Source organism: Rhineura floridana, chromosome 10 (assembly GCF_030035675.1).
Source record: "Rhineura floridana isolate rRhiFlo1 chromosome 10, rRhiFlo1.hap2, whole genome shotgun sequence".
NCBI classification, from domain to species: Eukaryota; Metazoa; Chordata; class Lepidosauria; order Squamata; family Rhineuridae; genus Rhineura; species Rhineura floridana.
In genome coordinates this window covers 38,930,397-39,054,874 of record NC_084489.1, presented here as the reverse complement: position 1 = coordinate 39,054,874, position 124,478 = coordinate 38,930,397, and the positions used below count along the sequence as shown (strand labels likewise).

The 124,478-nt window shown below is 42.6% G+C and overlaps 1 protein-coding gene across 3 annotated transcripts; it reads left to right on the top strand.

Moving 5' to 3' along the window:
• Positions 1-5,462: 5,462 nt before the first annotated feature.
• SNX10 (sorting nexin 10) lies at positions 5,463-56,118 on the top strand. Of its 3 annotated transcripts, none has more exons than XM_061586947.1 (8): positions 5,463-5,540; positions 8,755-8,850; positions 21,762-21,810; positions 35,478-35,564; positions 39,303-39,403; positions 41,920-42,018; positions 55,152-55,367; positions 55,798-56,118. In XM_061586947.1, exons 3-8 carry the CDS (start codon positions 21,787-21,789, stop codon positions 55,883-55,885), a joined length of 615 nt encoding a protein of 204 aa, XP_061442931.1. In that variant the 5' UTR covers positions 5,463-5,540; positions 8,755-8,850; positions 21,762-21,786; the 3' UTR covers positions 55,886-56,118. The 3 variants fall into 3 exon arrangements, with proteins under 3 accessions (XP_061442931.1, XP_061442932.1, XP_061442930.1); XM_061586948.1 differs by lacking the exon at positions 5,463-5,540 and adding an exon at positions 5,888-6,063 and having other exon boundaries at positions 8,755-8,830; XM_061586946.1 differs by lacking the exon at positions 5,463-5,540 and adding an exon at positions 5,889-6,063.
• The last annotated feature ends 68,360 nt before the right edge of the window (positions 56,119-124,478 follow it).

Below are 124,478 nucleotides of genomic sequence, written 5' to 3'. Positions count from 1 at the left end.
TATGAATGGCTTCCATGTTTTAGATTAATTAGTTCCATGTATTTAATTTGAGGATTTATTTTATTATACATTAAGGAATGTTTTGTATCATTGGATCCTTTAAAATCAGCTGTGTAGCATCTTTTCATTCCGCACTCCCCAGTCCATCTATCACCTATTAATATCAAAAATTAGCCACAATCATGACAAATTGAAATACAAATTCCTCCTACTCACAACTCACTTGCATCAATTAGGTACTTAAACCGTAGCAGAAACTATCTGTTGTAAGTTTTAGGAGCATGTTGTGAAGCTTTTACAACAAATAAAGCATTACTATGAGTGGTGAAGTTACATGGAAATTATTTTCAGGCTGAAGACAAAGAGTGCAATCCATAGGAAATCAAATGGACTGTAGCCCTGTTAATGAGAATGAAAGGTTGAAGGTCCATTGATTTTAACAGAACCTTCTGCCCAAACCTTCTGCCTAATTGTCATGCAAGCACTAATGAAGATGATTGGATTCACTCAGTCATAACTAAAGACAGGACTGCAAACAAGTACTAGGACACTGTGATGTTCCTGTATTAGTGTATATATGGTAAGTGCTGTTTGTATAGGAGATACATGGTAAGTGGAATGAAAGAGGAGGGGGGAGTGAATGGGCAGTAGAATGCTGGATGATTGGCTGAGTGTTTAGAATGGCTGAGAGTATAAATGGAAGGATGACAGTTGAATCTGGGTGGACGTGAGAGGGTTGTTTTGGTGGGTTTGGAGAGGAGATTGTGTGGAGAGTTGGTGGATGTGAGGAGAGTGTGGCGTTCGGATTAATACTAAGACAAGTATCATAGCAATAGAAGAAACCATATGCTTATGTGCCTTTATAAAGTAATCTTGTTATCTTTGTTATTTAATAAATACTGTATTTGGTTTACCAAAGGCCTGATCCTTGGCTGGGGTTTCACAGAGCAGAAGGGAGGGTAAGGCTGAAGAGTGACAAATGGTGGCAGCGGGGAAGGGAAGAATAACACCACAAGTATTCAGAGCAAACCAGGATTATCTGCATTGATACAAAGGGATTGGGACAGCTTAAGCACACAGTCACAGAGGTAACCTGATAGAGAGACTCAGGCAGAGTCTCTGGGAATACGGGTTATAGGACGTGACTGGTGGTGCTGCCTAGCAGGGGGATCTGGTGAGGTCTATGCTAGAGCGGGGAGAGAAACCATAAAAAAGGACAGTCCGGACTGGTGGAGTCCCTGGTGGTGCCTAGTGACAGGCAGTAGCCACGAGCAGGTAGGAACCTGACAGGGAGAGCCAGGGAAGGGTGTCACAGACACCATTAAAACATACTGAATTTCCACAGCCTGTTCAGACACTTAGATAATAATTGTTTTCCAATGGTATTTCATGGAACACACAAGCTACAGAGGTCACCAACCTTTTTGGAGTGGTGAACACATTTTGAATTTTGAGAAAGTGGTGTGGGCACCAATCACAAAATGGCTACTGAGGGGTGTGTGGCATAACGCAACATGGCTGTCATGGGGACATGATATTACACAGAATTAGAGTACAGTCATTGCTGTCCCCTCCCCTGGAACCTTGTGGTTGCTGGGGAAAGTCAGCTATGTTTTTCTGGTCCTGATTATGCAGATCACACAATATTGGTTTCCAATACATCCACACCCACAACAATGCTGTTGCTGTCTAATAACAGGGAGCATTGCTCAGTACCAGGAAAAATATTCAAGGTGGGCACATTACACATAATCTCTCTTGTACACATAGCACACGTACACATTCACATACAGACCACAGGCACAGATGCATCTCTGTATCTGTTACACATACACTCATAAACTTCACATATGTACAGCCACACATACATCTCTCCACACATACCTCTCTCTGCCCAAGTGCATCACTCCCTCTTATTCAGACCACACAAACAGACCACACACACCTCTCTCTCTTTGCCCAAGTGCACCTCTCTCAAACACAGACACTGAGCATACTTGAGGACCTCCAGACACACATTCAGAAAAGGGCCTTAATGGGCGAAGGGAGCCATGTCATTTCCAATAAAATAAAATCAAATAAATTCAAAAGCATTAAAAAAATTCAAAAGATTTTTTATAAAAAAAGACAGTCTGATATGCATGGGCACCGTGATGCCCAGAGACACTAAACTGGCAATTCCTGAGCTACACATTGCTCTAGGACAGGGATGGGGCCTCCAGAAGTTGTTGGACTCCAGCTTCATCAGCCCCATCTAGCATGGCCAGTGGTCAGTCTGCTAACATCTGGAGGGGCACACGTTCCCTAGTCTTGCTCTAGGATCTACTATCATAGCCTCAAAAGACATCCTGTTTGCTAATTATAATGTGTAGCCACCTTGAACCTGACTGAAAGCAGACGGGATTCTAAGCTGGGCCATGCTTCTCTATCTCTGTCATTACCAGCTCTTTCTCCAGCTCTATTTTTCACTGCTAATTAGTTTGCCACTAAATATATCCATTCCATTGCTCAATTATTTCCTGATTTCCACGCATGGAACCATTGTGGGGGGAAAAAGCTTGGAAATTCTTGCATATTTTTCTGCTGTGTGAACCCTCATACTGCAAATGAGGATGGAATTATTCACAGCCGGGTCTTTTAATAGCATATGGGCATCAACAAACAGAGCAGGTTTATCGGGATATATTTTCCTTTATTAAAAAAGAAAGATATTTTGAACATTGAGCCTTATAGATCTTATGGCAATCAGTTGTTTCTTTGTGATACATTGTGTTCCTGTGCTTTTGTGGAAAGTCTTACTGCAAAGTTCCAATTCAATGTGACAAGCAAGATCGGGAAACAGCATGAAATGTACGAATAACACATTATAAAATATGAGAATGATCATTATAAAAACATGTAGTGCGTGGCTCAAAGGATTACCTCTAACAGCCTTTGCTTCAGCACCATACAACAAGAGCTCTTCCACATGAGGCATTTATTGTGGAGCATTTATGTCTCATTCACTCATATTTTATTGGGGTATGTGTATGTGTGCTCCAGATGATGTTACCACCTTTGAATAATCAGGCCACACATATATTGAATGATATTATCACAAGTTACAGGCAGGCCATACCAGTAAGGTTTCAGATTACCCAAAGGCCTTCGAGAACGTATAAAAAGGATGTTTTGGCTGGTAACTTCAGACCTTCATTCTACATAAAAAGAAGGGAGAAAGGATGAACCACAAGAACTGTACAAGTGGCACAAAAAAATCCATCCCTTCCGAAACATACTGGGGAGTGAACCCCTGCAATAGAAAAACAAAAAAACATTGTAGGAAGTCTCCTCATGCAATCACCCTAAGTTTGGATCCACTTCAATAAAAGTAACAACAAAAAACTAGTTCAGTTAGACAAAAAACAAACACACACCCCAGGGAGGAGACAGCATAAAATAGGGTCAGATTAAAATAATGTAAATCCATAGCCCATGCATGAGGAACTCCCATAATTCTTGATCATTGGCCATGCTGGCTGGGGCTGATGGGAGCTGGAATCTAATATCTGGAGGGCCACATGTTCTCCACCCTTGGATTAAGTCCTTGAGATAACACTGTTATTTTCCTTTTCCATCCAACGCTTGGGGACATTGAAAAATCTCCATTCACAAAGAGTTTCAGGCAGAGATGTACATTCAGCTATAGCTAAACACAAACTTTGGGGAAAGCAGGCTGACAATGTGTTGTATCTTAATCATTTACAAGACCAAAAATTCGAGTCTTGGGGAACATGCATGGACCACACAGTGCATCTAAGTAATCAAAAGATTCAGATGTTTGAGATTTGGTAAATGGGAGTTTGACTTTACTAATAAGTGGTATTAACCTTGGCAGGCCTAGAACATTATGACATAGTAGGCTATTTTTAGCCCCCCCCCCACATTTTAGGTGATTTCCTCAAGCTGACAAAACAGGTTTTGTGAGCAGATTAGTGGTAATAGGGCAGAAATATTCTGTATGACAAGAATTTGATGCATGGTATTATGCATGCTTTTCAATGCCCTTTGTGAACTTTAATAGAAAGTAACTAGTGAAGCACAAGGGTTCAAGAGGCTTTGCTTTAGATACTGCATTAAACTCATGTTGCATCTTATTTTATTAATTTCAAATATTTATTTCTTTTGTTAAAAGATTCTACAAGACAGTGTCCTCTTTGGGCAGTTTACAAAATTAAACCCAGTTCAAAACCACAGATTTCACAGCCATAGGACAATAACCACAGACTAAAGCAATATACAGCCCAATATAAAACTAGCAGATTAAACTAATATTCTAAAATGGCAGAGATCTAAGAATCGTCTAAATTAAAAGCAGAGTGGAACAAACAGATCTTCAATACTCTTTTTTTCTAAGCTCCCAGCTGTCCTATACCTGATGTCATATATAACATCAGGTGTAGGGCAGGTAAAGACCTCGCTCAATTTAAAGGGGTTTCCAGGCTCTGCTGACCAGCAGCACCTCCAAAGTCCCTGGCAAAGAGCTTCACAAGACCTGAGGATCACCTGATTGGTCTTGCAGAGCACTTTGCAAGGGCTTTGCAAGACCAAACAATTACTGACTATCAGGTCTTGTGGAACCCTTTGCAAAGCACTCTGAACTCCGCTGATTGTTGGGTCTTTCCGAGTGCATTGCAATGGCCTTTGGAAGATTGTTGGTTATTGAAAAGACTTTTGCAAAGTGCTTTGTAAGAGCTCCATAAAACCTGACAGATCTCGAGGAGCCCTTTGAAAGGTGCTTTGCATGCTGCCACCTGACATTGTGACACCAGGTGAATGACAGATGGGTGGTCCCACCGACCTGCCAAATTTGCTTCACAGGGGGTAGAGGAGATAATGATCCGGCCCAATAGCCAGATCCAGTTCCCCACCCCTGGTCAAATTGGTCTGGGTCCACTCTGAACTGACTGGGTTTACATTCCTCTACCTTTCGGAAAATTGCATTATATTCTTCCTCCTTTTTCTCATTAGATTGCAACAGTGCAGAATGTTCCACATGATCTTTGGATTTTAGGAGCATGAACATGCTGATTTCCTCTTTCTTCCCCACACCTCCACTTTTCCCTTCAACTCTCAGTTCAGCATTCCATACAGTCTGGAGGTTCTTTGTCAGGTCTTTGGCCTGGAGCTTCCCTGCTGGTGGAGGCTGGACAGAGCTGGGTGAAGGGACACTTCTAATTCACACACACATGCCATGAATATAATCTTTTCTCCCTCTTCCATAATACTAGACCTCAGGCTGACCAAATGAAATCAATTGGCTGGAGATTCAGGATCCAGAGAAAAGCAAGGCCTTCTTCACACAACCCACAGTTAATTCATGGAACCTCCTCCACAAGATGTTGCGGCTCTCACTCGATTGGAGAGTTGGTGCCAGCCAATGGTCTGACTCAGCATAAGGAAGCTTCCTCTGCAGATATCTGTTTGGCCCCGGCCAGAAGCAAGATGCTGGACTAGATGGGGCCCTTTCGATTCTTTGCCCTGTTCCTCTATAGAAGCCTGTAAGTCTTTCAATCCCTAGTAAATACAGCTATCAATGTCTACTGGCCACAATGACTGCGTTCTCCGAATGCCAGTTGGCTGGGAACCGCAATTTGGGAGAATGCTACTTCACTCATGTCTCTTTTGCGGGCATCTGCGGATACCCGCTTGGTCACTGTGAAAATAGGATGCTGGACTATAGGCCAGGAGTGGGCAACATTTTTCAGCCTGAGGGCCACATTTCCTCATGGATAACGAGGCGCTCTTCCTCCCTCCCGCCTTTGCCATTCCCCGCCGGTTCTGTTCTACCGAGTCTCCTCGGCGCAAACGTGCCCAGTGACGGAGCCTCTGCGGCTCCTCCTCTTGCCGGCGATCACGTGGATGCAAACTCTTAGCCCATGCCCCGGGGTTGGCTCAGCGGCTGTTTTATTTATTGGGCTGTGTGGCTCCGTGCCGGGAATTTCGGGTTCCTGCTGGTTTTGTTCTCGCTGGGGAGCCCTTCGGAAAACTTGGGGGGGGGGAAAGGCGAAGAGGAGCCCCTGGGTAAGTCCCTTAACAAACCTTTGAGGCTGGTTGGCGAGCTGGCTGGCCGAGCAAAAGCGCCGGGATTCTACTTGTGGGGTTTCAGTTTCTAGGGGGATGTTGGTGTAGGTACGTAGCACGAAGCTTGTTGTATTGGATCGCTAGCCTCTGGGTGGGCTTGGGGTGCCGCCATTCCTCCACGGTCGTAACCTTCGCACACATGATTGGCACTGCCTCTGGATTGGTACTGGCTCACCATCCGCCGCCCCCCGGCACCTTGGATTATTTGAACGCATCATCTCCCCCCCTCCCTCCCTCCCTCCCTTTCACAGCGCTAGCCGGACCACCTTGAAAGGTTGTGATGGGAAGGGTCCAGCCGTTTGCCCGCCGCAAAAGACTTTCAAAAGCGCGCTTAAAAAAAGAAGCAGCTAGCTCACGTTAAGCGACCTTGTGGTTAGGCTGTTTGGTTTTAAAAGCGTTGCTTGTGCCCTGGGTGAAAAGGTGAATACAAGAGAATAATTGTTGTCCTGGGAGCGTCTTGCTGAAACGTCACTGTGATTCATCGCTGTGGATTAAGGCTCTTTAGTAAGGAGGAAAAGGCACAAGGGCCGTGTTTGTAGGTCAGTTTAAAACCCGCGACAGCTGATTGTGTGGTGAAAAGCCTTGTATTTGAAGTGGTTCGAAAATGGTATCTGTTTGGTTCTGATGTGCTGCTGGATGTACGCCATCCCTTAGATAGGGCAGGGTGGGAAACCTTTTTTTCTCTCTCCAGATTTGTTGGACTACAACTTTCATCATCCCTCCCCTTTGGCTATGCCGGCAGGGGCTGATGGGATTTGTAGTCCGACAACACCCAGAGAGCCACAGGTGCCCCACCTCTGCCTTAGGAATATAAGGAGCGGCCTTATACAGCGACAGACCATTGATCCATCTTGCTCCATAGTGTCTACATTGACTGGCTGCTGCTCTCCAGAGTTTTAAACAGGAGTCCTTTCCAGCCCTACCCAGAAACCTTGGAGATTGAACACTGGACTTTCTGGATACAAAGCACAGAGCTATGGTCCTTAATGCTGCAGCAATGGTTCTCTTCCTCCAATAAAATTTATTATGATAAAACACAGAGAAATACAATATAACAACAATAGTAAAAAAGAGATCAATAGAAAGTAATCGCATTGATACCTAATTGATTTTCAACCCTAACACAAAATATAAAAATGGATTATTTGGAGCAACAACAAAGTAAGAGCCAAACCATACATGTTAAAACAAATGAAGAACATTCAAGATTTAATATGCATTTAAACCTACAAGGAGATGGAACACCCTTTTCCTAAGAGTCTATATAGTAGCAACAGGTTGAAAGAAAAGAGCTGGGGATATTGGATTCTGTGCGCCTTGAACCTTAAATTTATGCATAATCAGTACATTATCTATACTAGTGTTCTTCAACCTTGGGTCCCCAGATGACGTCAGCTCCCATCATCTATGGCCATTGGCTAAGCTGTCTGAGGATGATGGAAGTTATAGTCCAACAACATCTGGAGACCCAAGCCTTGCACCTCCAGTTTTTCACAATACGGAGAAAAGGGCTCTGGGCAGACTTAAAACTCTGTACTGTGTACGTACGTGGAGGCAGGGCTGGTGGTGGAGGAGCAGGAGTGCAGTGGCTGTTCCTTCCCCTGATCTTCATCTGTTCAGTTGAATTTCTCAATTCAGTCTGCATATGTACAAGTGTGTGCTTTGTGTAGGGACAGTCTTTCTGTAGGGACGTTCAGATGAACCCCCTCACAGGATAAAATAATGTGTGAGAAGGGCACAAAGGCGAGCCTTGCCCCTGCCACTATGTCTGGTGGCCCACATGTGAGAATAGAAGGGGCCCTATGCACATACCAGAATCCACCCACATGTGGAGGAGGTATCTGCATGTACATTACTAGGCACACAGGACCCCTCCCCATATGCAGTGATTGACAGCATGCATGGCTGGTGAACATGTGAGCTGGGGGGGGCATGGGCACTCGGTACTGCCTGACTGCCCCTCACCCCTTTGTGTGGGAACTCTGGAAAAGTCATTCTTGCAATCTCACAACAAGATCCTTATGAGTGTAAATTGGGCCATAGTGCAGAGCTCAGTGACAGAGCATCTGCTTTGCATACAGAAGATCCCAGGTTCAATCCGTGGCATCTCCAGGTAAGGTTGCCTCAAATCCTGGAGAGCCACTGCCAGTCAGTGTAGACAATACTGAGCTAGATGGACCAATGGTCTGACTCTGTATAAGGCAGTTTCCTATGTTCCTGTGCATGTGTGTGGGCTCAGGTCAAATGATGAATGCATGTAGGTGCCCTCTATAACTATTTACTATAGTGATGACAGTATGAACTGTGCTTAGTTGACTTCTGCTTATTGGCCAAACACACAGTTTGGCAGCTAGTAATAAGCTAAACTGAAGTTCTCTATATGGATATAAAGGGTTGTCCAAAGGTAAAAGGTTAAGCAAAAAACTTCAGCATCTGGTGCAACTGGGCAATGTAAAATAAGACTGCAAACTTGCAACAATGAGCACTCCTAGAGTCCTAGCACAGCTGATGAAACAGAACCTAGGTGACTAATCCTTTCCACCAGTGGGAAGTATGGTGCCTGTGAATTAAGTGCAATTTAGATGGCATTGCATACCAGCAACTAATACATGTGTATTGTATTTCCTGTAGTTTAGAACAAAGTTTTGACTGATCATCTTTCAACAGTTCCTCGACTAAATACAATCAGCAAGTTTGTGTGTACAAAGTAAGTCTGCATTACCCTGGGTAAGTACTAATTGATAAAATTGAGATACTATTCATTTTGATGTTACCGGGGTAAAATTAGCTTTTTATATATATTTTTTTCAAATTGTGCTGAGATCATTGTATGCATAGCTGCCACAGTAAATAATAAAGTTGTAGAGACAATAATCCTGGGAAAAACAGAAGGGAGTAGAAAAAGAGGAAGGCCAAACAAGAGATGGATTGATTCCATAAAGGAAGCCACAGACCGGAATTTACAAGATCTAAACTGGGTGGTTCATTACAGATGCTCTTGGAGGTCACTGATTCATAGGATTGTCATAAGCCGTAATCGACTTGAAGGCACATAACAACAACAGGTATTTATGTTATTTATGCTGTGTTTGAGTTGGTAGGACTAGATCAGAGAACAGACCAGGAATGGGAAACCTTAGACCCTCCAGATGTTCCTGGACTACGATTCCCATTGTCGTTGACCATTGACAGTACTGGCTGGGGCCGATGGGAGCTATAGTCCAACAACATCTGGAGGGTCATAGATTCCCCAGCCCTGGCACAGGCAATGCCACCATGATCAGTAAGCAGGCTGGAAGCGTTGTTTGTTTAGCTGTTCTTCAAAAATTCTCAAGCTGCTCCCAGTCAATGTTTCAGGAAAACGCTCGTTGTGTGCTATAGGAGAAAATCAAGGTGCCAAACTTCATTTCCAAGTACCCCAAATTTCTAATGCTATCCTCAGTGCTTGTTACTCTATGGAGGCAGTTCATCTGTCCTCGTTAGCTAGGCAAACAAATAATCCAAAAGAATGTGTCCTATTGCCTCTTGCTCAATTTTGTACCCATTGACACTGTTTAAGAGGAGTTGTGCTAACTTGATAATGCTCATAGCTGCACTTTTTCTGATTCTGTACAAGTCAAATAGCTAAGCAGGATCGACACTTAGTTAACTGTAAGCAATACCTGGAACAAAAAACAAAAGTCGTGGGGGATAGTCATATGGGCAGTGGCTGTATGGGGAGCCTAAGATTAGAGAGTTTTGCATCCAGAGTTAGAATTTTTGTTCTATCTTAATAATAAACGGAATATAACTTAATTAATTTAGGTCGGCCTAATTAGGAGTAATAAAGAATGAACTCCTTCTATGTCTGCCTATCAATGTCTGTGATCACATTCATGTGTAACAACACCAACCATGGTTTGGTGTTACATGCACAAGCAGAGCCTTGGAGATCTTCAGGCTCATGTGCTTCCTTTTCCGTCTCCCCCACCCTTCCCCCCTCACATGCTGGGATTTCTAAACTAGCTTCCTCTTATTGCCAAACCAGGCTATCACGGTCCTGGTACAGTCGCAGTTGGTGCACCAGCTGAAGCTGGCAGAAAGCACTTGTGGCCATAGAGCTCACTTGAATCTCTAGTGACACAGATGGATCAAGGAGTATCCCCAAACTGCGTACCTGCTCCTTCAGAGGAAGTGCAACAGCAATTGACATATCTCCCAGATATGGGAACCACCCATCCACAAAGCCTCCATCTTTCAAAAATTCAAGCTCAGTTTATTGATCCTCATTCAGTCCACCACTGCATCCAGCACCAGTCCAGGGCTTGCACAGCCTCTCCTGATTCAGATGTAATGGAGAAATATGACTGGATATCATCAGCGGACTGATGGCACCTTGCTTCAAAGCTCCTGATGACTGCTCCCAAAGGCTATCATGTAGATGTTGAAAAGTATTGGGGATAAAAAAGTACTCTGTGGCACTCCATAGTGTAAACACCAGAGGGCTAAGGAGTACTCTTCCTATACTATACTATACTCTCTGGATACGACCCTGTAGGTATGAACAGAGCCACCACAGCACAGTGCCACCAATGCCCATCCCACAGAGCCAATCCAGAAGGATACCATGGTCAATGATATTGAAAGCCTCTGAGAGATTGAGCTGGAGGATCAGGATTGCACTCCCCCTGTCCTTCTCTCTGTAAAGGTCATCCAATAGCAACCAAGGCTGATTCAGTCCCAAACCCATGCCTGAACCAAGACTGAAATGGATCAAGATGATCAGTGTCATCCAGGAATGTCTGCAGCTGTTCCACCACAACCCTTTTAATCACCTTTCCCAGGATGGGAATATTTTTAGTGTTTCATTATGGCTTTAAGTCACTTTGGGTCGCATTGGTAAGGAAAGCAATTAATTATTACAATCAACAATAATAATAAATGTAGATTCCCTTCCTCTATAAATATGGACATATGCATTTTATTGTAATCCTCTATGAATCTGTAGAAAAGTTAGAAAGAATGAATTTGCATGTGTAATAGCAGCTGTCAACATCATATACAACCTCTTTATTATGATCGCAGTGAAATCCATAAATGAATGTTGAAATCTATTATTTACTAGTGTGAAGCTGTTGCTCTATTATTACCTACCTTAAGCAGAGAAAAAAGTAAGACAAAACTTTTATTTCAGCTAGTTGTGAATCTGCAGGAAAGTCTGACAGCAGGAAAGGGTTAACTTAAAGCCCACTTTCAGACTTGTTTGTTCAGAGGGGAATTCCACTTGCTCAGGGAAGCTTTCAATGTCATTTTCTTTGTAGTAAGCATGCAGTTGCTTGCAACCTTAGCCAGACAGCAGTGCCACACCGTTCTGCCTGTGTGTGTGAGAAAGCGGTACAACAGAGATGGGAAACCTGTGGCCTTCCAAATGTCTAGTACCCTTCCATATTCGCTTGTATATTACTCCTTTAGCAACCCATTACATCTTGAATTTTACCTTTCATGCATGATCCCACAGATTCTCATGGCTCTTTATCACACATCACATCTGGTAGGTCAGCACCTACCTAAATCATTGCTTGGAGTCAGAAGTATACAAGAGCTGAGGTGACCTGAGCACAGTAGAGTGACTGCTGATAAAAAGATGACATGATCTCAGGTGAAGAGAGATTTTTTTTGCTTCTGCTGTGCATTAAGTAGCTATTACTTCCTCTTTCCCTTGGGGCTCCGTCACAGGGAATATTTTGCAAGTGGCAACACAGCAGTAGGGATTGCTTTTGCCTTCTACAGTCTAACATGGATGTAGTTGCTGAAAGGCAACAGTGGAAGCAGTGTGATCAAGGAACGTCTGGGTCTCATGGTAGAGACCTGAACTCAGTTATGGGATTTTGGCAACATAACTGCCATGCTTGAATCAGGAGAGCCTTTAATTAATACACAAGTCCCACCCCTGACTCCTCCCTCTTTTAGCCAAATGCTGTTTCCCCTGTAGACCTAAAAACAGTAGCTAAGGCCAGTTCCCCTCTGAGCTTTACCTTTTCAAGCACTGAACATAGATGGATCAGATTAGACATCCTGGGTAAACAAATTCGTGCAGACCTGGAGACCAGACTGCCCTCCTTGGCTAGGCACATAGTCAAAGAGAGACTTGGGGGGGAGCCACTTGGGCTGGCTATGGAAATTGAATAGAGGTAAGAGGGCAAATCATGACCCCATCCTGTAGCCTTATATAACACTTGCTAAGGAGGCCATCACAAAAAGAATAACTGCTCCAGTCCCAGCAATTTGAGTATTAACTGTGTAGTATTTCAGCCTTCAGTTCTAACCCACACTGTACTATTGCATTGAATTGCTCTTTGCTTGCGACACTTCAGATTATTATTATTTTAGTTAGCATTACGTGTAACTGATTCAGTTGGTAGGGTGAGAATACAGATCAGAGGTCAAATCCCTGCTTTGATCGAGGCATTGGTGGCTCGGCAGGGGGGCAGGGGCGGAGGCAGTGGCGTTCTCATGGCAGTAGTGGTACTGCACCTGTTGAAGCAGGACAATGTGGTGGCATGGTTGGGGGAGCTCTGGGTTTGTGGCGGTGGCTCAGCAGCTGCATGCACCCCTACAGGGCCACCATCACCAACCCAGAGTGCCCCCACCTTGACGATGCCTTGGTCCACCTCATCCCTCTCCTGACAATTTCAATGTCGCTTGCACTACACTGGGAAGACACCACTGCTTTCCCCACGGCACCATTTGCATCTGGGTTTACTGAGAGTTTTTCCTGTACAAACTTGGCATTTCAGTGCAATATCCCCGTATGGTCCAGTCCAGACCATGCTGCTCTTTGCAACTTTTTTTCTGGTGCAGACACAGCAAAGAAAACCACAGCCAGCAAGAAAATGACTACCACTTAAACATAGGAAGCTGCCTTATACTGAGCCAGGTCATTGATCCATCTAGCTCAGTATTGCATACATGACTGGAAGTGGCTCTCTAGGATTTCAGGCAAGGGTCTCTCTCAGCCCTGCTTGGAGATGCTGGGGATTGAACCTGGGGCCTTCTACACACAAAGCAGGTGCTCTGCCACTGAATTATAGCCCTTTCTGTCACTTAGCTGACCTCAGAATCAGTAGGAGAGGAAAGGGGTATCCATACTGCTTTTCAAATAATCATTATTTTATAAATAGCACTGGGGAAGCATATTATGGGAACATATAACACCACTGGACCTGAAAAAAATGGACAAATAATCATTTCACTGTTTCATGCATTACACAACTGGTTTGTTATGGAGCAGTGATGGGGCGCCTGTGGCCTCCAGATGTTGTTGGATTCCAGATCCCATCAGCCAGTGATCAGGGATGATGGCAATTGTAGTCCAACATCATCTGGCCTATATCATCCCCAACTTTGTTGTAGAGTGCCCACTCAATTAGGAGATGTAGCCAGTTGTAGCTCTGTGACAAACAAATCTCAAACATATATGTGTTTGCAAATGGGTATCTGTCACACTCAAACTTTTACCTTTTTCTTAGGTGTACACCTTAAAAATGTAATGCGTAAAGTAACTCTGGCAATTTCCAGTAGGTCCTTGTGATCCTTGCATGCAGCCATGTTCCTCATGGAAGATGCAGTGGCAATGAATGGACTGAAGAGCTGCATTTTCATAGGGACAAAATGCAGTGCATCTTGTGGTTGCAAAATATAATGTTTCTGCATTAGAAGTACATCTGGGAGGAAACATACCTGGAGTGGGCACGATAAATAGGATAGCAACTGGATTTTAAAAATTATGTCTGCCAATATAAAACGGATGGTGTCAAAAGTTTGATTTTGCGTGATCTGAGTATTCTGTTTCAGTTTGTTAATCAGGGAATATACTGGCAATCTTAATTGTTTTATGTTCTACTTCTCGGGCTATGAAAATTCATGGAGGATAAGGCTATTAATAATTGCTAGCAATGATGTCTGTGCTGTGTCTCCATAATCAGAGGCAGTATGCTTCTGAATACCAGTTGCTGGAAACTGCAGGAGGAGAGTGCTTTTGCACTCAGTTCTTGCTTGTGGGCTTTTATGGCATCTGGTTGGCCACTGTGAGAACAGAAAGCTGGACTAGATGGGTCACTGGTCTGATCCAGCAGGCTTTTCTTATGTTCTTATGACACTTTTACTGGTGCAGAGCAGGCCCCCCTACATTTTTTCCATATTTTTTTCATTAGATTAAAGTAGCCTTCCCCCAACTTGGCACCCTCCAAATGTTTCAAACTCTAATTCCCATGAGCCCCAACCAACATGGCCAGAAGTCAGGGATTATGGGAGCTGTAGTCCAATGATATTTGGAGGGCACCAGACTGGAGAAGGCTGGTTTACCAGCCGTTTCCAACCTTGGGTCCTCAGATGTTGGTGGACTACAATTCCCATCCTTCCTGACCATCTCCATGCTGGTTGGGGCTGTTGGGAATTGTAGTCCAACAACATCTGAGGACTCAAGGTTGGGAAAGGCTGGCTGAGATTATTGTCAGTGAATTGTGTTGCAGTGGGACCTAGATCTGGGAGATCTGCATTTATGTTACACCTGTGCTATAGGCACAGGGTGAAGACCTGAACAAATAATTATGTCTTGACCTCAGGACTCCCTTCTATAAATTAGGAGATAAGGTTGTTTGTAAAGCAGGGGTGGGAAATGTATGACCCTCCAGATGTTGTTGGATTCCATCTCCCACCAGCTTCAGCCAGCCTAGCCTAGCCGATGGTCAGGGATGATGGGAGTTGTAGTCCAGCAATACCTGGAGGGCCAGAGGTTCCCCATCCTTTCTAAGGGATAGCCACATGCCTGTTGTAAGGGGAAACATAAAAAAAACTATATGGCTCTTAGTTGAAAATGCTATAGGAAGAAATTAGAATCAGTAGCTGCAGTTGTGGAGTTCTTCCCTAGTGTGGAGCATTATGAATCAGTTCTGATGAGCTGCCTGGCTTGTGCTAAAAACCCTGCTGGTCAAAATAGTCTACTCACATGAGCAGTGGTATGTGGGGAATGAGGGGAAAAAACTCGCAAGTTAGTAGCTCCCAATCTATGAAATGAAGAATCATAATGTTGCAACTTTTCACAAGTTCCCAACTCCTATGTTAAGCTGCTCATCTGAGTAGACTGCTCAGGCAGGCAGGATCCCGCTTTCCCTTTAAGTTTGTCAGTGGTATATCATCTGAATTCATTCATTTGAGGTTGCCCCTATGCTCACTTGCATACACGCTAACCTAGCTCCTGCTGCAGTTAGGCCAGTTTTCATAAATCAGTATAATTTTCCTTTCTGTTCAATAGCCAGATTATGTTGTCTTGTCTCTAATAATTTGCTTTGTCCTGACTTGCTGGGGACCAACAAAAACTAAGGCACAATCACTACCCTGCCATTGTATAGACCATGTAAACAAGAAGAGCCTACTGGATCAGGCCAATGGCCCATCTAGACCAGCATCCTATTCTCATAGTGGTCAACCAGATACCTATGGGAATAAACTGCAATAGTAAAATGAAAATGTGAGGTGTGTGCATTCTGTGGTGGTTTTCCATATAGATCTATTAGCCAATGCAAGTAACAAGAATTTCTGTCCATGGGATTTGATGTTTCTGGTAGGAAAAAAAATCCTTCCTCCCATATTTTCATACTTAATTTGAAACAAAGGAAGCAATGCACTGGAGTTGTGTCTAATGTTAGTCGCACTCAGAGTAGGCCCGCTGAAATGAATGCATATGAATAACTTAGGCCTGTTAATTTCAGTGGTCTACTGCTCTGAGAAGAGCTTAGTTGGATCCAGCTCATTCTACTTTGTAAGAAAGAATGCCATTTACTTGAAAGCTGATAAACTTTGAGGGGGAAAAAGACATTGTGAGGCTATTCTGTGTGATTCAAGTAAACTTCTCTGTTTTCTTTTCCAACTTCTTTCGCCTCAGGGTCCTAACTGGGTAGTCAATTATTTTGCATAAGCACAATTTCTGACTAGGTAACTATGAAATGAATGTGTAAGCGCCAATTGTGTGTGTGCCACGTGAATGCATGATATTGAATCATCATTTTTGTAGTATCTCGGCACTGAGGTAGATGCATCATATTTATTTATTTATTATTTGATTTATATCCCGCCCTTCGTCCCAGCAGGAGCCCAGGGCGGCAAACAAAGAAATATTGAGAAATGGAAGGGACATTCATCCAAAATATGTTTTTTTATTATGCCAAAGGTTCCAAAACAATATCCCTAAGTGTTGTAAGAGTTGTTTGCCTTCAAAGGCTTTTAGTAAACTTCTTTAGTCCTCACTACCAGCATGATGTAGGATACATTTTGCCTTTCAGCATTTGGCAAGCAAGAGGTTCAGCCTGTGCCTGCCCAAAAAGCACAGGGAGGAAGCACACGTGTTCAGGAAACATGTTATCAAGAATTGCACTGGCACATTGAGGAACCAGCAGGAGCACACTAAAATGTACATATTATTTATAATAATTATTTATAATAATTATTAACATATTACAATGACATTCTAATTAATTATTAAATTATTTGTGACACCACAGTCCTGTGGTTTTGGCTTGGCTGAGAGGTAATGACTGGCCCAGTGAAGTTCATGGCTGTATGGAAATTTGAACCTGGGTCTTTCCAGTCCTACCCCATTACTCTAACCACCAAGGGTTGCCTTAGATGGGTACCAAAGAATTGGAGAAAGTGGGCATTTGTTGTAAAAGCAAGTGTTCTTTTGGGGACATATTGTTAACAGATTTTGCTACATGCTCAGAAGCATAAGGATCATTACGTTTCCACCTCTATACTCTAAGATTTTAAAAAATAAAATACCAGTATTAATTTCAATGCCTTAACAGAATCTTACGTTTTATAGGTAATAAATAAATATCTCTGAGTGGGAATTTGAACATAGGTTTTCCTGGTTCTCATCAAGCTCTATATCACACTGGTTTTCATTATAAGGGAATTTTCGCAAACCTATCCAAAGAGTGGGTTGATTTTGGAGGTTGAATGATAGAAAGCTATTGCCATGTCACCTCCATTTTGTCCTCAACACTTCCATTTTCCACACTTGGAATATCTAAAAAAATATAATTGTAGAGCTGGAAAGGGTGCAGAAGAGAGCAACCAAAATGATAAAGGAATTGGAGGAACTCCTCTCTGAGGAAAGGTTGCAATGTTTGGAACTTTTTAGTTTAGGAAAAAATGCGAGTAAGGGTATGTGTGGGGTAATAATAACAGAGGTGTGTACAATTATGCATGATGTGGAGAAAAGTGGATAGAGATAAGTTTTTCTCCCTCTCTCATAATACCAGAACCCAGGTTCATCCAATGCAGCTTAATGTTGGAAGATGCATGACAGACAAAAGAAAGTATTTCTTCACACAGCATTTAATTATTAGTTAAGCTATGATACTTGCTACCACAAGATGTAACGGTAACTGCCAACTTGCATGACTTTAAAAGAGGATTAGACCAGTTCAGGGAAGATAAGGCTATGAATGGCTACTAATCATGATGGCTTAATACCATCTCTAGTATGGGAGGCAGTTGCTATAGATCATGAGTGGTAGAGAGTTCCCTGGGAAGAGGGACTGACTGTTAAACCGCTTTGGGAGTTGTAGCTCTGTGAGGAGAATAAGAGTCTCCTAACAACTCTCAGCACCCTTCACAAACTACTCTTTCCAGGATTTTGTGGGGGAAGTCATGACTGTTTAAAGTGGAATAATAGTGGAATAAATGTATGGTGTGAATGTGGCCTATATAACTCTGTGTCTGCTATCTTTTGACAGTAGTTCATCTCTCATGCGTACTTTTCACTAGCTGTGCTGGACCAATGGGAAGGCCACAAACAATAAAATTAACACCCTTTTCATTTACTGCTCTAAGCCATTTCTTGGCACAACACCTGTGATTTTATTTTAAATGCCTGTTTGCATATGCTATTCTAAGCTGCTTCATTAACTCCAGCCTAGCAAAATGACTAGAGCATGTTGAATCCCTTCAGAGCTAGTTGCTAAGTAAACATACATTAAGCCTGCATTTGCAAAGAACATAATAGAATGTAATAGGAGGCTCACGCAGAAAGGTTCTGCCGTGTCCAAACTGCCATGTAACTTGAGAAACAGCAGGTCAGTATTTACAGTGGCATATTCTCAGGCCCATTGAATATTGAAAGGAAGCCCCCATTAATGTTGCAACACCTTGGAAAGTTTTTTCATTTGATGGTACTTTGCCTGGGTGCACTCTGAACTTTCTGATTTGAAGCTTTGGGTGGGGGAAGAATACTGTGGAAGGAAATACACTTTCCTGTGTTTTCTTAATAGTGTGAGTTATTTTGGAAGTGCCCAAGCACTACATAAAAGTTTCTTTCATCATGAAATAATAAAAGAAAAAGAAATGAATGGATTGAGATACTAAGTATGTGCTATGCCTTAAGGAGTGGTGCATCTCAATGGTTTTTGGTCTCTGCTCTTGTCTTGATGTGGGTTGCTCTGTAAGACAACTAATTTGTAGCGTTGGTTCAGGTTGATGCATGGAATATCCTGCCTTAGGATAGAAGAGAGTTTAGTCTGGATGTCCTGCCTTAGGATAGAAGAGAGTTTAGTCTGGATGATTATTTGTTTCCTTTCAGACCTAAAAGCTGTGGTTTTGATTGATTTCCCTTCTGCCTCCCCAGCCAGTTCTTCTGATTGCCACAAGAGTTGCATTGCAGAAGAACTTTCTTTGAGAGGTCTTCTCCAGAGTGAGAACAGTTAGGACCATTTCTATTGATTTGAGTATCTGTGTGTTTGTTTCATTTTGTCTCTTTGTTTTCATTCTTTGTCCATCTGTGGTACAGTAGCTTTTGTTCATAGAGTGCTCTGCATGTGCAGGTTCCCTGTGGAATTTAGAGCTCTGACGGTGAGAAGTTTCTAAATTGTGTGGACAGCCTGCATGTGTGCAGCAGTCTCCCTGCTGCACAGCTTTGACCTCCAAGGCATGGGTGGTGGTGGGGCCAGACAGCGGTGATGTGGCAGAGGAGATGGGGCCAGCTAGTGAGCCCCTGCTCTCCCCTCACATGAGGCTTTGCATGTCTCCAGGGGAGTTGTTTAAGGGTGGCACAGTTTCATCTGAGCCGGAGGAACCCATGTAGCCCCTGTTTGTGTTGTCTAATGTGTCTGGCTACAGATGAGCATACTAGCGCTACTCCCTTTGTCATTCCTGGCACCTTCTTCTCAGATAGGAAAATCAGGATTCTAATATGTAGGGAGCCTCCATGGGTGCAGGAAACTCCCTGCTTCAGACAGTTGGCCTTCAACTTGTGCGACTAGAATAACAGTGGTGGGTGCAGAGCTAGCATTCTCATCCCCATGGCCCAACCTTTGCATGGTTTCTTAACACTGGACAATCTACAAATAAATATTGCACTGACATGGAAAGAGTTGGTACTTCCTTACAGGAAGCCAGAGGTCTCCCATTCGTGATCCACATGAAGAACAAACTAGATGCCATAACTAACCCATTTTTGAAAAATAACTTAACAATTTTGAAAAACTGGCACTCAAAATTAACCCCCCAATTTCACCTTTGATCCCTGTTCTCAACCATCCCGTTTTACGAAAGGAATAAATTCCAGCAGTTCAAAGATTGGGAAAGGCAGATCTCTACCGCATTAGAGACTTTTATATAGGTAGACAACCTAAAACACCTGACCAACTAGCATCCCAGCTCAAGGAAATTAAAACATCCTGGTTTCAACTTCACCAAATTAACCGTTTCATGTGTATTTAATGAAATCAACAAGACTACCAATCAACCCCTTCACCTTGACCCATCATTGGCTTTGCTACTTGTCTTTGATGAAGTCAATAATAAAGTTATACACAAAACCCTGACAAGCTTTCTTCTTATAGCAGCATGACTGGTGATAGCTGCTTCCTGGAAAACACTTGATCCACACATGATCCATAAATGGTATCAGGAAATATGGAAATTAGCACTTATGGAAAAACTAACACAGAGTTTAAAAGCAATGAGACAAGGAACAGAAACAGATATGTTCTGTGAATAATGGTACAGCTTTATTGTATTTTTTAGTCAAAGTGATGGGGCTTGCAAGCCTCCAGCCTTGCACGGTCAGATATGGCAATCCACATTGGGATAATCTCTGAAAAATAATACAGGACAACTAATTTAATTCATACTTACTTCCCTAGAGCATTATATGTATAACTACTCTTATAGATAACTGAGCTATTTTCTCTCAATGTTGTATAAATTATATCTGTTTTGTATTCTGTTCTACCCCAAACCAATAAAAACATTATTAAAAAAAAAACACTGGATATGAAGGCCAGAAGAAAAGTAAAGTGTACATCTGAGCAAGATTCTTGTGGTATGCAAAGCTCTTTCCACTTCGTCAAGGGAAAGCTATGCAGATCACATCAGACAACATTACTATCAAGCATTCCATTAGCACATCAGTGGACATAGGCTGGATCCTGCGCTTTGTGCACCTTCTCAGTGGTCTTGGTGCCTACAACATAAATAGCAGGTCAAAACAATTCTCATCCAGACATGCTATGCTGAGATGGCTTATGAATGGTCTTTGGCTGTGTGTGTATGTGTTTGTGTGTGTGTTTACATTTTGACCCCATTTTCAGCCTTTGGAGTCAACCTTCTATTGGCCCATTTTGCACCACATTAACTCACTTCTTAAATTATCTTCCTTAAAATGAGTTAATTCAATTTGTTACTATACATTGGAGAAGTGGCTTCTTGGAAATGTTCTCATTGGTGGTCACGGACCGTGGGAGAAACAGCTGTCTAAAAGATGCTTCTTAACAGCATAGCATTAACAGTAGCATGGAATGGTGCTTGGGCTGTCGTTTGGCTCTAGAAATACTAAAAAGTGGCCAAGCTTTATGATGCCATCTGTTGTTATTTGATCTTAAGGTGTGCAGCACACATCCTCCTCTCTCAGCCCTACCTGGAGATGATTAATGGTGACTATCAATGTGCTGAGGGTAACAAAAACATCAAGGATTGAGGGATAGACAGGAGGAACAGGAACATAGGAAGCCACCTTATACCGAGTCAGACCATTAGTCTACCTAGATCAGTATTGTCTCCACTGACTTGGCAGCTTCTCTCCAGGGTTTCAGACAGGAGTCTCTCTCAGCCCTACCTGGAGATGCCAGGGATTGAGCCTGGGACTTTCTGCATGCAAAACTGATCCACTACCACTGAGCTACGCCCCTTGCCCAGGGAAGGGAGAGTCATGTGTCACTTTCCAAACCCCAAAGCTGCTCTTCACAGCTACCACCTAGCAATGTGTACATTTTGGTTCTCTGTCCAATAAAGGAATTTGCTTTAAATTGAGAAATATATTAGCAAAGAGGGTTTTATGATGTCACGGTTCCTCTGATTGGTACAAAAGGTGAGAAGACATCTAAATGCTCTTCTAAATGTTCTGAAGGATGCATTCTCTGTGGGAAACCTGTTATAAACCTCAGGTAGGGTCTGAGACAATTTTCTTTGTAATTTTATCCAGATAATAGATTGTAACTTTGGACAAAAATATCACATTCAAAATAGTCCCCCTCTTTTTTTTTTTATAGTTTATCCACCTTCAATTATATCTACTTGGGTTTACTATTTTTATATTTTAGGTTGGCTTTACATGCTGCTTGGAAGATGACGCCAAAACACGAAAAACAGGTTAGTGCTCCAAGTTGTGTGTGTATGTTTAACTTAACTTTTGAATAAGGAAGCTGGCTTTACACTACTGAAAGAAGAAATGTTCTGCAAAAATACTTCTGGATTGGTCTGCTGTCATCCTGGGTAGGACTATATAACCAACCAGCTATGAATGAACGGAGCAGCTCAAAATCCTTTATGCGAATATATTGGGTAGCATCTTAGGATACAAAGAAGGTTTGTAATTGCTGCAGTGAAGAGATAACAGAAATAGTTCCTCTGAAGTATGTGTTGTGATGCTGTGCATGGAGGTGAAATCCTAAGAGTCAAGCAGGTTCTGTAAGTAGGGGTCGCAACAAAAGGCAATTCTGTTGACATATGCTGTTCTTTAATTATTAAAAGCAAAAGAGGCCTTCACAGTGTGTGTTTCTATGTGCATTCCTCTTAAATAGTAAACTGCCATGAAGACAATTCTTCTTGAAGTGAAATGTTTGGCAAGACCTGCAGGGCCAGGTTTGAGGAGCCATTTGGTGGACCTCCTTCTCCATTAGTAGGCCCTGATGGTGGTGCGCAACAGTCTCAGGGAATAGTCTGAAGGCACATAAGAGAGCCATCTTGGTGATGCTAAGCAGGTGACCACCTTGAGTTCCTTGATGTAATATAAATATATGAATACAGTGGCAGAGGCACTACCAGGCAGCTGAATCTAGCCTCCATTTTCATTCTGCATCCAGTACCACATACCAGGGTGGTGTAGGTGTTAGAGTGTTGGACTAAGACTGGGGAGACAGGTGTTCAGATCCCCACTTGGCCATGAGTCCCACTTGGCTGACTTCGGGCCAGACAATGGCCTGGTTTACACGTCATGGTAGGCCAACCCATGGCTTACACCAGGAGTGGAAAACCTATGGCCCTCCAGATGTTGTTGGACTACAACTATCAGCTCCAGCTATGCTAGCCAACAGCCAGGAGTGATGGGAGTGTAGTTCAGCAACATCTGTGGTTAATGAGGAGAATGCTTAACCACGATCCCAGGTTCAGACAACATGTGAAGCCAAACCTTGGCTCAGCTGCCATGTTGTGCTGAGTAAAAAGGTCTGGGGAGGAGGAAAAGGTCTGTAATGTCCTCTCCGGAAGCCACCATATTCACATTCGACCATCTTTTGGCTTAGTGTTACTCGCCCAACCTATCTCACAGGGTTGTTGGCAGGATAAATTAGGGGGCCATGTATATCATCTTGAGTTCCTTGAAGGAAAGGTGGGGTGCAAATATAGTAAATAAAGAAATTCCATGCTCCTGCTGAATCATGGCATGTGCACTGTCTTGCTCATCCTGAGTCAGGCCAATATTTATTATTTTATTATTTTATTTTATTATTTTGTTTATATCCCACCCTTCCTCCCAGCAGGAGCCCAGGGTGGCAAACAGAAACGCTAAAAACACTTTAAAACATCATAAAAAGACCTTAAAATACATTAAAACAAAACAATGTTAAAAACATTTTTTAAAAAGCTTTAAAAACATCTTTTTTTAAAAAAAAAAGGGTTAAAAATATTATTAAAGAAAACATATTAAAAGCAATTCTAACACAGATGCAGACTGGGAGATAGGTCTCAACTAAAAGGCTTGTTGAAAGAGGAAAGTCTTCAAAAGGCACCAAAAAGATAGCAGAGATGGCGCCTGCCTAATATTTAAGGGGACGGAATTCCACAAAGTAGGTGCCACCACACTAAAGGTCCGTTTCCTATATTGTACAGAACGAACCTCCTGATAAGATGGTATCTGCAGGAGGCCCTCACCAATATTCCATGTATACCAGTGTTGTTTACTCTGCTTGGCAAAGGGGCACCTTAGAGCAAGGTCCTTCTCAACCTGACTGGTTGACATATTAACTGGAGATGCCAGGGACTGAGTGTGTGCGCTGCAACAACTGTGGCCCTCATAATTGGTACCAACATTGCTCTTGCATGGGCTTTAATGAAGAAGAAATCTAGGAGATTGTTCCCCTTTTTAAAATGAAATTGTTATGCAGATAAGCCCACAAGGGGGGAATGCAAGTGGCCCTTGTTAAACGCTCACTGTTTGAGGAATGCATTTTAACAGCCTACAGCTGTTAAAATGCACAACCACTGTTACGTTAGAGCTGATGGATCTTCCTATTAAAAAGACATTGGATGCACAGTGACATTAAAAAGAATTTTTAGTTTATTCATGCAAACAGCAGATTTACAAATAAAATATACATGGGCCTGTTTTTTAATGAGCCCAAACAAAACGAACCCTTAGGTTCAGTGAGACAGAACCAAAATCATATGCTGCTAAATGGCAAATAATGTGGTTATAATTGTATGCAGAGAGACACCTTGAAGCTCCTAAGCATCTTGGTGGGCTAACATTGGGGACAAATAAATCTGATTTAATGAAAGCTAGAATGAAAACTAGCTGGCCGTCATTCACAACTTTTAAGAGAGGGGTAGGGAATCTCAGGCCCCAGGGGCCAAATGTAGCCCTCCAGAACTCTCCATCTGGCTGTTGGGACTTTCTCCAGGCCACATATCCTCCCTAGCCACACCACCTCATCCTAGGTCTCATCTCTGACTGCTTCTACTTCACACCCTCTGAGGGTTTTTCCTGACTGAAATGTGCCCCTGAACTGCCTGATCATGCCTCTTGTCTGGATGACGTGTGAATATGTGTAGAAACAAGCCTACTGTACAAAGGCCACATTTACTTTTTTTTTTGCTCCACCCACATTTGCCTCTGCCTTGCCAACCACTGTATGTGGCCTCTGGAAGGTTACCAAGAAGGGAATGTGGCCCTTAGGCTGAAAAAGGTTTCCAACCCCTATTTTAAGATACGTTTCATTTTGGCTAACAACAAAAATTTTTACTTTTACTTTTTAAGTCCTGCTTATTAGTGCTGAGTTTGGGGAAAATAGTTGGCATGGAATACATGAAGGGAGTTGCTTCTTGTACAGCTGCTGTAGTATGGAAAAGGTTGCCAAATTCCAAAATTGCACATTCAAAACTTCACGATTAGGAAAGAGGGCTGCCATCTCCTCTGCCACTTCTCCATCTCACTTCAGTGTCCTGCTGCTTACCTAACATTAGGCCAGACCCATCCTGCTCTCTTGTTCTCCAGTCCCACCCCCCTAAAATATTGATGGTGTTGTTGTTGTTAAATTGCCTTCTACACAAATGTCTCAAGGCAATGAACAATAAAAAAAATAAAAAGTTATAATTAAAAACAAAACAAAACCGCATATATCCATGACAGAGACCCATTCATCCAGCTGGGGAAGCCTATCAGAACAAAAATGTCATCCTATAGGCTGTAAGCTAGGGATTCCATGTGTCCCACTTAGTGATGGGCAAACTTCTCTTGGCTTGATTTGGAATAGGACTCAGTAAACAAAGCTATTCTTTCAAAAAAGGGAAAGACAAGAAAAAGAAAATAGTTTGGTTTATTCCAGATTGTGCCCCATTGTACCTCCAGTGATATCGGGAGTGCACTGGGGTCTGCACACCGTCTGACTGGGTGCCAACCCCCCAAATTCTCACTGTTAGTTTCTCAGTCCCTGCTGACAACCTCCTGGAGCCTTCCCTGTACTGTCCCATCCCTTGGCCTGGCAGCAGTAGTGGAAGGATGGACTCACTGCTGACTTATGCCACTCTTTGTGGCAGCACTCCAGCAGATGGCAAGGGTCCTGGGAAATATAATTGTCCCAGGACTCCTGATGTCCATCAAAGTTCAGGGGCCCTGGCTTGGGAAATTATATTTTTCAGGGTCCCAGAAGCTAGGCTTCTTGGTGTGGCCTCCAGCAAGACCTCTTTGAAACTGCTGATGTCACTGCTACCAGGTCAGGTAAATGGGAAGTTGATATGTAGGCAGGAACTTCTCCAGAGAAAAGTTATTGGGGCCATAATGCTTGCTTCAGACTGAAGGCAAGGAAGTTAGTGTGGTGCAGCACTTAGTGTAAATTCAAAGATAAAAACATATACTGTGTCTTGCAACAAACTGCACAATAAATAAATACACTTAAACAAGGCAATATCTATATTGTACTAATGCAAAATGTCAGGAACATCAGAGTCCATTTCCATGAGTCTTAAGTTTATGCAGTTGACTTTATATTGATGATCCATAATTGGTGGTTCATAATATTCATAGTTAGTTGGGATTTTGATATGTTTGTAAAAAATCATGTTGAATTTTTGTATTAGTATAATTTAGATATTGTTTGTATAAATTTGAGTCTATTTATTGTGTAAGTAGAGGTGTGTGTATCAGACTTAAACTGGAAGACCCAGGTTCAAGTCCCATGAAACTCACTGTGTGACTTTGGATTCTCAGACTCTCTCCTCCTAACTTACCTCATAGGGCTCTTGTGAGGATAAAATGATCGTGGTGGGAAGACGCATGTATGCCTCCTTGAGCTCCTTGGAGGAAAGGATAAATGTAATCAACAAACAAACAAATATGAACACAGTATATACAAAGTACCAGGAAATAACTTTCAGTGACATTGCTAGTCCCAGTATGTGGCTAGGAGAGAAAACAGCAAATTGTAACTCAGTGTGGTATAGTGGTTAGAGTGTTGGACTAGGATCTGGGAGATCAGAGTTCAAATTTCTACTCAGCCATAAAGCTTACTTGATGACCTTGGGCCAGTTCACAACCTCAGCTTCACCTACCTCATAAGATTGTTGGGAGGATAAAATGGGGAGGAGAACCATGTACGCCACCTTCAGCTCCTCGGAGGAAAGATGGAATATAAGTGTGATAAATAAATAAGCACATCTTGTTTATCACATGGGGGATGGTAAAATTAAACATTTGAGCTGCCTCTGCCACAAAATTGCATGGTGTTCTAGGCAAGATATTATTACACCAGCCTCAGCTGGCAGAGAATACTGTAATTGCTCCTGGCCACCCAAAGGCTTCTTAGTTGAGCAGAAATTTGAGTTTGGGTTTTCCCAATCCATGTCCATCACTCTGCCCACTACTACATCCTACAGGAGTAGATGAGGCTGTGGCTTGTTCTCTTTTTCCATTACCAATCGCTTTCTCAGACTGCTCAGGAGTTGTTTGTCGCTCCATGAATCTGTAAAACATGAGCTTATGTATCATCTGTTGTTCCCTTCATTCCTCCAGCTTTTGTAATGCTTAATCACTGCAAACTAATCTTCCTGGTATTATTTTCCTGATTTTTTAAAAAAATGTCCAATGCATGCTAATTTTAACATTTAGGTTGTCATAAGTTACTGCGACTTATAGTCTTAAATCTAGGGTGAGGAATCTGTGTGGCCCTCCAGGTATCGTTGGACTATCACTCCCATCATCCCTGACCACTGACCATGCTTGCTGGGACTGATGGGAGGTGGAATCCAGCAGCCTGTACAGGGCCCCACATTCCCCACCACTTCCATACATGCAGAATCATCTGGAGATCTCCTCAGCAAAAGCAAAGCAATGGACATACCCTGTGTTTTGTTTTGAGTGCTTATTCTATAACAGCGACTCCCCAACTTTTTCCCCCCATGGACCCCTTGGAAGCAGACCACATGATGATTTTTCTGCCTGTTGTGGTGATTGTAATGTGCTGTGGTAGATGCTGCATGATTTAGTAATTGTATTTTTATTGCTTCTTTTATTTCTTTTTATTGCATTACAATTTGCATTCCATAGAATTCAAACTGTAATACAATAAAATGCCATATTTAAGAAATAAAAGAAACAACAAAATACAACTAAAAATCAAAATGATTATTTAATGCGGACAAGCCGTGGACCACCTGAATGAAGCTTGTGGACCACTGGCGATCCACAGACCACCATTTGGTAACGCCTGCCCTCCAGCATTGCTTTTCTTAAAGTACAGATTTTTTTTTTTGCAATATTCGGATGGCAACAAGCCCTCTCTGTCCCTTCAGCATTGCTAAAATTGTTGTAGTAATAGTGGGAATGTGTAGTGTGCTAATCTCTAATGCCTAAGTAGGCCAAGGAAGTGTGGCTGGGGGTGGGGGGAGAATCCCTCTTGAGTAACTGACAACAAAGAATTGATGAATATACCATCCTGCCCCTTCCCTCAGCACTAACATTTGGGTAATTTTGGTTGTTGTCATTCAGTTTATTTGCAATACCTCATTCTTATATTAGTCCAGTAATTTAATTTATTTGTATGGTCAAGAAAATCAACCAGGCACTCAACCTGGGAAATGCAAATATTTTCAGTACTTGTAATGAACGCATTCTATCCCACTTTACTACACCGAGTGTACTTAAGTTAGAGAGCCAGTTTGGTGTAGCGGTTAGAGAGTCTGACTAGGATGTGGAAGACCAGAATTAAAATCCCCAGTCAGCCATGAAGCTTGCTGGGTGACCTAGGGCCAGTTACTGCTGCTCAGTCTAATCTATCTCACAGGATTGTTGTGAGGATAAAATGGGGAGGAGGAAGAGCCATGTTGGCCACCTTAAGCTCCTTGGAGGACAGGTGAGATATAAATAATGAAAATAATAATAGTAAAGGCAGCTTAAAAACTATTCCTCGTGAGGAAGGACCATAGTTCTGTAGTACAACACATGCAGACAGCCCCAGATTCAATCCCTGGCATCTCTAGTTAACAGATCACATAGCAGGTGATGGTGAAAGACCATAGAGAGCTACTGCTAGTCAAAATAGTACACAGTACTGGACTAGAAGGACAAATGGCCTGACCTGATGTAAGCTAGCTTCCTTCACTCCTATGTTTTTCCAGTTCATAAGATTTCACCAGACACTGCTTGAAGAATCAATAGTATATCAGCCCACATCTCTCTTTTGCCCATACACTTTCAAGCTGATGTTTGCAGCCATGTGCAAATTTAATTTTTTTAACAAAAATTGGAGCCTGAGAGCTATGGGTGCTTAATTTGGCACCCAAATACCATATTCCATGCTCGCTCTTAAACTGGACCGTGGAAACTTCAAGGCACATAAAAAGCAAAGGCAGCCATCTTGAGTCCACAAGAAAAAGCTCCGAAGTCCAGAGTTTGGTGGTACCAATAAAGGCATTGCCCAGCTGTGTAAAATCCCCCTTGAACCAGAGACAAAGGATTTTTTTAGCACATTATGTTTTGATTGGCTTACCAATTCCAGGATGTTTGTGTCATCAAGAACTGTTTACCAGTGAATTACCAGAAGTGAATTACCACTATTAAGTATGTAATTATTTGCATTTATCTGCATTTCATTTTCCTCTGACCTCACTTTTTACAATCCTTCTCATCCCCAAATATATACCTATAATTCAGGATAACATTTCATGCATCTGATTAAATGGTCTGTAGTGCACAAAAGCTTATGCCATAATCAGTTTGTTAGTCTTTATGGTGCCTCTATGTTCTTTGTTGTTTTTGCTGCAAAAGCTGCTACTGTGGAAATCCCTGTTCATTCATCTGATGAAGTAGGTTGTTGCTTGTCAAGGTTGTTTTCACAATAAATTGGTTAATCACTGAGGAGCCAAAACATTCTTTTGCTGGTACAACATGTGCACTTCTCGAGTTCACTCCCACAGAAAGTAGTGATGGCCATCAACTTGGATGGCTTTAAAAAATGAGAGAAATTCATGGTGGACAAGGATATCAGTGGCTACTAGCCACGATGTCTCATCTTCTTCCTCCACAGTTGGAGGCAGTATGCCTCTAAATGCCAGTTGCTTGGGAATCACAGTGTTGTTATGCTCAGGTCCAGGTTTCATAGACATCTGGTTGGCTACTGCGAATCAGAATGCTGGACTAGATGGGCCATTGGCCTGATCAGGCAGGCTCTCCTTATGTTCTTATGTTTGGTCCTTTATTCCTCCAGGAGAAAGTTCAAGACTCTTCTCAGCATAGAATACCCATACATATCAATTATTGTGTCTGACTTTCTAGTTACAGAACCCTTCGCAGTTCTGTCTTGTAGTTAATTTCACTCCTCTTATCAGTGTGTTTCCCACTTACCTTGTTATCATTTCCCTCTTCAAGGTTAATTTATGGGTCTGGCATGCTACAGCATCCTCCCACCTTTCACCTTCAAAGTCAGTTGCTCTGAGTTGTGTGTTGAGCCTTGGTCTCCTTCTTTCCCAGCTGCATCCTCCCTTTATTTATTGGCAGGGGAGGATGGAGCATGTGCATGCCCCAGCTGGCATCTCCTCATATAACAGGGAAAAAAAACTATGAAAGAAATAAGAATAATCCATCAGTCCTAATTTAAACATATAAATATAAGCAGTCATATGCCCAGTTATGAGACTGATGATTATAAGATACACGTTAAAATGTATAAAGGGCAGTAAGATCTTAAGACCGATGAATAGTGGATGGTGTGTGTTTATCCCGCCAGCCTTGAAGTATAAGTCTATTTGCAACCATAAGGGTACTTTTTCCAGCTTAGACTGCTTTGAGAAGGGCCATAGCTCCGTGGTAGAGCTTCTGGTTTGCATGCAGAAGACTCCAGGTTCAGTCTCTAGGTAGGGCTGACAGAGATCCCTGTCCGAAACCCTGGAGAGCCACTGCCAGTCAGGCATTAGTGATCTAGATGCACAGTGGCCTGACTCGGTATAAAGCAGCTTCCTCTGTTCCAGTGTGGTTTTGTGGTTAAGGTGTTGGACTACGACCTGGGAGACCAGGGTTCAAATCCCCACACAGCCATGAAGCTCACTGGGTGACCTTGGGCCAGTCACTGCCTCTCAGCCTCAGAGGAAGGCAATGGTAAACCCCCTCTGAATACAGCCTACCATGAAAACCCTATTCATAGGGTCGCCATAAGTCTGAATCGACTTGAAGGCAGTCCTCTTCATTTTAATTTCAAGCCCTAATGAACACAGTAGGACTTCATTTTGAGGAAACATACGTAGGACTGTGCTACAAATTTGTATTTCTAAAGAAAGTAAATTGGGGGGGAAAGGTAGATGGGGTAAATGTTTAAGGACTGGTATGGAGGAGTGATAACTATGTCAGAAGGACAGAGGAACAAAGGAAAAGGAAAAGTGGTGAAAGTAAATATGTAAACAAAGAGCCGCCCTGCCTCCTAAGAATAAAAATCCAGATACAGATGGGGAACTTCCTAGCAAGGGCTCTGTGAAATGACATGGGGAAATTCCAAGAGAGCGAAGAATCTCCTTCTGTGTTTTCACCATAATGTGTTCTCCAGGATGATATCCTGTGTCTTCTAAGCCATTGTACTGCACTAGCGTAAGGCTTTCATACTCCCGTAGTGGAGCTTGACGGCCGATGTTGGGGTGTTCCTCTTCTGTGGGAGGGTGAATGCTCCAGAAGGCAAGGCCTGCCAGGGTAGGCAAAGACTTGTTGCTCTGGGAGAGGAGGCATCTTCCTTTCCCTGTTCTGTGGTCTGTTCTCCAGTATGCAGGAGTGGTTGGTGGAAGGGATGGCAGCGCCTACCTGACCTCCTCTCACTGGCATTGCTGCACCTTATCAGGAGGGAGGGGAGAAATGGCAGGGAGGCCACAATGGTGCAAACCCGCCATCAGGAGTGCCAGATTGGCTCTACTGAGTGTCTGCACCATGCCATCCTCCCAGCCGCCTTGCCCCTCTCCCTCCCAGTAAGGTGCGGTGACAGCAGAGATGGGAGGTCAGGTAAGTATCTCCTTGCTGACACTACTGCCAGTCTGAGCACGCTGAATATGGAATCTTGTAGGAAAGAATGTTGTGTGGAAATGGAGAGTCTGTACAAGGCAACAAATTGCTTATTGCCATGGAAGCTAAATTTGACAGACATTTTCTTAGTGGGTTTTAGGTTAAAATCCAAATTAGTTTTTTTTTGGTGGGAAGACAAAATATTTTTCTTTTTAGTTTCATTGTAGTGGGGAAAGAGCAAAGAGGTATTTGACAGTGGTGTTGTTGCTGTTATTTATTGACTTTATATCCCGCCCTTCCTCCTGAAGGAGCCCTGGGTGGCAAACATAAACAAAACAATTTGACAAGAAAAAGAAAAATGTACTAAAAACAGTTTAGAAAGTTCCAAACACAATTACAATTAATAACATTCTAAAACACAAATTCTAAAAAATATTCTAAAAATATTGTAAAGCACAGTTAAAGTTTTTCTTAAAACACAGCTGAAAAACATTCTTTCATCAGTGATCTTCAGGTTGCCAGGAAGAGTTCTCTTCAGCCATTAAATGCCTGGGTAAAAAGAAATGTTTTCAAATTCCTCCTGAAAGTTAATATTGATTGAGACAGGCTCACGTGACTTAGGTTTCAGTCATGTTGAGCTGAAAAAAAAAGTTCACTTGAACTGAACTTCCTCTGTAGATAACATAAAACCAGATCATACAAATGAAATGGGTGGAGTTGTAATGATTTACTGAAAGTCTGTGCCTCTAAGCCAAGGTTTCTGTCTCTCTCCCCTCCCCTTCCTGATTATCTTTTGTTTTCTTTAACAAAGCAATTAGTGGATGAATGATTATATCAAGTAGGTTTTGAGAATTACACCGAAAGCCATGTACTTTGGATTATACTTTCATGTGCTAAAAGGGGGTCCTTCATCACTGGGATATTCTCAAACTGTAGCATGGAGGATATGTGGGGAACCAGGAGGGGAAGCATATAGTCTGTAGAGTTGGGGGGGGGAGTGGTAGCATCCTGAAATAGATGGTGCCTTTTCCCTCCAGCCAAGACCTTTGTTGATTTTATTTATTTCACAGAATTTGTATACCACTTAACTGTAAAATTATTTATTTATTTATTCTATTTCTATCCCACCTTTCCTCCAAGGAGCTCAGGGTGGTAGACAACATGGTTCTCTCTCTCCCAATTTTATCCTCACAACAACCCTGTGAGGTAGGTTAGGCTGAGAGTCAGTGACTGGCCGAAGGTCACCCAGTGAGTTTCATGGCCCAGTGGGGATTTGAATCCTGGTCTCCCAGGTCTTAGTCCAACACTTTAACCACTACATCACACTAGCTCTCATTGAATGTCCCCTGGCAGAGGACCTTTGGCTATCCAGAATTGTGGGTATGACCTTACTGTTACTGCTTCCTCATCACAATGTAATGTTCCAAGAAGTCCAGAAAGAACTACTGCTTAGCTCTCATGACAGTTGGGGGAAGGGCTGTGGCTCAGTGGTAAAGATTTCAATCCCTGGCATCTCCAGGTAGGGCTGGGAAAGAAATCCTTGTCTGAAACCTTGGAGAGCCTCTGCCAGTCAGTGTAGACCAGGGGTAGCTAATGTGGTCCCCCCTAGATGTTCTTGGACTACAGCTCCCCAACCAGCATTGCCATTGGTGGTATGTGATGATAGGAGTTATTGTCCAGCAACATCTGGAGAGCACCACTTTTGTTTCCTCTGGTATAGACAGTATTGAGCTAGATGGACCAGTGGTCTCACTCGGTACATAGCAGCTTCCTATGTCCCCTGGGCATGATTTTAAGAGATGCGGGGAGGGTGTCAGAAATATTGTTCTGTTCCTCATCTTATGTCAGTGTATGATCATTACCCAAATCCACACATTATAGTATAGAGCAGGAAATGGCAATCACTCAGTTGTGTGTGAGGGTCTCTGCATGCTCAGCAAGCAATTTGTGCTGGGTTGGGAGGAGTCCCAGAGTGAGTTTTTTTAAGGGAATGCCATGCATGTACATGACCAAGTGATTGACAGTGCAATCTTATGCGTGTTTACCCAGATATGAGTCCTGTTGTGATCAGGGGGTTTACTTCCAGCCTAGGTAGGAAATGTATACTGAGGTAGTTTGTGTGAATGAACTTCTTCTTGAGCCATTGCTAGGTTTTTTTATACACCAGAGGAGGACATTGGAAGCATTCATTTCCAATTTTAAACTAACCACGGTTCCCTGAGATGCCAGAACTTGGGGAACTTGGGCAATTGTTCGATTACAAACAGCTTGGCACTCAGTGGAAACTTTAGTTCAGAAGGCTGCCATTAATCTTTAGCTTTTCAAAAGTTGTTTTTCAGCTGGTTTCACCCCTTATTGGCATATGAAGACATGGACTGCTGTGAGGTGTAAACTTATTTCTGTGTTGGTTTTTTTTATTAGCCCACTTGATTATGAGAGCTATGATGGTGCCCAGGAGGAGGTCTTTAGACGACTGATGTTGATTTTTATTATTTATTTATTTATTACACTGTTCTCCTGCCCTTCCTCCCAGTAGGAGCCCATTTTCAGACTGCCATGGCACTCGTGGCTGGGTGTTACTCCAGTACAATATATAAAGGTTCTATATCGGCTGTCCTTCCTAAGAAATGGAAATAGGAGATGGCTTTTGACCGAATATAAAATGAATTCTTTACAGTTGATGGAGGTTAAAGAACATTATGGTGCTCAGTTTGAGGTGGCTAGACATTGTCCTACCAGATGCCAGAAGGTAGAGGAACTGGTACACTTTTTATTGGAATGCCTTTTGTATTTAAGTCTGAGGGTCCATTACCCTGAGTCCCTTATCGGTGAGATTAGTAGTAACTCTCCTTTAAGGAAAAAAATTACTCATATTGTCCAGAATAGATTATTATGTGACATTTAGGACTGTTAAATTGGCTTTAGGGAAGTGGCAGATGCTTACAGTTCTAGATGATAATACAGGTTAATACATGTTAATCTGTTGTAGTGGTATAACTTTAAACATATTTTAGTATGGTTTAGTATATATGTACCAATTTTGTTTTTATAGTTTGTATAAGTGAATGGCTTGATTTTTTTTTATTATTTATTCATTTATAGAAGACATTTATATACTTCTTAAACATTCACATTTCTAAGCAATGATTGGCTGATGAGCAATAAACTTGGCATTGATAATGGGCATACATACCTAAGTGCCTATGCAAGTAGGCTCCATTCATGGGCTCTATTCATTGTCATGTAGACACTAATTCACCTTAAGGTTGCTACAAACATGACAGGAACGACTCAGACTTGCACCAGTTGATATATCATGTGCTTGGGCCATAGGAAGCACCCATATGGAATCAGACTACTGGTCCATTTAGCTCAATATTGTCTACACTAACAGGCAGTGGCTCACCAGGATTTCAGGCAGGGAGTGTGTCCCGGTCCTACTTGGAGATGCCAGGAATTGAACCTGGGACCTTTTGCATGCAAAGGGGTTGCTCTACAATATAGCCCTTCCCCATGAATCACTGAGCCTAAGGCCAAATGTGAACTACTCCGAAGAGTAGCAGACTTTGGGTCTTGTATGTCTGAAAAAAAATGCTGTTTAGCAATAGCTTCAACTGCTGCCTTGCAGTGTCAACAAAAGTACTTTGTTCTTTTGAATTTCATTCTTAAGTTATTTGGCAAGCAATAGTGACAGAGATGTGTGTGGGGTTTTTTTCCCATGAGATGGCCCACCTGTTCAGGAGCAGCTGTTGCCTGACTAAAAAATGATTGAAACCCTAGCTTATAATCACATATTTGTTGGTTGGAAATACACAGCATTATCTAATTTAGAAATTCCCCTTTGGCGAGTTGACAAGAAGTTTCCCGGACATAGGCAGATTGAGTCATTGCTTTTCATTTTGCTTGGTTGTATGTTTTTTTTTTCCTCCTCAGAGCCCTCTTTTAAGGCATGCAACTTTGGCTCACAATAACAGAAGCAGCCTATCAAAAGAGGCAAGCTCATTCAAGGCTCTCTTTCAAGGAGAATTCTTAAGTGACATATTAATCGCTTTTTATCATGCGCTCACAGGAATTTGTCACAGTCTTGGTGCGAGACCCCAGGATAAAAAAGGAAGACTCTTGGCATTCACACATAGACTATGAGATCTTCATTCACGTAAGTATACAAATTATAGTGAAAATGTGTTTTATGGTAGCTCCGCCCATAGGCTTTGATAATGTTGTAAATATACAAAGAATACATGCGAGGCATTTGGTGTCTTTATTTTGGTGTGTGTGTGTGGCTAATCCCCAGTTCAGAGGCCTGAGGGGCCCCTCAAGCTGATTTTTCTGCCCCCTTCCACTAATTTTGTTGACAGTAGGAAAAAGAAAAAATAAAGTAGACATTGCATTGTGATGGGTAGAGCTCAGGGTCTTACTGGAGATGCAGGTCACCCCCTCCCTGGTTATGAGATCAGTCATTTGATGAGCAGAGAGGGGGTGAGAATACCCTCTCCACAGATGATTGGTATGGGACATCCTGTATATATATATTATTTATTTGTTAGTTAGTTTGTTTATTATTTGATTTATATCCCGCTCTTCCTCCCAGCAGGAGCCCAGGGCGGCAAACAAAAGCACTAAAAACACTCTAAAACATCATAAAAACAGACATTAAAGTACATTAAAACAAAACAACTTTAAAAACATTTGTTTAAAAAAGCTTTGAAGACTTTTTTTTAAAAATTAAAGTATATGCCCTGTGTGTGTGCATGCTTGGATGCAGGTCTGTGAATGAGACAGTGGGGTGGCTATCCCCATTTTTAGCCACACCCACCACTGGCATGTGGCCTCTGAAGGGTTGGTCATGGGTGAATTGTGGCCCCTGGGCCAAAAAAAGTAGGCACCCTTGTTTTAGATAATTATGGCATGCAGAAGCTATAGAAATGGACTGAAACCTTTCCATGGATTCCAGAGATCAGCACAGAACACATTGTTGCAGCTGCCATGTCCAGCAAACCTTGTCTGATTGGGGACTGGGCCTTGAACTAGGAAAGTCCAGGAACAAAGGATGTTAATTTTTTTTTAAAAAAAAAAATACTTTTGAACATGTACATTCTACCTCCAAATAGCTCCCCGCACACACACAGATGGATAACCATCTCAGAATAGCCTTGTGACAGGAGAAAAATTGGATGAATCAGACTTAATGTAGTCTCACTGATTTCCACTGGGAGTTAATCCCAACATAGCGTGCACAGGTTTGCAGGCTAAGGCTTGGGGGAGAAGCTATGGCACAGTGGTAAAACACATGCTCTGCATGCAACAGGTTCAGTCTCCGGTGTCTTCACTGCTTGAAGCCCTGGAGAGCCACTGCCAATCAATGTACACAGTGCTGAGCTAAATGGACCAGTGGCCTGATTGCTCAGCTTCCTATGCTCCCATTTCTGCCCTAGCTTTGAATGTCAGCATAGCCTGTCACATAGTGTAGATTGCTGCTGCTGGAGAAAAAGAGAGAAAACGTCTGGTCTTTGTGTGCTTGAAGAGGTTCTTCTGGAATGCAGCCAAGTTAGTTCATAACTCTCAGATGTTTACTGAGTAATTTCAGCATTATGAGGGCATATCGTAACAGTTTGTGTCTTAATACAAAACTGTGAGCCCATGGGGAGAAAGGGCCACCCTTTCCCCTGCTGTCCAGGGAGGTATGGAGACAGTGAAGACTGTACTGATGCCACACTGATTTCCATCTCTGGTGTGGACTGCTAGTTCCGAAGTGTATTACTTGCCTTTACTGAAGAAGCTTATCACAGATGAATTGGTGTTGAGTACGCTAAGCTTTGGTGTACCCCAAGCTGTGTGTATTCCTTCTCCCCAAAAGTGGTCTTCAGACAAACCTTTTTTGGAGCTGTCACAGTTAGGGTTGCCAGGTTCACGGCCTGAGACTGATCCTGTATCTTTAGGAGAAGAGAAAGTCAGCCGAGTGCAGGTGTTCTTGCAACTCTGTAATGGGTTGCCAGGCCTGGCAACCAAGAGGTCTTCTGTAACTTTAAAAGTTGTGCAAGGGGAAGGGAGAATTCCACCTTGTGGTTTTTCCCATTACAGAGTTGCAAGAACACCTGTACTTGGCTGACTTTCTCTTCTCCTAAAGATACAGGATCAGTCTCAGGCCATGAACCTGGCAACCCTAGTCACAGTTGCAGCAGCCATGTGCAAATGTTGGTTCATACATCTGCATCTCCATGCAATGCCAGCTATGTTGCAAGCCCATCTCTGGGCCCATCTGCTCTTACAGTAAATTGCATGGACACCATCTGAACTGGTCTATAAAATAAAATCTTCCCTACTTTGCACTGATTGAGTTATGAGTTAAGTGGCCTTCTGTCTTCTGGATTAACATATCAGAAGGGATTGAGAGGGCCTACCTATACTTCCCCAAGCTTTGTTTCCTCATCTTCACCCCCACCTGGTCCATTTTCTTAGCCAGAATCTGTCCCCTTTGGGGATTCCTGGCTCCTGTTAAGTGAACACGTTCAATCTTAGCACAGAAATATCTTGTCTTTTTAAAAAGAATACATTTAGAAACTTTGAAACACAGAGTATTATATTGAATATCTTAAATGTTTTTGCTAAGGTAGTTCAGTTTTGGATGGTTATTTAATACTGTATCCTAATTTTGCCAACTCTGGATGCAATGGCTAAGCTGCAGTTTGAACTTTAAGGTCATACCTTTGGCATTCACACTGCTCCTTCTTCTGCTGTGATTCTCTCCATCCATTCCTGGTTTGTGCAAATTATAACTTGCCCAAATTGGATTTCTTAGCACAAATGGAGTGGAAAGGAATTGGAGCTTGTGAGGGCAGGAGGGAATGCACACAAGCTTCATTTCTGATCGTTCAAGTCATGATTTGGAGAATAATCTCAGTCTTTCTTTCTCTCTGCAGTCTGAAGTTTTGATATGTAAAGAGAAATATCTTCTTGACTTAATCAAATAGGTCAGTGAGACTGAGAAAAATAGTCATGTGAATAATAACTTGGGGCATAGTTCCATGTGAAGGTGATGCATTTTATCTTATAGGCAACAGTCAGATGACTTGGTCTCATGCAGCTATCACAGGCATCCATGATGGTCACACTGGATTTAATGGAACAAGATAAGGACATTGACTGAAACTTAGGAAAGGAAACTGTAATAGACCGATGCTCTGGGACACTGAGAAATAAGAACCAGGATGCAGAATAGACTTAGCAAATGTAGAATTTAATATTTAGGTTCTATCCCTGCCCCTTCCATCCTTTCCAGTCTAGTAGAAGTCCTGGGATGGACTAGCCTGTGATTAACCCAGGGCATTCTGAAATAGTGGCTCATGTCAAGGAATGGCACTCTCACAAAAGCTGCACATATTGAAAGAACTGTGATGGAAACCCTTGTTGAGCTTTGGATGCTAATTATTTTAACTTGATGATAATGTGTGAAGATCTTACTGTGATTTGACCCAAGGCTCCCTGTTTTCTTCACTCTCATTCTGAGCTGAGTTTAATTTTGAATAGTTCGGAACAGAGGTAGGGGATTCTAGTCTGGGAACCAAAATTTTGGTCCCTAAGACCAAGGGGACTTAGGGACTGTTGTATCTGCTGAAGCCTCCTCATTTTCTTGTTCCGGTTGCAGCTCTTCATGCATCAGCAACCCACACTGAACAGGAGGTCACTGGACATTCCATGATTGGGGGGGGGTCAGTTTTAAAATCTGCTCAGGTGGCACAGAGGTCTGTAGTTAGGAAAGGGGCCTGCTGTGTGTCTGTTTCCTATCGATTCACCCTTTCAGATTTTGGACTGTCATGTTGATGGGTAGCAGGAAAAGTAATGTATCTATGAGGCACATTAACTTACAGATCAAGCACTTCCTATTTCTTTACAGACAAATAGCATGTGTTTTACAAGGAAAACATCTTGCGTCCGACGGCGCTTTCGAGAATTTGTGTGGCTTCGTCAGAGACTTCAAAGTAATGCAGTGCTAATGTGAGTTAACTTCCAAACACTTTTTGAAACCCATTTTATTAAAGTGTATGCCTTGCTTTCTCCTTTGCCCTATCCCAAAGGCTTGAAGTAGGTAAAAACTCCTTTTTGTTCTTTCCTGAAAGAGGAATAGATCATTTAGCCTTGACCTAGTAGTGTAGGGAGAAGGAAAACAGGATCATTCTTGCCTCCTTATCAGGGCCGGCCCTACTATTAGGCAGAGTAAAGCAGCTGCCTCTGAAGTAGGAGATGTTGGAATGAAGGAAGGGCAATAAAATGCTGCGCCTCCTAGCCTGTTGCTTAAAGGTGTAGTGGAGGATATGCACCAACGCCAGTGTTGAAATAAGATTCAGCTGCCAGTTCACTTAGCTTTTGTACACAGGATGGACAGGGTGCAATATATTGTCCAAAATGTCTTGGGCTGTCCCTGCTCCTTAAGGCAAATATGTGGTGGATTTTACAGAGTGGGGAAAATGAGGAGAGGGAAGCAAAGACTTATATTCAGACCATCACTGTAGCGTCTCTGCCTTTCCCAAGTCTCTTATGGTATTAATAATATCCTGTGTTATTGATGAAGTCCATAACATTTTGCCAAATGCTATGCAAAGTAAAGAGTGCTAAATGGTTTGCTAAGTGCTGTGCAAATAATTAAAATAGACAGGTTCTTGACAGAATGACTTAACAGTTTTGCACATGACACAAAGGAAGGAGTATATTGGTGGGGTGGGGTAGAGAGGAAACTACAGCAGCAATCATACATGCAAGCAGTAAGAAGTGAACCCACCTGTTCAGCAGCGCACATGCAATCTCAGTCTAGTGTGGGTAATTGTCAATGCAGAGATTAGTGAATTGCAGGAATCTAGCCCTAGGGACCATGCACCTAAGCAAACTCTGTGTATGTTTTCCATTCCAGAAAGAGATGCTTACACATTAGTCTGTTTCTGCTCATGCAAAGCAAATATCTCAGTATAGTTACCCTCAGAACCATCACTTTTTGCATATTTGTCGGCCTGCCTGGGATTATTTCTCTGATCTGCTAATGCCTTACTGGTGCACTAAGTTCAAACATGCCAAGCAATGTTTGTGCTCACTATAGCATCCTTGCAAATAAACCCTCATCCAGCTAAGAGATTAGTAGCCTGCATTTCTGGGGACACACATACTACTAGCCTCTTAGGTTGGTTAAAAACAACAACTTCTGTGATGTGGGCTGGTGAGCAGGAGGGGGCATGGTCCCTCCCTGTCAGCCAGCTTTCTGCATTTTACTATTAGTAATGAAGAAAGACACTTCCTTTCCTCTGTGGCCAACATGGAAACCAAGGGAACTGGTGAAGGAGCAATGGAGTGATCTGTCTCTTCTCTGCAAGCATGCTCACACACTGGGGAAGGGCCATAGCTCAGTGGTAGAGCATGTGCTTTGTATGTAGAAGATCTCAGGTTCTGTCCTTGGCATCTCCAGTGAGGACTGGGACAGACCCTGGCCAGAAATCCTGGAAAACTGCTGCCAGTCAGTGTGGAAAATACTGAGCTAAATAGACCAATGGTCTGATTCGGTGTAAGCCAGCTTTTTATGTTCCTGCATGGAGTTCTGGTCACCTTTGGCTACCAGGTGAGTTGTTAAATCCGAATCTGCACTGTAATATGTAGAATCTAAACCATGGTTTGAACTCCCAAATGGAAAAGCAAAGCATGGTTTAGAACTACTTGTCCATGCTCATGCCCCATTTGCTCACCAGTCATGTCACTAGGTGGAGTGGTCTCCGGAGGTAGAACAATAGCCGTAACTATGGGTTGTCAGTTCAGCCAGCAGAGAGTTCATGGTTTCCGATTCTCATTTGCTGGCTGATTGCAACCCATAGTTTGTGAATTCAGACATCGCACCAAACCATAATTGAGTTTCCTTAACTGTGATTTTGAGTGCTATCTTAATCAAGGCACTGTTTTTAATGCAAGGTAGCTGGCTTTGGTCTTCACAGAGATACCATATTCAATATGGTCTGAAAGCACACGTAGGCACCACCTTACTGAAACTAAGAGGTCTGGCTCAGTGCCTGAATGGTAACCACATGTATGCCAGTTTGAGTTCCAATATGGAGGAAAAGTGGGTTATAAATGTAAGAAAATAAAATAATTAGTAAGGAGATGAATAGTATAGGTTAGCGGCTTTAATTCCTGGCATCTAATGCTTTGTGCATCTGATGAAGTAGACTAGCCCATGGACGTTTATGCTGCACTGCATCAGTTAATATTTAGGTTGCCCCAAAACTCTTTGTAGGTTTTTCTGTAGCAAACTAACATGGCTACAACTCTGGAATTTGGCATCTAAGGTGTGTGGCTATTAGTTTTGTCAAGTGTAAGTAGAAGTCTCAAATCAGTATCTCCCACACATACCCTTTTCCCTACGATCTTTCTCCATCTGGGTTCAGCAGCCTTTAAAATAATAATAATTGTTTGAGAATTTGTTTTGGGTTACTAACTATTCCTCTCTATCTCTTTGTGTGTGTTTTTTTAAAAAACAGACAATTGCCAGAACTTCCACCCAGAACTCCCTTTTTTAGCACAAATAATCCCCAGCATGTGGACCAGCGTCGGGAAGGCTTGCAACAGTTTCTCCAGCAGTGAGTTATATTGCTTTTTCTTCTAATTTGGGAGTTTTGTTGTTTTAATGAGGTCATTAATTTTCCGGACTTCATCTCTTGTACACGACAGCCACCTTGTGGCATATTTATGCATTTGCAGATCCTCTCTTGCTCTTATTTCTATTGCTGTATTCTTTCATTTGCTCAGGGATTTGTATCACCCCTCCACCCCCATTTTTACTTTTGAAGCAACACTATAAGGGGAAGGACCATAGCTCAGCGATAGAGCGCCTGTCTTGCATGCAGAAGGTCCTAAGTTCAATCCCCAGCATCTCCAGGTAGGGCTGGGAAAAACTCGTGCCTGAAGCCCCAGAGAGCCACTGCCAGTCAGTGTAGACAGAACTGAGTTAGATGGGCCAATTCAGCATGAGGCAGCTTCCTCTGTCCCCTGTGTTAAATAGCGTACTTGTTTTTATTAAAATGTGATATTGTGGTGAAACTAACTTGTAGCTCCCTAGTGTAATCTAACCAGACTTCTAACCAGGGAAGAGACCTGCACTGCCCTTTTTTTCAGCATGAAGAATATTAAGGCAGTGCTTAAATATAGGGAATGGTTTAGTACAGGGCAGTGTACTATTCTGATAGGAGGTCGTTTGAGCACTACAGCATAAGCAGGAATTTCACAAACATACTTGTTTATTTAATGTACTTGCAAATTAGAAGCATAGTCATCAGATTTCATGGTGATCAGTTGTAGCTGATGGAGCTGCGCCTACCAAGCTTGCTCCTGATGTTAACCCTGCTCCTTCTGAACGGGGACATCAGTGTAATCCTCTTGTACATCAGTGGTGCTGGCAGGGCAGGACTTCAGGGCAGAGGTCCAGGGCTCCACTCAGCAGAATGAGCAGGAGGGCCTTCAAATGCTGTGGAGGTGACTTACTACATTTTGATGGAGCTGAAGAAATACATCTAAAGAAGTGGGGGGTGGAGGAGGGCTGTTAAGACCATTAAGTCCACAATGGTCCTAATAGTCACATCCTGCTTGCAGGCTTCCCACAGGCATCTGGTTGACCAGTGTGAGAACAGGATGATGGACTTTGCCCTGATACAGCAGGACTCTTCTTACGTCCTTTTGTAACCTAGAACTACCACTGTTGTAAATGCATTCACCAGCCCTTGTCAACATGTCTGGTAGAATCCAATATAGTTTTGATAGCAGTTTCACACTTAAAATGCACGTTCAGATCAGTGAGCCCAACAGCGGAGAAAACAGTCCTTTAGTAATATTGTTATTGGCATTAGATGCTATTGTTAGTACCATTTTGTAATAAAGCTATATAGTTGCGCCCTTTTTGCTCTTGGCCTCCTCAGAACAGTTTGAGCTCTTCAAAGGTTTCACCATGCCATACTAGGACATCTGTAATACTTCTCATTTCATATTTATCCCCCTGCCTGCCCACCCCCCACATTTAGCTTCTATCCTGTCCCTTAAAGCTTCTCATAATTTTCTTCACTGCTGCCAGATTACCTATGAAAGATCCAGTGAGGGGAGCACTGGTGTACTTACATTGCCTGCAGCTGCCAATTTTTACTGGCACAGAGGACTCGTATTCATAAGCAGGATTTATAACATGAGAGGGAATAGCTTGGCTGATAGCTCCCGTTACAGTGTTTATACAGCCATGCACTTTCATCTCATGGTCACATAAACATCAGCACACTGATCTTGGACGGAGATGAGGATCTAGCTTGGGATGCTGCAAACCGGAAGACAGGGGACTCCTCCGTCTGTACACTCTGTCCAAAGCATAGGGGTGTGAGACCCAAATTTATGTTCCCTGGTTCATGAGGTGAACAGAGTGATGGGGGAGAGGGCTGCATTGTGTTACTGAACATAATACAGGAATAAGGATACCCTGCCTTTCCAAGGTCCAATTCCCTGGAAAGGCAAGAAATGCTCAAAACAGGCATATTGATTTTAAGCCCAGAGATGTAGAGAACACCAGTCAACAGGAAAACTGTGTGGGTGTTACTCAACTAGAATTAAGAAATCCTGTTACCTAACAATACCTTCTGTATTACTGATCACAATTATGTGCCCCTCTTGAGCATCTATGTTGTGCCCAGGAGCCACTTTGAGAAGATCAGGCCAAGGCCCCAACCCCATCCGAGTTGCCTGCTCACAAGCCACTGCTCCATTCACAACCTTCTTCTTTTTAATTCTGTGGTGAAGTGAGGGCCATGCCACACCTGTGGATTTGCCTCAGGGGCTGTCAGTTGCTGACCCCTAGAGAAATGTGAAAGACTCAGTAGTATGAGTAACACTTGTATTTGTAAGACTTGTTTTTCCACAATAGTTATACCTGTCAATCATGTCTTTGGTTTCCACAGTTGAGACTTGTCGTTTATTTGGCTTATGAACAGAGGGCTGTAGCTCAGTGGGTCTGCATGCCAAAGGTCCCAGGTTCAGTCCCTGGCCTCTCCAGGTGGGGCTGGGAAAGCCCCCTGCCTTGAACCCCAAAGAGCGAGACGAACGACTCACTCAGTATAAGGCAGCCCCCTGTGTTTCCAAGGAGCTAAAGGTTTTCAGAAACCTGCAGTTTTCTTAGCCAGTGGGATCTGATATTGTCGTGCTTGGAATCACACGGAAGGGACTGAACACATCCCACGAACTGAACGCACTGTTCTGTTAGTTTAAAAATTGAATTTCGAGGCTGACGGTTTGCTTGTTTTATTAAAGTGAATGTGGGGCGGGTTTAGTTGATGCTCCCATTTAATTACTTTTAAGCACAGCCTTTTTGTCTCTCTGCAGAGCCAATGCAGCACCAACGTAAACGGTCTGCAGTTTTATAAATAGCTATTGTTGTTTCAGTGCCAGAAGCGTATTGTCTGGTTCTCTAGGTCCTAAGGAGGGGAGGGGGAAAAACAGCATAGGGTTCTGGTTCCAACTTTTTGTGAGGCTTTCCATCTGATGAGAGGGTGAAGAGTGGGAGGTACTTGGCTAGAATGGATGACAAATCAAATGTCACCAGAGATACAGAAATGTTTTTCACCTGCAGCCCCCATTTTCATTGGTAGTGTCTGGCTGTGACGACTCATCTACCATTCTTGAACTGATTCTTTTTACACAGTCCATAACTAATCAGCACTGTGAACTCTGGCCTCTTAGGGGCCATTCCTATTCCATAGAGCAAATCAAGGGAAGGGGAAACTGCACTTTCTAAGAGGTAGGGGTGAATCACTCTTTCCATGGTGGAGGTAGGAAGTGGCTGGCTGTGTGGTTGCTCCACTGCTCCCTCCTCTGCCATTACTTCCTGCTACCTAATAGCACAGGAGAGAGGGCAGAGGAGCAAGGAAGGAATGCCAGTTGTGGGGAGTGACAAGTGGGGAGAGCACTGTTGCAATCGTGTCCTGCTTGCAGGCCTCCAATAGGCATCTTGTTAGCAGTTGCAAGAACATCATGCTGGATGAGATGGGCCTTTTGTCTGATTCAGCAGGTCTCTTCTAATGTTCCTTTGTGTGGTTATTTGTGTTTGTGTGTTGCATCTATGTAACTGTCAGGGGCAGGGAACTGGATCTGACTCGCAAGCCAGATTGTTATCTCTCCCAACCCCCATGGGCCAAATTTGACAGGTGGATGGGGCTGTCCATCCGTCCATCACCTGATATTACAATGACATCAGGTGACCCTTTTTTGCCTTCACAGTTTGAAGCACTTTCAGAGTGCTCAGCTGATTGTCTGGTCTTGCAGAGTGCTTTGAAAGGGGCTTTGCAAGACCTGTCAATGAGCTGATTGTCAGGTCTTGCAAAAGACCCTTGCACAGAGTGTGCCTGCACTGCCAGTCAGCTGACTGGGGGGTGCCTGCAAACCCCTTTCAGCTGAGCCAGGTATAGGGTGGTTGAGTGTGGCTTGCCCAAAATGGCCTCACAGACCAAATGGGGAGACCTGGAAGGCCTAATTAAGCCTGTGGGCCAGTGGTTCCCTACCCCTGATCTCTGTGTTAGAGAGAGAGCTGCACTGTGCTGAACCTTGCCTACCGATTGCAGGTCTCACACAGGTGCTAGTATGTTTACTGGTTTGTTAACAGGGTTATATCCAATTGTATGGCAGGGCTTCAAACAGTCCTGCTGCAGAGCTTTGTTTGTTAAGCTAATGGAAGACAGAAACGGACAGGAAGAGCCAGGAGGCTAGGCTGCATTTAAGAGGGGAGCAAACAATGCATTCACTGTCCTTAACACAATACAAGGAGTAGGGGAGGGCAAAAGAAGGAATCTCTTTCCCTCACACATCTCTTCTCTTCTCTTCCCCACCCCCACCCCTCAATTCCTTGCACTCTTAGGGTGGCTTAATATTGCAAATGGGTTGTCGGCAACAGGGTGTTTTGTTTTTGGAAAAGTTACTGGATTTTCTGCGGAAAGGGCAATTCTGGATTTAATGGGGGGGGAAATAGGGGCTGGCATTTTGATGCTGACGACGTCATGTGGATGCTGCACAAAACTAGCATGTGTGAAGAGCACCAGTCCCACAATCACTACCTCTCTGGAAATGCTCTTCCTGGGATTTTGTGCTGTTAACCACCTTGAAGGCTACTTTGGGTTTTCAAACAAAAATGGTACTGACAGAAATTCTATGCAAGATAAAGTCCGCTATTACTTTTTTCCCTTGACATTCTAAATATGTCAGAGAGTCTTCCTGCCACGTATTTGGATACTATATATTTTTTGGTATTTTGAAAGCTCATTACATTCTTCAACTTTATTTTATTTTATTACAAATATTCTTTTCTTTTTTATTAAAAAAGGAGGAAACTTTACGGTAGCCTCTTATCTCACAAGGATTCCTGTTGAAATGTCCATGTGTGTGCAGTCAACAGAGGGCACCACAACACAGGCTGTGCTTGCTCGTTTCTGTAGGCTTGATTCTCTCCTCCCCCTCCTTACTCTGGCTTCCCATCATGATATGATGTTAATGGGCTGAGTAAATTTGTTGAAAACAAAATCAGAGTGTTAACCTTCTGCACACATGCAAGCATGCATCTGTCACTATATTGGGTTACCGAAGATACAGGAAATCTTTAGTTAGGATTAAGTTGCGCTGCTCAACCATATGTTATCCTCCAGCAGAACAGTGTGTAATATACCTAATAAAATCATGTTGAAAAAAGCCAGATTTTGGCCTCTGTCCAAACAAGGCCAACCACATATTTTGCCTTTATTAAAACATACTGCTTTAGCTTGGGGAGGAGGAACTCATTCCGAAACTTGCATCAGTGAATGGCTGAAAAATAAGTTTTGTGGAGGTTGCTTTATGTACGAATTGTTCTTGTGATGAATTAAAATGCCAGTTTATGCTTTTGCATTCCAACAGAGAAGAGGATCTTGAGAAGCCTCTTGCATGCAAATGGGCCGGGCTTAATGTGAACTGGGATCTTAACCCACAAACATAGGAAGCAATAGAGAATGCCTCGGAGCATGCATGTACAGACTTGCCTTCCCACCACTGCTAGGGCAGGCTTCTACACTGGAGTATGTAGCAACGAGGCAGACTTCAGGCCTAGCATGGGCACGCATGAGCATCCACACCAATGTACTGTAAAATCCTTGGAGGAGGTTATATCCCAGTTCAATAAAAGTGGTGAAAACTAGCATAAATCAAATTCCCAATGATTAGTTCACATTTTGTAAATTGAGATGCATGTTTAAAAGTTTCTTGCTGTGGATTATTAACCTCTTAATACAGGGGCAGCCAATGTGGTGCCCTCCAGATGTTGCCAGACTACAACTCCAATCATCCCAGGCGATTGACCTTACTGGCTGAGGCTGATGGGAGTTGGAGTCCAGCAACAACTGGAGGGTACTAAGTTGGCCACCCGTCTTGATGCATTACACTCTCCTCACATGGTCACTTTGTTTTTGTTATCTAGTATTTCCTTTCCCAACCCTCCTTTTCACCATCTCTGTTTTGACTGAGTCTAATTGTATTTGAACAGATAGCTCTATTTTTTAAGGGCTTTCCTAGTGTCTCATGGGGCAAATAGTGGCTTGTGTCTTCTCTTCGTATAGAAGGAATGAAGAACCCTTTCTTTTCCGGTTGAGGGCTGGATTCCGCCTCTGGAAAGCTGCCGGAGGGAGGAGGTGCACATGCTGGTGGTAGGCAGGGCCAGGGCCAAAAGTGGGCAGGGCATCCCCTTTCTTCTGTCTTTCCCCTCCTTGCCACCCACATGAAATGAGTATGGGTTGCCCACCCTTGCACTAGAGTTTAATTTCTGCATCCGTATATGATGACAGCAATTGGGGAGGTTGACCAGGGAAGGAAGGGTTGCACCTTCCCCCAGTTTTATAGTGGATAGGGGAAATGCCTGTTTTCTCCTGCCAGCCTCACAATTGTGTATTTTTTTTAAAAAGCCCCCTATTATTGCAAACTCTAAGAAGCGGGGAGGGAAATGCCACAGCTTGTGCGTCTTTCTCTGCTCTGGGGCGGCTCTTGGAATGGTATGCTCGTTGATGGCAGGCCCTGTGGATGCCACCAGGCATTTGAGCTTTGGGCACAGATGGTTCAGTCAAGAGAGGCCACTCAAGCTGGTCAGATGACAAGACTATTTCTGGGCTCTTTAGCTGGGGTGGGGTACCTCTGCCTCTCCAGATGTGGCAGGACCACACTTTCCATCAGCCCCAGCCAGCACAGCCAACGGTCAGGGATAGTGGGGAGTTGTAGTCCTGCAACCATCAGGAGGGCTACAGGTTCCTGACCATTGCTCTGCAGCCTCAAGGGAGGCAAGGTTCGGCCCGAGTGCTCCTTGCCTCACCCACCTCCCTTAGTTGCCACAGCAGCTCTGCCACTCTGCTTCTGCTATGAGGGACAAAAGGCGAAGCAAAGGCCAATGCCACTACCACAACTTTCCATGGCCTCTTGCATCCAGAGGTAAGCCTACCTGCAGCAACCCAGGCCAAGATGTCTTTTCTTTCCATTGTGGATTTGGCTGGCAGCATTGAAACATACTGTGACATTTAACTCGCTTTTTCCCTGTCTTGTCTTGCCCTGTTTGGTTTTCCTTGAAAGATACTCTGCTCCCTTCAGCCACCATGGGAATGTATGTGTGTTTAGACAACCCTCTATGTGGTCAAAGAATGCACAAGGGGAGTTGCTACCCACAATCCCCACTGTTGATAAATAGGGTAGCCATCTCTCCCCCACGCCCCAACGCTGCCTTGCTTGCATGAAAATGGGCTCTAGACTGCTGTGTGCATTTAGATATCCTTCAGGCAATTGGACCAGGATCTCCCCTTGCACGGATGAGCTCTAAGTGCATACATACATACATTGGTATGCGTGTAGAGCCCCTTCTTGCATGTGGTGAATGCACAGACCATGGAGGGGGTGTCATCAGTTGTGCTGGCATATTGACCTACCCCCACATGGCCTCTGTGCACATGACTCAGGTAATCTGAACCCTCCTCTTTTGTCAGCCTCTGTCCTGCATTCTTCTCCCGTTCCACATCCCCCCCTGACATATACATTTTCCCGTCTTTAGGCAGCTTTCTTCAACCTGGCACACTCCAAATGTTTTGAACTACACCTCCCATTGGCCCCTGCCAGCTACAGCACTCTTACTGGTCCATCCTTTCCTCAACTGCTTGTCTACTCTGCACTTGAGGGAAACTGATGTCTCTCTCCACCTCCTTTTCTCAGGTTCCTGTATATCAGCCCACAGCTTGCTCTGACCCTTTCTCCAGCCCCTCTGGGCTTCCCAGCCTCTAGTGTTCCTACCATCTTGACCTCTTCCCACTGCTCTCAAGTCTTTCAAAATTTCTACTTGATCTTTTGTCTCTAGGGCTTGTGTGAGGTTCCACCACCCACAGCCAAACTCACTTCTCACTTCCTTAACAAAAAGTGTATTGAATCACAGAGTTGGAAGGGGCCTATAAGGCCATCAAGTCCAACCCCCTGCTCAGTCCAGGAATCCAAGTTAAAGCATATCCAATTGGTGGCTGTCCGGCTGCTCTTGAATGCCTCTAGTGTTGGAGAGCCCACCACCTCCCTGGGTAATTGGTTCCATTATTGTACCACTCTTAAAGTTAAGTTTTTCCTGATGTTCAGTTGAAATCTGGCTTCCTGTAACTTGAGCCCATTATTCAGTGTTCTGCTTTCTGGGATGATTGAGAAGAGATCTTGGCCCTCCTCTGTGTACTTGAAGAGTGCTATCATATCTTCCCTCAGTCTTCTCTTCTCAAGGCTAAACATGCTCAGTTCTTTCAGTCTCTCCTCATAGGGCTTTGTTTCCAGTCCCCTGATCATCCTTGTTGCCCACCTCTAAACCCATTCCAGTTTATCTGCATCCTTCTTAAAGTGTGATGTCCAGAACTGGATGATGTACTCAAGATGAGGACTAACCAGTGCCGAATAGAGGAGAACCAATACTTCACGTGATTTAGAAACCATACTTGTTTGTTGTTATATGCCTTCAAGTTGATTACGACTTATGATGACCCTATGAATCTTTTTTGGTAAGAGGTATTCAGAGGTGGTTTACCATTGCCTTCCTCTAAGCCTGCGGCACCCAGTATTCCCAGGCGGTTTCCCATCCAAGTACTACTCAGGCTTGACCTCAGAGTTTAGCTTCCGAGATCAGGCATGTTCAGGGTAGTATGGCCGTAGGCATACTTCTGTTAATGCAGCCTAAAATAGCATCTTCCTTTTTTGCAGCCACATCACACTGTTGGCTCATATTCAGCTTGTGCTCAACAACAATCCCAAGATCCTTCTCAAATGTAGCATATTTGCATGCTTGCAAATGTTCCATAGTGGAGTATGTCTGTCATTCCCTCAGTAGTTGAATTGTTTGTGAACATTCCAGTACATTTCTAGCATCTAGAGCAATTGCCGCCAGCAGCTTCATCACCATCACAAAACCCCTTGGTGCATTGCAGTATAGATAGGTAAGAGATAGGCACAAGGAAAAAATAACTGTTTAGGCAAATAGAAATAAGTTATGATTAGAGCTGAAAACAGTAGTAGCTGGTAGAGTGTGCTGGAGCCATCCTCGCAGCACCTACTTTGCTCCATCTTACCTGGATGGGGCAGGTCAGCCGTATGGTTGGGGTTATGTAAGGCCAGTCTGGTGCTCCTACCAGCTCAACCACACAGCCCTGACCTCACAAACGCCTTGCTCTGCCCGTGGCAAGTGGCTGTGATGCTGGTGTTGGGAGGGTGTCTTGGCGGCTCCACACTGCACCAGCCGCTACTGGTTGAAAACCAGTACCACTTGATTTGATGCACTCAGGTGTGGCTGATGCCATCTGAATCAATGGGCTTAGGCGTGCCTAACTCAACATAGGACTGAGCTGCAAACTGTGAAGGCCACAGCTGGCATTGCAGGGTCTGAAGAAGAATGACTGCAATGTTCTCCTGGAGCCTGCCATCACCTGGGAGTCCACCATGAAAATGTTTGAAAACCGGAGACAAAAGCCCATGTCAGATGTAATTATTAAACTGTGGTTTATCAGCTCAAAAATAAACTGTTGTGAATGCAGCTCAGCTACCCAACTTCATCATTTCTGTCCTGATACGTTAAGCTACAGTTTCCTGGGATATCCAGACTGGTTTAAATACTGTATACAAATCAGAGTGTGAAACCAGAAGCTGTGTGTGCAAGGCACAGTGAACACAGAGCATAAGGCCACACAACTCAGCATTGGGCTGACAAAACCATTGCTTACTGGCTCAAGACCATTACATCCAAACTAAAATCTGTGTTCCACTTAAATGTGAGACACAGGATACGGAATAACAGTAACGATACCTTTCAAGTAATAGACCTTAAAGGATTCATTTCATAATAAAATGGCAGTAAAAGATGCTTTTAGGGCATGAGGGTGAACAGTATCCATATTTCACTTCACAGGTTGACTCAGGTTTGACAAGTTTGCGTTGCCAAGTTACTGTACCTGTTGTTTAAGGGGCGTCTTTCTAATTTATTATTTCTGGCGTCTTCACTTTTTCATAACCTCCAGATGGCACTATTAAGCAGAAAAGAGGATAACTGTAAAATAATGAGTCTAATGTAAAATAAAATTGGAAATTGAATTATAGCTACTGGCGGTGGGGAGGGAAGGGCAGTAGCCTTGAGGTGCTGATCAACCTGCACTCTTATCACTTTTGTTTGCTATTCCCATGTGTTAGGTTACCAGCAAGTTAATAACAGTGCTTCAGCGGTTCAAGGCTTAGCAGAATTGCACTGGACATGAAATAAAGCTAAAATGAATTTCTGTCCAGTATCATTGACATTAGTGCTCATTACTTTTGTGGTGCAATGCCTCAAACCATCAAAAATCAATTTTAAAGATTACCCATTATTTTATAAAGAAAATAAAATACTTTTCAAACAGTAACAAAGCAAGTCAGAGTATAATCTCATGAAACAGTTACTTGGGCTTTAGTTGGGTGGCAATATCAAACACCATTTAAAAAAAACTAAAGGCACTGTTTTTATTCATTCAGGGGTTGTTCTGTGGATAGTTGGGGGTTCAAAAGGTTGTTTCACAATTAAGGGAGGATACTACCAACCTGGATTCTGAGAATATTTGTTTACTGCCACACCCCATCCCCGCCAATTGCAGTGTGAAGTATACAGTGGCATGTGTGACATATTAATGGCCAAGGGTAGTATCTGATTCAGTGATACTCTGAATAAACCCTTTCAAATCAGTTAGTCATGAACTAGTTAAAATTCATGTATTTCAGTGGGTCTGCTCTGAGAATAAATACTCTTAGGTTGCAGTCCTAACCCCACTGAATTCAACAGGACTTCTGAGTAGACATTGGATGGTATTCAATGCTAGTCCTACTGAAAATAGACCCTTTGAAGTTTATAGACATAACTTAGGTTCATAATTTCAATGGGTGTACTCTGAGTTAGACTTGTTAGTTATAGATTACCACCAGGCAATAAGCCCAGTGTGTTGGTGCTTATGGACACAGGGAGTTCCTGTGAAACCAGGGGCTTGTTAGTTATTTCAGTATGCTTGCAGTTGGATAATGGATTAGGGAAGACTTACGTGCATTATGCATGTTTCCCAATTATTCTTGAAAATATAATTTGATCTTGAGAATCATATTTGTCATGTAAAATGAAAAAATAAATAGCTATCCCTCTTGATTTTAGCAAATACCTGTATGCCATGGGTGGACAAACTTCAGGCTTGCAGAATCTACTTTGTTTTTCTAGAACCTTGAGATCCACTAACTGGGTCCAGGTGCAAAAGACATGGAATTAAAGAACAGGATGCCTCTGAGCAGCTGCTGAGGACAGGGATTTACTTTGAGTACCAGAACTAAGCTGAGCAAATAGTCCTTCCAAAACAGAAAAATCAATTCTTGGTTACCCCAGGGTTTCTTCTTTCCAGCAGTCTAATGTTGGGTGGGGTGATCTTGTTAAACAACTGAGAGTCAGAAAGTCTTGGTGATCTTCTGCAAATCACCAGGATCTACTGTTAGATGTCTGGGTCTACCTTCTGCCCGCACCTGATGCAGGCAGTGTGTGGAGTAGGCTAAACAGGATTTTGAGACGGCATGGCTTCAGGGCTTGCACAGCTCCCCATTCTGGCCCCATGGATCTTAATTCTCCTGTGCTATTTTTTAAACTCCCTGAGTGCAGAATTTGAAAAGTTTGATCAATTTACATGTAACCATTGCTTGTGGGGGTGGGATGCACCCCACTTCTTTCCAGACGGCCATAACTGAGTCTGGCCTAACCATTCCACTTCCCCCGCCCCCGCAACCGAAATCATCCTACTACCTTCTAAGCTATTTCATTTCAGGCACTGCATACAGCCCTCACTGTAAATACTGTATGATATATTTTCAATGTTGACTATTGATTGGCTCAATAGGTTTTTGCTAGCTAAGGGCATATTATGTACTATATCAAGTATTGGCCCCTATGAGAGAAAATTTTAATAACACTGTCTTTTTTTTAATGGCTTTAGTTGAAATGAGTTACTCTGAATCAAACCAAGCTTGTATGCTATCCCTCAGTAGGGCAGGCAGGGGATAGCTTTAGTTGGTCATATTAAATGAATGACTTCTGTTGTAGAAAATTATCAGTAACTTCTTGCCAAATATAAGCTGCAGTCCCGAAATTGTTTCCTTTGGTAAACTCCTGCTGGGTTTCAGAATTGTGAATTAAGAAAACGTTAAGGGTACATACTACTGTATTAACTAACTCAAGTTTAAAAAATATTAAGACTGCAATCCAATACATGTCTACTCAGAAGGAAGCTGTTGGGTTCAATGGGACTTACTCCCAGATAAGCGTGTACTGAATTGCAGCCTAAGAGCTAAAAATCTTAGCTATTTTATATATTTATATATACGAAGTAGTATTTTTAGGGACTGATTCTGCAGTTGCTGGGAGCAATCCACCTGCATAAATGTTTTTTTTAATATTTTGCAAAACCAGATTGGAAAATATTGCCATATAGTCTAGTCATAAAATAGGATAGTTCTGCTGCAGGAAAATTTTTCTTATTGTTGAATACCACTTATGCTAACTGCACATTTAGTTGCCTTAAACACATTCTGCTGAATTGAACATTTTTATTTTAAACTTTTATGCTGCAATTAAAATGTTAAAAATCACTGAAATGTAAGGTCCCTTACTCCAATTTTCACAAATTATTTTACCAACCTGTATAAATATATATAATTACACAACATTCAATTTGTATGTATCTTTAAAATACACAGTTTTGCATTTGCACATTCAATAATTTCTATTTTACACAGGGATTAGAACTTATCATGCCTTATACTTTGATGTAGTAATGTTCTTGATATGTATACAAAGTAATTGATTCTGAACCAGTTTCCATAATAGTTCACCCCCTTCACCTCAGCCAAAAAAGTAATTGATCCACATGGTAGTAACAGATGGTTAAATGGAAAAAAAAGTCCTTGGAATTATTCTTATAACAGATGTTCATAACTACTAGCTTCATGCTTTTACTCACCTAAAATTCCAAATAATTTATTAAAGAAAGCTCATGTTCAATCACATCAGTACATATACTGCATTCAAAACTGCATTGGGAGTTAAAAATAATTTAAAAAGCAAGATAATATGAGAAAATGATCTTAGAAGGCAGTTCAAATTTTGTTTTTTTCCCCTTTAAAGGATTCTCCAAAATCCAGTACTACTTTCAGACAGTAGACTTCACCTCTTCGTACAAACCCAGCTGAGTCCAGAAGACATTGAGGCATGTGTATCTGGGCACACGAAATATTCTGTTGCTGAAGCGATCCACGAGTTTGCCACTTTGAAACGACGGTTTCCTGTAGAACATAAAGAGAGGAAAAAAGAGGAAAATTATGTGGATTCAGATTCTGAGAGGTGACTTCCTTACATTCTGTTAAACATGCACACATGATAATAAACACACTTCACTTTTGTTGTTGTTGATGATGCAATACTAAGATAATGAAAAAATTAATTGACTGAGATTTTATTGAGCTGTGACAGCTCATCATAGAAGTCTTCACATACACCTCCACACTGAATTAATGAATGCAGTAGAAATTCAATTATCTGCATTCTGATTATGTGAATTTCATTTAGTCAGACTTGAATTATTTGCGTTTAAATTATCTCGCTAAAAAAAATATCCAACTGCACTCCAAATGGCTAATTAAAAGTCCAAATTTCCTGTCTCTCTTTTGTGACTGGGGATAATTAAAGTTCTCCTCTGTTACTCAGGCTTTGAGTGTGTTGTGAAAACCAATTTCCTCTCTCTTTCTCCCCCCCCCCCCGCCCTTCTCTGCAGTTCATCCTCAGGGCTTGGACACAGCAGTGATGATAACATTTCACACGGATGTAAAGGAAGCACAAGCGCGGTTCCTGAAGAACCCTGAAATATCATTTCTGTCTTGCCATTATTGAAATGACAGATACAGCTTCTATCTAGGTTGAAATTTACATGTGACATAGATGGACCATCCACCCAATTGCCAAGGCATGCCTTTTCTCAATTTTCAAAACAGTTTCATTCATTTTACCATGGATGTATTTATAGCCTTTGCTATATTGAATGATACAAATACTGCCTGTACCACAGCTCCTAAATAAATGTGATTTCTTGATGTGATTCTGTGGAGTTCACTGGAAGGGAGAGGGCTTAAAAAACCTATATAACTAATGCCTAAAATATAGATTGGAATATCTAACTTCTGAAAATTCACAAAATGTATTTTTATTTTGCATTTTAAATGACAATACAGCTATCTTTCCGCTGTGGTGTTAGCTATAGCACTCACTCATGCTACAAAAACCAAAATGCCATTAAATCATAACCGACATAAGAGGGATAAATGACCAAATGAGTTTTCTAATAAGCATGTTGGAAGTATTAAGCTTTTACCTTAAAAGGAACTCTTGGGTAACAGGCCACTTGAATTAAAAAGGCATAACAATGCCTTTCTGTACATGCCTACACAGACGTAAGCCAGGTTGAGTTCAATTGGGTTTACTCCTTGGTTGCAGTCCTCATTTACTTGTTTACCTGGCAACATAGGCCCCACTGAACTCAACAAGATTTGCTTCTAAGTAGACATATATAGAATTGTACTGTAATCATGTTTAACTGTGGTGAACTCTGTCCACAGGCCATGGTGCATGTCTTGCTTTTTGTGATGATTAAAAAAAACCTTTTAAAGAGGCTTACAATTAGAAATTGTGTGCAGTTATATATTTACAGTTTTTTCAAATGAACGTTTTTACATAGAAAAATCAGGAGTATGAAGGAAGGGAACACTTTAGCCAATGAGTATCAGAAATAAACTTCTAGATGAAAGTTTACTGTATTACTGCAGATGTTTAAAGTATGTAGCTCAGTAACACCACAAATTAATTTGTGTATGTTTTGACAACCCCAATCCAACAGGAACCCAATCCAAAAATGCATTTACTAGGAAGTAAGTTGTGTTGAAATTAAGTAAGGCTGGAATTCTGTACCTACTTACCTGGAAGTAAGCCCCACTGAACTCAGTGACGCTTACTTCTGAACAGTCCTGTATAGAGTTGCACCATAAATGTGATTTAAGGATCAGAATGAGTTTGAGAGATGGGGGTGGGGAGACCAGATAACTGCTATGAGCCAGTGATCTTTTTGTGTTTGTCAGCATTTGCACAACATTAACATCAAAGTGTCTTGCAGCTGAACTTTTTGTTGAACTGTACAAAAATATTTAGTGTCCTAATCACTGAAAGACAGCTAGCAGGAAGATACATGTTTAGGCAACTGCCATTCAATAAAATGGTTGCAATTGTTACTGCAAAATGAACAAAAGACATCCAACACGAAAACTGCAGTAGTAACTGAGAAAAAGGAACTGGAGTAAGATATTATTGTTTACTTTTTTAAATGACACATCTGTGCTCATTACTGTTAATTTGAAGTAATTTGTGCACTTTAAATTTAGCAGTCTAAGATTCAGCATACAGAGCCTAAAGACCTCTCAACAACATTGTGATCCCACTATTTCATATCTGCTCAGGTTTAAAGGGTTATTTCAGCCGCAGCACCCTGAATTACAGCAAATGAAAGGGGAGGGGGTCATTTTTCCAGTTAGAGTTTATTTTAGAGCAGCCTAATTCAGCCCTGAATTGTTGGGTTTGTTATGGTCATCATGTTAGCTTTATTGCTCACTGCAGAAAAAAATCATTTTGTATTATTACTATGTATTAGTTGCTTCCTATACTTTGGACAGCTACCTTTTACACTGTAACTCGCTTTGTTTTTTTTGTTTCTTTTTGGTATACCAAATATTAGGGAAATACTGAAATGCTGATTATTCTATGTTCTACCTTTTTAATATGTTTACAAAGTGTTTGTATTTTGTCACATTTCAAAATAAAACATTCTATAAGTATTTTATTCTTTAGTCTTTTAAATTCAGGATGCTGATTTGGGTCATGTTTACACTTGTGTTTTGGTGATGAGATTTTACTCTTTTACTCTCATATATTTTCTAAAAATATATCATGAACCTTCCATATTACATCCCCTATTTTCTAGACTAAGTTTTATGTCAATTCATTCCTCATTTTTCTTATTTTTCTATACTTTCCATATACAAAGTATAAGAAAGGAGAGGAAGAGACCTCATTTTCCAAGTTTATATTTGTCCATTTTTTCTAAAGGTATTTAGGAGCAAATAATAAAAATCTCAAGATTTACATGCTTTTCCTGCATAATATGCAAACCACCTTGGCACACTGAAAACTTATTTGCAACAACATGCTACTTGATACAACACAGCTTTTGAAACAAACATTAAACAATTCCCATTTTTGCATTTTTAATTGTACAGTTTATTTATGCCTGACCCGCGTTGAACCATGTAAATTTATGTGTAAGACACATGCTTACTTAACAACAAAAAAGTACTCCTTTGGTAGATATAATTCTAACCAAAATAAACAATAGTGTTTTCCTCTGTAAGAAACTTTTCATTTATAAAAGGTATACTTGTTTTAGCGATTCATCCAACTTTGCTTAATAGCCAATTTTAAAGTGCTCCAAGAGGAAAAATTCCAAGAGGAATTTATGTTTTTTATCAAAGGCCTCAAGAATCCAGACTAAAATAAATGTGCTTTTACAAGACAGCATTAAATTGCTTTTTCTCTTCCTTTTGAGTAGATCACATTTCTCAGAATCCTTAGAAGAAATAATTCTATATACTCTGCTTCATTTATTGGAAAATGCTCGGAACTGCTGCTCCATCTGTATATTACAGTTTCCTCTCTCGCTCTTTTCGTATAACAATTTTATACCATCCAGAAACGATTTGATAAAATAGCTCCTTTTTCCTGACAGTGCCTCTCTCCCTTTAAAAATAGGCTAGCTCCGGCTCAACATCAAACAGCAAATATCAGATACACAGTTATAAATAGCAGTAAAGGGCGAAGCGGAGGGAGGGGAAACAGAGGGATAGAGTCCTTTTGAGGGTCTCGAACTTCCCAAACATAAAACGCGTTCAAAGTAACCCTTTCCCTGCTGAGCTCCTGAGACTCCGAAACGCAGGCGCGCATCGACAAGCAAACTGCCCTAGAATGCACCATCGCAGCGCTTTCCCGAAACTTTCCTTTTGTTTCTCATTGATTAGCTGCTCCTCCAAGTGGATTTTTTTTTAAAATGGACATGTTGACTTCTTACCATAGCGACACCGCCAGTCCCTGCCATCCTAAACTTTTTAGAGTTGCCCCCCCGGCTCCACGCGGAAAGAGTTCGAGTCCACCTTTCCCCTCCCCTGCATGCTAACTTTTGTTTGTTTGTTTGTTTTGTTAAAACACACGAACACGCACAGAAAAGAGACTCACTAACCATCTGGCTTCACCCTAGGAGCAAAACCGGGACTGCCTAGTCATCAACAAGACTCCCGCCTCCCAGTTTTTTGCTCCTCTAGGCAGCCTTTACACCACCTGGAGTAGCAGTTTGCTGGTTTCTTACCTCAGGGCCTTGATCCGCTCTTTAATCCCCCTCCCCGCCCCTCCCTCCTTCCCGCTTCCAACCCACATGCTGGACTTTTTCCCCTGCAGCAGCAACTGCTGCACTGAACTGCGGGCGTGTGCAGAGCGCTCGCTCAGCAGCAGCAGCGCGCTTCCTCCTCCCCTCCCTGGGAGTCTTGAGCATTCCAGGCGTCCTCCATGTGCCCAAGCGCCGCTGGGGGCTGTTGGGGGGTGAGAGAGAGAGAGAGAGAGAGAGAGAGAGAAGCCTGCCGGCCTTGATCCCGTAACCCATAGCAACGGCCCAAATAAGAACAGAGGGGGGGGCAGGAGAGAGAGAGAAGACAGAGATGCAAGCCTCGTCTAGCAGATCAACAGAGCCGCTAGATCAAAACAATAACCAATTATTTTGGTTATTGCTTTGATCTACAGGCTCTGATATAGCTGAGTTTCTAGGATTAGCGTGTTTGCGTTAATACAAATGTGCGCGCGCACACACGCTGTATACAAATACATATATCACACACAATATCGCCTACTGGTTGTCAATATCGTTAATTTCTTTCCTTCTCCGTACCCCTTCCCTTTATTTGCATGAAGTGATAGGCACAGAAGGGGTTGGAAAACGTTAGGCAAATCCGCCGCTGCCCGTACTGCTGCTGCTGCTGCGGAGGGGACCAAGAGGGGGGCGAGGACTCTGACGACGCCATTCCCAGGCGCCGGTTTGATGGCGGGCTTTTGTTATGCAAAAACCCGGCTGCCGGCTGTCGCTGATCTGTGCAGAGAGCCAGGTTGTCAGATGACTTCTTGAAAGAAGGGTCAACGGAGCTTTTGGGGGCTCATTGTTTGCTAGGCACTGTGCGGCGATATGCAGCTGAAGCGCTCGAAAAGAAAAGGAATCGCAAGGATGTGAAGCCAGAATAGATTCTGAGCTATGGAGATTCTGAAACGAGAAGATCCCCCTTTCAAAAGGAGGAAGGGCCCGTTTTAAGGCTGCCTGATCAAAATTTTGAAACGAAGGAAAAACAACAACGCGGCGCTGTAGGGCCACACATTTGCCATTTGGTTGCAGCAAAACAGCAAAGGCCTGTAGTGCCTTAATAGGGTAACCCAGTGTTTCATTGTTCCTTGAATACAAGGCAGGGGTTCCATGGAGTTGAATGATTATGCTGTGGGATTGCTATTTTGTTCAGTAGGCCTTGAATGTCCCAGAGTAAGACATGCTGTTTAGCAGAGAGACACAGAGAGAGAGACCTTCCTTTCTCCCAATGATTTTTCAAGTGTCCCAGAATAGCCCCGTTGTTTAAAATGATTAATAAACTTTTAGACATGCAGAATACCTTGCAAACGTTTTAATATGCCTTTATGACAACCCTAACAGGTCACTATTTTGCCCATTTTACAGATGGGGAGTTGAGAGACTGAGAGCAGAGTTTCATTGCCCCAAAGACAGAGGCTGGGTCACAATATTGTCTGGAACTCACATTGCCTGATTTGCAAGCCTGAGCAGTAAATTCCAGAGGCATGGCAATTTGGCTATGGCAATTTGAGGATGGATGAAAATGTACACCGTGCATGCACAGTGGCATCATATATGTTCAAGGGCTAAGAAACAGTATCTTAACTGAGAGTTCATAATGTGTCCAGGACAGTAAACTCTAAGGCTGAACTCCCCTCTTTAGTACTATTGTAGCTCCTTTTATCTCTCTCTTTGCTTCTCAAATCTCTCCTTAATTAGCCCTTCCCACTCAAAACTTTTGACTTCTCTATATCTTAATAGATGGTTTTGAAGACCAGATAGGCTTATGCCAAATTTAGAGTGCCTCTCACAATGAAGGGCACTTACAAGGTATTGCTCTATTGCCAGTATATGTATTTTTGGAGTGTTTGCATTAATGGAGAGGGCTGTGTACACATCATACATTTTAAGCATGTGGCGTTCTCCAAAGAATCCAGGGAACTATAGTTTTTTTAAGGGTGCTGGAAATTAAGCTCTGTGAGAGGTAAAATACAGTTCCCAGGATTTTTTGGCGGGTGCTTTAAATGTATGGTGTGTATGCAGCCAAAGTGAAGAGAAAATGTTAACCTGCCCATTGTCATGCAGGGATAGGCACAGGAAGCCTTGATAGCAAAAAGTTCATCACCCTGTAATATGGATCAGGAAGAGAGAATGGACAGTTGGGATGTGGTGTTACCTCTCCAAACACACACGAACACACACACAAACATACACACTTTTTAAAAATGAGGATCAAGGCGTTAAATGGCAATTGTTTGGTTACTACTCAGTGTTGCTATTGTTTCAATTTGAAGTCACATTTCCTTTATCTACCCATACCATGTGAGACAGGGTTGTATTTTATCACCCTATTTGTTTAATCTGTACGCAGAACATATCATACGGAAAGCGGGATTGGACCAAGATGAAGGAGGTGTGAAAACTGGAGGGAGAAACATCAATAATTTAAGATATGCAGATGATACCATACTACTAGCAGAAACCAGTAATGATTTGAAACGAATGCTGATGAAAGTTAAAGAGGAAAGCACAAAAGCAGGACTATAGCTGAACGTCAAGAAAACTAAAGTAATGACAATAGAAGATTTGTATAACTTTACAGTTGACAATGAGGACATTGAACTTGTCAAGGATTATCAATACCTCGGCACAGTCATTAACCAAAATGGAGACAATAGTCAAGAAATCAGAAGAAGGCTAGGACTGGGTAGGGCAGCTGTGAGAGAACTAGAAAAGGTCCTCCAATGCAAAGATGTATAACTGAACACCAAAGTCAGGATCATTCAGACCATGGTATTCCCGATCTCTATGTATGGATGTGAAAGTTGGACAGGGAAAAAGGCGGATAAGAGAAAAATCAGCTCATTTGAAATTTGGTGCTGGAGGAGAGCTTTGCGCATACTATCATGGACTGCGAAAAAGACAAATGATTGGGTGTTGGAATGAATTGAACCAGAACTGTCACTAGAAGCTAAAATGATGAAACTGAGGTTATCATACTTTGGACACATCATGAGAAGACATGATTCACTAGAAAAGACAATAATGCTGGGAAAAACAGCAGGGAGTAGAAAAAAAGGAAGGCCAAACAAGAGATGGATTGATTCCATAAAGGAAGCCACAGACCTGAACTTACAAGATCTGAACAGGGTGGTTCATGACAGATGCTCTTGGAGGTCGCTGATTCATGGGGTCGCCATAAGTTGTGATCGACTTGAAGGCACATAACAACAACAACCCACACCGTGAATCAGAATTTACACAATTTCCAAAGCCTGTGATCTGCGTGCTCCTGCTTGCAACTCACAAGAGTTACACAGCACACAATTTGCTGACTATAGATGCTGAAAATTCACACCATATTGAAAGGAGAGAGTCACAGTAAACTGGTGGATCATGGATCCTGATTTTAAGTATAGTGCATTCAAAACTAATCTATTCTGAGAGATGTCCTCCATACCGGTCTGTTTTTAAAAAAAACATGGTGGGGTGGCAAGGAACCTAGGAACGCTGCCTTATACAAGTCAGACCATTGGTGCCATCTAGCATTGTCTACAAAAGTTAGGAGCAGCTCTCTGGGTGTTCAGTTAGGGGTGTCATCCAGCCCTACCTGGAGATGTTAGTGATTGAATCTAGGACCTTTTGCATGCAAACCATGTGCTTTTCCACTGAGCTGCATCCCTTCCCATATTAAATAACAAATTATCCTGAGCCTTATTCCTACAGTTCCCACAATTAGGAGAGGGTAAATTGTGGTTACTTGATAGTGGAAGGCAATCCACACATGACAAGAGATTGTTGGATTTTTTTAACCTTTTCATGTGAGACAGAGCTGTTCCATATTCCATGAAAGTAGGTTTGGGGGCTATATACTGTTGAGCATTAACTTAAATTGAGCATTGGAGGAAAGGATAGAGTGGCAGATGACAACCAGGCACATTGCTTATTCATTGTGTGTCTGCAAGGGTAGCCTTCTTCTTACCCTCTAATGTGATTGCATAAAGTACTTTTCAGTCATAGGCTTCTGCCTCTGAAGAGAGGCATAACTCATAGCAAGCATGTGACTGCAGCTCAAATGGACAATTTATGCATACTTGACATGCACAGAAGCACCAGTATTGCAATGCTGTTGCATGAAGGATGTATAGTGATCTGTTCGATCTCCAAATACTGTACAGTGGCTGAAATAGCTTCTGGCTCATATGTTAATGTCCTCTGTGATATCACAGGCATGCTGTGGCTTCCAAACCTGTTCAGATGCTTTCTATGGAGATGCATTGGACTCTTAGTCAAGCCTTTTAAATAAATAAACAAATAAACATTAGAAAAATATGGGGCAATGTATATTCTCCAAATCATAATATCTATTATCTGGAGCAGAATTATTCTGAAGTTAAATTTTTGTTTTATTTTACAAGTCACTTTACCCAGAGAGCACTTAGTGTTAATTTCTGCAGAAATTGCTGTTAGCTGTATGCATGTGTGTGTGTGTATATAGATAATGATAGACTGGTTTTATCTTGATAAAAGTGCCATCACAAAATGGCTGCCACGGGTAGCAAAAAAAAAAAAAAGTGACAGTAGTCTATACCAGTGAGTACAATCACAAAAAAGCCCTGTAGATAAATATATACATACATAGACTTATCACAATGATCCAGAGCAATATGCATGCACCAAAGATTTCTTGACAGGATTATTTTCATTAGTTCCTCCTACCTAGCCCCTGAATTACTTCATATGCCTTTCCCCCCCTTTTTTTTGTCATGATAGTAGATGAAAGTAAACAGATGAGTCTGGAATATTCTAGAATGTGCTTATTATTTATAGCATCACACACGTCACCTTTCTGAATTGCATCTTTCAGTCTGTTCCGTGGGTGACAGCACTCTTATATCTAATATGCCTGTGAACAATTTTCATATTAAATGTTGATGTGGCAAAACATACACAAGAGAATGTTGTTATGCCTTATGTTTGTGGGATGAAGCTTACTTCTGAATGCTCTCTAGCTGGTGAGCTAAGATATTTTTTAACAATGTTTCAAAAAATGTTACCTTTTCAATTGTGGCAAATTTTGCTCTTGCCACAAGGGGGTGTATTCAGCTGAGTTTCACTTTACAAAATTGACAGAAGCAAAGGGAGGCCACAATCCCATGGCGATTTCCCGATAATAAATATGAGAATCAGGTTTTCTCCCTATTGGCAGAATAGTCTAGGTTCTAGGTGATCACAGCGACTGAAAATCTAATGGCATTACTTACTTTTACTCATGAAAGAATCCTATGTGTTTTGAAATCATGCATTGCCTTAACCATGAAAAAACATGCCAGAGAGAATGTATTTGGACAACTTGGGGAACCCCTTCCCCAATGTGTGATGAGAGAGTTAGCCTTGCTTTCAAACTGGGTAAGGGGGATGAATAGATTTCTAGGGTCCCATTCAGCTAACCTCTACCCCCGCCAAATGCACTGCTGTAATAAAGCTTTTAATTTAATTTTTTTTAAACAAAAGCAATTACAGAAAAGTGCAAATCCAATGCATGACATTTAACACTTGGCTGTGGCAGTCAGGCTGCGCTTAAATGGGGGCTTTTCTGCGGAACAACAAGAGCCAAAAGGCCTTGTGTCATGGAGTAATGTAAGACACAATCTCGCCTGAAAATGCACAATGAATCGGGAAGGATTTATGTAATTAATTGACCAGTCTTAACCTGTTATCGTGATGTAAGGAATTTGGAACTCATTAATTTGGGCTCTGACAGATTTCATATTAGAGCTGGCAAATATGGATTGAACTTCTTATTCATGTAGCAGCTGGAATTTCCATGACAGTGAGGATTAGTGAAGAAGACCTATTGCTGGAGTCAAACTGCCTCTTTTGTAATCAGCAATCCTGCTCTGCATTAAAGGGATAATGGGAAAATAGAGCAGTGGGGGGAAGGGAGGTTACCCTGCCGGCAGAGGAAAGGATGGCAGTTTTGCTCGCTCTGCTAATATTTATACTGAGCACCAGCTTTTGCAGTTGAATGAAAACATTAATTGCAATCATAAAGTGAGGGGAACTGTTTTTCAAACAAAAGGAAAGGAGAAAAGGCAACCTTGGGGTCTGGCCCAGCCTTTATGTATTTCAGTGTTTCCCCCCCCCTTCTTTAAAATAGTGACTTTTGGGGGTCATCATTTGTCATAGAAACCATTGCCTCTCAGGAAGCAAACAGAGCAAAAGACCAAAGACAAGCAATTGGTAGAATGGTTGAATAACACTTAGAAGGACATAGCAAAAGAACAAAATAAGAGCCTGCTGGATCAGGCCAATGGCCCATCTAGTCCAGCATACTGTTCTCACAGTGGCCAACCAGATGCCTCTGGGAAGCCCAAAAGCAACAACTGAGCAGAAGAGCATTCTCATTTCCTGCTGTTTCCAACATCTGGGACTGAGAAGCATACTGCATCTGACAGTGAAGGTAGAACATAGCCATTGGGGTTAGTAGTCACTGACACCCTTATCCTCCATGAATATGTATGATACGCATATGGCAGGAACATAGGAAGTTGTATAGAAAGCTGCCGTACACTGACCATTGATCCACCTAGCTTAGTATTATCAGCACTGACTGGCAGCAAACAGCTCTCCAGGGGTTCAGGCAGGGGACATTCCCAGCTCTATCTGACAATTTATTTATTTATTTTTTTATTATTAAATCTGTTAGTCGCCCATCTGGCTGGTTGTCCAGCCACTCTGGGCGATGTACAAGATAAACAGTACATAAACAGTTAAAAATTTTAAAAAACAGTAAAAACTAATCCGTCCCAAAAGCTTGCCTAAAAAACCAGGTCTTCAGGGTCCGGCGGAAGCTTATTATAGACGGGGCATGGTGTAGATCATTAGGGAGAAGATTCCATAGGGTGGGGGCCATTATTGAGAAGGCCCTCTCTCAAGTCCTCACCAGTCTAGCTGTTTTGACTTGTGGGATCCAGAGAAGGTCTTCCGAGGCTGATCTTGTTGAGCGGCATCCCTGTCGATGCTGGAGGCGCTCCTTCAGATAAGCTGGGCCACAACCGTATAGGGTTTTAAAGGTTAAGACCAACACCTTGAATTGGGCTCGGTACACAACCGGTAACCAATGCAACTCCTTCAGCACAGGAGTGATGTGATCTCTACGGCGGCTGCCTGCAATCAGACGTGCCGCTGCATTCTGTACCAGCTGTAACTTCCAAACCGTTTTCAAGGGTAACCCCACGTAGAGCGCATTACAGTAGTCTAGGCGAGTGGTGATCAGGGCATGCACCACCAGTGGGAGCAGATGATTGGGAAGGTAGGGGCGTAGCCTCCGTATCAGATGAAGTTGATACAGAGCTGCCCGGCTCACAGCCGACACTTGAGCCTCCATGGACAGCTGGGAGTCAAGAATGACCCCCAGGCTACGGACCTGGTCTTTCAGGGGCAGTCGTACCCTGTTAAGCACCAAGTCTATATCTCCCAGCCTTCCCTTTTCTCCCACAAACAGCACTTCGGTTTTGTCAGGATTCAGCTTCAGCTTATTCCTTCCCATCCAGCCACTCATCGACTCCAGACACTTGGACATGGTTTCCACAGCCAACCTTGGTGAAGATTTAAATGAGAGATAGAGCTGCGTGTCATCCGCATACTGATGACACTGCAGCCCAAATCTCCTGATGATTGCTCCCAGCGGCTTTATATAGAAGTTAAAAAGCATTGGAGAAAGGATAGAACCCTGTGGCACCCCACAAGTGAGGGGCCAGGGATCTGAAACCTCCTCCTCCAGTGCTACTCTTTGGTATCTCCCAGAGAGGAAGGAATGGAACCACTGCAATACAGTGCCCCCAATACCTAACCTCTGCAGGTGGTCCAAGAGAATAGCGTGGTCAACAGTATCAAAAGCCACTGAGAGATCGAGGAGGACAAGGAAGGTGCATTCGCCTCTATCCCATGCCCTTCTCATATCATCTACCAAGGCGACCAAGGCTGTTTCAGTCCCATGTCCCGGTCTGAAGCCCGACTGAAATGGATCCAGATAATCCGCTTCTTCCAAGTGTGCTTGCAGCTGTTTAGCCACCACCCGCTCAACTGCCTTGCCTAAGAATGGCACATTTGAGACTGGGCGAAGACTGAACAGAAGACTGAACTCGAGGCCTTTTGCATGCAAGCAGATGCTTGGACACTGAGTTATGGCCTTTCGCCTGACATGCAGGACTGATTTGTTTTGGGAGTTAATGCATACTAAGAGAGAGATCTAGATGGGCTGCACAGAACCCGATTTTTCAATAGCTGGGCAAAAAGTGGGCCTGCCAAACTCATTTTCCACTCTTCCCTGCTCTATTGTTGCTACAGCCTTCTGTGCTCTTTCAGCAGCTGCTGCCTCTCCAGTTTTGGCTGCCATTTTTCTTTTGATTGTACATATGGATGTGTGTGCAGTCATTTTAAAATATCCATTGCATGGAAACAACATGGCCATCTATGGGTACCATGATGTTTGCACCTATATGTGCCACCTTTTCTTTTTTAAAAAAAACACTATACACATATGGATGCGTGCAATATAAAAACAAAACACAGCATTTGCCTACAAGCCAGTAGCTACTGAAAACAGCTGGTACAAGAAATTGGAAAAAGCCTGGAAGTGCAAGGCAATTGAGAGGATGGGGCTGGTTGGTACTTACCTATAAAGCCTTATATGGCGCGGGACCACGATATCTGTTGGAACGCCTCTCCCGATATGAACCGGCCCGTACACTACGGTCTACTACGAAGGCCCTCCTACGGGTTCCGACTCATAGGGAAGCCCGGAGAGTGGTGACAAGATCTAGGGCCTTCTCAGTGGTGGCCCCCGAACTATGGAATGGTCTCCCCGAGGAGGTACACCTGGCACCGACACTATCATCTTTTCGGCGCCAGGTTAAAACCTTTCTCTTCTCTGAGGCATTCTAATTCCTGTTAATTTTAAATTATTATAATTTGATTTTAGACTGTACAGTTTTTTGTACAGTTTTGTATTGTGATATACTGTATTGTGTTATTTTCATTGTATTTTTAATTGTTCACCGCCCAGAGAGCTGTTGCTAGTCGGGCGGTATATAAGCTTAATTAAATAAATTAAATAAATAAATAAATAAAATAATTTGTCAAGGAACCAGAGTAAAAGCACACAGTTGAAGCCTGGGATATATGTATATCTACTCAGAAGGAAGTCCCATTGAGTTCCATGGATCTTACTCCCACAAGAGAGGGTTTAGGATTGCAACCAAAGTGAGGGCAGTGCCACAGAATGATTTACTGCAACTTCTTGAAGAGCAGGGCAGGGGATATTTATATGTGCCAATAGAGGAACTTCTCCGGGGGGGGGATGTGTTTCATTGCTGCTGTCATTCCGGAACTATTGCTTTGGATAACCTCCATGCAACAAAGTGTTGGCATTTTTGATGTCTGTGAATATATACCTTAATGGCTATTTTAAATGCCACTTTAATTACTGTGCTGAAGGACCTGAGACAACTGAAGAGATTTTAATGGTAGAATGTTTTAGAGGCTGCAGAAAGCAAATGTTAATGAGGATGCCTCTGGTAAGAGATGGGTGACCTATGGCCTCCAGGTGTTGTTGGGCACCAACTCCCAGCAGCTCCAGTCAGCATGGGCAATGGTCAAGGACAATGGGTGTTGCACGTACAACCCTGGACATATTTAGAGGCTTTGCTACAATCAAGCTGTATATAAATTTTGTTAAATAAATAATTAATCCACGTAAGTAAATCCCTCAGTGTCCGATGGGACTTATTCTGAGGTACCTGTGCCTAAGGTTGCACAGTTACTATGGTTAGGCTAAAAACATGTAATTTTATTATGGACATTTTTTAAAAAAAAAAGTTTATATTTTGATCATTTTATTGTTTACTGTTTTTAAAGTTTGATTTTATAGTGTGTTTTTAAAAATATGAATATTTTATACTATTATGTAAATAGCTTGGAGATCTTTTTTGATGAAGTGGTATATAAATCTTGCTAAACAAGCAAACCAACAAACAATATCTGGGATGCCACAAGTTCCCTATTTCTGACTTAGGAGAACTCCTATAGTTTTATTTCCAGAGTGCACTTCTATGATACATAATTCATCTTACCTTCATCCTGATCATATCAGTGAGTCTTAGAAAAATGGAGACGTATGAAGGGCCAGGAATGGCCTATTGGTGAAGGACAGGCAATAAATAATAGTGATGATCATGATCATGATGACACAGGGATGCTGAGAACTTGTCTGTCTCTATGTAAACAAGTGGGACCTGCCACAAAATGATGCAGTGTATGCTCACCCCCAACAGGAATGTTCCTGTTCAGGGTGCCAGCCTGCCATAACGTCCTTCAAGGTACTAAAACCTGTAAAAGGCTCAAGGAAGCTAATTCCCCCACTCCTGCTTTTCATTTTTCTTTTCAAACTGACATACTACAACATGTTAGGGCTCCTGACATCACTGAGCATTCTCAGCTCTTACCTGGCTGGGGTGTGTGTGCATGTGTGTGGGGTTTTTGCTCTTTTGTTGTTGTGTTTAATTTTTTGTACTTCTACATACTTTGGGGCTCACCCAAGCCTGCTGATGCCTTCCTCTTAGTTCTCAGTGACCCTGTTTTGTCTCCGATCCTGTCAGCACCCAATAAACTAAGAACATAAGAAGAGGCCTCTTGGATCAGACCAAAGGCCCATCTAGTCCAGTATCCTATTACCATAGCGGAAAACCAGATGCCCCTGTAAGCAGGACCTGACTGTAACAGCACTGTTCCCAATTGTGACACCCTGCAACTGGTATTGGAGATACCATGGAGATCAAACATAGACAGGAGATAGAACATAGCCACCAAGGCTATTAGTAGGATTGCCAGGTTCTTGGTCTGAGACTGATCCTGTCCTTTAGGAGAAGAGAAAGTCAGCCAAGTGCAGGTGTTCTTGCAACATTGTAATGGGAAAAACCACAAGGTGGAATTCTCCCTCCCCCCTGCACAACTTTTAAAGATACAGAAGACCTCTCGGTTGCCAGGCCCAGCTCCAAGAGGTCTTCTGTATCTTTAAAAGTTGTGCAGGGGGGAGGAAGAATTCCACCTTGTGGTTTTTCCCATTACAGAGTTGCAAGAACACCTGCACTTGGCTGACTTTCTCTTCTCCTAAAGATACAGGATCAGTCTCAGGCCATGGACCTGGCAACCCTACCTAGCAGCCACTGGTAGCCTTGTCCTCCTTGAATTTGTCTAATCCTCTTTGAAAGCCATCTAAATAGACGGTCATCGCTACATCTTCCAAGAGTGAATTCCATAGCTGAACAGTGTACTATGTGAAAAAGTACTTTCTTTTGTCTGTCCTGAATCTTAACATTCTCCACACCATGCATAATCTTATACACCTATATAATGTCCCCCCCTTACTCACCTTTTTTCTAAACCAAAAAGCCTCATAGCAGTTGCTCCAACACCTTGATCATATTGGTTGTCCTTCTGAACCTTTGCTAGCTCTGCAGTACCCAAGTATGCCAAATGCAGTTGTACCATAGATTTGTATAATAAAATTATGATATTGGCAGTTTTATTTTTAGTCCTTTCCTAATGATCCATAGTATGGAATTCACCTTTTTTACAGCTGCCGCACACTGGGTCAATATCTTCATTGAGCTATCCACTACTACAACCCCAAGGTCTTGTTTCTGGTCATTTACTGCCATTTCAGACCCCATGAGCATATATGCGAAATGTAGGAAAAATTGCCTCAATGTGTATCACATTATACTTGCTTAAATTGAATTGCATTTGCCATTTTATTGCCCATTCACTCAGCTATGTGTAGCATCAAAATGATTTTCGTTTAGGACAGCTTGGAGTAATGTTGCAGTATTGTTAATGACAACAAACTGTATTGTTCTGACTGTTGTCTGAAAGAACATGATGACTGTTGATTATGACCTGTTGTAAAGATATTGATTTGTAGTGCAGTTTGGAAGTCCTGTTTACTCAAATATCCCTCCTTACTGAGGGCCAAACTAGATATGATGTTAATTGCAGGTAAGCAATTAAGCATGTAAGCAATTAACATACAATTTTTTATTTAAATAGCTGCTGAGGAAGATTGAGACTGTGGCACATGGGGATGGAATTTCTCTCCTTGCCTCCACTGTCATCGTTCTGATGAAAATCACCCCACTGGAAACTGCTATTATTGGATGAGATTGAGATAACGAAACAAAACCTGCGACAGGGTTGTAAGGAGCTGAAAATTGAATTGAGTAAAATGACGCAGGAGATTAAAGATATAGGGGTCCCTGTGAGAGAGGTGACCCTGGAAGGGGTCCCTGTGAGAGAGGAGACCCCGGAGATTGGAACAAACGTGGAACAGGAAAAAGATTTGGAGTCTATGGACTTTAGAAATAAAATCTATTGTTTGGAGACACAGGAGATTAAAGACATAGGGGTCCTTGTGAGAGAGGAGACCCTGGAGACTGGAACAGGGGTCCCTGTGAGAGAGGAGACCCTGGAGACTGGAACAGGGGTCCCTGTGAGAGAGGAGACCCCGGAGATTGGAACAAACGTGGAACAGGAAAAAGATTTGGAGTCTATGGACTTTAGAAATAAAATCTATTGTTTGGAACTCAATGTTATCTCTGAAGAAATTAATGAAGATTCTAGAGATAAAGTTATCAATGGCATGGATAATCTTCTGGACTGGAATGATGTGATGGAGCCCAATATAGAGGAAATCTATGGAATTAACTGCAGCCATGTGACAATGGAAAAACTTTCAAGAGATGACCCAGTGTATTTTGAAAAAAAGAACAGAGATATGATTTTACAGCAGTATTTCAGCAACCTATTCAGAATGGATGGCAAGAAAATATTTGGGATAGAGGTAATTCCCATCAGACTCTTACTATATGACTATGGCTTTGACAGCAAGATTATTATGGAATACTGATAATGGAAGATTGGATACTGAAATTACTGGACTTAACAAGACTACTGAAGATGGAAGATGGAAAATGGAACTAATAGGGATAATAGAACAATGGCTACTGAAATTACTGAACCTAACAGATTCTGATGTGATGGATTAATTGAAATGTTTATTTTGACTATGGTTATGACAATAAGATTATCATAATTAGTAATGAGATGGGTTAATCGATATGCTTATCTGGAAAAAAAAAATTGATAGATATATTTCTTAAAGAATTGAAACCTCTCTTTGACTTTTTGTGGAAAGAATAAAGTAATGTTTATGAGATTTGATGATTAAGTAAGATAACTATTGGAGGAAAGTGATTTTATAATATGACTTAAGAGACAGGATTGTTATATATTATAGACTTATAACTGATCTGATCTTTGACAAATGGGAAGTCAATATTTTACTCTTTTTTTTTTTTTTTTTTATTCTTTTTTTTTTTTTTTTTTTTGTTTAACTATTTTTGATTTTGTTTTTTGTCTTTGAATGTTTTATGATTTTGTCTTGTATGTTTTATGAAAATTTGAATAAAAATTATTGAAAAAAAAAAAAAAAGGAAACTGCTATTATTTATTTATTTATTTTATTTTATTTATAGACCGCCCATAGCGAATAGCTCTCTGGGCGGTGAACAGCAGAGTTAAAATACAAAGTTACAATAAAACATACAAGGTCACAACAAGGTAGAGTAAAAAACATTGAATATAAAACATGAACATTAAAATGCCTGGGAGTATAACCAGGTCTTAACCTGGCGCCTAAAAGAAAGTACCGTAGGTGCCAGGCGTATCTCCTCAGGTAAGCTGTTCCATAGTTCGGGGGCCACCACAGAAAAGGCCCTGGATCTAATAACAATCCTCCGTGCATTGTGATGGGTTGGTACCTGGAGGAGGGCCTTAGATACTGAACGAAGTGAACGGGTAGGTTCATAGCGGGAGAGGCGTTCCATCAGATATTGCGGTCCCACACCGTGTAAGGCTTTATAGGTCAAAACCAGCACCTTGAATCTGGCTCGGAAACAAATAGGTAGCCAGTGCAAGCGGGCCAGGACAGGTGTTATATGCGCGGACCAATGGGTCCCCGTCAACAACCTGGCTGCCGCGTTTTGCACTAGCTGAAGTTTCCGAACGGTCTTCAAGGGCAGCCCTACGTAGAGCGCATTACAGTAGTCCAATCTAGAAGTTACCAGAGCGTGAACAACAGAGGCGAGATCGTCACTGTCCAGATAGGGGCGTAGTTGGGCTACTAAGCGAAGATGGTAAAACGCATTCCGCGCCACCGAGGCCACTTGAGCCTCAAGCGACAAAGAAGGGTCAAAAAGGACCCCCAAACTACGAACCTGTTCCTTCAAGGGGAGTGTAACCCCATCTAGAACAGGCTGAACATCCACCATCTGGGCAGGTAAAGAGCTCACCAACAGTGTCTCAGTCTTGTCTGGATTGAGTTTCAGTTTATTAGCTCTCATCCAGTCCATTATCGTGGTCAGGCAACGGTTCAGCACATCAACAGCCTCACCTGAAGAAGGTGAAAAGGAGAAGTAGAGTTGCGTGTCATCAGCATACTGATGGCAACGCACTCCAAAACTCCTGATGACCGCACCCAGAGGCTGCATGTAGATGTTAAAAAGCATGGGGGACAAGACCGACCCCTGAGGGACTCCACAATGGAGAGTCCAGGGTGTCGAGCAATGTTCCCCAAGCACTACCTTCTGGCGACGATCCGCTAAGTAGGAGCAGAGCCACTGCCAAGCAGTGCCCCCAACTCCCAACTCCGTGAGCCTCCCCAGAAGGATACCATGGTCGATGGTATCAAACGCCGCTGAGAGATCAAGGAGAATCAACAGAGTCACACTCCCCCTGTCCCTCTCCCGACAAAGGTCATCATACAGGGCGACCGAGGCTGTTTTAGTGCCAAAACCGGGCCTAAAACCGGATTGAAACGGATCCAGATAATCGGTTTCATCCAAAAGTGCCTGGAGCTGGCCGGCGACCACCTGTTCCAAGACCTTGCCCAAAAAAGGGACATTCACCACAGGCCTGTAGTTGTTCAAAACATCTGGGTCCAAAGAAGGTTTCTTCAAAAGAGGTCTCACTACTGCCTCCTTGAGACTACCAGGGACTACTCCCTCTCTCAAGGAGGCATTTATCACCTCTTTGGCCCAGCCGGTGGTTACAGCCCTGCCGGCCTTCACCAGCCAAGATGGGCAAGGATCCAGGGCGGACGTGGTCGCCCGCACCATTCCAAGCACCTTGTCCACTTCCTCAAGCTGCACCAACTGAAATTCATCCAACAATGGAGGACAAGACCGCGCTCTGGACACTCCAATGGAATCATCTGTAATAACATCAGAGTCTAAGTCCCGACGGATGCAAGCAATCCTGTCTTGGAAGTGTTCCGCAAATTCGTTGCAGCGGGCTTCTGATGTTTCTTTAGTGTCATGAGGGGCAGAATGTAAGAGCCCTCGTACCACCCTAAAAAGCTCCGCTGGGCGGCAAAGAGATGATCTAATGGTGGCAGCAGAGTAAGACTTTTTTGCCGCCCTAACTGCTTTTACATACGCCTTAGTGGAGGCACTCACCAAAGAATGACTGCATCCATCAGGAGTTCGCCTCCACCTGCACTCTAGCCTCCTTCTCTCTTGCTTCATCACTCTCAGCTCCGGGGTATACCACGGTGCTGTTTGAGTTCTGCACCGAAGGGGGCGCGCGGGGGCAATCATGTCAATGGCCCGGGTCATCTCCATATTCCACAGGTCAACCATGGCCTCGACAGGAGCGCCAGTACTATCGGCCGGAAAAACTCCCAGAGCACTCTGGAAAGCAACAGGATCCATAAGCCTCCGGGAGCGGACCAACTTAATAGGTCCCCCACCTCTGCAGAGGGAAAGGGCTGTCGTGAGTCTAAAGCTCAGCAAGCGGTGATCTGTCCATGACAGATCCAGAATGATCCCATTGGCACCAGTCAGTATTTATTTGCACTTATTTATTATTATTTATTACATTTATACCCCGCCTTTCTTTTCATCATGGAAACCCAAGGCGGCTTACATATGGTTCCCAGGCGGTCTCCCATCCAGGCACTGACCAGACTTGCTTAAGCAGGGTGCTGGCTTCATGTGCCTTCAGACCATTGCCTGGGACCAGCAATTGACACTTAGTCAATTGTCTTGTTTAAATATTGCCAGAGAGAAGAGAATCAGGAGCCACTACCCCACGTCACCCCCCATTGTCATCTTGGGGCTGGGAGAACAAATATTAAAATAGCCATTTATGAAAATTTCCTTGTTGAACCATCTGGCCATTTTGATATTGGGAAGGTTGGAACATGGCAGTTTTTATTCTGTTGGGGTGTAACATCAGGTCCCACAGAAGTTAATGGACACTTCCATGGAATCACTGTAAAAATAGAACTATTGCCATAATGTAACAACTGCTCAGGATTATCATGGTGTAGCTCACATGCTTTGCAACAGACCTATAGTACAATACTGTCCATGCTTATTTCAAAGCAAGTACCCCGTGTTTAATGGCTCTTACTCTATATTACAGGGGTAGCCAAGATGGCGGGCTCCAGATGTTATTGGACTTCAGCTCCCATAATCCTTGGCCACTGGCCATGCTAACTGGGGCTGATGGGAGTTGCAGTCCAACAACATCTGGAGGGCACCATGTTGACTATCCCATTGTGTTAAGTATGTTTAGGATTTTATCATACTCTGCCTAGTAGCAAACATTTGAATTTTTGGACAAGCATTTGGTGGACAAGGTTAAACAATGTTTTGTTTCTAATTTTGGAGTATTTGGCTGCTGTTGTTTGCTGTTTAAAATGAACACATTACCTGTCTTGAGCTTATGGACTAGGATATGGTTTAAGACTGACTGACTGAATGAATGAATGCAGAAAACCTGAGGAGAATGGTATCAGCTGCTGCCAGAGTAAGCAAGATACTTCTGTTTAGGGCCCTATACATTCTGCACTATACATTTAAAGCAGTATCATACCACTTTAAACTGTGATGGCTTCTCCCAAAGAATCCTGGGAACTGTCCTTTGTCAAGGGTGCTGGGAGTTGTTAGGAGAAGGAGACCCCTTTTCCCCTCAAAGAGCTACAATTCCCAGAGTTCCCTGGAAAGAGGGATTGACTGTTAAACCACTCTGGAATTGTAGCTGTGTGAGGGGAATAGAGGTATCCTAACAGTTTTCAGCTCCCTGAACAAACTACAGTTCCCAGGATTCTTTGGGGAAAGGCCTGATTGTTAAAGTTGTATGATATTGGTTTAAATGTATAGTGCAGATGGGGCCTGAAAAAGAAAAGGCTCTGTTGTTGCCAAGGGTAAGTATAAGGTAGTGCTTCTCCGGGGTGCCAGGAAATGCAAGAGTATCATACCTCCTGTAGTGGCTGTTGAAGCAAGGAAGTCTGCTTCCTCCTACAGGATTCTAAAGCAAGCCAATATATGCATTTCCTCATTAGGAACACGACAATCAGCTCACTGACACAGCAGTGTTGAGGCAAATGCCTAGTCAAAGGATGCATAGGCTGTAGAAATAATTCGGTTAATGTCATCCATAAACCTTATGACCTCTGCATTTGCATTTGGAAGGCACTTTTCTCAACCTGGAGTTTTTTTGGGAGCAGCTGAGGTGTTTGCAAGATCGGAATAGCTGCCTATCTTCTGATTACAGCTTACATGAATAGTGAGCTCTGCTAACAGTTCACCCTCCCCATTTCCGACATCCCCATCCTTTAATAAGATAGGCAATAAGATTGCATGCCAAGTTCCAATCCTTCTTCCATGATTGCTTCCAGATAAATGGCTGGGATGATCCAAAGGGGTAGTGGGCATCTGATTTCTGCCACCTGATTTGCTCTGCTAGCTTTCAGTCGTGTGGCTCCCCTAAAAATGAGCTTGCCCTCCCTTTGCTCCCTCCAAGCTAGTTTTTTTGGTGTTTCCCCTGCCAATAAAATAAAATCAAATCTAGAGAATCAGTTACATAATGGTCTAAAAACTTGCTGGTTGCCATAATATCTTGCAAGATCTGATAATAAACTGTGCAGGACTAGAAACAGGAAGAATCATAACTCAGTTCAGTCACTGTCAAAACTGACTTTGTTCAGAATGATCAATAAAAGTTTCATCTGTCTCTCATTAGGACTGCAGATCTTTATTGAGGTAAGCACAATAAGGTCCCATTGAAGTCCTTGGATCTTGAGCACATAACCAGGTGCAGGATTGTCCCCATCATCTGTAAATCTAGTTCACAGCTGTGTAATGTAAATAATACATACTAGCTCCTCAGGACTGCTGGCCATGGGATTATGTGCTGATTCTCCCTCCTGATTAATTTCTTGTTCAAGGATGCCAACTGTGCAGTTTTACCAGGAGATGTCAGCTGCAGAGTAGCTTTGCCTCTGTTGCTTCCATTTCTACACGATAAAGAATTAACTGTTGGGGTGCTGTCATCTGCCTTGTACAACATATATTACAGCATGAAGGAAGAATTTTAATAAGACCTCAAAGGGGCTTCCTGCCACATTTAGCAGAAAGGTTTCCTAAAACAGGAGGCGCTCAGGGACTCCCGGGAGACAGCAGGAGGAAACTCTCCCACAGAGAAGGGCCTGTGCCATCTCTTTTATTGTCTATATGTCACTACACCGCTCACATGAGTCTGACAGGCTGTTTTTCCTTGCCGCAGTTAGTGTGGCTTAATGTCATTTTCTTGGTTGAACATCTTTATTTCAGACTTGTTACAGGGACTTAACTGGTGTGTAGGGTGCCATGTGTTGGCTATTTGTTGGCATGAACAACTATAGATTCACCTTTCTCTTTTTGCTCTGAGTTGAGCCATACATTTGGATTGCTCCATAATCTTATCAGAACAGGGTTGAAAAAGACTCTTTTTTTACACCTGTGTAACATTCTAAACTGCATGGGTGATATCTGACTGGTAAATTAGATCCCTTGTTTCAAACCCCCATGTAAACTCCACTTTCAACTACAAGTGTTGCCTGCAACAAAATGTTGCGGTATGAAGCTCCTGTTGTGTTCAGGGTTCCAATCAGCCATTCTTCCATGCGACTCTAATCAGTTTCCCATCCTCCCTGGTTTTCTAGTTTTCCCAGTCAGCCAACATTCTATAGCCACTAAGCAGACTCAGTCTGCACTGGGCAGTATTTGAGTCTCCCACCCCTTAGGCTTTTTTCCTAAAGTGTTCCCATACACACACTTTTGCAAACCTTGGGGTACCCCCAAGCCTGCTGATACTTTCCTCTTGTGAATGGACTACACCAATTTGGCTATATACAGAATGGCATCCAGAGATCTGAGCCTGCTATTAGTATCCCTACCTGTTTGTCCACGGCTTCTTGCTCCTAGCACTACCGTTGTTTGGAGTTATGTTAGCAACATAAGATGTTTTATGGTTCATCTTACAGTTGATTTGTATAGCTGATTTTAGGCATGTTTTAATCTGTTTTTTTTTTGTTTTAGATTGTCTTGTCTTAATTGATTGCAAACCATCCTGAGATTATATGATGAAGGGTAGGATAAAAAGTATGCTAAATCAATAGAATAATAATAGGAAATAAGACTGAAGGTTAGGATGGAATGTAATAACCCTATTGGAAAATGCAGGTTCATTCATTTGAACCTAGATACACTGAAGGCATAGTCATATAATCGATAGCATACCACAGTTTTTACGGTTGTGTACATTTAATTTTTTTTTGGCCTATGCTTGCTTACACATCTAGTTATTGCTGGACCAGGGTTAATAGTATACCTTTACTGAGTGTTGTATATAGTTGTTTGTTGTTATGTGCCTTCAAGTTGATTACGACTTATGGCGACCCTATGAATCAGTGACCTCCAAGAGCATCTGTCGTGAACCACCCTGTTCAGATCTTGTAAGTTCAGGTCAGTGGCTTCCTTTATGGAATCAACTCATCTCTTGTTTGGCCTTCCTCTTTTTCTACTCCCTTCTGTTTTCCCCAGCATTATTGTCTTTTCTAGTGAATCATGTCTTCACATTATGTGTCCAAAGTATGATAACCTCAGTTTCATCATTTTAGCTTCTAGGACAGTTCTGGTTTAATTTGTTCTAACACCCAAGTATTTGTCTTTTTTGCAGTCCATGGTATCCGCAAAGCACTCCTCGACACCACATTTCAAATGAGTTGATTTTTCTCTTATCCACCTTTTTCACTGTCCAACTTTCACATCCACACACAGAGATCGGGAATACCATGGTGTGAATGATCCTGAGTTTTGTGTTCAGTGATACATCTTTGCATTTGAGGACCTTTTCTAGTTCTCTCACAGCTGCCCTCCCCAGTCCTAGCCTTCTTCGGATTTCTTGACTATTGTCTCCATTTTGGTTAATGACTGTGCCGAGGTATTGATAATCCTTGACAAGTTCAATGTCCTCATTGTCAACTTTAAAGTTACATAAATCTTCTGTTCTCATTACTTTAGTCTTTTTGATGTTCAGCTGTAGTCCTGCTTTTGTGCTTTCCTCTTTAACTTTCATCAGCATTCGTTTCAAATCATTACTGGTTTCTGCTAGTAGTATGGTATCGTCTGCATATCTTAAATTAGTGATATTTCTCCCTCCAATTTTCACTCCTCCTTCATCTTGGTCCAATCCCGCTTTCCGTATATGTTCTGCATACAGATTAAACAAATAAGGTGATAAAATACACTCCTGTCTCACACCCTTTCCGATTGGGAACCAATTGGTTTCTCCATATTCTGTCCTTACAGTAGCCTCTTGTCCAGAGTATAGGTTGCGCATCAGAACAATCAGATGCTGTGGCACCCCCATTTCTTTTAAAGCATTCCATAGTTTTTCATGATCTACACCAGCCTTTCCCAACCAGTGTGCCTCCAGATGTTGTTGTTGGACCACAACTCCCATCAGCCTCAGCCAGCATTGCCAATGGCTGAGGCTGAAGGGAGTTGTGGTCCAACAACATCTGGAGGCACACCGGTTGGGAAAGGCTGATCTACACAGTCAAAGGCTTTGCTGTAATCTATAAAGCACAGGGTGATTTTTTTCTGAAATTCCTTGGTCCCTTCCATTATCCAGCATATGTTTGCAATATGATCTCTGGTGCCTCTTCCCTTTCTAAATCCAGCTTGGACGTCTGGCATTTCTCGCTCCATATATGGTAAGAGCCTTTGTTGTAGAATGTTGAGCATTACTTTACTTGCATGGGATATTAAGGCAATAGTTTGATAATTACTGCATTCCCTGGGATCCCCTTTCTTTGGAATTGGGATGTATATCGAACACTTCCAGTCTGTGGGCCATTGTTTAGTTTTCCATATTTCTTGACAAATTTTTGTTAAAATTTGGACAAATTCAGTCTCAGTAGCTTGTAGCAACTCTATTGGTATGCCATCTGTTCCTGGTGATTTGTTTCTTCCAAGTATTTTAAGAGCAGCTTTCACCGCACATTCTAAATTTTCTGGTTCTTCATTGTATGGTTCTTCCATGAATGAATCTGTCATCCTGGCATCTCTGTTATAGAGTTCTTCAGTGTATTGCTTTCATCTCGGTCAGTTAGTGTGTTCCCCTGTTGATTATTCAACATCCCTACCTGTGGTTTAAATTTACCTTTCATTTCTCTAATCTTTTGGAATAGGGCTCTTGTTCTACCCTTTTTGTTGTTCTCTTCTGTTTCTAAACAATAACTATTGTAATACTTCACTTTGTCCCTATGTACTAGTTGCTGTATTGTTGCATTTAGGGTTCTGACTGTGTTTCTATCTCCTTTTGTTTTTGCTTTCCTTCTCTCTTTAATCATTTTAAGAGTTTCTTCAGTCATCCATTGAGGTCTTTCTCTCTTTTTAACTAGAGGTATTGCTTTGTTGTTCTTCTTTAGCTTTACTCTGATTTTCGATATGATCAGTTCATGATCTGTACCACAGTCTGCTCCTGGTCTTGTTTTTTAGAAAGTATGGAACTTCTCCATCTTCTGTTACCAATTATATAATCAATTTGATTCCTGTATTGACCATCTGGTGATGTCCACGTGTATAGTCGTCTTTTCGGTTGCTCAAAAAATGTGTTTGCAAGAAACAAGTTATTGGCTTCCCCGGATCCAATAAGTCTTTCTCCTGCTTATTTCTGTCTCCTAAGCCCCATTTCCCCACAAGTCCTACTTCTTCTCTGTTCCCTACTTTTGCATTCCAGTCCCCCATGATTATCAGCACATCTTGTTTTGGTGTGTGATCAATTTCTTCCTGTACTTCTGCGTAAAATCTCTCCAATTCTTCTTCTGCGTTTGCCGTTGGAATGTAGACGTGGATGATTGTCGGGTTTCCCGTTTAATCTCATTGATATCACTCGCTCAGACCTTGCGTTGTAGCTCCTAATTGCTTTTGTTACATCACTTCTCATTATTAAAGCAACCCCATTTCTTCTTGATTTCTCATTTCTTGCATAAAATATTTTGTAGTTGCCTGATTGAAAATGTCCCATTCCCGTCCATTTTAATTCACTCACGCCAAGTATTGTAATGTTGATATGTTCCATTTCTTTCTTGACAATTTCTAACTTTCCCTGGTTCATACTTCTCACATTCCATGTTGCTATTGTGTGCATCGTACAACTCCAGACTCTCCTTTCGCATCTGTGTGCATCAGCCTCTGGGCTTCCTTTCAGCTTTGACCCAGCTGCATCATTAGTCACAGAGCTACTTGTACTTGTCCTTTGTTCTTCCCCAGTAGCTCATTGAGTGCCTTCTGACCTGGGGGTCTCATCTTCCAGCACTACCTCATGTTGTATTTTGGATACTGTGTTCATAGCGTTTTCGTGGTAAGAGATATTCAGAGGTGGTTTACCATTGCCTTCATCTGAGTCTGGATGCATCTTAGTCTGGTGTCTCAGCTTTGACCATTCCACCTTGGTTGCCCCTGCTAGGAGTCTAGCCTCTTGGTCTAGGTTCCTGATGGCATTGCTGTCAGCTTCTTCAACTCTCTCAAACCCCCTGACCACTTTAAGGTGTGCATCCTAAAGGGGGGTGTATATAGTTAAATAAAAAATATAAATGTACTGCCTTCAAGTCGATTCCGACTTATGGCGACCCGATGAATAGGGTTTTCATGAGGCTGAGAGGCACTGACTGGCCCAAGGTCACCCAGTGAGCTTCATGGCTGTGTGGGGATTCGAACCCTGGTCTCCCAGGTCATAGTCCAACACCTTAACCAGCATAAAAAAGTAAATCATAAGTTAATATGAATTCATAATTTGATAATATGATTTGATAATGGAGATAATTTGATCAAAAGGTGACATATGAATCTTAAAAAAATATCAAGGAAGATTCTATGGTGGAAAAGATATGGAAAAAAGATATAGCAATATTATGCATACAGGTTTTCCAAATCCTGCATAGATAAAGGGAATTATTCTGTAGCACCTCTACCCCTAAAATTACCTGTTGCATTTGTACTTGTAAAATGAAATACAGTTCTGCATGTTGCCGGTCACCTTTCCTAGGCTGGCCACAAACAAACAAAAAAAATCAGAGACTTGAAGATGGTGTGAGACAGCTGTTGTTGCCTAAGGGTGCACATGCTCATTTTGTCTGTCCCACTACACAAGTTGAGGTCAATCAGATTTTGCAGACTTTTATAGCACTCCAAAAACTTTTTTTTTAACAATGTTTTACCTTCCCAGATATAAGGAAAATTTGAACATTGTTGTAGGGAAAACATGTGCACTGGAAGTTTGAAATAAATCACTGATGGGGAACCTCTAGGCAGTGGGTCTAATTAGGCTTGTGAGTACTCCACAATTAGCCTATGAGTCTGTTTCAGCCAAGTCACATCCACCAGCCCTACAGGCAGATAAAGAAGCAGCTCCTACAGGATTTGCAAGTGCCAACAATCAGTTGATTGTTGATGCTTGCAATATTTATTTATTCAATAAATATTTATTTTACTGCAAGTACATAGACTGAGCAGTTAGTGCATGCAGAGAAACTATGCACATTTGTTTTTATTGAATCTTTGCAATGGGCTCTGAGTGTTAAGCAGGCCAACCAGCACTAGCTTATTAGATAGATCAATAGTTCCCAACCTGGGGGTTGTGACACCCAGGGGGCCTGCGAAGTAATCCAGAGGGGGTCACGAACAGCAAAGAAATGAAGTCTTCACTACCTGGGTGCTTTCTGCTCCCCACTGCCACTCCTTCTACACTGTCTGCTTTCCATTGCCGCTGCAGATGACACCTCCCCCTTGCTCCAAACGAGAGGGGAGGACTTTGCAGAAGTGCCAGAGCATCTTTCAGGCACTCCAAGGACAGGCATCTGTGTATGCCACACATGGCAGATGCCAAAGGAGGCTGAGGGAGGTGCTACCAAGAAGGAGATTACTATCCCAACTCCCATCTCCTCGCACTGCTGCTGCTGCTGACACCCTTACTCAGAATGAGAAGAGAGGGCTTTTTGTGATGCAAAAAGGAAGCAAGGCTGCAAAGAAAGGCTGTTTCCCCCTTCCTTCCCGGCAGCTGGCCTGCCTGCCTTCCTTGACTCCTGCTTCTCTGCCACCTCCTTTTAAAAATTATTCTTATTTGCTAGGCCGCCCAGGTCTTGCCTTTGGCCCAGACTGAACCAAGGAGCAGTGAGGAAGAGCAGGAGTTGCTCACCCTCCATCTCTGAGGCTGTGTGTGTGCCAGCATTGTTGACCCTTAGGCTATGCTACCTCTGGTTGTTTTTCATCAAGTCTGAAAGTTTGGAGCAAGGAAGAGTTTTTTTTTTGTTATGTCTCTGTAGGAACCGTCAAGGTTGCTGGTTCCTAAGCAACGGAAGATAAGAGCTGAAGTGAGAGCAGCCAGTTTCTCTGTGTTTTTGTGTGGGGTTTTGTTCTTGAAGCAGTAACAGCTCTCTGTGTGAGCTCTTGCTATGAGGGAAAAACTTGTAAACGCTTACATGCCTTAATGTCCTGAGTAAATGGACTCTTAACACTATGTCGTGTTCTTGGATTCCTTGATCACTTAAACTCTACTGTAACAGCGCTTACAACGCAAATACCGCACACACCAACAGCACCCCCCTTTCTTCCACCTACATTCCACCCCCCAACCTCTCTCTCCAAGATGCTGCAGCAGTTGAGGGTTTCCCCCCTCCCACATGCCCAAATGCATGCGCGCCTGCAGATGCTTGCAGGAGGGGCAGGTGTGTTTGTGTGCGCTGATCTGTCTTCTGCTCTACTCTCATTCCCCAAGTGCACGCTAACCAAGTCATCAGTTCTCATGTTCATCCCAAGGCCTAAAAGCATTAACCCCCCTCCTCAACCTATCCACCCTTTTGTCTTCACAATCTAGCAACCCTACCACTACCACTTTGCTGTTTCTTGATGATGATGATGATGATTTTTAAAAAGCTCAGCAGGTTGGCTGAGGCTGGGGTCCACATACTGCAGCTGAAATGTATTTATTTATTTAATTGTTGCATTTATATCCCACCTTTCCTCCAAGTTGCTCAAGGTGGTGCACATGGTTCCCCCCATTTCCATTTTATCTTTACACCAACCCTCTGAGATAGGCTGAGAGACTGTGTCTGGCCCAGGGTCACCCAGTGGGCTTCATGGCTGGGGGTGGATTTGAACCTTGATCTTAGTCCAACACTGTAAACCACTGGTGTTGAGAGACAGGACTGTCCATCTTCAGACTGTCAGGGGGGGAGGGGGATCCCAATTTGATTGGACCTTTGCATTAAGACAAGAAAGCAACATGTCCCTGTCTGCTGGAAGCTTTTATAGAAAGGGATATTTTTATCAGTTTTTCAATTAACAGAGACTAAAATTACAGTTAGTGAGGGGGGGTCATGAAATGTTTTGAGCTTACAAAGGGGGTTCCATACTCATAAAGGTTGGGAACCATTGAGATAGATAGCTTCATGGGAGTGAGCCAGCCATGGAATCAATAGACCCTGGTTCATGTCTTGCAGTGGTGGAGGTTGTAATGGTCCCAATTCCACTGGGTAATTTTTGACTCTGGACTGAAAGGTCTTCCAACTCACCCCTTTTTAGATGGTAATGTGCATTAATCAAAGGTGGCACGCAAGCTGTGCTGTGTTTGGGGCTCTCCTGCTCATTCTGCTGAGTGGGACCCTGCCCCAAAGTCCTGCCCAGAAATCCAGGTAACAACTCCGAAAAAGGTACTATCTCCTCTAGGACCCTGGGAAGTGACCTAGACACAAATGTAGGGTCAGAGAGTCTGCAAGCTCACTGAGGATGAGCAGATTATTGACTCAAGTAGAGATGTCCCTGTGAGGGCCCCAGGTCTGGTGTCCACACTTAACATCCTTTGGCAACTGGCAGGAATTGTGTGCTCCAACAAGGCCCACCAGCACTGACACCTGCCCCTGGTGGGTGGTGACAAACCACCATTTTAAATTTCCCACAGTGCCCAGAGTAATGCTATCCCAGGCACTTTGGGGCATTGTGGGATATTTAAAATAATAATAATAATAATAATTTAATTTTTAGGCCGCCTATCTGGCCGAAGCCACTCTAGGCGGCGTACATATTAAATTCAATAAAATACAAAATACAGTAAATACAATAAAATACAAATAATCAACAGTGACAGAATAGCAGCAATTGTAATACATAGCAACGGGCATTGAGTATATAATTAGCCCATCCCGATAGTCCCAAAGGCCTGACCAAATAGCCAAGTTTTTAATGCTCGGCGGAAGGTATCCAGGGAAGGGGCATGTCGAAGATCAAACGGGAGGGAATTCCAGAGAGTGGGGGCCACCACCGAAAAAGCCCTCTCTCTAGTCCCCACCAACCTAGCTACTTTTGTTGGTGGGATTGAGAGAAGGCCCTGCGTGGCGGATCTTGTCGGGCAGCATAGTTGGTGATGCTGGAGGTGCTCCTGGGTTTAGCTGTCCACCCTCTTCTCTCTGTAAACTTCTATCTCTCAGGTCCTCATGATTATCTTTTCCCCACAACAACAAACAGTAGGAGCCAATCAGTGTGCAAGGGGGATCCATGCTGACTGCTGATTGAAGAGACTGCTCACTTTGCTGGATTCAAGGCCAGTCTTTCCCAAGACTACCAGGAAACCTCTCTCTTGGCATTTGGGGATTGCGCAACTTAAAATGGTGGCAGCTGGCAGCTGCCCACCACTGTGCAAACTAAGCCTTTGGCTGGGGGGGGCATGAACAGAGGAGGGATCCCATAGACATAACTTTGCCAAGGGCCCCTTCAAACTTGGAGCTAGCCCCACAGGGCCATGCAAGTAGTCAGAAGAGAGTATGCAGTCCAGGTCAGAGAAACGTCAAGGGTGAGTGAAGCAAACAAAGATCAGAGGGGCCAGGAACAGGGCTGGTGGGCTCAGCAGAAGAACAACCTGCTAAGTATAGCTTTCCATGTGTACTGTACCCTTCCATGATCAGGGTTCCCATTTACATGGAAGCCTATGTGCATAGAACTCTGTGTGTTAGGCTTCTATCATCAGACATCCATGCACACAACACATGGACATTGGGAATAGGGAGGCCACCCAACTGTGTGGCAGGGCCAGCGGTGGGGACCCACAACCCCTTGTACTCATAAAGACCCAATCACATGATTAATGCATGAAGGGGGCTTATGTCTAAACTGGGATTTAAACAGAGCTATCCCACCTTCTGGATCACTTAGCCTGGATGTGGTGATGGAATGGATGAAGGTAAATAGACTGAAGCTGAATCGTGCTAAGAAAGAGACACTGTGGGTCAATGGTTTGCAGGTCTGAGTATTGAGGAGTCTGCCTGTTCTAGACAGAATTACACTCCCTCTGGAGGAACAAGTATGCAGTTTAGAGGTTCTCTTAGAACCATCTTTGTCCATAGAGGCCCATGTGGCTTCTGTGACAAAGAGTGCCTATCACCAGCTTCGGCTGGTGCATCAACTGCGCCCATTCCTGCACAGGGATAATTTGACCAATGTGACACATGTGCTGGTAACTTCACATCTGGACTATTGTAATGCACTCTATGTGGGGCTTCCCTTTAAACGGGTTCAGAGGCTGGTAGTGCAGAACGCCGCAGCCCATGTGATGGGTGGTGCTTCTTATCAGGCACATATCACACTGGTGCTGAGGGTTCTGCACTGGCTGCCTATTAGCCACCACGGGAATTTCAAGGTTCTGCTATAAACATATAAAGCCCTAAATAACTCTGGAGTAGGTTATCTCAAAAATATCCTTCCACTCCATTGTCCTGTAAGGGCATTACAGTCAAGAAATGGAACCTGGTTAATTTTGCCATGGCCTGATGATTATTGGTTGTGGTAACATGGAGACAGGCTTTTGGGAACACCCTCCCTGTTGAAAATATGAGAGGCTTCATCAGTATTCATCAGTAATGGCATTCCGCTGGCTCCTGAAGACACTCCTGTTTAGGCAAGCATTCCCCTACACTTGAACTTCTGATTTTATTAAGTTGTTTGATTGATTGATTGTGTTTAATTGTTTTAATTGCCATGTTTTTAACTAGTTTGTTTTATTATATATTTTAATTATGGATGTGTTAACATTCTAATTGAATTATAGTTTGATATTTTAATTAAGTATGCATTTAATAAGTGATTTTATATTGTAAACCACTTACAAGCCATTTTGGCACATAAGCGGTATATAAATCAATTAGCAACAACTCATATATGATAGTTACATTTATTTTATTTTTACAATTAATATACTACCCTTTGTAGACCTCAGCATAGGTTAGAAGACAGAAAGTAAATGCAACAACCAGTATTTAAATCAGTTAAAACCATCATTGCTTCATTTTGTGGACCAGGCATATTATGCATCAAAAGCCTGGCAAAAACATACACATCTTCAATTGGTCTAAAAGTAAGCAAAGTTGGTGAGCCAACTGTATTTCTGAAGGGATGCTATAGCTGCAAAGACTCACTGATAAGTTGTAGCTTACTGAGGAAGGGCTGTAGCTTAGTGATAGAGCATCTGCTTTGCATGCAGAATGCCCCAGATTCAGTTCCTGACTGCTCTCAAGGTAGATCTAGGAAAGACTCCCAGCCTAAAATCCTGGAGAGCTGCTGCTAGTCAGTGTAGGCAACACTGAAGTGAATGGACGTATGGTCTGATTCAGTATAAGGCAACTTCCTGAGTTCCTGGGGTGGCCCTATCAGCACAACCTGCTCAGCAGGCTTGCTATTCTCTTTTGTCTGTCTTTCTCTCATGAAGTTCTACCCTTCCATATTTCTATCAGATCCTGGAACAGTTAAACAACAAATGTTATTACATTCCTTACATGGAAGCTCATTTATTCTGCAGACATGCTTATATTCAAAGAAACAGAATGCCTAAGAAAGTTTGACCGAAAGCTGATAGATCAAGCGTCTTTCTCCAATGTAACTTTTTAACAGGATATGGTGCAGCTATGTTTGTATTCAAATAACAAATCTGTAACTGTTCTATAAGGATTTCTGGGTTTTTCCTTTCATTTTGTATTTCAAACTGAAAGTGAGGTGCGGCTCTGTACATGAGTTACGACTGCTCTGATCCTCTGTCATCTTAGACAGCACTGCTTATTGCAAGCTCGTTCCACCAAGATCTATTTTGAATCGACTCATAAATTATTAATAGTACACATGTAGGTCAGAGAGACACTAACCCTGACAATCACACCCTCGTATTCTCTCTTTAGCATCAGAAATAAGAAATAAGATGGGATGAATCAATATGCAACATCCTAGGCGCATCTTGCACAGACATGGTATATGCACTTGGGAGGGAGGGAGTGTTTGTGGATGGGGAGCCCAGATCTTTACAAAGCTTGTCAGGCTGGCATTAATCCTGCATGATGAATAATGTGGCAGCTTATAAATTTTTAACATCTTTAAAATGATGAGATTGTGGGATGTTGTAGGCAAAAGCAAATTTGATCAAATGGGAGAATACTTCTGATCAAATGGAAATACTGAATAATCTGCACAGGAATGTTTAAACACCCATTTAGGTAATATAGCAAGCAATAATATATAGCAAGATAATATAGCAATGTGCATGCAGTTTCTCACAGGGAAGATAATTTGGTCATATTACATAATGGGTTTGCAAACTCAGTTTTAAGGAGGGGAAATGTAAATAGTAACTTTCTAACAGTGCCATTCTGTTCAGTGGGACTTACTTCCAGGTAGAGGATTGCACGATAAGATGACTAAAATGGATGCATGTATTGACTCGTCAGTACATTGTATAGTAATTGTTACTGACTTCAGAATTGTACCCAAAATCCTGCAAGATAATCCATGTATTTGGTGGGTTGCTGAGTATTCTAGGATCATTGTGGACTGAGGACGAACCGTTAATATATCCGTTCTTTGGGCCCAAAGAATAGATTTTGAGATGTTCATCCTTTCTACATCTTCCACACAACCCCCTATTGCAGTGTTTCTCAACTGGTGTACCTCCAGATGTTGTTGGACCACAATTCCCATCTTTCCTGACCATTGGCAATGCTGGCTGAGGCTGATGGGAGTTGTGGTCCAACAACATCTGGAGGCACACCGGTTGAGAAACACTGCCCTATTGGTATCAATAGGATGTCTTGCTAATTAACAGCACCTATAGTACCTTTCTCTACTCAGAAAGAGGTCCCACTGAGTCTGTGGGGCTTATTCCCAGGTAAGCGTGCATAAATACACTTTGGGGAACAGAAGCAAAATCTAGACTTTCCTTAATGCTGATTTCTGAAGATAAGTTAACACCTGTTAAGCATCAGTACTGGCAAACAAACAAAAGTATCACTCAGGATATAGCTTGGTGGAACCAGAAGCTCACTTTTCAAACATATTTTAAAATGTAAATATAAACAGAGCAAATCTGTTAGGCAAAGGTTTGTATACCCAGTTAGCTTTACCTCAAGGATGTAGTCACAAGTTTGCATACTTTGAACAGGTGTTGTAACACAAATGCTATTTTACCAATGTTGTTAATATCCTTCAGGAGCGTTTATATAAGTAGGTGCCACAGCAAATATTAGCAGGAGGAATAAATGTCGCAGTAGATGGAAGAGCCATTTTCATGAACAAAAGTGACTCATAACAAATGTGACTCATACAATTTCCAGGAGCAAGAAGGAGGCAGGTGAAGACCACCTCAGAGCCTGTTCTAGTCAGACTATCCCCACCCAGCACAGGACATGCATCACCAACAGACCTGTAGGAAGGATCCCAGGAGAGAGAGGGAGACAAGTCAAGAAGGCACCAGGGCTTGCTGCAGTTAGATCAGGTGTGGGGAACCTTTGGCCCTCCAGATGTTGCTGAACTACCATTAGCCCCAGCAAGCATGGCCAATGACCAGGGATGATAGGAGTTTTAGTTCAGCAACATCTGGAGGGCCAATGGTTCCCCACACCTGAGTTAGGCTAGCCTTTCCCAACCTTTTGGTCCTCAGATGTTGCTGGACTACAATTCCCATTATTCCTGACCATTGGCTATGCTGGCTGGAGCTTCTGGAAGTTGTAGCCCAACAACATCTGGGGACCCAAAGGTTGGGTCCCTCATTCTACAACCAATTGTCCTATGCGGAGGATCCTACTGACATATGTTAATATTGTTTATTGTGTTTTTTAAACTGTGAGGATGCCTCTGGACTGTCACTATTTTGCAGGAGGATTCAAGCATATACTGGGAAAATTAGGTTTGTGCAATTAAAGCGGACTGAAGCACTCTGCTATCCGAGCATAACAAAGCCACTAGTTGTTTTTTTATTTTTAAAAATCCACACAGACTTTGTGGTTAGGAAAGTGATGGGGAAATTCATTGAGAACTGTGGGATGAATGAATGATTAACAGGAAAACGTATAAACACCTTGCAGACAAATCAGGATGAATGTTCAATGAAGACAGGAAATAGTCTCATCTCTGTGTAAGCTTTGTGAAAGCAAATCAGGATGAACGCTCAGTAAGGTTGACCGGAGAAGCCCTAAGCTGCCTTGGAAGGAAAGGTGAGATATTGCTACTGCTACTACTGTTCTAGAGGTGAAAGAACAGCAATGTTGTTAGGCATGGGTTGGTAAACCATCAAGATTCATTATCTGAGATGTTATTCCACCTGTGATATTGATATTCAGTGTGGTGTAGTGGTTAAGGTGTTGGACTATGACCTGGGAGACCAGGGTTCAAATTCCCACATAGCCATGAAGCTCACTGGGTGACTTTGGGCCAATCACTGCCTCTCAGACTCATGAAAACCCTATTCATAGAGTCGCCATAAGTCGGAATCGACGTGAAGGCAGTACATTTACATTTTTTAATTATTACTGCACACAGAAAAAGAAGATAATTACTTTTTTGTGTTAAGAGACAACAGTAAAAACATACCATGGTAAGAGGTACGCTATTCTCTTACAATTTCTGTGTTGGTTGTGCCTATAGACCTCCCCCCCGCCAAAAAAAAATGTGTGCTCTACACTCCATTGTCCAGAGAAGTAAAGAGAAGCCTTTCAATTTACTGCAGGCTTCATCTGAGGTCACTAGAAGTTTGTCATGACTTGCTGAGGCCAAGAGCAAACCTTATATTGGAAACTGCGAAGAAACACCAGAACAAATTGTTTCATTTATAAAATGTCAGGAAGAAATTACTAACCTTTTACACTTACTAAAAATACTGATATATTTTCCTGTAAAGAGGGTGGAGGACAATTAATTGTACATATCCTTTTTATTACAAGTAAAAAAAAGCTGAAAATCAAAAATCCTTCTTTACAAAATCATTGTTGGGAGAATGCATCTTTTCCTACCCTTGTTGTACAAAAGAATAAAATGTGTTTGTTTCCCTCGATTTGAGGAGAATTAACATGTATCTAATTGTTAATATTTGATCCTTCTTTAATTATGTATGATTTCAAGGAATGAATCTGTCAAGTAAATAATGAAATGCGTACATGCAGCATATGTAATTAGGTTAGGTGCATAAATCCAAAGTGTTCACTTAATAGTTGTCAGTGCAAAATTTATTAATAATGAGAAATGCTAAGTGAAGAAAATCCCTAACCATCTACTCATTAGTAAGGGTTATGGTAGTTGCAAAATAGAGGGGGAAAGGTGGGGAAGCAATCTTTTACTCATTCCTTCGGCATTTAAGGTTATTGGGAAACTATTGTTTAATTTCATTTTCTCTCTATTATACACAGAGAAGGAGTGTTCTCTGAGGATTTCAAAGCACAAGGAGATGTCAGCTGATAAGATTTTGAAAGTGTATATAGACCATCCTTTGCCAACCTGGTGCCTTTCTGTTGGGACTTGTAGTCCAAAACATCTAGAGGACACCAGGCTGGCCAAGGCTGATATATAGGCAGCAGCAAAACCTTTGCGTAACCATTTAGTAGCAATTTTAAGCAATAGACCAATATGTTTCCATCTTTATGGCCCAACAAATTTATGATAAATTTGTATAACTTCACATGCTCACTTGATCAACACATGCAGCTCTGCCTTTATCCATAGACTTTCTGGTTGAGTCAGCAAGGAGAAACAGTCTTCATCTTAATAGGTTCTGTGTGTGAGGATACGTGTCTTAAGTGGTGAATGCAATGGGAGGGTCTGCCTGCCATCATAAAGGGGTTTCAATACACCAAACGCTCCCTCCCCTCCACAAATTCAAGATATACAAGCAAGACTCTTCGTAGAAAAAGCTGAGGTATTAGCATTTGGGGTTTTTTTTGCCTTTCCCTCCACCCTGTTAAATGGTGCTTACTCCCAAGTAATGTTGCATTGGAATGCTGCCCAGCCTCTGTTCAGCAATTCAGAAAAGGCTAAAAAGTATTTTTAATACATTTTCTTCTTCAAAATGACTGGCACGCATCTCCCCACCAAAGATCACCCTGTTTCATTTCCTCCCCAGAGATGTATGTATGTGTGTGTGTATAATATATACACACACATGTACACACCCACATGTACACCCACATGTGTACACACACACACACATATTCAGTGCAATGGAGGGATGTAACCTTCCCGTCCCTTAAGACCAATAGGCATGTTTCCCCCCCTTAAGACCAATAGGAATGGAACAGCTGCCCTGTCTAATGCTAGCACACGATCGGCGCCAAAGGGCAGCCAGGTCGGGCCCTGGGCGATGGCCCCATGGCCCACAGGGCCCCCTGAAGGGCCCCTCATTAGGGTGGGGGAGTAGCGCTCCCCTTCCGAGACCTGCAGCAGGGTCCCTGCTGCAGACCACAGGGATGGAACTGCCCGCCCACCTGCTTGCTTGCCAGCCTGCCTGTGTCTGCTTACTCGTCCTCCTGCTGCCCCTGCCTGCCCACCTGGCTGCTTGCTCACTCACTCACTCACCTGCTTGCTCACCTGCCCACACCCCTGCCTGCCTACCCGCTCACTTGCCTTCCCTCCCGCCCTCCACCTGTTTGCCCGCTCCCCACCCGCTCACTCACTCACCCCGCCTGCCCGCCCACTCATCCCCCCTCCCACAGGCATTTTCAGGAGCTAATACACTGGCGAGAAGCAGCAAGGCAGTGGAAATCCTATGCAGACATCATGTAGTGATAAACATCACATGGAAAATACAATACCCAAACATCACCCTTCAATGGAATCAGGCTGCTCACATGTGTTGCACCACAGTCAGTGATATCTTAAATGTCAATAGCAGGCATAAACAATGTGATGCCCATCAAATGTTGTGGACTGCAATTCCCATCATTCCTGACCGTTGGCCATGCTGGCTGGGGCTGATGGGAGTTGTAGTCCAAAACATCAGAAGGGTACCATGTTGGTCAGGAGTTGCCAATCTTTTGGACCAGTGGGCACATTTCAAATTTGAGAGAGTGCTGTGCGCCCCAGTCACAAAATGGCTGCCAGGGGGGTGGGGGATAGCATAACATAACATGTTGTAACACACAATTAGAAGGAGTACAGTCACTGCTGCTTCTCCCTACCCCACACTTTCATGCTTACCATGGGAAGTCAGCTACGTCCTCTGGTCCTGATTGTTGAGATACAGCTATTAAAGGCACAAGAACCCTGTCTTTCCCCAATGGCAACTCTAAACCAAAGCCTAGGCTGCCACCCTGTAGCCACTTTTCTGAGAGGAAGTTCCATTAAACACAAAGAGGCTTGCTTCTGAGTAGACATGTATACCATTGTCCTGTAACATAACTACACACAGTGAATTCTTGATTAGTGCCTGGCTTTAGGTCCTGTACAGCAGGAGACACGCCTAAGCCTTTTGGTAAAGTCTTCACATTTTGCATTTGCCATTTGGGGAGTGAATTCTTTAACATTCACACACACTTGTTGTGTAGTAGTATTTTCAGAAAATAACTTCTACAGAGTGCCTGATCTCAGACTAACCCACCACGGGAAAGATGCATCCTGGTTGCTAGAAAAAAGGAAGGACGAACTACAAGATTCCAAGAAAATGAGACAGAAGCTGGAAAAATGGCCCCAGGCTATGGTCTGAAGGCACATAAGGCCAGCTCCCTGCTGAAGCTAAGCAGGGTCAGGTGTAGTCAGTGCCTGAATGGGAGACTGCCTGGGAACCATATGTAAGCCACCTTGGGTTTCTATCATGGTAAGAAAGGCGGGGTATAAATGTAATAAATAAATAAAATAAAAATGAACTGAAAGGGAGTACCTGTTTAGGACCCCAGGGATTCCTTTAGCTGGTGTCTAAACAACTCACTTGTTATAGCTCTGACTTCAATCACTGGCTAAAACCCCTGATAGGTGGGAAAGCCAGGCTGGCTCATTTCACAGAATCACCTAGAAGAGTATCTGCATATTTTGCTTCATGATTTTCTTTCTAGGATGGCTAGAGACTTACTTTTTTAAAAATGAAAATTTAGAGTCTGGGGCTCATGCCCAGGGGCACCAATGAAGGCATTTATGGGAGCCATGGTCCCTGTGGGTGCCAGGTTGGCAACCCCTGTGTCACTGTCCCTGCCCCGTAGTAATCTTTTGCAAAGTCACACAGGTACACTCTGCCTCCTGTGGTTCATTGGTATTTATCCACCCATGAGTGCTGCATAGCTGAATTTTATTTTTATGCAATCAGGTGGGGAGTCTGAGATTTCTTTAAAAATCCCCTTTCTCTGATTAACTGAAGAGTAATAGCATGAAATTTCTAACGTCCAATAAGTATCATATTGATGCTTATGTCTAATTTAATCAGCATGAGGGGGGCCTGGGGTGTCCGTTCCTTCACCATTGGTTAGGCAGCAGTTCAAGGTGATAAATCCCAACTACAGAATGATATTCGGTTGACATTTCTATAATATTAATCAGATCACCTTGTCAGGTTTGGAGGAAATTTGTTTAACATTCATTAGATTTTTTAAATAGATAGTCAACTCTCTCTCTTTCTCCCCCCTTTCTTTCAGCTTTGATTGACGGGGAGGTCAAGCTAGAGACGACACCCCCCCACAGGTACACTCACACATGCACACTGTCTGAAGAGCTGGGTCACTAGACTCCATAAAGCAAGTGGGAGGGGAAGAGCCATCTTATTAAATTGGACAAAAGCTCATCTGCCTCTGGGCTCTCTGTCTCAGGGCTTCTTCTACTGCAGTCTGCATGCAGAATGCAGGAGAGTATGACGCTGGGGGGGGGAAAGCCATTTGCATTACCCTGCAGTCATTTTTATATGTGGAGGTAATGAAGTTGTCAGCAGAGCCCTGAGTGTGGCAGAGCAGTGCCTGATATTCAAATAGACCTGGCACTTCTCCTTCCCTCCCTCCTCCCTTCCTTCCCTCCCTCCTCCCTTCCTTCCCTCCTCCCTTCCTTCCTTCTGCTCCTCCTGGAGCTGATCAGGGAATAAAACATGCACGGGTAACCGCTCCACTGATTCCTGAGCTCCCTCTGAATGTTTGCGCCCTCTTGCTTGCTTTCTGCACTGTGGGTTGCGATGGTTACGGAAGGAATATAACAGCTGCGTCTGTGTTTGTGAATCTATGGGTGGCCACGCTGGCTGAGACTGGTTGGTGGAAGACAGTAGATGTCACAGTCTGACTGCTAATGACAGAAAAGAGATCAGCTGCTCACCCCATATAATATAAGTGGAATGATGCTCTTGGTGAAGGTGGTGTTTGTGTGGTTAATCTGTTCCCCTCTATTGATGTTGAACTTTCTAGGTCTGGTCTTTTTGATATCCCAGTGGCACAAAATTAAATTCAGGCCAGTTTATAAAGCCTAACCCAAGGAGACATGCTCCAAGCTCACACACATAGTCTCTCTCTCCCTCTTTACTGGAATAGAATACATGCTAGAGTCTGCATTTGGCAACCACCATTTTGGGGACACTACTAGTTATAAAAAACAAAATAAAACAAAGCCTTACAAATTCGGTCAAAGCCTGAATATTTATAGTGGATTTGCATATTCCTCCATGCTTTTCTGCACAGAGGGACATGTAAAAACCCAGGAAGCCTACTTCTGTATTTTAATAAACAGGGAGCCAGCAATCACAAATTCACTGAATGATAAATATGGTAAAAGGGGGGGGGAAGTATGAAATTTGCATTAACTCATGGAAGTGAGTAAACTGTTGCATGTAGCTGTAGTATTTTTGTAGACTGTGGTTCAGGGGCAGTGTGGTGTAGTGGTTAGAGTGTTGGACTGCAACCTGTGAAACCAGGGTTCAAATCCTACTTGGCCATAAAGCTCCCTGGGTGACCTTGGGCCAGTCACTCTCTCTCAGCCTAACCTACCTCACAGGATTGTTGTGAGGGTAAAATTGGGAGGGGGACAATGTTGTTCCTCCTCTTTGGAGGAAAGGTGGAATATAAATGAAATAAATAAATAGGGTTTTCTCTATAATTTATAGCGGGGATGGGAAGCTCAAGCCTGGGGGTCAAATGCAGCCTTCCAGGCCTTTCTGTCGGGCCCTCCTCGGATGCTCCCCAGGCCACACACTCTCCCAGACTACACTTCTCACTAGCTCTGCTTTGCACCCTCCTGGACTGTTTTTACCTGGCTAGAAAATGTCCTTGAACTGATCATCCTCCTTGCTTAACTGGAGAGAGGATAGAGAGGGAAAGGGTGAGTATGAGAAACTAACCTGCTGCGTAAAGGCCAAATTCATTTGGTGCTCTGCTCACCCACAGCGGCTGGTGAAGTGGAGCAGGTGGAGCGTGGTTGCCATCCCAGCTTCCGAACGCGGCAGGTTGCTGCCACTGACCAAGAGGGAGAGGGGGAGGGGGAAGGCACAGGAGCTCCCTATGTGGTGGTGGGTGGTGGCCGCAGGAGACGCTCAAGATGCCAAACCAGCAAACAGCAGAGAGTTGGGAATGAGAATTTTTTAGTGCAACCCAACACATTTGGGGTGTTGGCACAACCCTTTGTCAAGAGCAATCTGCAAAAGTATATATATACAAACTCCATTAAAATCAATTACATCCTAAAATTCTAAAATATGAAAAGAACTACATAAATATATCTGCTGAAAGTAAACAAAACAACACTCTGCATGATGCTGACCCAATACTAAAATTAATAAGGAAAGGACAACCAAAATGAAACATAATAAAAAATGAACACTAAAAACCTGAATTTCCATATAGGTGGCACTAACTGGAGTGTACGGTAAATGGAGATTTCAGGTCACAGCCTTCGTTACATTTATTTTTTACCGTACACTCCAGTTAGTGCCACCTATATGGATGTTTGTATCTACCTTTAAGAAGTAGTTACTCTCATTGAAATCAGCATCATATACTTTTTAGAATTCAGAAACCATCCTTCCTTTAGTAAGTGGTATGAGTGGTGTGTTCTGTATCTTTCTTCTTTTAACAGCCAGCTGCTTTTGAGAATTTAGTTTGTTACATTCAGAGCTTGGAAGTAACTAGTTACAAGTAACGAATTACTTGTAATTCATTACATTTTTGAGTAACGAGTGGGTAATTCCTTTACATTTTGATTGTAGTAGAACTAGGAGTAATTTTACTACTTTTGTGAAGTAATTGTAATGTTTCCAGAGTTACTTTTGGGCATTACTTGGGGGGGGAGCAGGGGAAGTCTTCTGCTCCTCTGATTTGTGGATGAAAATCATGTGCCTCAAACTGGGCTTCTGTGCAGTGTCACTCTTTCCTCATGCTCTGTGTATGGGTAGGAGGCGATGAGGGAGGAGGCGCAGAGTGAGATGGGGTGGAGTGGAAAAAACAATGATTTAAAAAAATGGATAGTGGTGGTGAATGGAGTGGAGGGGAAAAGGATCCGGAGGTCAAGAACATGGATAAAGGAGGAGAAGGAGGCAGCAGCAGAATGGAGATAAAGAACTGTGGAGGTAAAAGATGACAACATGTGTGTGTGTGTGTGTGTGTGTGTGTGTGAGAGAGAGAGAGAGAGAGAGAGAGAGAGAGAGAATATTGTGTTTGCACTTGGCGCACAAACTGGCCTCCACCACCCTCTGTAGCTACTGTGCTGCATTTGCAGTATTTTAACTTTTTTGCATCTCAGGGGAAAATGTGTCCTTGGGTGAGTGTTCCTTAGTTGGTGGCAGGGCAGGGTCTGGGAGGTGGTTAAGTGAGAGAGATTATGCTGGCTGGCTGAGTGGGGGGGGTTGCACTTGGTTTGATGTGCAAAGATCTGAGTAGTGGCCTCAGCCTCCATCCCCCCACCTTACCAGCAGAGAGATCACCATTGCTATCTTATGAATAAAAATAATTATTCTACTACCTCTGTATGTGTTTGTTTACTTTTAATGTTGTTTTAGGCTACTAGATGTGCAGCAGCCAAGGCCAGCACCTTGTAGGTGTTTTTTTCTAAGTAACTGAAATGTAATTGCAGTGATTACTTTGGAGGAAAAGTAAAGCAATCAGTTACTTTCAGAGCAATTGTAATTGTAATGGCAATTACTACTTTTTTGAGCCATGTAACTGTAACTGTAATTTATTACTTTTAAAAAGTAATCTTCCAAGCTCTGGTTACATTGATGAGATACCAGCTTGTTATTTGCGCAAGGTATTTCCGAGTCATCTATTCTAATCCTTTTTTCTATTTTATTTGTTATGGTTTATCCCACTTAGTTAATAGCTCTGTTTAAAATTTCTGTGTTGAGTTCATGCGTAACCAGTTTTCGTTTTTGAAAGGTTTTTAGTGTTAATTTTTCATTATGTTTCATTTTGGTTGTCCTTTCCTTATTAATTTTAGTATTAGGCCAGCATCATGCAGAGTGTTCTTTTGTTTACTTTGAGCAGATATATTTATGTAGTCCTTCTCATATTTTCGAATGCAATTGATTTTAATGGAGTTTGTATATATACTTTTGCAGATTGCCCCTGACAAAGGGTTGTACCAACACCCAAAATGCGTTGGGCTGCAAAAAAAATGTCTCATTCCCAACTCTCTGCTATTTGCTGCTTTGGCACCTTGAGGGTCTCCTCTCTTGGCTAGAACGTTTTTGGGTAGCTGCTTTTTTGGTGTGGGAGCAGTAGGACTGTTGGATTGCTGTGCACAGCACCATGCCAAACTCCTGTGCCTCCCCCTCCTCTTCACAGTCAGCAGCAGTAACCCCCCCTCCCCAGTCAGCTGCAGTGACCCATTGTGTTTGGGAGCCAGGGGAGCAATGGTGTCCCACTGGCACTGCCTCACCGGCCACTACTGCTGCTCACTTTTCCCCTCTGGGCCCTCCTACCAATGCCAGCCAGAAAGTTGCCCAGAAAGGAATGTGGTCCTCCCACGCTGACAAAACCCCCCCATTTTATATAACAGCATGCTTTACAGTCCTCATGATCAGGACCAGCCCAAAACATTTTGCTGACTGAGGTGAAGGACAAGATGGTGCCTCCACCAGTTTCTGGTTACATCCACACCATGTATTTAAAGAACATTTAAAGCACATGGCTTCCACCAAAGAATCCTGGGAACCGTAGTTTGTTAAGGGTGCTGGAAATTCAACTGTGAAGGGTAAACTACAGTTCCCATGATTCTATTGGAGATGTCATGACTGTTCAAGTGGTATAAATGTGCTTTAAACATGGCGTGGATGTGACCCATGTGCAGAAGCCAATTGGACTGGCAGCTGAATCTTATTGCAGTACTGGCAATGGGATAGTGCTCTCCACCGCACCTGAAGGCAGCAGGCCAGTTGTGGCTGTGGAGGCCAGGCCACAAAGCACAAACAGCTTGGTTGCCCAACACAAGGGTACAGCCAGGGTACTTCTGTCTTCTAGCACCTGCTGCCTAAGGTGGTTACTTCACCCTTCCTAATGATAAGGCTGGCCCTGCCCTGCTTATGATGCCTTCCCAAAAAGCTTCTTACATAGCCAGTGGTTATGATTCTTATTGCACAGATAAAGAATTGAGTCTGAGGGAGAGAAAGTGCATAACTTCTCTCAAAGAATCCTAGGAACTAGTTTGTTAAGAGTGCTGGGAATTGTAGCTCTGTGAGGGATAACCTACAGTTCCCAAGATTTGGGGGGAGTGGCAGCGATGTGCCTTATATGTTTTAAATGTATGGTGTGGATGTGAGTTAAGTGACTTGCCCAAAGTCAGGCAATGAGTCCACAGCAGAGGAAAGACTTGAAGCCAACTTTCTGTATGCTGGACTGCACACAAGGCTGGATTAAGGCATGGTCTAATGGGGTTGGTGTTCAGGACCGACTGTCTCAGGGAGCCCACCAGTGTTCTAGACACACCTCCAAAATTTTGTGCGTTTGTCAATTCTTATAGCACAATATTTGGTAGTAAGTCCTGGTCCATTGTGTTAGATCCAGACTAAGCTAGACATACTTAGTCCTCATGAAAATAAATATGAAAAGCTATTAAGTTCCACTGATTGCAATGGAAACTAAGTATGAGTGACTAACTTAGGCTGCATCCAATACACACTTACCTGGGAGTAAGTCCCACTTAACCTAATGGAGCTTCCTTCTGAGTAGACATCTATTGGATTGCAGCCTAAGTCTGTAACCAACCCACTGTATTAAATGGGGCTCACTCCCAGGTGTGTATAGTATTGCAGCCTTAATTTGCTGTTGATCCACTAAGGTGTGCATGTGTCATATATTCAGACTGGAAAAGGTAAAGTGAGGTAGTGGTTAAGTGGTGAAGATGAGCAGTTCATTAGATATTACTAGCGCAAAGTCATTCCTACTATATTTTAGAAAGAAATCTAAAAGTAACCTAAGTGCTACAAGAATCCACAAGTAACCTGGAACATTAGCTTTTGCTTTTCATGTTTTTATTTTAAGACAATGATTCATTCCAAACATGGAGCATGGCACATATTCACTAAAGTTATGAGAACATTCATGGCACAGGTTGCTTCCAGATTACCTATTTATGGAGTGTTCATTCTAATTTGTTTGTAGAGAAATTATACAATATTGCATCAAGCAAATATTATTCCACACTTTCCAGTGCATTCTCCCATTACTTTTCTTACTGCAAAAAGTTTGATTTGGTGGGGTGGGGAACTGGATTGTTGGACAAGTGTGCCAAATTCAGTTTAATTGTTCAACCTGAATTTGTTGGTATGCAGTTCAGTCCCACACTCAGAACAGTGGCAGTCTGGAAGCAGCCTTACACTTGCATATTTGATTAGTTGTTTAAATTGTTGAGCTATGCATTGTATTTTAAAATAGTCATCGTGGGTGGAGTTTCTTGGGTGCTGACAGATGTTGGCCTTTTTTGCCATCTAACTACCTGGTTTTCAATATGTATTTTAAAGTAGCCATAGTGGGTGGATCTCTTTAGAGCTGACAGACGTGATGGCATTTTTTTTTTTTGCCATCTAACTACCTGGTTTTCATGTGCAGAGAGGAATGTACATTTTGTGCTTTGTGCTTGCAATATGTAAGATGCAGAATTTGAGGCCATTAAAATAATTGATTTTTACTGGTATTTATGTGCCCCAATATTCTCATTCTCAGTTTTAGCCCATTGATTTGTTAATTATTTGCAGTAAAGCGTACTTTTGGTGCACTTATGAAAATGATCAATGACTATTAGTCCTGAAATCTCAGGAGAAAAAAAAATGCAAGCAGTATTTTAGAACCAGTGGGTCAGGCATTTAAAACATTTACAAAGGTTTCAAAGTATTGATTTTATTTATTGCTGAACTGACTATGGTCCAGTTAGGAAGCTGGCTTGCACTCCTTGTCTTGCATACACAACCACTGCACGACTGTCATTTTTTACCACTGATACATAGCACTCCTTTTGAGAGTACAGATGTGAAAAGGCAATATAGTTAACCTTATCTGTATTCATTGTGTGATGCATGGAATGGCGGTATACCACTGGTGGTAAAGAAACACCCATGCGCACAACAATCATTGGTATTATCTATCTAAATTAAATGTAAGCTCCCCACGGCAGTTCGCAGAACCAAGACAGGTAGCACTGTGAACAGTAGCATGAATGCTCCCCCACACACTTGCATGCCCCTCACATTGCTTGCCACTGCCTGCTTTGGCACAGCAGCCGCCTGGCCAGGGGGGCAACCAGCTGGTGTACTATGCAACGGCATTTGTCCAGGAGAGGCAGTGGTGTGACCGCAGCAGCAGCCTGGGCAGGAGGCCAGTCTGCGGCCTAGTTGACCTGTGCAGCCTAGAGGCACTGTGCAGCGCCTCTGTTTGTCTGGGGCGGCAGCCGAGGAAGAAGCAAGGGAAGGTGGTTAGCAAGGGGAGGGGGAGTGCTCGAGGGGTGGGGGTGGGCAACAAACTCACTGACAAACTCACAAAAAGCAAACAAGAAACAACAGCAGCAACATTTCCCCCCATTCTGCATTCAAAATGTTCCGAATTTAAGCTAGGGGGGAGGGGCTTGTTGTAAGTAGATTCACACACCTTTTCTGGAAATACTCTCGAAAATATTTTGGAATTGTGCATGACTCAGATCACCCTGCCTTGCCCCACCCAGCAGCTGGTGCAGCTTTCAATAAGTGAATGCACGGAAATGGTTGATACAGAGTTTGTTGCAGCACGCACACACGACATCCATCATTTCTCTCCCAACCGTCAATTCACAAAAAAAAGCAAAATGATTGTAAAAAATAGACATTTATTATAGAAAGCGACTCACATTGTGCCCATTGCCGTTTGCTTGCTTGTGCTCTCTCTCTCTCTTAGCAAGGCAAATACAAAACAAAACAAGCTCCTTGGAGTAGAAAACACTCTGTTGCTTTTCTGGTTATGAGAATATGCTAAATGTGGGGTGGACTGAATGAACAGCATACGTTGGCAAACCACGCTGCTGTTCTCAGTACACTATCTCTCAAGACATTGCGATCTGACCAGTGGAAAAACAGGATGTGGTTAACTTTATGGCTGTAAACGATACTGACATCTGTAGTGGTTAAATAACTGCCTGCATATTGCCACGTAGATAATGCTGTTGTACTATGTATGTACGTGATGTTATACAATAGTTAAAGGTCATAGGCTGTTTATGGAGAAAAAATAATCCACGCCTCCAGGCGGAGGTAAAATAAAAGCGGAGACCAGAATTACGAGGGGGGCTCCGAAATTGAACTCTGGTCTCACCGTGTCTCACTGTGTCGTGATATCTACATCTGGTGACCCCGACGTGATTCAGAACAAACACCCTCATACCCACTGGCAGGATCAGCCAACGGTGCACCTCAGCGTACAGCTCCCATTCGTGAGTATGGGGGGGGAATTGTCAGCTCAGCAGAAGGTTCATGCACAAGAGCTACAAAAAATTTTAAAACAGGATACCTCAGCTTTTGTAAGTCGTTCTCACATTGAATCATTGTTAAAAACAATTCAATGTCAATGTCCATGGTATCCAGAGCAAGGATCGCTACGTCAGTCAGATTGGATAAAGATAGGGAGAAAATTACATGAAGAACCAAGAGCACCTATTCACCATCTCTTATTATGGCAAAAGTGTGCTGAGGCCATTAGTCATTTAGGGATAAAAGAGACATCGCTGTTTGCCAATTCTGACCAGAAAACTCCTCTTTATCCCCAACTTTCTTTACCTACACCTGAAAAGGATATTGAGAAATTTGTAAATGCTCCTCCATATAGCCCTCCAGTCCAACAAGAACAGGTTACTGGGAAGGTTAAAGCAGCCATAGCTCAGGCTGCAGCCTCAGGATTATTATCTATGGAAGAAATGGGAGACTGGGAGGGTACAATTTCAGCTTTTCCCGTTACATATCAGCCAGATCCTAATAATGCTAATAATCGCATAGCAACTTGGACAGCTCTTCCGTTTTCTGTTATTAGAGAAATAAATAAGGCAGTAAGAGAATATGGGATTACGGCTAATTATGTACAAGGGATGTTGGAAGGAGTAGCTACTGGATATAACATGATCCCTCAAGATTGGAAGGATCTCTTTAGGATGATTTTGACTCCTTCGCAATATGTAGTTTGGGACCAAGAATTTAGACATGCTGCTATAGCAGCTGGGGATGCTAATATCATTCCCGAGCAAATTTATGGGTCAGGTAATTTTGCTACCATAGCACAACAAGGGGTATTGCCTGAAGCCGCATTTCATCGAACTGCTGAGTGTATACAGAAAGCATTTAAAAAGGTGCCTGCTGGGAAAGAACCCTTACGTTCTTTTACGAATGTACGGCAGCAAGCAACAGAGCCCTATTTTCAGTTTGTTGACCGTTTGAAAGAGGCTCTGACACGGCAGGTTGATAACCCTCAGGCACAAGGGGAATTATTGTTAAAATTAGCTTACGAGAATTCTAACACAGACTGTAAAAAGATTTTGAAAAACATTATTCATAGACCTCAATATGAATTGGGAGACATGATTCAAGCTTGTGCAGAGGTAGGTACACATGTTCATGCCATGACATTGTTAGCTGGGGCATTAAGACAGGGTAACAAACCTACAGGCAATTGTTTTAATTGTCAAAAGCCTGGTCATTTCAGAAGGGAATGTCGGGCTCCTGGCGGAGGAGCATTTAAAGGTGGGGGCACTGTTACAAACCGGCCAAAGAAGATCTGTCCGAAATGTAAAAAGGGTTATCATTGGGCTAATCAGTGTCGTTCAGCTCCCACTACCAATACCAATGTGTCTTCCCGTCCTATTGAGGGAAACTGAACTTGGGGCAGGCTTCCAGCCCCGAATCTCAAGGAAGTGTACCCACCCCTGCTACTCAAGGAAGCGCTGGAATTGATTTAATACATGCAGAGTCAAAAGATGTTCCTTTGCCTGGAGCAGTTCTTTTAATGCCTACCACACTCACTGGCCCTTTACCAGAAGGCACCGTAGGCCTTGTACTACCGCGATCCTCTGCTTCCAAGAATAATATAATGGTGGTACCTGGTGTTATTGATTCTGATTATCAGGGAATTATTTATATTCAGTATTGGAGTCACCTTCCCCTTCAGTTGAAGAAGGGAGATTCTTTTGCGCAACTATTGTTATTGCCATATCGTCTTTTCACATCGAACACTTCCTCCCAAAAACGTACTGGTGGATTCGGATCTACAAGGACGAAATCGCCGAGTGTGAGTATTTCAGGTAATCCTTTCCATCCACAGGTAGCTGCAGTACTGGCAGAAGTGACCAGGGAGAAACCGGTTCGTAAGTATTGTTTAAACAATGTTATTTTTGAAGGTATTATAGATTCTGGGGCAGATGTCACAGTAATTGCTGAACATAACTGGCCATCCTCTTGGCCAGTAGAAGTGGCCCCTTCTGTGTGGGGAGTGGGCGGAGCTCAGGATTCAAAACGGAGTAAGGATTGGATACAAGTTGTTGCTCTTGATGGTGATCGTATAGCCCACATTCGCCCTTGTATTTTGGACATTTCAGTAAATCTGTGGGGAAGGGATTTACTGGAGCAATTCCAGACCACCATTGTTATTAATGATTAGCCAACAAAAGGCAGCTCTTCCTTTACAATGGAAGACAGACATACCCATTTGGGTAGAACAATGGCCCTTACCCAAAGAAAAATTAGAAGCTCTGCACCAACTGGTAAAGGAGCAACTGGAAGCTGATCATATAGCAGAAAGTAATAGCCCTTATAACACCCCAGTGTTTGTGATTAAAAAGAAATCTGGAAAGTGGAGGCTCTTACATGATTTACGAGAAATAAATAAATTAATTGTGCCCATGGGTCCGCTACAATGTGGGACGCCTAATCCAAATTTAATTCCATATGACTATTCCTTAGCTATTATAGACCTGAAAGATTGCTTTTTCACAATACCGTTACAAGAGCAAGACGCACCGAAATTTGCGTTTACTGTTCCCGTATATAATAACTCTGGCCCTGCGCAACGATATCAATGGAAAGTGCTACCTCAGGGCATGTTAAATAGTCCAACCCTATGTCAACAGTTTGTAGACATGGCCCTGCGACCCTTTCGGGCTCAATACCCTACATTATTGGTCTACCATTATATGGATGACATCTTGGTGGCTGGGAGAACCCTCCCATCTATGTGGCAACAACACCTTACTGATCATTTGTCACAGTCAGGGTTGCAGATTGCCCCTGAAAAGGTACAACTCAAAGAACCATTTCTGTATTTAGGACATAAATTAATGCAATCCTACTCCACTCCTGTATTGCCCTGTCTTACTTTGTCAATGAAGCCAACTTATGTAGAACTACAACAATTCTTGGGTTCTATTAATTGGATTCGACCATATTGTAAACTTACCACTCAAGACATGGGGCCTTTATTTGAATGTTTAAAACAAGGACGTCAACCTGCAGATATTATTACTTTAACGGAACAGGCAAGGCAATCCCTAGAATTAGTTTCTACAACGTTAAAAGCTATTTGGGTGGATCGACAAATATTGAATAAACCACTGATTTTATTTGTTTTATTTGATGGAAGCCAACTTTTTGCTGCACTCACTCAGGAGTCAGGCTCCAATGCTACACATATAATAGAGTGGCTTTACTTAGCCCATACACCAAAGTCATCTATCACAACTTTGCCAATGCAAGCAGCAGAAATAATCCAAAAAGCACGATTACGATCAAGGCAATTATTAGGTATCGATCCGGTTGAAATTTCGTTGCCTCTTAAACTTTACACATGGGAAAATGCTGTTGCACTTTCTGATGACCTTCAATGGGCTTTAGTCTCTTATTTGGGCACAATTTCATGTCGTTCCTCATCAGATCCACGGCTTCAAATTACACAAAAAATTCCTATCCAGTTTCAATCTGTAATCAGTTTACAACCCTTACCTGCGGTCACGGTCTATACTGATGGCAGTCCAACTAGAGGGGTTGTTGCATGGCACGAGCAGGGGGTTTGGAAGACAATTTTCACCTTACCCCAAACTTCCGCTCAGAGATCTGAGTTGGCCGCTGTTAGTATGGCGCTGTTGACTTTTGCAAATCAGGAGGTTAACATTATTACCGATAGTCTTTATGTTAAGAATGTTGTACTTGCATTACCCGGTAGTTATGTCTCTCCCATGCTGGACACTAATCTACTTGCTCTTATGCTTACACTTCAAAAACTCATACATACTCGGTCTTGTCGATTTGCTATATTTCATATTCGCAGTCATCAACCTTTCCCAGGATTGTTAACAGAAGGTAATCAATATGCTGATCAGGCTCTTCGTGCCCTCCTTTGCACACCCATAGAAAGTCATGCCCTTCATCATCAAAATGCTAAAGCACTCCAGAAGCAATTCCATCTTACTGCCCAGGAAGCCTCTGCCATTATTCAACAATGTCCCCAATGCACACAGTTAACTCTATCCCCAGAACCAGGAGTGAACCCACGAGGTCTCATAGTTAACCAGTTGTGGCAAATGGATGTTACACATTTTCCTACTTTCTCCCCATGGAAGTATTTGCATGTTACAGTAGATACATATTCCGGATACATATGGGTAACTCCTCAGAAAGGGGAAAAAACTAAGAATGTTATTAATCATGTCATTCGTTCTATTGCCATCATGGGCCAACCTCAGACGATAAAAACTGATAATGGCCCTGCATATGTTTCACAGCAATTTGCACAGTTTTGCACTAAGTGGTCCATTACACATTTGTTTGGTATTCCTTATAATTCTACAGGTCAAGCTGTCGTCGAACGTACCAATCGTACCCTTAAAGAGCATTTGCTTAAACAAAAACAAAAAGGAGGAGTACCACTGGGATTGGCCACCAAAGAGGAGTGGCTGGCACAAGTGTTGTTTACCATTAATCATTTAAATTTGTCTCAATCTCCCAATACTCATTTTTCCTTTTCTACTCGAGCGCAGCGGCATTTTCAGCAGTCGGAGTCTCTACCTGCCCCGCGGGTGCAGTTTCGGCAACTACCAAATCCAGAGTGGAAAGGCCCAGTTCCGCTTATAACGTGGGGTCGAGGTTACGCGGCTGTGTCTACGCCTGACGGTCCTGTGTGGGTACCTGCTAGGTGTATCCGGCCCTGGAAAGACGATGTCCTGGCACGATAATCTTAAGAATCCCATCCCTAATTTTTCTCTGCAACTTCAGGATACTGGGATGTCTTCCAGGAAGCGTGGTCGGAATGTTCCGCAACCTCCCGTGACTTGGGGCCAAATAAAGAACTTAGCAACACAAGCAGAAAAAGCAATGGAACAAGCCGGGGTGGACAAGACAACTGAGAATACCATTCTTGCTTTAATTGCGTCTTTAAATACAAATTCTATTTTTGTACTTTGCATTTGTTGGATTTTAGGAAGCGCCGGGGCTGACAGGTTGGGGCAGGAGTTGGGGATGCGGTTTCAACACAATATCTGGGTTCAGTTAGCAAGAATGACAAATGTGAGTGACTTTTGCATGACTGAACATGTACAGGAAATGGGTATGTTGGGAACATGTTTAATACCCGTATGCAAAGCACCTGGGGATATTGGGAACATTACAGGACTTGGGCGGTTCATGAATACTTCAGAGATTAAATATCATACTGTTTCGAATTGGGGAACTCCAACCTTCCAGCTGCCTGTTAATGCTTTTCAATTATTTACATCACATGTTGCAAATTCCATTAATAATACGTGTGCTCGGATGGTTAATTGTAGTCGACATAAGGTGCAGAAGGGATGTCTAAAGGTTGGGAGACCCACATGGAATTGTACACAGCACATTAACATATCCAGTATGTACGGACACATTCCTTTACCAGGTGGATGGTTTTGGACATGTGGAGAAACCACTTTTAATTATGTTCCCGCTAATATTTCTGATACCATCTGTTGCCTGAGTCGACTGGTTCCCATTTTCCTTCATAAAAGGGAGTTGCTAGCCCAACGTAGGAAAAGAGAAGCTGTTGCCATGCCGGCTGATTGTAATGACAAGGTGGAATTGCTTAATAAAGCAGAAAGTGTATCACTAGCCATCTCCCTTGTTGGACTTCCTGCATTGGCAGTAAGTAACAGCAATCAATTACATAAATTAGCCTGTAATTATGTTAAGATGATAAATGCCACCTCTCGAGCCATTGCTTTGTTAAATGAAGAGCAGGGTATATTAAGACAAGCTATCTTGGATAATCGTGCAGCTATAGATTACCTGCTATTACAACATCAGTTGGGGTGCGAAACTATAAAGAATATGTGCTGTTTTAATTTAACTGACAACAGTTTTGAAATCAGAACACAGGTAAAAAACTTGAAGGATCTAACTAATAACATTTTGCAGGACGCCCCTACAACTTGGTGGCAGTGGCTTTGGAGTTGGCTGCCCACTGGATGGCTAAGTCAGATTCTTAGATATGCTATTCTTTTACTCATTTTAAGTATAGGCTTATGCTGTTTTTTACAATACCTTTTCCAGACGTGTACACCTGTTGCTCCGCGACCATTACGTAGCAATTACTTTTTGCTAAAAAATAAAAAAGGGGGAGATGTGGGGTGGACTGAATGAACAGCATACGTTGGCAAACCACGCTGCTGTTCTCAGTACACTATCTCTCAAGACATTGCGATCTGACCAGTGGAAAAACAGGATGTGGTTAACTTTATGGCTGTAAACGATACTGACATCTGTAGTGGTTAAATAACTGCCTGCATATTGCCACGTAGATAATGCTGTTGTACTATGTATGTACGTGATGTTATACAATAGTTAAAGGTCATAGGCTGTTTATGGAGAAAAAATAATCCACGCCTCCAGGCGGAGGTAAAATAAAAGCGGAGACCAGAATTACGAGGGGGGCTCCGAAATTGAACTCTGGTCTCACCGTGTCTCACTGTGTCGTGATATCTACAGCTAAAACCTATGAGGAGATTAGGCCTTCAAGGAAACAGGAATAGATGTATTATTCTGATAGGCTACCCGATGGTGCAAGGCTATTTCTCAAGCAGTCCTTCCTAGTATGATACTGTGGCTGTTGGATTGCCATCATAACAACAGAAGAAGTGGGAACCGGCACAGCGGGGGCTGAAAAGTCAATCTTCCTCCTAATATTTAAATATTAGTCACACGTTTTTTCTTCCCAGAGGCACATGGAAGGGACCTGTTTTGCATAGCTATACTTTTGGATTAGGATTACCTGAGTGGTTCAGAGAGCTGATTGTACAGAGAACAGGAGATTGACAGAAATATCTCCAGAAGCCTCTGTAGAAGTAAAACAATGAATGTGGGACAGGAAAGTGTGGCTTTGAGATTGGGGGGATTTTAAAAAAATGTTTGAAATTCTTATTGGGAGGGCTGTTCCCCCATAGCCCTAGTAGAAGAGCCTCCACTGCTTGAGCCTACAGGAAAACGGAGAATATAAGAGCCAGTGTAGTGATTTCAGTGTTGGTCTAGAGCAGCCTTTCCCAATCTTTGGATTCCCAGATGTTGCTGGACTACAGTTCCCATAATTCCTGACCATTGGCCGTGCTGGCTGGGGCTGGTGGGAGCTGTAGTCCAGCAACATCTGGGAACCCAAAGGTTGGGAAAGGCTGGTCTAGAGTCTGGGAAATGAGGCTTCCAGATCCTTACTCAGGCATGAAGGGCACTGATGCTCACTAGATAGCATTGGGCCAGCCAGCTTCTCACCTAACATATCTCACAGGGCTGTTGTGAGGATAAAATGGGTACAGGGGAGAATGAACTGTGTATGCTCACTGCAGGAAATGTGGGATACAAATACATTAATAAAATAATAAATACAGTGTAAGTAAGTACAGAAATAATATGGCCAATAATCATTTTCCTCCACCCAGAACCTGACATGATGAATTTCTCTCTTAAAAGATTCCATCCTTGTGATTTTTCTCTTCCCCAAGGACAAAAATTCCAAACATCTTTGCTAAGCCCACTTAAGCAGTCCCCCTTCAGTTGACACATTCCCACCCCTCCACTTAAACTACTGAAGAATTGAGGACATTTTTAACATCTGAGATTTTACTTAGTTTTTACATTCCCTATTTAAGTAATGGAAATGTGAGGCCTGCATTGGCTAGGATGTACTTTCAATTAAAAAGGATCCTCTTGTCCTTGCTGTGTCACATTTAACAGCATTCACACAAGCACACAGTAGGGATGGAATCCTCTCAATTTTTGTTTTTGTTTTTAACACTGTTGTAAATCGCTTAGAGACCTTCAGGAAGCATGTGACTTATTATTATTATTATTATTATTATTATATATTTATTCATTTCCTTCCCACCCTTAATTGTTTTCTACTGTGAGATTGTAAGCAAAGTAAAGGGCTATATGCGACAGGTATACAGAAAGTGGCCTGAAATAAATGTCAACATGACAGCATTTTCGCAAGAGTCTTTTAAAACTAGAGCTAAGAAGTGATTTCTGGGTTATGAAGTGACCTCCCCATGGTCAGTTTTACCTATCCTAAGCATGATTACACAGTAGTAAATCCCACTGAACTCAATAAACATGCAAATGATAAAATCTGCCCTCCTCCCCTATGAGAAATATACTTTTCTAGGTTAGATTCTCTGTAGTAACAGTAGTAACACAGGAAAGAAGCAAAGTAAGAACACCAACAAAATACAAAAATGTATTTCTCCATCTTTGGAGAAGGCAGGTGTTGCCACCACTCACCATATGCTCAGGGGCACATGTTACCAAATTCTTCCAAGCTACACAGGAAGTGGATTGGACTGTGAGAGACCAAGTTGTGTTTGCATTTTTACAAATTTGTAGGGCAGTAAAATATCTCAGAGAGGAGGTCAGGTCTTCTGCTCCCCTGGTGCATTCACTATAGCTGCCCAATTTACCTGCTTTTTAAAGTTCGATAGAAATATCTGTGGGCTATAGGTACGTTCTTAAACCACAAGGATTTTTGCATATTAGTTAATATTATTTATGCCTACAGTGCCTCTGAAGAGGGATTTATTCAAAAATGTGTTGGGCCTTAATAAATCTTTTTCTATGTTGCTGGAAGCTGTCTCACTCTTCTTTTGCAAACAAGAGAAAAACGTGATAATGTCAGAGGACGGCTTAATTTTGCTAGTTGCTACCCATTACAGAATATTATTACAGTAGTTACCCAGTATAGAACAGAAGAACACAACAGGGGGATGGATGCTGTTTTTCTCAACAGCCCTGAGTCTTTTCTAACCTCTAGTTCAGCCCTTCCCAACCTTTGGGTCCCCAGATGTTGCTGGACTACAGTTCCCATAATTCCTGAGCATTGACCATGATGACTGGGACTGATGGGAGTTATAGTCCAGCAACATCTGGGGACCCAAAGATTGGAAAAGGCTGATATAATTACATATCTGTATCATTTCTAAATGTTACCAGAAGTACCAAGCTGTGTGTAGTTAAAAAGTGCCTTTCAGTAAGCATACTTGAAAAGTGGCTTCAGATGTAGTAAAGGCATATATCTACAGCTGTCCTTTGTGTTGCCATTCCAGTTAAATGGCTATCTATTTCAGCGGTAGCCAATATGGAGCCCACCAGTTGTTGGTCTCCAGCTCCTATCAGCCCCCACCAGCATGGCCAGTTGTCAAGGTTGATGGGAGTTGTAGTTCATCAGCATCTGTAGGGGACCACACTAGCTACACCTGTTCTAGTCATATTATTCCATAGTCACTGGTTAAAAATAAATATTTTGGAGGGGGAGAGAAGAGCAAAATTACTGTAGGTCAAGACTTATGATGCTTTAACAGGAATCTGTGCAGGAAGGCTTACATAGCCTCTACCTGCATTATTGTTTGATTAGCGATGCCACTTTTGTAACCCATGGCATTTGGGCTCATACATTTTAGAGCAAGTTGCAGTTTAATCTAAGAAATGTAGCTGTTGGTTGACAAAGGCTGTCTCTACTCAGTCCTCACTTGTATTGTTTTCCCACCCCAAAGCTGCTGCTGAAACGATGCTACAGATTGTGTTGGCATATTCATACTTATAAGCTGCCTGACCTTTTTAACTATCTGTTTGGGGCAAACAACTCTGCAGGCAACAGCTGTAAGGGATGGGTTTGTTTTGTCAAAATGGTCAAAGGGAAGCCACTGTCCAAGGGCTCTCCAAACCCTAGATGCATTGACATGCTAGCACTTTTTCTGAGGGGGTTTGAACAAGATACCCTCTATGCCCCCCTACTCAGTGGGCCAGCCTCCTTACTGCAGCAGAGTAAGGTGCTCTTGTCAGTGTCTCTGTGTCTCTCCAGATGCTGCCAGATTACAACTCCCATCATTCCTAGGCATTAGGCATGCTGGTTGGGGATGATGACAGTTGGAGTCCAACATTTGGAGGGCTATAGGTTTCCCATCCCTGGTCTAAAATACATTTAGCAGAAAGTTAATCCATTGAATTTAGTAGGAATTACTTTAGAGTAGACTTTGCGGATTCAAGCAACAGAGTGTATAGGTGTATAGGGGATTACAGAAATAGCATTTTAATATCAATTTATGTCCATTTTTAGTAAGTATTATGATTGTTTAAAATGTCAAGTATATGGACTTACCCTGTGTGCTTATACAATGGAGACTGATGGCTCCAATGTCAGTGGGGCAGTGAATCTGCTCCAGGTTTTAGCCTGAATTTTCAAGGAGCTGTCCAAGGTGCTGAAACATATCCCATGTGAAATAAATGTGGCACCTTGGACAGCTCCTTGAAAGTTTGGACTAAAACCCAGAATGGATTCACAGCCTTACTAACATCGGAGCCACCAATCTCCACTGTACTTATAGCAAACTCATTATCTGAGTGTGGATCCTTATATGATCAAAATGGCACCATCCAGAGGGATGTATTATGAGCAGGCTTGGTTTGCAAAAGGACAACCTCCCCCATCTTTAGAAATAATAACCTTATGCTCGCCTCACAAAAAAAAGCACAATGAGGACTGAGTTGCTCAGTGGCCATAGAAAGTTCACTGACTGAGGGGAATGTAAAGAGTATCCTGGAAGAGGGCATGGCTGGTTGGTACCATGAACAGGAGCATGCTACACTGCAAAATTTTGTGGCACATCCCACTTGTTACTAATACTAATAATTACAGGATTTGGAAGCACTGAAGCAGAGCACACCACCCCTGAAATTAGAACCAACTGGAAGTACCCTGAAGTGTGAAGACAGTGACCTGAAACAACAGACAGGTTCAAGACAGCACAGGAGCAGTTGACAGACATGTGGGGCTTTGCAAAACAAATGGAGGAAGAAGGAACAGATTTTACAAATGAAGCCTACTACAATATAGTCATCACAGTGAGGGGTCTGCAGAGAGGTATGTATGCTTCAAGATGCATGACTGAAATGAATTTGGCTAGTGACATTTCTTTAGCCCCATCCATTTGTTCCAATTCTCCCCCTGTATCTATCATTTACCTCCCTTGGGCCTTCATTTGGAGGTAAGGGCGACTCTGCAAAGAGAACAGACTGTATATTGGCAATATAATTTTTGATTATTTGACCATTCAACTAATTATCTTTCAACACTGTCTTCTGCGTTTCTTCACAAGCAATCAGCCCTTTGTGGCCGTTTATTACAGGCCAGATAAATTTTACAGAAAGTGAATATTATTCTATTGATGGATTTCTTTATATTTCCTATGTATTTTGCAATGAAATAAGCATATAGCATTTTAAAAGATATGCCTGAGGATTTACACACCCTTAATGGATAGAGATTATTTCTGTGGATAATATAAATATCCTAAAGATTTAATGAAGCCATAAAGACATTAATTAGACTACTGTAATTAGAATTATAGGCTTAGACGCTTCAGAGTTATAAAGGTTTTGGTAATATTTCACTGTTTCAAGATTTTAGTCAACAGTGCTTTGTGCAATTGATATGTGCAAGAGGTGAGCATTTCTTTTCTTTTTCAATTCCCTTTTCCAGAATGGTGACCAGACTGGGGCTATTGTGGTTCCTCTCTCACTTCACATTTAGTGAAATCTCAAATCTATGAAACTTACAGGGAACTCCTCTCATCTCTACAAATTAGACAGTAGTCATCGCTTTATGTCCTTTAAACACTGATATAGCCCTGCTGGGACTGACTGCACTAGGGTGCTGATCGATGCTGACATCAAACCCTGCTTCCAGAAGTGATCAATTGCAGTTGGGAATTCCCTAGTGTAGCTGATCCTAGTGAGGCTTGCTGTCACAACCAACCAGCTGATCTGCGCAGACAGCAAGCCCTGCTTGCCAAGGAACAATCAGGAGTGTACTTTAAGGCACCTAATTGTTCCTTAGCAGCTGCATCTTTACTTTTCCCAATCCTGACATCATAGGATGTGGTAGGTGTGGCTTAAGGAAAGCAGCCTCATGGGCCAAATTGGGACCTGTGCCAGGCTTAATTTGGCCCATGGATTGGAAGTTCCCCATGCCTGCTGTAATGTATACCTTAGCAGAACACTATAATATCCACATACCTCTTGTGTCCTATTCTGATGGTTTCTCCATATTGCTGCATGCCTTAAGGAATATACCTACTTCACTGTAGCACTTTCAATGTTCAAAGTACTTTACATGTCTTCTTTAGCTGTATTTCTTATAACAACCTTGTAAGGTGTCATTATTGTTATTGTTATTATTACAGAGCAGAGGACTGAGGCTGAAAAAGAGTGGCTTGTCTAAGGCCACCTAGTGAGTTCATGGCATAGGGAAGATTTGAACCAGGGACTTTCTGATTTGTAGCCCAATCTCTTACAGCTAAATCCTATTTCTGATTACTTAGTTGAATTCAATGAAGCTTTCTACCAGGTAAGTGCATATAGCAGCTGTGGGAAAGCTGGTGCTTCCAGATGTTTTGGTCTACCACTCTGAACACCCCTGTCTATAGGACATGCTGGCTGGGGCTTATGGGAATTGGTCCATCAGAGGGTCACAGGTTATCCACACCTGGGGTATTAGCCTTAGCTATTACACTGCATATGCTAATAAACCTAAAAACAGGGGTTCAGAAACTTTTTAGCCTGGTGAGCTAGATCTTTATCTCCCTCACTCCCCACTCACCTGTCAATCAACTGGTGCAGACCACCTTAGAGACCAAATTGGAACCTCTGGTGGGTCAAGATTGGCCAGTTGGCTGGAGGTTCCCCACTTCTGCCTTAAAATATTATTGATCTTTACATATTTAGGTGACAATGTAGACTGGCGGCGGAGAGAGCTAAGAGAAGTTGGATGGCCTTAGGGTTCAAGAAGCTGAAAGGGCATAGGTTGTAGCCAGAGTGAATGTCCTCTTTTCTTGTACATTCAGGTTTTGCCTTTCTTCTTGTTAAGCAGTGGATAGGCTGGTAGTGAAGACAATTTCAGGATAAGGACTGATTTGTGGCTGGTTTGTTGCTCCCTTGCAAGCCAGGATTTGTAAACCAATACTACACCATGATTTAAGGCTGACTAGCGATCCTGGCTTCTTAAGAGAAACAAGCCAGGATTCCTGGTTTGGACATTAGGGGAAGCCTAACTTAATTGTGGCTTCCTATTATGTTTCTAACCGCTTGCGCCAGGGAAGGATTGATTGCTCAGTATGCACCATAACTCTTCTTTTTTTCCACTCAACTACGGTAAACTAGCAACCCTGGCTTATTGTAATGTACAAACACAGCTGTTTCAGGTCTTCTACTGAATTCATGTGTGGGGCAGGAATAGGATCAGCAGTCTCATTCCATACCCCTCTCTGTATACAATTTCAGAACAGGTGTACAGAGGGGTATATGGAATGAGCCTGCTAACCCCATTCCTGAAAGGGCTGCATTACTTCTAAACACATGGACATTCTGAGATGTGCAGCATCACATAAACTGCTAAGGCAGCCTTTCCCAACCAGTGTGCCTCCAGATGTTGTTGGACCACAATTCCCATCAGCCTCAGCCATTGGCAATGCTGGCTGAGGCTGATGGTAGTTGTGGTCCAACAACATCTGGAGGCACACTGGTTGGGAAAGGCTGTGCTAAGGGATTGCATAGGATACTGAAATGGGGTTTTGTTGTAAAGATAGTATAGATAGCCATAAATTATAACTAATTATAAGAGAGCTTCGGCTATGGGGCGGTATACAAATGCAATAAATAAATAAATAAACTATTTAAAGGAGCAATGCAGTAATTTACCCACACGAACAGAATTAATGTGAACACTTTCTTCTTGTCTTTTTATGCATCCAAATCAGAAAGTTGTCAACACATTAATATTTTCCAGAATCAGAGTAATATTCCAGATCTTTGTATTTTAGGATCTGGGAATTTGGAGCTGAAGGGGGCATTGTTTTAACGTGTGTAGAGTAACCACTAACCTTTGCCTGGCCCTGTGGACTTAGTCTAGTTTCTTTTGACATGCTGCTCCTCTGCAAATGTTTAGTCAGCTTTTTATGCAAAGAAACTACAAATGACGAAAAATCCAATGTGGATGGCCCAGAATCCAATCAGAAACCCTGCATAAAGATAAAAGGTCTTGCCAATGAGAAGTGAACTTGCTAAACTGCACCTTTCAATGAATTTGGACAAAACTGAAAAATGTTGTTGATATCAGATCCTTAGGCTGATTACTGAAGTGTTCGATTTTTCAGCATGTCAATTCATCACTGTCTACCTGGTTATATTTAACACTTTCTCCTGTTTCCAGTGCGTCTGCTGAGATAGGCAATCTCTGTCACATGATATCTGCTTCACCAGAAGGTCAATAGACCATTGTGGGGGTCCGCGGTTTTTGCTCCCAAGCTGGCTTTGATTCTTTCCATGGATACTGCTGTCAGCAGATGGAGACTCTGTGTCTTATGGCATCTAAAATATTAATAAGATTGGTGTTTTTGTTGTTCAAATGGTTTAGCACTCTCTTTTTGGTGATGAAGCCATCGATATGAAACATGTATTTTTAAAAACATTTGTTGTGTATGGCAGACAATACCAAAATGAATACATGAGTATATATTTCTAGTTCATTTAGTGCAGGCGGCAATCCGTATTTTAAGAAATCTTAGGAAGAACTGCATTCATCAGTATTCAAGGTGCTCACGTTATTGCAATATCCATGTGGAAGTGAAAAGTTCTGCACGCATGTTCAAATATTTTGGTTCTCACATTCAGGTATAACTAAGGTGTCCAAGAACCAAAGAATGGAGCACTCTCCAACTATGCTGAAAATTTTTGCAATGATTTGATTCCACATATACTCCATGCATCTATGGTATGAGTTATTTGTCCTTTGTATTTTGTTGTTCAAAATGATATTTACATATGGCAGGGAACACATTCTGGTTTCCTACTGTGCTATGAGCAAGGAGTTGATGTAGAAAATTATTATTATTGATTTTTAATTTTATATATGAACTCCCTGCTAATAGTGTAGCTAATATTATTATTAGCTGTAAAACTAGGCACCATGAAATAAAATAAAGTAAAAGTGCAGAGAATAGCAATGAAAAGGGCCTTTTAAAAAGCATGCTCAAACTGGTCGCTTTTATTTTAATGAAAAAGCAGTCGTGGGTCTTAATCTGTAATTGATCCCATGCCAAAGTCTCATCAAAAATTCTTTGCCTTGGCTGCTATTTGACTCTTATGATTTGTTTATTGAAAACAGCACCTTCAGGGGCAAATAGCAGTCAGGGAGGGGCAATTTTCAGCAGGAAACTGGCACAGGACCCTAATGGTTACTTCAAATTGTAAGTAGCCAGTTCAAACACACTTTTAAAAAAGTGTGAATAATGTAACATGTGGCTTGTCCCAAATAGGAGAGGAAAGAATGGAATCTTGTTCATGTTGGATCCAAACAAGCCTTTCCATAAATGAAAACTCTCCTTCAGTTTTCAGAAGAAGCTCCAATTCAGCAGAGGCTGTCACTGGAGGAAGGTTTATGTGTGTTCTACACTTCCCACACTATTTTGGAGGCTTCTCCCCCCTTAATATCAGCTTTTCATGGGGCACGGGGGGGGGAAAGGAGGAGGAATCAGCAAAACTTGACTCCTCCTCTTCTATCATCAGGAGTGGCCATGAGAGGAACACTGCTGACGGGAAGTCTGGATTCAACTCAAGGAGTTCGGAAAACATGTTGAGATGATACATTTTTCATGCTAGCCAAAACTGGGCACCATACATTTAATGGAGAGACACCACCTCTTTGGGGGGGAAATCCACAGTTTAGGGGCTGCCACAGAGTATGCTATTTCCAGGGCCACCCCCCCAAACTTCTCAGTGTGGTGAACCTACCAGGAGGGCCCCCTTTTCTGATCTTAACACCCAAGAGGGGCCTGTAGGCCGGGAGGCTATCTTTCAGATATTTGGGGCCTAAGTCAATTAGGATTTTAAACACTAATGTGAGCACTTGGAATTGGGCCTGGTAACCAGCGCAGTTGTAACAGGGGTTACCTATGTCCTTAATAGAACTCAAACCAGCAACTGTCTGCTGCATTTTGGACTAATGGAAGTTTCTGAGTTCTCAAGAGCAGGTCCCCATAACTGCAATAGTCCAATATGGAAGTTATCAAAGCATGGGGTATAGTGGCCAAGTGAATTCTCTTCAAAAGCTACCACAACTGGCAAACTAGCCAAAGCTGGTCACACTGAGATGGATCATACTGTACTAGTCTGATGCAGCAAGTTGGCACGGAGGGACACTAGGTGGGAGTTTTATGTCTTCCCAAGCTGCTGTCAGTGCAGTGAAGCCAACCTCTTACTTTGGAAACCACTATGATAAATAAAGGAATCATCAAGCAACCTGTGAAATTAACAAACAGGCTTAATGAAACAAGAAGATTTTTTAAAGATTGCATGTTAATTGATCTGCATCATGGCAGGATGCAATATTGGATAATATCACATTGAAAGTTGGGAGACTGGGACAGCAGTGATTCCAAATGGTAAGCTACTGGAAACTGGACATAAAACATCATTCTTGGAATGCTCCATTGTTGTCCTCTTCTTTTGTTCATTTCCCATGAAGGATTTGCAACTGGCCAATAATGGGCCCCTGATCTCCGACCCAGCAATACTGTTCAGACTGGTTTTTTTACATTAAGATCTTCCATATCATGTCAATCATTACAGATATTCCACATTGTCAATTGAATCGGCAAAAGTACATTAGTGATTTTATACCATGTATTTATACAGTGCAAAAGAATCAGGACTCTTTTATCTTCCCACTAGCATTGACAGTAAATAGTCTTTGAGAGAAGATATCCAGTAGGTAGACCACATTGTGGCAGGGATGTCCCCTTATCCTGACCCACAACACTGAAAGAAAGTGCAACTCCTGACACTATCTAGAGGCCCCTTATCCCAGCTCATCAAGCATGACCAGAAATTTATTCAGTGGCCTGTTCTGGAAAAGTAGGGATAGGATCATGTCCACCGGAAAGAGCCATGAAGCTAACAAGTAGGATATATTGGGCACAGAACACCAGTTTTCCTATTTTTGTTACTACCAGAATCACAGATCTATGGATGCTTCCAGACTTCTGTTATTTTGGGGTGGGATTCAATAATATACCGACAAATTCAGGTTGTGCAAAAATCAGAATGAATGCTCACTAAATAGCCAACATCATTTAACCTCCATGCAGGCTCATAAATGATGAATGCCCATAAATGGGTTGCCTGGAAGTGTCCATAGAGTCAAGCCACATAGTTAGCAAAATCATATGGTGGAATTCTTATGGGACGTCCATGAGAATGCACACTCATAAGATATTTCGTGGACATGAACATCTAACACATGAGGGAATTGGCTATGAAGAATCTTTCTCCCTGATATGCTTGCTTTGTGTGTTCAGCTTTGTGCAACATTCAATAAAGTGAGCCCCCCCAGCTCCAGCCTGAAGTAATGCAGTCCAAGAGTTTTATCACATGATTTTACTAAATGTGTACTATAGATCAATGCTAAGAGAGCCAGTAGACCTGTTACACTCAGATGACAAAAGCAATAAATGATCTTGTGTCAGCTTAAAAACAGACAAATTTATCATGGCATTCATAAGCTTTTGTGGACCAGAGTTCATTTCATCAGATGCTAGAAGTGTTGTCCTCAGCTGTCTAGTATGCATACAAGACATTATTTTCTTACAGGAAAGTGAACCATCAGCCATGAGACTTGGAGTAATCAGGGGAACAGCTGTTACCCTTTCTTTTTGAATTTCACAGAAGCATTTAAGGGTGGTCTGGCTTATCACTGCAGACCAACCATTTTAATGCATTGGATTACACCAACCCCCCCTTTTGCATTTACACCAACCTCCCCTAATTAAAAATTAATTTTTAAAACACCTCTCTTTATTAGAAAGTTATGCCTTAGGGTGCTTCCAGACTGTTGCTATATGTTGCTATTTTCAGAATAAGGAACAAGATTGAAAAATGCAGAGGAAAGGGTGGAATGTTGATGCAATGTTGAACAACCTCCAGCAAATGAATCAGAATGAATGCTCAATACATAGCGAATGTCATCTAACCTCCCGACAGGCTTTGTGCAAACAAATCTGGATGAATGGTCAATAAACAGATGGTCAGAAAGAAGCCTTAATTCAAGGCTAGCCAGCATGGTCCCTTCAGCATGCTCAGTGGTCAGAATGATAGCATTTGTAGTCCAGCAACATTTGCAGGCCACTATGTTGGCTACCACTGCCTTAGTTTCTCGATAGCTGTCTGTCCTGATGTGTTCTTTGATGAGTATTTTATAAATAACACATAGCCTTCTGCTGTAGAATTTGGTTTTTGCCTTTCTGAGTAATACAGAGGGGGGCAGTTATTTCCTCCTCCATTTTTAGACTCAGTGATTAAACCGCACAGCAGTGCTGTGTTGTACCAATTAAAATAACTACTGTCTATTTGGCAGTTCTTTAATGGGAAATGAAATTCACTTTAAAGTGTATATCATGCCAATACATATATCATATGGTACACAATTGAGATCATTTTAAAAGGACAGTACTTGCATTAGTTCATATTCCCTTGCTCCAGCCTGGTGACGAGCATCAATTTTGTTAATTAAGAATTTTAAGCCCTGTAAATTTATAGCACAATTATGTTTTACTTCACGCATAGAAAGAAGGTCTTTACCCCAGTGCTGCTATTAACAAAATGTTCACTTATATTATTTGCTGACTGTTTCAAAGGCCGATGAATTTTTCGTGAAGAGTAACCATTTGTTCCTTGCTTGCTGTATATCAGCTGTTTGTCAGCAAAACACAACAGTGAGGACTTTTGACTTAAATCCTCTCTCTCTCTCTCTCTCTCTCTCTCTCTCTCTCTCTCTCTCAAGAAAAGCCAATTCATCAGGTAGGAAAAGAATGCTGTTCACCGTCTCAGGTCCTGCCAGAGACAAATGGCTGTAAAAATTTAAAATCAATCATTAACAGATTAGCTGTTGGTCCAAAGTAAATAGCAATCAGCTTATTAGGCATCAGGCAGGGTGAGATAAAGGGGAAGAGTTATTGAAAATGAGGATGTTTGCTGTGGCTGTGCTGATGGAGCAGAACAGGAAAAAGCTGTTTCTTTGTTGCCCTAATTACAAATGGAAAATAACCCAGAGTGTGGGACAAGCCATGTTCGTTGCTTGAATGGAATACAGCATGAAGCTTACGTTCTACGTCACTGCTTGATTAGCACTGGGGTTTGCTCCACTTTCTCTTCCTCCAGGAGACCCAGTCCTGCTTTCCTCAGGCACCCCAAGCTCCCAAGAGGGATGCCAGTGGGATTCCTACTCCTGCAGAGATCGTGAGGTGTGGCTTTGTATTTGCTAATCAATGGGGGATTTGAAGTGAATGGCAATGCTGCCTAAATCTGCCATTGTGGTTGAAGGCTGTTCCTCTATGCTGGAAACCTCAGTCTCATGCTAGAAAAGGCTTGGAGGAAAGAATCGTTTTTTTGTTCCAGTTGCAACAAATCACTGACTTGTTTTTAAGGATGTGCCTGCATTTTGTTCAAGTCTCCATATCAGCTATACATTAGATCAGCAGCGGGCAGACGTCAGGCTTGTGGGATTGACATTGTTTTTTAATCCACCAGGAGGCACCAGCCAGAGCAAGATGGGAAAAGAGTGGTTCTGGTGAATAAACATGTCCTAAGAATTAAGGGGCAGGGTGCCTCTGAGTACCTGTGCAGCCCAGGAATTTGTGATCAATACCAGAACCAAGATCTGTGGTCCTTTCACACAAAAATTCATTCCTAGTTTCCCCCCTAGCATTCATGTTCAGCAAACTATTGTGTGTGTGTGTAGCTTTTTAGTTGTTGCTATGATTAGACGATTTGGAGTCAGAAACACTTGTTGGTGTGCTGCCTATTGGCAATGTCCCTCCTTAGGTGTTGTCTGGCACCTCCATGTGAGAACTGGGCCCTCTACATTGTTGCAGGCTAAGCCTGTTGGAGGACTGGCAGCTATACAGGGCAATATTATGGGCCCCTAATCAGATGTAAGGGCCAATTCACACATTTACTAGTTTGGTGATCAGGGAGCAACAGGAAGCAAGTAAGAGCCATGAGCTCTTACTCAATAATGAAGCCACTTGGAGCCAAGTAGTCACAAGTCTGCAACAGAGAGGTAGTGGCTCATAGGAATGGGTGAATCTGATAGTTACTGTTTCTCTCAATTTCTTATTTTTCCAGTCTTAAATTCTCATGAAAATTCATCAGCACTTTAGTGCAAATGTTCCCTAATACACATTTTGTATGCAATTTTGCCTAACATACATTTTTGCAAAGCGCGGTTTCCCTCA

Bases quoted from the DNA above. Each gene is read 5' to 3' on its own strand.
- SNX10 (XM_061586947.1), top strand. From the start codon at position 21,787: ATGACGCCAAAACACGAAAAACAG. The intron at 39,404-41,919 runs GTGAGTTAACTT...TTTAAAAAACAG, and splicing joins CAAAGTAATGCAGTGCTAAT to ACAATTGCCAGAACTTCCAC. The intron at 42,019-55,151 runs GTGAGTTATATT...TCCCCTTTAAAG, and splicing joins TTGCAACAGTTTCTCCAGCA to GATTCTCCAAAATCCAGTAC.